Source organism: Melospiza melodia, chromosome 2, assembly GCF_035770615.1.
Source record: "Melospiza melodia melodia isolate bMelMel2 chromosome 2, bMelMel2.pri, whole genome shotgun sequence".
NCBI classification, from domain to species: domain Eukaryota; kingdom Metazoa; phylum Chordata; class Aves; order Passeriformes; family Passerellidae; genus Melospiza; species Melospiza melodia.
This window is the reverse complement of record NC_086195.1, coordinates 138,578,913-138,710,556: the sequence shown is the minus strand read 5'-3', so window position 1 is coordinate 138,710,556 and position 131,644 is coordinate 138,578,913. Positions and strand designations below refer to the sequence as shown.

Sequence of the window (131,644 nt, the reverse complement as noted above, 5' to 3'; positions counted from 1 at the left end):
TTAGGTGAAATTTGGTAAAATACTTTGAAAGGAAGGACAGAAAAGTTCCTTCAGATCACTGCAGTCAGTGCAAGGAGTGTGGTTAGAAGGAAAAGCCATGCAAAGGGGCATCCCCCATGGGAGGGTGGATAATGCTGAAGACACAGCTTCCTGGGATCACACTTAACAAGGCTTGTGAAAAGAAATCTAAATAAAGAAATGAATAAAATTGTTTGGAAAAGTAGTGAAGTCCTTAGAGATATTTTTATAATAAAAGGAGAAGGGGAAAAGTGAGTAAAACTGCTGCCAACTGTAGTTAAGTGGTCAATATCAAAGTATTTACTTTTATATGCCTAGAAAGTATGGTCAGGAGGTAACAGAAGTGATGTTCACACCAAACCATTGTTTATTGCAGGTGTTGTTAGAGCAGGAAACTGAATATCCTCATCAACTACAACAATTACATTGAGGTGGAAGAGCAGCAGTGATTATTACATGACAGGAGCAATCATGTTGGAAATGGGCTGTAGAGAAATGATAGAATAATGATTTTAAAGGTATTGGAGGAGTAGAAACATACTTTAAAGATGTTAAGAAAAAAAAAAGGTAATGTGGATAACGTAGATTAGTTTCCATCAGAATTATTCCAGGAAAAGATGTCAAAGGAAGCCCTCCTGGGATAGACTGGGGAGTTGAATTTGGATGCAAATAAAGAATTACTGAATGCTTTTAGAGAGTGAAATACTCCAGAGATTTGTGTCACAGGAAATTTTCTTAGTCATCCAGACTGAAAACCATTAGCAATCATACACCATGGGAGTGACAACAGAAGATCTGTTTAACTCCACAGTCAATGAACCAGGGACTGATACAACTTAAAATTTTGTTTCTGAGACTAAATATTAATAACTTAGAGGAGATGTAGAAAAACCTTTAGTGAGCAAGTGAGGTTGATTTAGCTGATGTGACCTGTAACATGGTATGCGATCCTAGTTTAAAAAGGGAAAATCATGCATAACTGGGGGAACTAAATGGTGAAGAACAGACCAAAAAGCTCAAGATTTCATTTTAAATGAAACTGGGAATTTCTTTATATTAAAGATATAGTGATGTTGGAGACTTCTCTTCTAAACCAAAGGAAATATCAGCCCAGCCAGCTCTGGAAATAAGGGAAAATTCAATTAAACTGGACATTAGGAACATGGGAAAACAATGAAAGGATGGGGAAAGATGATAGCCCTGCAAAAGGGCCTGTCCTAAGGATCAAGAATCTCAGGGAATTGGTAACACCTGTGCAATTGCACAGCTGGTCTTGCAAAAATACCTTTAATTGCTAAGGCGGGGATCTTGCCAGGTTTTGGGCAATAAAAGCTGTGGTGAGAGCAGCTCTGAGCCCTAAAGCTCTCTCTGCACCTCTGTACTTTGGGAGAGCCAGAGGATCTTGGGGAGTTGGTGTTTGGAGTCATGGACAGCCAGCGCTCTGTAAGTAGGAAAAGGGTGTTTGGGGTAAGAGCTGCTGCAGAGAAATATTTGGAGTTTTTTCTGTAATGAGCAGAGCATTTTGGTCCAAGTTTGCTTTTGGTACCTGGCAAGATGGGCTGGGCCAGGGCTCTGCGTTAGCCCAGACACTCCTGTGGTATGAGGCACCTGTTTGAGGCAGAAGGGGGTCAGTCTGAGCAGTGAAACGCCTTGAGGAGGGGTACAAATGAAGTCTTTCACTGCAAAGTGTTAGGAAATTTTAATTATCAGTCTCATCGCTAATTTGATGTGTCATGGATTCACATCAGACGATGCAGCAGCTGTTTGGGCAGAGATGGAAATGAATCTGTGTTGATGCAAGGTACACATTCAGCATGATTCCCATATGTTTTTTGTGTCCATTCTTTGGGGATAAATAGACACACCAAAAATCACCACCTGCCTAAGGAGGATATGCCCCTCCTCAAATCCTATAGTGGCTGTATCTGGATCAGCAAATTGCTGGATATGGTAAGAGCTTGATATCTGCTTGATGTTTGTAAGATCACAGCCTTCCTCAGGGTACCATGTGGAAGCCTGAGGAGCCATCTTAGTGTGGTGTTGAATAGACAGAGTGAAAATTTGATTGTGGCCTTGCACAGAAACTTGCTTAACATTTTTCCTACTGGTTCAATACAAAATTTCCTCATGTGAAATAACTTTTCACTTTCCACTATCTCTGAAAACACAAGCTGACTATGGCCTTGTTTTCACTGATTACTCACAGTGTCTCTGATGGTTTTTGCTTTGTTTTACTTTAAAATCCCACTTGTTTGAGTCCCAGTTTCAGTGTTTGGCTACTCTGTGTTTCTGGATTTTAAAATTATTGAAAACCCAGAGGATCTGATACCACAGCTGTTAATGGCAAATTAAGCAAATCTCAGTTGTACTATTTTCTGAAGCCCCAGCTATGACTTTAAACAATAAAGGTTAACAGTAAGGAGACTAGCCAAAAATAATAAATTTCTATATTGTTTAATTAAATCTCTACTCTAGACCCTGCACTTTTATGTCAAAGAAAGTCCCTTGCTTGTTTCCTTTAACATTTTACAGACTTAAAAATGACTTAATGAAGTCTAAGGAGAGAATCAAATCATGTCATAGTAGGTGAGGAGAATTTGGTTTAGTTCTTGTAGCTGTTTTCTTCTGTGATCTTGGGCAATAGTTTCTCCTTCTCTGTCTGTCTCTCTGGTACGATTTTTTATCTGTAACTGAGGACACAGAACAAAGAAAACTTTCTTGTTTCTGCTGGAGATGCATTCTTTTAATTACTATAAAAGACAATGAAGAGCTCAGACAGTAAAGCAAGGGGATTGTGCTAAACACAAGAGAGGGAAAAAAACCCAAAGCCACTCTGAGGCTTCTGACTTAAGGTTGGATTGTTTAATATCTCTATCAATTTGTTGTGCCCTCTGTGAAGATGGGAAGTGAGGACACCAATAACATCTACAAAGTACTGGGTTAGAGATCCAGCCTCTGTTGCCAACTCAAACCTTGGTCTCACTTTTTCAAATATCTTTGCAACTGTTAATCTCTGATGTTGAACAAGACTGTAGAAAACACATCCGTCTGTGAAATGGAAGTGTAGAATGAAATGGCTTTTTATTTTTCAGGTTTTTGGTGGCTTTTTTTTTTGTTGATGTTGTTATTAAAATAGAAAATAAGGTACTTAATGCATTCCTCTCGTCCTACTTGAGTTTTGTGCCTAGATGGCTACAGCTTGGGTTTATTAACAGCTTTGAAAAGGAGATGAGTAGATCAGCAAGGAAACGAGACATCACATTGATCTCCCATAACTATCAAGACTGTCCACAAATGGTGCTGGCTGATACCTTTGGATTTGATGAACTTCAGGCAGAAGCAGCCTGGAAGGAAGGAATTTCCCTGCAATATTAGACAAAACAGCCACCTGACAGGACAAACTGCTGGCTGATAGTGCTGTCATTCAGATGAAAGTCTGGTTTATTGCTACTTACTTTTTTTAATCTCCATTTGCTTGGGGAGCACTCTTTAGCCTTTTTGGGACAAGGTAATTTCTGTATTTCTGCACTTGAAAAAAAGCCCAGGTGCTTGACTTTGCTCTTTTGCACATTTCCAATTGTGTCAAATGGAAAAACCCATGAATTTGTGGGCAGCAACTCTGCACGTAGAGGCTATGTGTCAGACTCTGGCTGCCTTGTGTTCTGTGAAGCCTCTCTGAGCAGTGGGCTACCTGTGAAGAAGTGGGTTGTACTGAAGCAGTTGGAGGTCATGGTGATGGGGTCAGAGCAAGGAAATGACCGCAGTGTGGGGGATGTGTGAAAGAGGGAACTAGAAATGCACCTCTAAAGACCAGGGAGGAAATGGTAACATGTGTAAGTCTTCTGCCGCATTAAAAGAGAATTATTTTGTACTTATATTTTGGGTTACTAAGGTGCACTTTGTATGTAGAGATAGTCAGATCAGAAAATGCATTGCTGAGTGTAGTGAGAGTCCTATGGATTGGATAAGTGGGTCCCAGCTATTCTAAATGAGCCACAGCTGCCAAGTCCTGAGTTGGGCAGCAGCTGTGGCTTGTTAAGGTAACTGGGATAAAAGGGATGGGCTGAGAGCCCTAGAGGAGGCCCTGTGAAGCCATGAGGAACTGTGCTGCAGAGAAGAACTGCGTGGTAGAAAACCAGCTAGAAGGTATGGACTTTAAGAATATAATAACAATAGTATGGGACTCTAGAAATATGAAATACAACAAGATAACAACAGCTGAGGGCAGTGATACTCCCCATTCCATTCTGGCAGCAAAGGCCAGAGTTATCTGGAGCATATTCACGGTCAGCATTGCTTCCACAGCTGATGCAAAGCAAGGGGCAAGCTGGACTAATTGGTCAGCAGGGACTTCCTTTTATGAAAAAGGCCCTCAAAAGGCTCAGGAGTGACCATACCTTAATGACAGCAGATTGTCTAGCTAGCAGTGGTTGTATTTCAGTGGAAGGACTAAAGGGACACAGGCCTGTCATCTTCCTTGGCTGTGTGTTTGGGCTGGCCTTTCCTTGACTGCAGTGACCCCAGCCCTGGGGACCTGTGAGCCAGCATGTCCCACACTGTCCTTGTGCAGCTGCTGCTGCTGGGACACCAGCTCAGCGGAACACCAGGAGACCTCTGGGGAGGGTGCTCTCCCTGGGGGCTGGATTATGGATTTCACTCATTCTGGTTGTGCTCCAAGCCACACTCAGCATCCTGGCTCACCATCAATCTTCCTTTTCCTTACCAGGGCCTGGGGAAGCTCTTATTCTTTATCCTTATTTGTTTCAGATCAGCTTGCTTCATTTTACCTTGGGGCCTTTGACAGGTGCCTTGTGTGATGCAGAGATGATCACTCACTCATCTGTGATCTCCTGAGGTGTTGGTGACAATGTTTGAACTTCCCTGCTACAGTAATGAAACTCCAGGAGATGCATTTGAGCAAGGAGATCTCCCATGCCAGAACATTTGTCTGGATGTTATGTAGTGACAGAAAGAAATAAATTGGGGCAGGGGAATAAGGGAAGGAGTTTACTCCACACTTAGTTATTAAATGGTGAGCTACTGCAGGTAGAAAAGAGTCTCTGTGATATTTTTGCATCAAACAAATGTTGACTATTTTAAAGAGCACTATCTGGCAAGAGATCCTACCCACACGTTTTTGGGCAATTGAATGGGAGGATGTGGTTTGCACTACATCATGATGGTGCTGAATGCAGGGTTGATGTTTGTACACCTCTCCAAACAACCTGAAAATGGCAATTCTCTGCTATTTAAAACTAGCTTGCCTTGAGGTTGTCTGAATATCTGTAATTACCACCAATATTAGTAATATATTCCACAGCAGAAGGGAAAGAGATGGGATCATACTGCCACTGTGTATTCCCTTGGAAATGCAGCATGTGTAACTGTAACTGGCCTCACGGTTGTGATGAAAGATTTGGATCAATTTTTTTTTTAATCCTTGGCTTGATTTTATTTTCCTCTCCCCCTTAGAATCCAACAAAACTTGGAAAGCAGTTTCCAGGTCTGGCAAAGTTGTTTGTGTGGCTTTTTTTGTTTGCTTTGTTTTGTGTCTGTATGACAGTGAAGAAAGGATATAGGGCAGAAAAAAAAGATATGTTGACAGAAGCACGAGAGTCAAAAAATCTGTCATAATTTTTTTCTTAGCTTTGCAAAGCAGCTCAAGTATTTCTGTGGCTTTTGTGCTGCCTATATTTAAAAAAAGAAGAAAAAGCAAATTCAAACTGCATGTGAATTGCATAAACAATTCTAGATTTACTTTTCGAGCAACAGGAATAGAATTGGACAACTGACAAGAACCAGCTGAAGCACTTGGGTATAAATCAATGGCTAGGCAATGCATGAGAGAGAATTTCTTAACATGAAAAATGCCGGGGGAATTGCAAAGAGCCCTTTCTAGAATAGTTCCTCAGGTGTTCTCTTGCTCAGAAAAAATCTGCCATCATGTTTGGTGATTTCTAACTCTGAAAAGGATTGTTTGTGGCACTTTAGCTCTGTGTTCATGTACAAAGATTTGTGTGGTCTATATGTGTTTCTTTGTGTACATGTTCTGGTCTCAGCTGAGACTTTAAAGCTCTTCTCCTCAGTACCCAGAGTAGACTACTGCCCAGTATTCCACCAAATTCAGACATGCTGTTGGTAGAATTTCACAGAAAATGTATGAAGACATTAAGACTTCAGGTATTCATACTTCAGCATGATTTTTATTTCCTAGAATGAAATTTCAGTCATTGGCAACTTTATGATTCCAGAACATAACTCCCCACTGCCACGAAATTTGCTTTGTCCTTGTGCAGTATGAGAGGGGCTACAGATTCTGGAAATGAGGAAGTTTTGGTCACTTTGCACAGTACTGTGCAATATCAAAAAGTGGTAAAGAGCAACTGTGAACAAAACCTCTAGTCCAGTAACACAAACAAATCAAATGGAGAGCTAAGTGGCTATTCCTGTAGTACTTGCTATTGTTCATGAGTACTTAGAATTAAATCCTGAAATAAACCAAATAACACATCAGAAAGAACCAGTGTATCTAGAAACTGCCTTAGAAGCTTCTACCTGTCACTGAAGCCTTTATTACTGTTTTATCAGCTCCCCTGATCTCTAGTGATTTGTAGTTTTTCTCCCCTATGTACATTTTTTGCATAGGTGTTTCTGCACACCATTTCAAATGACAGTATTTTCTGAACTTTGCTTGGGAGGTCGTGCACATACTCTTGAACTCCCCAGACTTGCCAACTTTAATTGGAATGCTCTGGAGTCCCATTCAGCTCACAAAATGTTACTTACTACCTCAGTCTTGAAGCAGCCATGAGAGGGAGCAAAGGCCATGTTCTCTTTCTGGGAAACCTCCATTGCCTCTGGCACCTGGTTGTCCCAGGAGCCTCGAGCTACAGGAGTTTTAACCTAGAGGAAAGCTCTATTGCAGCTCCCTTGTTCACCAACCCAGCCTTCAACCTGCTCTGTGCTCAGTGGCTCCTCCCAGGTTATTTTCCCAGTGATGATTCCTTAGGCAAATCAACCTTTCACTGAAATTTTTCTTCCTTTTGTGTGTGTGGTACACCAAGTCTGTAAATGTGCATCAGGCACAGCAGCACTGGTCGGTTGAGCGAGGTGATTGTTCCTCTCTGCTCCGCACTGGTGCGGCCTTACCTCAGGCCCTGAGGGCATTTTTTGTGTGCCATGATATAAAAAAGGCACGAAGCCATTGGAGAATGTCCAAAGGAGAGCCATGAGGATGGTGAAGGGACTGGAGGGGAAGCCTTATGAGGAATGGTTGGGATCTCTTGGTCTGTTCAGCCTGGAGGAGGCTGAGGGGAGACCTCGTTGCGGTCTTCAACACCCTCATGAGGGGAAGCAGAGCGGCTCACGCAGCTCTCCCCTCTCTGGCGTCCAGCCCTGAGGGAACAGCATGGAGCTGTGTGAGGAGGAGAAAATGGCCTGGATATCAGGGAAAGGTTCCTCATCCAGATGATGGCTGTGCACTGGAACAGGCTCTACAGGGAACTGGTCTCAGATCCAAGCCTGCCAGAGTTCAAGAAGTGCTTGGGTAAAGCTGTTGGGCACATGATGGGATTGTTGGAGTGTGTGAGGCCAGGGACGCAATGGTTGGACTCGATGATCCTCGTGGTTCCTTTACAACTCAGGGTATTGTATGATTCTCTGATAAACCTACTGAACAGGGGTGCAGGTGGACATGGGGGTTCGGAAATTCTTGCTGGTAAAGGAGAAACCCCAAGCTGATGGTTTCCCCACTTTTATCGGCACATTTGTTCCACGGCCAGGGCTGCCTGTGACCGGGCAGCCGGGGTGTCACGCTGAGCACTCGGGAGCGGGGCTGGGCTGCCAGCCGAGCCCAGCCTGGCCGGGAGGGTGTGTGGGACCGGGAGCCGGGGCTGTGACCCGCGGGCAGGGGCTGTGACCCACGGACAGGGACCGGGAGCTCGGCCGGGGCCGCTGCCGGGCTCAGGTGCCGCTAGAGGGACCCGCCCGCCCGGGAAAAGGCTCCGCGGCCCGGCGCATCCCCGGCACATCCCCGGCCCTGCAGCGAGCCTCCAGCCGCTCCGGGCTCTGGCACGGCGACAACAGCCCCAAATCGCCTCCTGTTCCCACCTCTCGCTGGGAATTCCTGGTTTCTTGCCAGCGGAGGGGAGCTGGGGTTACCCTCTCAATAAGTGTCCGGAGGCTGAGGCAAATCTGCTCTGTCCCGTGGGAACCTCTCCTTCCTCCTTCTTCCGTCTGTGCTGTTTCCCTGTCTGCACCTGAGCCAATAACCCCCGTTCCTCTTTGTGTTTGTGTTATTTTTTTTTTTTTATTTTTTTTTTTTTTTCAGCTGAGGATGAGAGAAGGCAAAGCAGGTTCACAGCCTGCTCGTTCCCCTGAAGGGTCTTTAAACGAGAGCTCTTTACCCCAACTACACAAAATAAGTCAAACCTGCTACTGGAATAACTTTTCCCCTTCCCTCCCAGTGTGCAGTGTGTTGTAGGTGAGAAGAGAGTGTGGAGTGGGGTGAATAGAAAAGGTGGTTCAGAGGAGTGTCACTTGATTTATTTTCTTATAAATCCAGGCTGCTTCCTTCTATTTCTATTTTATGCCCTATTTGCAGGTTTAGAGCTTGGAGGGTGTTTCAGTTGCTTTTTGATATTCTTCTTCAGTCAAGTGAAAGAGAGGTGTGCAGGAGTAAATTGTTATGGAGCGCTTTACACCGTGTTCAGTGAGCTGGAGACACAGGCGAGGGCCGGGCTGGGGAGGATTGGCATACACTGGGGTATTTAAGTAAGCAGAGTAGGAAACGTGGTAGTGGTTTGACTGTGTAAGTTGTACTTCTGAAATATAAAGCAAGCTGAGCATCTATCCTTGCCACATCTAAAGCAAAGGACAAAGTCTCCATTCAGCTCTCCAGGTGCTTGAGGTGGCTTTTGAGAAGGTGGGAGGGTATTGGAATATAGATAAGATTTTAAGTTATCCTTTCTTACTGCTATTTTTTTTTCTCTGCTGTTTGTACCTCTCAAGATCTCAGTACTTTCTCAGCCTCACTGGCTGAGCACGGCTGGTGCTGACCAGAGTTGTCACAGCAGTTTTGGAGCAGGATCGTGTGTGCTGGGCTGTGCAGTGCTGCACTGACCCTGCGTGGGATGGAGGTGGCAAAACCACCTCCTCTCCCTCTCTCAGCTCCGGGAGGTGCCAGGCAGCTCCCAAGTGAACTGGCACTTCTGTTCGCTGGATCTGAGTTGTGATGAGTTCAAGCAAGTTTGCTTCAAGGCTGCCAAGCCCTATAAGGAGAAAACTGCTCAGTCTTTCTCTCTCCCTGTTCTCCTCCTCCTTCTCCTTTCCTGATTTGCCTTGCTCCACAGGTCTCATTTTCATCCCTCTGACAGCAGCATGTGATTCCTTGTGAAGTTAAGAAAGGTCTTCCTGCTCTCCCTTCACCTCCTTTCACCTCCCCTCCACCCCAGAACTTCAGGATGAGGTGCTGGCTGCCTCCTTCCCTTAGCTTTTAGTTTTTTGACTATAAAAATTATATAAAGACCTACCTGAGATAATTAATTAGTATTCCTTCCATACTTTGAAAACCAGATGAAAGAATATTTGTCAAAATGCAGGAGACCATCTATGTAAGAGGTTTGAAACAGTCCAATAGTAACATATATTTATGTGTATGAAAGATAAAGTCCTGCTTAGCTGTTATGGGTATAATTTGCTTGTAAAACTGTTTTGGGTTCAAAGTGGCCACAGTTTACTGGCTGTTTAAGTAGATTTGGAAGACAAATCCCCAACCTGAAAATATGTAGCTTGAATTTTTCTTATCTTAAATTCCGGTATTTTTGCATATATCTAAGCTGATGGATCACCTCAAGCTTCAGAGGTGAACATTTGATGACAGAAGATGCAGGCCCTGCATTGACCAGAGCTGTTGAGGTAATTCAGCACTGTTTTGCTCATCACTGGCATTCTCCTTGAAGGGATCTCTTTTTGTGTCTGGCTGGGAGCAGTGCTGCTCTGTGTTGAGCCCACCTGGCCATGAGTCAGTTCAGCCTGCCTCCAGAGTAGTAGATGAATGTGAAAAGATTTTTTTTTTTCTTGTGGATGCAGGCACAGCTTTGCTGCTATTGGTTAGTGGTGTGTGTTTGTGGGGCAGCTATCTTCCAGTGACTGCCAGACTAGAAACATCTGGAGTGCAAACCGGCTGGTTCCTCATTTTGTGGCTGTGGACTGCTTCATGCAGCTTTGTGCTGTGAAAGATAGGAAACCAGGCTTAGCCAAGAGCGAGCTGCTTAGCAGACGCTTGCTGTCACACAAATTAACCACAGCTTTTGCATCTTGGAGTGCTGCCAGAGCACAGAACCAGCTATTGCATTAAATGTCTACCACCAGTCATGATCTAAACTGAAAGTGAGAAGATTAATCCCTCTTCTAGCATTACCTTAGCAGTTAGCGCTTTTTGTGGTGTTAAACATGTTTTTCATCTTTAAACCCACACCATGAAATACAGCTCTGGATTTCAGATAAATGGGTGTGCAGGAAGAAGGGATAAGTCTTAATTTAGTGAGGGGAAAACATCATCCATGTGCAGGAGGTATCTTGCTTTAAAGTGGAAAGAGAGGCTAATTTTTATTAGTGCTGCCCATCTGGTGCATAGCAATGAATACCTTCAGAACTTCAGAATATTTAAAATAATATTAGACCTATATTATATATAATATATTATACACAAGAGTAGATACAATTGCTTTGAGCTATTAATGGGTTATAAGAGCAATAGCATTGGATAAGCAGCATCTTTGACTTTACACAGCCCCAACCAGGATTTGAAGTTCTTAATTGTACTGATGTATTTTGACTAATGAAAATGAAACACAGTACTTTTTCCTTGCCTGAAAATATTCCCTTCTGAAATTTTCCTGAGTTGCAGAGTTCTTGCTTAAGAAGTAACTCACTTGAATGTGAAGTAAACAACTGAAATTTACGAAACTCATACTTTGGTAAGTTAGGATAGAAAGTGAGGATATAAAGTTGCTTTGAGTTACTGGTGTTCATTATGTGTGGGAGATTTGACACCAGAAAGTCTGTTTTGAATTTGGCTGGTAACCTTGGCTGTTCACAGCCCTTGCTGCTGACTTCTGTTTGTTCTGTTCTCTGTAATCTTTCCTCTTAGCCAAGATCAGTATCATCAAAGATTTAATTTTTTGGAGTTACTTTATGATGGCTAGAAATACTAAATCACAAAACCATTGATGTTTCTTTTAGAGTTTAGCTTTCCTGGTTGAGCAGTGAAGTAAGAAATTTGATCATGATTCTCCAGTAGACAATGAAAAATCTGAAAAAAAAATTGGTTTCATTAATTTCAGGATTTCACAGGGAAGGAGATACCAATGTCTTGCTGGTAATTTTTAGCAGTTCTGCTATCGGTAGTACTGTCCCTGTAGTAGGAATGACACGTGTTAGGATTCTTCCTAATCTTTACAGGGCTGCTACAAGGGTTTCCTCTCATTCTTGCAGGATTTACTCTTTGGTGTGCGGAGTTACAAAGAGCCCTTTTTTTGTTCTTTTTGCTCTTTGTTTTTGTTTTCAGCAGCAGCTCCAGCAGCGCTTTTCTGTTTCTCTTCTGCGAGGGGAATGTGACGTGCAGAGGTCGAGTAGTAATGTGTACTTGCCTAGAAATGACGTGCTGAGTTTGTAACTGCTGGAGAAAATAATTTGGCACGGAGCTACTTCCGTGCACCTCCCCAGCACCGAGAACAATCAGGAGCCAGCTGAAGGCAGAGGCTGCCAAAAGCGCGTTTGGATGAGGTGGGTGTTCCTGGGTGGCACAGTCATGTGTTAACAAGTGTGACTGCATCACTAAAACAAATGTATTTTTGAGTGCCCAAGCTCTCTGTAGGGGTGTGCCGTCCTCAGGAGGAAAGGACACCAGTAAAGCATCTGGCAGGGAGGAAAGGCAAAGAAATGAGCGCAGCACAACGAGGTGTATCTGACTGCTTGTTGTTTGTAAAAACCATCCACCTGAGCTGGATGTTGTGTTCAGCGCTGCTTCAGGAACAATTCTCTGTGAAAGCTGAAGTGGGGGTGGGTCAGGTGCTCCAAATCCAGTTCTCTGGGTGTTGGAAGAAATCTAAACTGATGGGTGGGCAGCAAACAGCAATGGGGAGGGCAGCTGCAGCAGTGACAGGGACCCAGGAAGCTCTGTGCAAACTCAGGAGGACATCTAAACCCTTTCCCTGAAATACACACACAGAGTCTTCTGGTGGAGGTGGGAAACCAGACACTTTTTTTTTTTTCTCTTTGCTGAGACTGAACTCTCACAGGGCACAGAGCTACTTGCAAAAAAAATCGTAGCTCCAGTGCTTAAAATTGTGCTCCTTGAACCTGGTGCTAAGGTCCAGTGGAAGCCTGTGTGCTTCCCCGGGAGGGAAAGCAGCATCCTGCAGACATCTTAATGTCTATCCATTTTGAAAGGGATTGTATATTGTATATTCTTGTATTTTTTCTGGATGCATCACATGCATGGGTAAATGCTAAGGATGAAGTGATACTGTGTGGTGCTGTGTGGGGAAGTGTTTGGCACAGTGGGTTCTGTGAGGGAACGAGTGATGAGTCGCAGTCAGACACCAAGAAATGATGGTCCACAAGCCGCAAGTGCTTTTAATGGAATGACTTCCCACTTGTTTGATCAGATTTCTTGTAGTTGCCTCTCCCACCGCTGTGCTGAGGGGTGAGCAGATACAGCTCAGTGAAAACAGTACAGAAGAAACCACCCTGCATCTTGAGAAATGTTTAGCAGCTTAATTAGTTTCACAGTATAATACTGTTAACAGTGCATAAATGACAGATATTTTCTGTTTATCTACATATGGTTCCTTCTTTCAGCTTCACCCATTATTATTTAAATTAGTATTTTAAGTATCTTTTCTCCTGAAAAGCAGTCCCTATTTTTCCTTCCAATTTGATTTCACAAGATATTGTCAAACATCTTCCTAGTAAGAGGATAAACAATATAGTCTGTACTCCAGCAGCCATAAAGGGAGAGGCAGGGGGAGAGGAATGGATTCCCCCAAGACACCCAGGGTTGTGACTCAGGAAATGTGGGAAACAGAGGTCTTCAAGAGGGAACAATTTTGTAAGGTTTTCTGTGCTGCCTCCTGCTAATCCTTTTGGAAAGCTAAAATTCCTGGCTCTTTCTGGAGACAGCAGAGCACAGCTGATGCTGAGAGCAATATTTTCTCTCAGCATAATGCAGCCAGTGCTGAGGTCATGGGGGCTGCAGAGGCTGTGCTCTGGCTGCAATGGTAATAAAGCGTGCTGGCTTGCACTGAGCGTGAGCCAATTCCCCTCTGTCGCATCCCAGTATCTTCAAAATTTAGCTGTGCCACTGCTGTGCTAGGGCTCCATGGCATGACAAGGGAGCTTTCCATTAGATCCCTGGCTGTGTTAAAATCAACAGCAAATGCACTGTTTCTGCTAATTCTGAACAGCATTTCATTTGGACCTCGATGGGAAAGCAGAATACAGTAAGTTGTAAGTGACAGAAACAAAATTAGTTCAGTATCTCAAGTTTCAAACCTCGTCATCTTGCAGGAAACCCTTTTGACAGCTGTTGTGTCAGCTGGTAGCCAGCAGGGAAAATGCAAAAATTATTACAAACTACAGAGTTTGTAATATAGAGGAAGGAGAGGGGGAGAGACAAATGACAGTGACTTTTTTCTCTAATACAAACCACTGAAAGTCTCTTGGAAGAACAATTGCAAGGGCCAGTGACACCTTTCCCCAACTAAAGGTGACCATGGTGCTGTCATTTCTCAGTTCCTTTGTGGTGTCCCTAGGCTGGTGGCCCAGGTGCCAAACTGGAGAACCTTTGCAGGAGGTTGCTGCTGCTGTCAGTGTGGTTTGTGATCCCTGTAAGGAGTTTCAAGTCTCTGTTCCTGTGAGGCAGCACTGAATGTCTGACAAAGAATTTGAATCTGGGCTCAAATCTGTGACACAGCCTGAATCTGTTTGTCCTGAAAAGTGCAAAACCTGAGCTTTGGTGTGGCTCTAACAGCTTCGTAGCTTGGCATCTAGAGCATGTTGGTCAGGATTGGCCAAGCTGCCATTTTTCAGGCCTTGGAAGGGATTTGTTCATAGAGGTCATATTTGCCTAAGTAACTTAGGGTGGGCTGGAGTTCCTGTAATGCCGTGTTAACTGCTGGGAATGGGGATATGGATGGATGCTCTGGAGGAAGGAGGGGTTTAGAGGTGAGCTTCTAGTGAGTGTTCCACAGGGTTCCCTGCCCAGGTGTGCAGTGCATACTGAGGCCACTCCCTCTTCCCCTGCTGCAGAAGGTGCTGCACAGCCTTTTCCAGAGACCCATGCTGCCAGCACTGTGGTGCTTTCTCACTTGCTTGGGAAGGCAGCACAGCCCTGGTGCTTGGGGCGGTTGAGAAGAGGCTCAGGGACATCAGGCTTCTGAGGATGGAGGGCTGAGCATGCTGAGCTGGAGCTGCCAGCCCCAGTCCTTCAAACCTTACTGAGCCACCCTCTGTCAGCAGTGCTCAGCCCTGGCATGAGCTGTGGCTGGGTTGGTGCTGCAGGTCACAGGCTCTGTGCCTGGCCAGGAGTGAGGACATGGAGAAAGGAGTGTCTCCTTGTCTCCTGCTTCTCTCCCTTCTAATATCTCCACAAGGAGAACCAGCTGCTCCTTATGAACCTTCCCTTTCCCTCACAAGCAGTGTCTCAGAGCACCAGGCACTCCGTGTACCCAGCTCACTGGGGGTGCCCCAGATGTTTGGCTGTTTCCCTTGGGGTTATGCTCACATCTGCTGTGGGTGTGCAATAGCAGAGGGCTCCCAACACTGGCTTGCTATGAAACTGGTGAGCCACGAGAGCCCCTTGCCTGCTGCTGGGATGCTGTGTAACACAGGGAAGTCCACCTATGGCACAAGGCAGGGCTGCAGCTCACTGGCTTAGGATGATGGTAGGTATATTTAAAGCTACTACCCTTGGCTGAGAATGGCTTGGCTCTATGCTGCAGGCCTGTGCCAGACTGTTAAAATCATGTTGTCATTCCATGGTCTATTTTCTATCTTATATCAGTAGGGTTTAAAATGTGTGTGTTGTTTTACTTAACATTTCATTGATGACTGAGGGTTACTTTTAAAAAAGTTTTGTTTCTTCATCTACTTCAAGTGCATATTTCCTTCATATTTAAGGTAATACCTTATGCTTCAAGCTAGGCAGCTGTGCAAATCCCAACTAGATCAGAGCTACCTCTTTTTCGAGAGCAAAACCAATCCCAGATGATCCATCTCTTTAAAACTTGGGCAATTAATGCTCCCAATATTACCTATACAAAACAAGTCATTATAATGCAAATACAGAGTCCTGGTGCTTTGCCTTAAATACAACAAATGCCATCTCAGTTATATAAATTTATACAGGTTAAAAAACAGTGAATGTGTTCTCCTTATATGAACAAAAGCTCTTAAAGGTATTGCCCGCACCGTACAAGCTTCTGGAAGGCTTTCTTGAAATCTTCATTAAAGATTGTGTAGATTAAAGGGTTAATAAGGGAGTTTATATATCCCAGCCATGCCAGGAAATTAGACATGTCCTCTGAGATGTGACATGTGTCACAGGTATTAACAACTACTTCTTTTACAAAAAATGGGAGCCAGCAGATCACAAACGCCCCCAGGATCAAACCCAGCGTCGTCGCTGCCTTTCGCTCTCTCGTGCTGGAGATTCTCTGTTTTTTCCAGGACTTCTCGTGCTTGGATTCAGACCTGGGACTTCGTAGGGTGATGTTGATTTTATCAGAGCTCACCAGGGGATCTGAGGTCTTCTCTGTTGTGCTGGGCATTGAAGCTGATTTGGTGCTTCTTTCCCCTGCATCCAAAAGGACTTGTCCGTTCACGCCCTCCTCCCTCACGATCCGGCTGACGCTTCTCCTGTGAAATGTCTTTGCTGCTTTGTAGATCTTGTAGTACAGGATCAGGATCAAGGCCAGCGGGATGTAGAAGGCGCCAAACGTGGAGTAAATGGTGAAAACGATGTGGTCGTGTTTGATGATGCATTCGTCCTCCCTGCTGGCTGTCTGGTGCCTCCAAAACAAAGGTGGCATGGAGATAAAAATGGATATGATCCATACAACTGCTATCATGATGCCAGCGTGCTTAGGTGTCCTTTTCCGGGCGTATTCCACGGCATCCGTGATCGCTCGGTACCGGTCCAAAGCAATGGCAGAGAGGTGCAGGATGGAACAAGTGCAGCACGTGATGTCCACGCTCAGCCAAATGTCACACACCACCTGGCCCATGATCCAGGCCTCCTTCACGATGTAGACAATGCTGAAGGGCATCACCAGCACTGCCACAAGGAAGTCAGTCACTGCAAGAGAGCAGATGAGATAGTTGGCGGGGTGGTGGAGCTTTCTTGTCACAATTATTGCAGTCATCACGAGAGAATTGATGGCCGTTGTCATTAGAGCCAGCACAGACAGGGTAATGGAAATGAGAATCTTGGATGTCACCCATTTGAAAGGTTCTTCTGATGTACTGTTTTGTTCAGTTGAGTTTATTAAATCCATGTTCCCTTTTAAAGATGGTCTTTACCCGTAGCAGTTACCTGTTGGAAAAGTAAAAACATTAATGTGATGCACCCTTGATTATTGTCATCTTAAAAGACTGTGGGCCCTAAGCTTACAAGAAATTCAGACTTATCGTTACAAATTATTCTGACTCCAAACTCCAGCTTGGTTCCTTGAGTGGCTAAAAATACTTACTTCCCTTCCAGCTAGAAGCACTTATTCTGAATGCTTTGTAGAGGAGTCCTGAAACTGGTTTAATGTGAACAACCTCATCCTAAAGTAAGCACTAATACTTCTTTTAGGCTCATGCTGTCTGCACCACTAAGCAATGTAATGACTGTTGAAAACATTAATGCAGCAGGCATAATGCTTATTTTCCCCATATAAACTCATTTTCCCCATCAATAAGTGACTCATTCCTCATGTATTAGCTAACCATGGGATTTCTTAACTGGGACATAGCTTTGAAAAGAAAATAGAAATGTGAAACATTGCCATATGCCCTGGGGTGACACCATACAAACAGGAGAAGAAAAAAATGGTATGATCAAAGTGTCTTACATCTTCCTCTTACGCATCTCTAAAATGAAATATCTTAATAGGTTTTAAAGCTTCAAATGGTTCACTTATTGGCTAAGTGAAATATTAGATGTCCTGAGAACATCTTTACTTTTCCTCAAGTTTTGCTGTTCTGTGGTTTCTGCCAAAGAAAACTGAAGAAAACCTGGGGGCTACTTGTTCTGTTAATGACTTTTTTTGGAAAATAAAAAGTTTTTATGGAAATAGCCTAACTCCTCCTATGGCTTTGCAGGAAGGAAAATGGAGGGAAATACTGATGAAATGAGTTCTGGTTGTGTTCTGGGGATGTGTTCTTATCAAGAAGAGTTTCTGAGTACCCGGCAGAGTGCAGCTGAATTGGAGTTTCCAGCTTTTACTGTGAGTGACAAGCTCTGCTCTAAAACTCAGGTTTCCTTCTCTAGTGAGTGTTGACCTGCAATATCTTGTCTAAGATCTACTTGATGAACACCTAAGTGGGGTTTTCTTTCACAGGTTTTTGAGTGTAGTGAGTGAGTTGCACTTGTGCTACATTGGATGCCACAAGTAGGGAAATAGGTGAAATTAGTGAATATTTTTTCTTTCAGAAATTTGGTTTCGTTAACATAACTAAAGCTTTTTGATATTATGCTGGAGTGGCTGAAAAAGAATCTTGTTTCCTGTTTATAACCTTGGACTCAACTCATTCACTTGGTTTGATATTTTAACCCAGGCAGTGCTTAATATGCTACTGACTGCTCAGGAATGTTTTTAGCACTGATTGACCAACATTTAATTGAATGGAAGCACAAGGAAAGGAAATATATTTTATGTGGTGATATTTGCACATGCTTAGCAGGTACTTGTCCTGTACATGAGCTGATCACAACATGTGTGTGCTTTCTGTGTTCCTTTCTCTGAACTTGAAATATGCTTTACACATGTGAAAACAGATCTTTCATCATGTCAGCGTCACCTTAAATCCTCCTGAATCCACACTAATTTCTGTTTTGCAGATATTTTTGTCTATAGCTAGCTGCCTTCTGGGGAAAGAACAGACACATATGCTATTATCTGGTGAATGCTCAATCTCTGCTAAATAAATCTTCCTTTTCAAGCTTGTGTAAATACATACAGAAAAGAAGTTTATTGGGAAAAAACCAAAGATATCTGTTGATATTCAGCAATTGATCATACTATGGTTAATCACTCATTACGGTTAATCACCTTATAAATTTCTAACTCTTTGGATATTAGTCCTTAATTGCAAGCAAGGAAAAAGCAATTTAGAGCTAATGAAAGCTGATTAATAATTTTTGAAAGAGTCTTCAGTTTGAGACTGAGGAGTAAGGAAGACACACTATGGGTAGATTTCTAAGAGTGGTGTGTAGGAATAAGTGGTTTCCTTAGCGCTGCTGTGATTTGGAGGCTCTTGATGAGAAGCACAGTGGCAGCAATGTGCACATTTCTGGGCAGTGATTGTGCCCCTCTGTGGGGAGGCAGAGCCATGAGGGTTGTGCTGCTTGGGGCTGCCAGTCACAAAATTTGGTGGCTTTCCAGTTCAGTGAGGTGGGGATCCATTTCTAACTGGTGCAGCTTTACTGGGTGGTCATGAACTAAAAAGATTGTTTTATAAATATGTGGAGTTGAAGCATTGGCAGTATTTAAGGACTGCTGCTTCTTTCTCTTTTGATAATGGCCAGAAGTGACCTAATTCTGGATTTTTTCTTAAGTGGAACTCAGTTCAGTCAGTTGCCATGGCTGGCTCCTGCCCTCAGCAAGCAACCAACCCACTCTCAGGAGTATGAAGGATGATCCTGCAGACAGTGACTGCATTAGAATGCAGGAGAGCTGGCCTCTGCCCCTCTGCTTTAGCCTTTCCTTGTCAATTTTTGAGCAAATTCATTGCAGTGCTTCTGCTAATTCACTGTAAAACAAGAGGAATTCCCTGGAACCTTGGTTTGTTTATTTTTATTGCTTTCTCTTAGTAGCGTGATTTATCTCTTGTGGAATGGGTTCAGCAGTGACTATTTCAAGCATGCAGTTTATTTTCAGAAGAGTTGCTGCAGTCCAGATATTTGTAAGGCTAATTTTGTGGAGTTGGCAGCTCAGTGCCCCTCTTGTAGAGCTTATCACTGATATCTCTCTATCAGCTATCTCTGATATCACTCTATCAGCTTATCACTGGTAACTCAAATTCCACGGCATTCTTGCTGCAGATAGAAATGTTGTTTTTTATTATTACCTTTCCAACACTCAGCTGTTGTTCCCAAACTCTGGAAAGACTTGAAATTTTGATTGCATTACATTGTCCTGAATTGAAGACCGGTGAAAATGGTGTCTTGTACTTTAATCATTATTTATTTATTATTATTTATGATTGTTGAACTAGAGCTCTGTAAACAAAGGAAGCTGCTGTTCACCCAAGATAGCATGCCTCTTATCTTGGACACAGGAATATTATTATTTTGGAGGAATTAGCCACTTCTACAAATCTTTTTTCCTTCCCTTCCAGATCTGGCATATTAAGGTGACCTGAATGTAAATACTTCCTTGTCTGTAAACACAGACATTTATCATCTTACTGATCGTGTTTAGAAGGCATGGATGAAAATGTCTGTGCAGCCTTATCACAAAAGTGAGCATTGAGTTTCTCTGGTGGCCACCCAAGAAAAATGGATGTTGCAGGTGTTTCAGCTTTTCTTGAGCATCTGTGTGTGTTATTAAGCCCATAATCCACCATTTGTGACTAAGATTTACAAAATAACAATGTAATTGTTCTTGTTCAACAGCTCTAGTCTGCTCTTCCAGGTTTGGAAAACAGTACTGCTCTGCCTTTGAAAACATGAAAAATAAGTAAAAATGCCTAATGCTGGAGAAACCTGACTGGGAATAGCTTTGGGAAAGGCATCATCAGTCTGCTGTTGGGGTTCTGAATGTAGACTGAAGTGCTAGAAATGTACAGCTCTTGATTTTTGGGCCTGTTTTTTTCTTTTTTTCTCTTTTATAATATTGCTTTAAGCACTGGTGGGGAGAAAACTTGCTGATTAGGGTTTAAGTACTGCTTTCAAATACAGGTTTTCTGAGGGTACTGGGAGGGGTGGGCGAAGGTGTTTACTTTTTTTTTCTGTGTGGGTTCATGAGCAAAATGTGTCTTAATTAAAAACAGTAAGAGTAATCAGACAGCAAAATAAGCCAGGGATTGAATTTAGGGTATTTAAATTGCTATAGGCAGCAATAGCAGCCTTTGTGCTGTAAATAAACACAAAGCTGTGCCAGGGCAGAGAAAGCTCCTGCATTTCCACCTTCCACCAGGCTTCAGCTGGCTTTGAAAGGGAACACTTCCCTTGCCAGCAGGTTGGCCACTCTGACCTGCAAGCCAATTGGATCCAAAATTGTTTATGGGGCTTTATAAACTTGTACAAACCCTTCCTAATGTGACTCTGTGTCTTTAGATACTGACCAAGGATGTACTAATGACAATTAGCTTCATCTATCATATTAAGTGTGAGTAGAGGGAAATATGGCTGCTTTGGGTTAAAAAAAAAATCCCGTTTAAGAAAGAAGAGCTTGTACTTGGATCTGATAGGGGATCTGATAGGGGATGTGTACTTTGAGCTGGAACTCCCATGTCCCAACAGAGCAGGGGAAGGGTAGAGGGACACTTTCACCTGATTCTTGGTGCCCTTAAATTCTTTCCTGCCAATAACTGTTCCTAAGGCTCCTGCAGCCACAGTGCATCCCTGGGCCAAGGTTTGTAAGGAAGTTCTTTGCCAGCTGAAGGCTGCTGCAGCAAGCCTGCCTCTCCTGGAATGCAAAGTAGATGTCTGTCAGCAGATTGAAGTGCGAAGCAGAAATTACAAGGTTGCCAACTTTCCTTACCCAGCCTGCATTTCCTCATGCTTAAAACCTTATTTTTTTTTCCTTTTTTTCCCCCCCATATCTGCCATTTAACTCAGAGGTAGAGTTATTTCCAGTTCTTAATCTGTCAGCAAATATTTGTATATGCATGCTAAAGTAATGCTTAAGATTGCCTGTTTGGGTGATGCTATCCAGTCCATGGGACTGAGCACAGTTTGGACCTGAAATGTATTGGCAACTGTTTAGATGTTTAGTCAAAAGCTGTTTAGTTTTTGCTGTATGAGTCTCCACAAACTGGAGTTATTTATAATTTCCACTTGTAAAAGGTCACAACAGACCTAGAAACACAGACAACAAATAACTGCAAAATTGCAGGTAAATCAATTGAACTAATATCAACTGAAGATAATGTGGAATTCTGTCTCCCAAGCACGCCTCAGGAGAAGCAGGGGTAAATAAATAGGCTTTGCAGCATGCCCTGAATACCAATATAACACAGGAAGGAAACAAATCTGAGTCCTGGAGAATAGGTATCTCCATGTCTGAGCACAGCTGCTCTGATTTCTCACAGAATGGCAAAAGAAAGTCCTTTTGTGTGCCTTGAAACTGGTTTTGGTGCTTTTCTTAGCTGTGTAAGCCTTAGAAGTCCTTCTGTTGGCAAAATGATGTGCTGCGGTATGCTTTGTGTCAGGCACAGCAAAGATTATGCTTGCTTTAGATTTTCTGGATGTCTCTTTAAATTTGTTCTGCCAGCAGAAATAATCCCAAATGGCTAAAAGACAAAGTCTGATAGACTTAGCTCTGAAAATTACCACCTCACATGTCTACTTTGTCATGTTATTGCAACAGAGATAGGCAGTGCTCCCACTGAAGCAGCTGAAATGCCAAGTCTGAAGCCTTCCTCGAGCTGCCAGGGAAGGGGGATTTGCCCTCTGCCCCTGGGTGCTGACAGGAGAGATGCAAGCACCAACTCCAGCAGGACAGGAATGCAGGCAGTGCTCTCTGGTAAAAGGGAAGCACTGGAGTAGCTCTGTCCTCATCTCCTTGGTGTGATCAACTCACCTTCACATTTCCCACTGTGATTCCCTTGCCAGGTTCCCTGCTTGTGTGCCTAGGACTGCAGTGTAGTCCCAGACTGCCTGTCAAGCCTGCCTGGAGTGGAGGATCCCTCCCCTGCTCGTTGGCATCTTATCTGCAGCAACCCCTGCATCTGCTTGTGTGGAGGAATGTGATGTTCAGAGGGTAATTATGCATTCCTTGCTGCTGCTAACGTTGAAGTTAGGGTTTGGCTTTCTGGCTCCTTTTGGAAAATTAGTCACTTGCCTGTGTTTGCTCTTTATTTCATGTCCCTCTGCCATCTGTTTTAATCTAGCTGAGGGGTGTGGGGAGGAGGGGAGGAGGAGCAGCAAGAACACAGGATGATGGACTTGCTTATGTAACACATGGCTCCCAAATCCAGCTTCAGTTACTTGGGTGGTCACAGAATGAACCTGTTATGATTTGATCATTTTTGGCTGGAGAAAGAAGATTTCATTCTTCTATTCATAGTTCTCCAGAAGAGATGACAGTGACTTGTTTCTTGATTAGGTGAAGGGATTTGGTTTCCTCCCTTATTTGAGGCTGGTCTGAGCCCCTAATCCAGATCTCTCAGGATAAAGGCCTGGCTAGTTGTCTCTTGTGTTGTATATGTTATTGAAGAACCCCATAGGATCCCCTGGACAAGAGTTCCCATGGGAGCTGCTTCCTGCCATCTTTTCTGCTGCTGATGCTCAAAGCTCTTTAAATAAACAAATAAACATGTGTGAGAAATAGTGTTTGAGCACCCCATCCTCCAGTGTGAGCTCCGTGCTGAACAGAATGGCACATTCATGATGATGAATACAAAATTTCACGGCCACCACCCTGTCCTTAGAGACACATATCCCCTTGGACTTAGGGCTGGGATCTGATCTTGAACCCTTCATAACATAAGTGGGCCACTCACTTCCCATCCCTATTCTTTGGTATTCATCCTTTGTTTAGTTTGGATCTAACATGCCTGAAACGCCCCATTCAACCAAAAAATTTCTGTATTAAGAAAAAGTTTAAAATTTTTACCTTAGTCCTAGTGAAGAAAAAACAATGTTCCTGTTTGTTTTTACTTGAATTTTTTTTTTTGCTTTTTTTTGATTGGTGGTGAATCAAAGAAGTGACTAATCACCCATTTTTTTATCTGATTTGTACACTTAGTTTCTTACTAGGCAGGAGTGGCTTGCTTTCATTGCAATCAATTAAATTTGTACAGGGGGCTGAAAATGCAGAATGGCTTTGCTTATGTTCCAAAAAAACTGCCTTTTCAGGTAAGGGCTTGAACCCTGTAGGAATCACAAGACAGTGCTGGAGCAGGGAGGTTGAGAGGCAGTTTTAGTTTGCTTGAACAGTCATAAAATGCAGCCTTGTTTCTCCCACTTCCCACTCATCCTTATGCTTTGAGGCCATGTGTTCTTTGACAGCCCTCTGAAAACACTTTGTGTGCAGCTGCAAATCCCAAACCTCCTTCTCTGACAGACCTCCCTCTGAAACTCTTTTACAAGAAGGAGGTTCAGTAACAAAAGAAACAATATTTTCAAATGTGTGCCTGGAAAAGGTCTCTATTTCAATCTATAACATAACAAAACATAATTTTAAGACTATACCCTGGTCCAACAGCTGGGGAATAATTTTTCTGCTGTGTGATCACCAGGACAGCTTTGAGGGAGAATTGGTCTCAGAAGAGTTTGCTGGAAGAGGAGTGAAGGCAGCACGTCCCTGAGCTCCTCATCTGCAGCAGGATTGTGTGTGACACAAGAACAGCACAAGTCTGTGGCTGATCACTTACAGTTAGGAGAGATGGCAAAATTCACTTAATCTTGCATCTCATCTCTGACTAGTTTTTAGAGACTGATGCTGCTTTAGGTAGTATTTGTCTCACTGCACATTTCCAATGTCTTGCTGTGTACTTCTTCTTACTGTGTCATTTGTCTTTGTTCTAGTCCTCATCTGATCATGGAGACTGAAGGTCATTTCCCCTTGATCTTGTTATCCATATGGCCTGGCATAATCCTATCAGATGCAAACTCTGCCTTGGGTTTGCCCTAAGCAGCACTTGAACATTTCCTTTACCAGGACTAACTGAGACAATTCAGGCTATTTCCCCTAAATGATGTGCATGTAGCCCTGGCCAAGAAGTATTTCAAGCAAAACAGACAAAACAGTCCTTAAAGCTGATGATTTTGGAATAGGGAAGAATATTAAGAGCATTAATCTTTTATAGGAAGTAAAATTCAAGATTTTTATTTTTGTCCTGTCTCCATGGGAAAGACAGGGAGGAAAGCTGCCAGAAAAGCAGGAAGAATTTGTGGGAAGCTTTCTCAAACTGATGCATCCATGGCACAGGATTTTGTTGTGGAGGAATGTTTGTTTTTTTTTTCTTTCACTCAATGCTTTTCTGCTAGAGGATGCCAGGCTTCCTTACCTTGATGACTTGTACACTTAGATTGGTGGCTGTCTTTCTAAAATTCAGATTCTGCACCTTCAAACTTAGATCTGTACTAACCAGGATGTGATTTTTGCTATACTCTGCATGGGGTGCCACAGCGCTGGTGATACAAAACAGAGAGCTATTCTTGTACCTGCTTTCTCCTGCCTGGAGCCAGAGCATAAATGCAGGCAGGTAACTGATCAGACTTTCCATGATAACCACAAAGTCCTCATTTGTTTCTTTCATGTGCTTTTCCTGTTGTGTGGAGTTTTTGTTGTTGGTGTGTTTTTTTTTTTTTTCCTGCTTGTTTGGTTGGTTTTAATTATATTTTTTTAGGGATTTAAATCCTAACATTGACACAACTGAATATTTTAGCCAGAAGAATTATGTTCACACAGTGAATTGGCATAAATGCTAATGGCAGAAACCCCATTAGTTCCAGGGCTGTTTAAACCATCTGTGTCTTGAGATCTGGGATGCAGCTATGCTGGCAAACCTTCTCTAGTGCAGATTGGTCTTTAGCTTTCCTCCTTTTCACATTTCCAACTACTCTGCAGCTCTTGAGCATGCCTTTCTCTTTACTTCAGTATCTTACTGCACTGCAATGTGATTCTTTATAAAGGAACCAAGTTATGCAGAATACTGTCCCAGGACAGCCTGCATGAAATCAAGTGTGTGATGAGGAGAGATGGGGAGAGTACACCACATGCAAGAGCTGTGAGGAGCACTTGAGGAAGAGGAATGGCTGGGAAGGAGGGCTGCTGGAGTAACCAACCCCTGCTTAGTGTTTGATGTGTCTGTATCCCACACTGCTGCTGAACTGCATTGACGTGACACAGGTACAGCAACTTCCTTGCAGGGCTAAGATGCATCAAGCAGCACTTCCACACGGTGCTGTGGAGGTCAGTGTTTGGGATTTCTGAGATTTCTGGCAGCTTTCCTTGGCTCAGTGTGTGTCTGCAGCAGAGGGGATGAGAGGAAGGCAAACTGGAGCAGCTGCCACCAGCCCAGACTGGCAGCTGGTCTGGAAATGCCTTGTGTGTGGTGAGGACTGGGAGCCCGGCAGAGTCTCCCAAGATCCTATTTTGGCAGAGAATGACTGTCTCTGTGGTCAGCTGCCATCAAAGCTTGCTGAAGAATTCCTGGAAACATTCAGCCTTGGGTGTATTTTTAGGGTACAACACTGTCCAGCAGGACAGTCTCAAACTGTCCAAACACAGAAACAAGGATTTATCCTCCTTAGGAAGCTCCCTGGATGTGCCAGGTCTCTTGTAGTAGATGTTGTGAATACTAAAGCAGCTCTTAAGCTCTCTGATGCTTTGTGAACTCATTTTCATTTCTGATAGGAAAATAACAGACTGTCACACACAACTTTTTCCTTTGCATAATTCAGATGTAGTTGTGACACTTGACACACAGCGCAGATGATTGTGAATGACTCCTTAAAATTTAAACAGATGATTCAGAATTAATTATGAAAACTAACCTTATAGTTGTTCCAGGAATTCAGTACAGATGATCATTGTCTAAGAAGATCACCCAGCTCCAGCTGACCCCCAAAATTTCTCATTGATAAAGCAGCTAAAGAATCTTGAATGTTAGACTAAAGAAGTACTTAAAAGTTTTTAGTTTTCCTGTTATTGATTTATTATTTTTCCTATGAGAATCAATGTCGGCTTTCTAAGATCTTTTAAAACATAACTTTCTGACTATGAAAGCCTTCAGCACTGTATAGAAGTTTAGGTACAACTTTGTCCTAGGGATTATTGTAGGCAGCATTTGAGCTCTTTGTTTCCTGAGTAAGAAAAACTATGCAGTTTCAAAAGAAGGTGGTGCAAATCTAACTTTTAGAGTTAGATTGTAATCATAACATGAAGAGGAAATAATTCTAGCAGCTGGTTTCTCCTTAAGTTGTATGCTGAGAAACTGAAATTTGTGTTTTTATATGGTAAGAATGTTTTCAAAGAAAACCTGGTGCACTCTTGCAATGTATTTCAATATATTTCACAACAACTGTTAAAAAACCCCTGTTTGACTGCATTGCACATGATAACAAAATATTAGTTTGGTTGTGAAAAGAAGCATTAAACAGACTGGATCTAATTGCCCAAATCCCCAGAAAGCACATCAGTGCTTTGAACTGCTGCAGGAGAGCTCAGAAAGCCTCTGCTGGATTCTCAGCAATTGCAGGCTTTCTGTGGCCCCTGTCGTTTCTGAGAGAGATCCAGATTGTAAGATGTGCTTTCACATAATAATATGGTAAAAAGCAAGAGTAAAGGACAGAGGCAAATGGTTAAAGTGCTGATCTTGAGAGACTGGAAGAGGCCTGGAAAAATCAAAGGTGAGCCCTTGCTTCAGCATGATCTGGCTTGTTTGTTATGTATGGGAACAATGTCATGCTTAGCACTGCTGGAAATGCTGAATTCCTTTCTCTGGGTTGCTTACAGCCCAACTGTCACATTGGGAAGCTGGAGGGTTTCCCTGTGGACTAGAGCATGAAAAACTATTTTTCTACTAGGAGATAGGAAAAGACCAAATTATAGCTTCAAAGCTGTCTGCTCAAAAATGCTTTTTCAATTTTAACCTTTGAAGCGACTGGAATTTATGAAAAAAGGCTTTTAGCATTTTAACATCAATGTACTGTTGATAAGCAGTGAGACCTGCAGTGAAGGTTCTGACATTGTTTGCCCTGGTGTAGGTATACATGTGTATATTGCATCATATTTTCCCCCATCATTTCTGTGTTTTCTATTTTAAGAAGTCATCACTGAAAACTGCATTTCCTTAGTGTTCAAAATTCTTCAGCTTCAAAGAGCAAAGAAGCACTTTATAATGTTAACTCTTCTGGAAAGGAGCAATGAACAGATTCAGGCAAGTGCCCACTTCTGTAAAATACCTTGGGGTTTTTTAACTCATTCCAAGTTTTCCCATTTTCAGCCACTAAATGCTGACATTACATTCTGTGATTCTTTTTCCTCTTTGTTTCTTTATTCACAATCTTTTGGTTGTGACTAGTTCGTATATAGCAATTAATCCCCCTCCTAGTCCCAAGGGTTAGAGGCTTTCTTAAAAAGACACAAGGGGTTATATATGCATAAATCAGGGGTATTCTCTCTCTGATCAGTCGACCTGAGTATCTAAGGCTTCAAGTAAGACTGAGGACAGATAGCTGGATCACCTGTTGGAACAGGAAAAATGGCTGTGCTGAAGAAATTACATTTATTTTTACATGGAAGCTCCATCTCTTTGTACTTGCTTAGCTGTGGGATTTGAGGTTGGAAAGTTCCAACACCATTAGCTGCAGTTCCTGGCTCTGCACTTACTTGACCTCTACTGCAAGATTATCTTTTCTGGTAATTCAAATGGATTGTTTTAGACCCAGAAAAGCAGTCACAGTATTTTCTACCTGCAAAGAGTTTGAGTTTCTTTGTTCTCTCTGTTTCTGATAATGCCTCCTAATGAAAAAAATAATCATTAGGCACTAATTTACGCCATGCAGCAAACTTTATCTAAAATCTTAGAATTGGTGGTGTGGGAAATAACATTATATTATACACTTAGACCTTTTCTTTGATTACTGCAGTATGACCTGGTTTGACCATAATATTGACTGTCATTATTTTCTATTCACTAGATAATAGGCAGCACTGCATGAAAGAAAACTGCAAAGACATAACCATTAATTCATCAACTATTCTAAGTCCAAATATAAATTTTAATTTGGAAAAAAACCCTATAACAAACAGAATAGGTGCTTTCAGAAAATTTGTGATTTGAGGTAGTGTTGTTCAAGGTAAAAATGCAGTGCACTGAAGTCCTTGCTTCCCTATTATTTTCAGTTAGTCGTGGAAAAAATGCTGCAGACCTTTAAATACCATGAAGGTTTATCTTACCTCAGTTGGAGATAAGGTATTTTGGGAAAAGTAGGTGCAGAACAACACTGAAGAAAGAAGCAAAACTGCCCTCCCCAAGCCTAAGAAAAAACCTACGAAATAGAAAATAACAAAAACAACAACAACAACAAACCAACCCCCACAAATAAAATTTGACTATGTCTTATAATCATCAAATATGGCAGAGGATCATTAGATTAACCTTTTGTTATGATGAAAAGCATTGCTGTAAGATGTTTTTCAGCTGTATTTAATGGGATCAGTAGGTTTATGCTCCTTATTACATTGAAACGGATAAAGATTTTAATTTAGATAAATGAGTACCTGACATGGTGTGTTGTTGTGGGTTTTTTATATAACTGCTGCTTTTATGTTTGCTTCTGACTTCTGTGATGATTAACAGATAATTACTTTTCCTGAAGTGAGCAGTGCTGAATTTGGGCGGCAAGAAGGAATTATGTATTTTGTGTGGATGCTACAGCAGGAACAGTGTAGCTGGTGTCCATGTGGGTAATCCTGAATGAAAGCAGCTGCATCTGCCCAACTCAGAGAACTTGGCTGCCCTTTTTGGTTTGCCTCTGCCCAGTTTAGAGAGCTGTGTCAAAATGTGCCTCTTCAGGCCTGTGAAACAGATGAATCAGTTTAAATGCTAGAGGTTGTTACTCAGTTGGGAGAAGTTGATACTGGTGACAAAACTGTTTTGGAAAGGTCCCTGTTGGATGCCAGAGCAGGACAATACAAATCAAGCAACTGTGCTGGTCCCTTCCTGCCTCTCTGAACTGATTTCTCTCTTCTGTACCAGGGCACCTCTTTGCCACCTTGGCAGCCACCCTGCATGCCCAGGACCCCATGTGCCCTGCAGTGTCCAGCAGTTGGTGCCATGCAGGGTGGTGGGATCCCTGCTGTTGCTTTGTGACTGCTAGGAAATCATGCTTCAGCATGCACTAGGAGAGCTTGGTGAGTGAATGACTTCAGTGTGTAAAATGGACAATCCAGCACTTGTGCTTCGTAAATATATTGAACAGGTCAGCTCTGCAGGTAGTCCTGCGATGGAAAGATTGAATTAAGGTGTAAAATGCATTTAGGCTAGAAAGTATCCAGCTCAAATCATCTGTTACAGCTTCTGGTTGTTCTTCCTTCAGTCTGAGTGCAGGATACTTTAATCACATCTATTTAATTTCATCCAAGGTTCCTTGGATGCCGTGGTGTGGAGTGCCAGCCATGACCCCCACAAAGTTATGCTGCAGAACCACTTGAAAACAACAAAGCTCAGTATCTACAGGTGTCCACATGGTCAAATGGCTGCACATTGCTCAAGGTAACCTTTTCAAAGACAAGTGATGATAAGTTTGGGTTTCTGAAAGAGTGAATGGCTGAAGCCTCTGGGAGCTGCTATCAGCAGCACTGTGTTTGGGGGCACAGCAGGTGCTCCTTTCCTCTTCTCTCATCCCCTCCTGTTTGCATAATGAAATGCAGTGAAAAGGGGGTTTGCTTATCAGATGCTTTGAACACAAGGCAATTATTTATCAGTCCTTTTCCCCCAGTAATTCCTTTACACCTGGAAAAAATAAATGCATTCCAGCCTGGGCTCCTTGCCCCATGCCACTGCTGGTGTTATACATTTTTCTATGTCTGGCTGAACAATTGCCAGATCAAGGCTTAGGGTCTGTAAGCCTTAATAGGTTTTAAGATAACTGTTTGATTGTTACTTAATAATGTATTTTTCCAGCCTAATATGATTAAAAATCTTTTACTGCCATGATAGCTGTTACAGAATACCCAGAAGGAGGATATTGAGCTGTCTTTGAATTACAAGTTGGTGTCCTTGCGGCTCTTTTGCTCACATGTAAGAGTAGGTGCTTTTGTAGGGAAGAGGTGCTTTTGACCTTTTTTTCAACTGCTGGGAGTGTGCTTTCTTGAGTTTTTGTGTGGGTGAGAAGTATGCCTGAGAAGGAAGCTGGGCTGCATCAGTGACAGCATTGTGCTAACAGAAGTCTGCAGAATAATTGCTGAGACATCCGTTTAGGAAATGGGTGGCAGGGGGCTCTTCATTTGCTTGACTCTGTGGCATGACAAAGTTATTTTCCAGTCTGGAACAGGAGGAAGTATTTGGATTTTTGACTGCCACTGTATGAGAGATTCATCAGAACAATAATAATAACAGCAGTTAATTCAGGCTTCTTCATCTCCATGTGTTGGCTGCATTGCAGGTTGCTAATAAAAGTGGTGTTATAGATTGCAGTGGCTTATATTGGGAATAGGTCTTTTTATAATCTCAGTTCACCATGGATGATGTTTACTGCATTTGTACTTTTAAAAGCAGTTATGTAACGTCAGCAAAAGGTGTGTCAGAGGAAAGGCAATTGACTTTGAAAAGTTTTCATAAGCTGTATTATTATTTATCTGTGTGGTCTCAGAGCAGGTAAGTAAAGTAACTGCCTTTAAGAATGTCACAAATGCTGCTTGGGACTGCTGGGAGAGCACTACTTGGACCATTTATCTATCAAAACAACAGACTGATGAGCTCAGGAACCTCCTTCTGACAAGAGTAAAAATATCAGTCTGGGCAGTTCTTGCCATTTCAAGATTTTACTTTTCATTTAAAATTCTACTGCCATTTGATCAGAACATTAAAGTCTTGCTCAAGTTCTGTGTCCTGTTCAATCAGGACATATTTTTATTCCTATTTGCATGCTACAGATTCTGGAGAATCTAAAAATTCATTTGGTAGGGAGTAAAGAGTCCACATGCCTCCTTCTGGACGTGGTTTTGTGTTGTTAGAAATTATATTATATTGCCTATAAAGAAGCTTTTTGTGCTAATGCTGTAGTCATATACAGGAGAGTTTTTGAAAAGACAACAACCATACAGCCTATATTTATTGACTTTAGCCAAAAGACATAGGTTTAGCTGCTTGCTTTTCCTGAAGCTCTGTTTATGACCAGAGAAAAGCTCGTAAAGATTCTCCTATTCTCCATGAAACTGGATAAAAAAACCTCATGCCTCAATTTCTTGAGAAGCTCTTTTAACATCTAGGTGACTTCCTGTGTACCTTTAAAGAACATTTCATCTTGCATTGATATTTAAATCAAATGCGTCTCAACCTATAGGAAATGCTACAGCTAAGTATCTAAAATTGAAGTGATTTAAAGGAATTAAATGTGGTTACATAGTATTTTCCTCTTCTGCTATATTGCAGTGTGTCAGGGACTGTATTTGTTTAATTGTATTTTTAATATTTAGGCTTAATGGTGCACCTGTTCCTCTAGGCTCTACTATAATTTTCCTACTTGTACATAAGGAGTTAATGAAATAAACCTTCTCCATCAAGGAGATGTAACCCCTCCTTCAGCACATAAAATTATGACAGCAATAATGACTGGCAATAGAAAATTCACATACATATAAACTTAATTACCCATTTATTTTGTCTTTGGACATCTGGATTGCCAACAGCACATGGCACTAAAATTGGTTCTTGGGATTCTTGATTTTATTAATCATTTAGGTGTCTGATAATGTTAGCAGTAGAGTGTCTATGAGTAGGGAGAGAAGTTGAATATTTCCTGGTGCCCCTTTTCCTTCCTCATCTACTGGAAGCATAGACACTAGCAAAGTTAAAGACAAGATTTTTGCCGTTTTGCTTTAGCTGCAAAGAAATGTAAAAAACGGGCGACTTAGTGCCCCAGGAGGGGTCGAATAAGTACTTTCCTTTTGCTCTAGTGGCAAAAATGTCTTGAAGTAAAGCTGAGCTCTGTCCCCTGTTTCATAGAGCTTTTAGAATATTTTTCTGTGCAATTTGACCGAGTGCTCCCATTTGGCTGCCTTTCCCATTCCAGACCCCTTGGCAGCAGTGAGTTGGTCACATTTTCCCTGCCCATCTCTGCACAGTCTGCAAGCAGTCTGAGCCATGAACACTGTCCATTAGTTCTGCAGCAGAGAACCCAGCAGCAAATCCTTCCTGATGCATCTCCTGGGGAGCAGATTTGCTTCTTGGGTCCACTGCTTCTGATCAGTCAGGTGCAAATCCAGCCTAAGCACACTGAAAGGTTACAGAGGACTCTGAGCTCTTGCTTGAACTTCTCAGGGGGATTTATTAAGCCTGGAGAGCCATTTGGAAGTGTAATGGGTGTCTAGGATGCTGAAAAGCTGTCTGAGACCAGGAGCCTACCATTAAGGATGACATACTGGTTTCAGCAGCGTTTGCATTTATAAGGGCTTTTACCTTGGAGCAATTATGGTTTCACCCAGGTGTGGTAGTGTAGGAGGGTTTCTGAAGGTGCAAGCTGGAGTTCCAGGGTGCAGGCACTTTGTGCCATCCTTGTGAGCCTTGATGGGCGCACAGGGTGAGCTGGAATCAAAAGCTAATTGATCCTCCACAATACCCCTGCCAATAGGTGCCTCCTTCCAGGGAGAAGCCATCCAAGTGCCTTAAACATCTAAAGCAGGGATTCAGACATGGCAAATTAACATGTTCACCATGCCTTGCATAAGGATGCAGTCATTTTCTTAGTTGCTACTGAGAGAGAGCTGAGTATAAATAACTCAAAGACAATTTAGCTGGTCAACAGCTGTCAACTTCTCTCCAAGGAAAGCCAAAATTCTTTGACTCAGTACTTTTTGGTGTGCTTGAGCATAACAAGACAGAAGGAGGCTCTTGGGTTTTCTTCTAGCCAAGGCAGAGCTGCAGGTGGAAGATCTCTTACATAAAATGGTGTAGTTCAAGGATGTATCCATGAAAGACAATTTTTGTAGAATTTCTGAGTCTTATATTCTCTAGTAAGAAAATATTTTTGTCCCAAGAAAACAAGTGTGGCTGAAAATAACTCTGGCATAATAATAACAACGGTGCTTCAAAGGGCAACAGTCTCCTCCTTGTTAAATTAACTTGTTACTTCACTTGAAAGTTGATCCCTTTTGCATTTCTAATGGCTGAAGTTAAACTGTGGCACGTATTTGATTCCACAACTGCTGGCAAGAGCTATTGTTTGGAAGCAGTGGTGCCAGAAAAGACACTTTTGTGCCAATGATGGCAGATGACCCAGCTCCAGATGAGGCATCATCAGTGTTGTTCTGTCTAGGGTAGATTACCCTTGCCACAAAGGGATCTGGCATTATCCTTAGTGTACTTGGCACCTCAAGGAGCAGAGCAAGCAGCAAAGCTCAGGAAGGAAAGTTGGAGTAATCTGTGTAGCTGGTAAGCTTTCTTCAGGCACATTTTACATTGTCTGCTTCCTCTCTTAGGCTGAGCTTTTCCTCCATGCCTAACACTGAGTGATCCTGTGTTTCTTAGCAGAAGCTACATGAAGGTTTAAAAGTAATAGCATATTTTTTTTTCTGTTGGAGAAAGGTATCCCTAGGCTTAAGCTCCTGGTAGTGGAGAAAGATGCAAAGCTGATTTTTATTGACACCTTGCTTGAGTGTATGGACAAAATAAAACCTGTCTGTCTTTGCACTGATGACACACTGACTGGGGACTGGGAAAGTGAGATAGCTCCCAAAATGACCTCTCAGTTCCCTCTAGGAAACTGCCTTTTATAGGCTGGAGAGGAATGATCCTAGCAGCCACCCCTATTATAAATCCCAAAGGGACAAGCTTCAGGGAGCACCCTGTGTCCTTGTCAGTGCTGGTCAAAAGGATGAAATGCTGTCCCTCAGGAGGTGTGTGGGAGTGACAGCTGCCTCATGCACCTCTAGCGTGGCTGGAGGTGGTGTTTGTCTTCCCACTGTTCTTTCATCTGTGAACTGCAGCTTGAAAACCCCATGAGGGAGCTCAGAGAAGCTTTTCTCCCAGGAGGGCCTCCCATGCTGTGTTCAGAATTTAAAAAGTACCATGCTGGAGCATTAGAGAGCAAGCTGGAAGTAAATTATGACAAATCAATTAGCCACAAGTGCTATTTAGAGAGTGTTTTGGATTGAAATAGGCACCTAAGAGCGTGAAGTATTCTGTCAAATCATTGAACATGAGGGTGAAAAATGGAGAAAGTCCATTTTAGTACACATGTTCAGCCACATTAATTAGAGCAAACTGATGATTTTCTTCTGCTGGGAAATGTTAAGTCTGTGCTCTCAAAAGAAAATCAGCTCTTTAGAGGGAAAACTCTCCAGCAGGTTATTGTGTGCAGGCTCCACTTATGACCGTGTGAGATTTCCCTACCGGTGTGTCATGCTCCACATTGGGAACATTGGGGGAAAATAACATTTTAAATCAAAAATGGTGGGATTTAAATGACTAAATGCAGACACCTAATCTTTAATTGTCACCCTACACAGGGAAGCAGTCATCTCCAGGGCAGAGTTTTCTCAGCCTGAAGTAGCTGCCTCAGTTGAGTCAGGTGAATTATGCCTGGGGATTCGTATTTCTCCCCACTGATTGTAAAGGGAGCCTGGGAACGCTGACTCACATACAGAAGTGTGCAGTGTGGCCCTCTAGAGCTAAGGGACATGAACCCAGGAGAGCCCAGGAGATCAATAGTAGAAAATCTAAAGATTTCCAAGCAGAGCATTTGTCATGTCCATTGTGGTGTTACACAGTGGCCAGAGAACACATGGCATGAAAATTTCAGAGCTGCAGTGGTTCATCAGTGAAGATAACCAACAGAGCAGGGCATGCAAGGAGCATTTTTTTAGGATGTTCGTAGTAAAATCAACATTGAAATGACCTCTGCTGAGCAATTTATCCCATTGGGGTTCACCAGCTGTCTTTGCACCCTTGTAAAAGGCAACTCAGAGGGAAATCAAGAGAACTTAGAATTTCATCTCATTTCAACATGTTTGTATTAATCTTAGAAGATAGATGCTTTCCTGTAATACTTCTGTTATTAAAATTCTCCTTTTCCCTTTCTCTTCTACCTGGAAAATCGTATATGGTGCCACTTGGATTTTATCTTATTGGCAATAATCAGTTTCTCATAAATGAGAATATGGGAATATGAGATGTGAGGTAATGGCCCAATTTATGGACCTGAAGAACTTTCAGTGAGTCTTCAACAATGTATTAGGTCTAAATTCACACATTTTAAAAATGTACCATGGACATAGGGTTGTGTTGAGGGCCTGTGTCTAGGACAGCAAAAGTTGGCTATTTCCCTATATTAAACTATAAAAGCACTTCTAACTTCAAGGACATGGAACCGAAAGCTGCTAAATATATATATTTTTTTTGAACCAATATGTGTCTCTATAAAGACAATGAATTGTGACTGCCTTCTCATCTTGTGCAAAGAACAATAAGTCTTAGAAGGCAGCAGCTTTAAAGATTGGTACTTAATTAGAAAGTGTCCTAAATGAAAAGTCAGCGTTTTAATAAATTTCCTCTAGGATGAAAGGAATGTCTCTCAAAGGAAATTGCAGCAGATGTGTGAGTACTTGGGATCACTGGGGAGACCTTGGCATTTGAAGGCAGAGAACTTAAACTGTGAAGAGTTTGCTCAGTGGTTTTGAAGAATGTGTCTGTGTGCAAACACAGTGTGTGCATAACATTGAAAAATGTCTATAAACACATAGATATATAGGGGTTTTTATACACACTAAAAAAATCCCAAAACAGCTCCCTCCATGTACAGGAATAGGCATCTTTCTGAGCAGCACTAGTGGGTGGGAGGAGAGGTGGTAGCAGAAGTTGTTGTAGGGGTTTGTGAAGAAACAGCACAGCCTGAAAGGGATAACTGAGCCTAAGATGGGACCCCTGATTCCCAGGGCTGGGAATCCTGCATAAAATCACCCTTTCCTGCCTCCTTCATTGCTGGTGGGACCTCTGAGAGCTTATTGCATGCCATAGGTCCTTGACAAAGCAAAAGCTGTCAGGGATGGAGGGGAGTGGGGAATCCCCTTCCAGCAGCTGTTCCGTGATCCTCTTGGACACCGTGGTGTTCCCAGCCCCTGGATCCCAGCCTGCCCTAGGCCAGGTGAGGTGCAGCCAGGAGGTGCCTGCTCCCTCTGCCCTGCTGCCCCACCTGCTGTGCCCACAGCACTTTGGGCAAGTCTGATGGGGCAGGCTCAGAGCCATCCTCCCCATGTGGGTTTTGGTTTTCTCATCCTTCCCACACCAATGCCACTGGGAGTAATTTCCAATAGCTCTCACATCCTTCCTCCTAAGTGATCCATGAATGACTTGGAAGAGCTCCTTTGGGCCATTATTTTAAACTGGCAGCTGTGAGTGATGCTGCTGTGGGAGGCTGGTACACAGTGTCTTGCACTCTCTTTATCACCCAGCTCATCCAATATGCTGGTGCTTGCAATGGGCTTCAAGGGACTTTGATGCTTAATCTGTGTTTGAAGTCATGTTTGTTCCTAGCATTTTTTGTAATTGAACAATTACAGAAGGTTACTTTTGGTAATGTAGGCTGCTACTGTCTTCCTGGTAGTTTCAGACCACTTAATACTAATTTTCTTAAATCAATGTAAAATTTGTTAAGTCAAGCAATGTCCTGTATGAGTTTATTCTTCAGTTCAGACAGAAGTATTTTATAAACTCCTCTGCAGGAAATGTCCAATTGAGTTGTTAAAACTTCTTGCCAGGTTCAAAATTACATTAACTGTTTTACCAGCAGAACAGGGGATTGTTGAAGAAACATCTGTTCTGAAAGGCTTATCAAATTTTTACTCCCTCATCATCAGATTAGTTTGCTGTCTTGTTCATTCAGTTGTGTTGCCTGACAATTTACTGCGATTTTCTGCTCACTTCTTTGACCTACAGTTTGGGATTTAAAGGTTATAAGTACTAGACTAGTAGGAAACATTGGTTTAGTAGGAGAGATAGAAATATTTCCTGCATCATGACACTTTTGATAATATTGGTAAGCAGAAGACTTCTCTTCATTATCAAGTAATTTAAAGAGTGTTTCTAAGAGTCCTCAAATTGCTGCTCCATACCTCCTCATGTTTCTGCATTGCAATGACAACTTTGTATTATGGGGAACGAGAACTTTGGGAGTTACTGTGCAGTTATTTTGTGTTTAGAATGGATGGCTGGCAGGGATTTCTAAGATCTGTGCACCCAAAAACAGAGGAAGTTTCACATTGCACAATATCACTGCCCACCTTGCTGTACCCGAGCAGCAGCCTCTGCTTGGCCTTCCTCAAACTGGTTAGTTCCTCCAAAATATGCTCCCAGAATTGCCTGCCCTCAGAAGCCAACAATTAACTGGGTGCTCTCAACCAGCACTGGAATAGTGATGTTAATTTTCCTTACTTTATAGATATATTTATATAAATATAGGAATATATATATGTATAAAATCTTGTCATATGAACTTTCTGTGAATTCCCTGCTGATTTTGAGAATTACAGGATGATGAAGGCCCTCTCCAGACATTCTTTTCCTTAGAGAACAGTCCAGTTCTCTAGAATTCCATGTGGGATACTACAGTGCAGTGCAGATGAACAACAGTTTCTGCAGTAATCATGTTAGTTCTGTAATAATGGAATTGCTTCATTAATAGAATATCAATTCTCTAATTATCTTATTCTGTTTCAAATCCCATAAACCTCATTTGTACAAGAAAGCTGATTAGCACAGTGCTGCAGCATGAAGCTGTAACAGCACAACAATAAATGTGTTATGCATTTTCTTAGCAATGCCTTTTTTTGGTGATAAATATCTAGCTATTTTTAAAGCAACAATTGCAAGACTTATTGCTTTAGCTTTTGTGGGAATTACAAAGGGATGAACGATTGCATTGATATAATGAATATAACCTTGCATAAAAATAATGCTAAATGATTGGGGAAAGTGAGGTTATTTGAAAGATTTTGCGTGCTTGTATGCAAGCTAAGTGATCCTTAAGGACAAATAAGGAGAGAAATTTGCTAAGGAAGCATGTTTTGCTGGCTTGATGATTTTTTTTAATTTGCTGGACTAGTGGTTTAGGCGACCCATTAGGTATCTAATGGAAATGTTTAAAACAACTATTTTTAAGTGACATTTTCAGTAATAAGCCAAATGAGTCAAGTACAAATACAGTATGCAAATAGAGTATGTTAATAGAGTTCATGTGGTACACAGCAAGTTTGGAAACCCAAACTCCATACCATGCATGTCTATGTTTAGAGCAGGTCAGTGCAGTGACTCTAAATCTAAGCACATTGATACTATTCAGAACTAGAACAAAAAAGTGAAACAAGACAGAACTCACTCATTCTTTAAAAAAATTTGCAGAATTTCCTTAACAGAAGAAACCACGTATCTTGTGCTTTGAACAGAGCACAAAGAAATGTGGGGGTTGTGACTGACAGGTTTCAGTCTTGAAAATGGTAAAAGTTTGAACATCTTTCAAAAAAGACTTTGAAAGTAAGGATGGTTGAATCATGCTGTTTGCCTGTCTTTTCCATGATAGCCAGCTTGAGCTGCAGAACGAGATGTAGCTGTTTATAGTGCTTTTCAAAGGGGAATGGAGTATATGCACATAATGCTTTAAATGTTTCTCTCTCTCTGGGGATACTAAAGTGGCCATTTTGGGAAGAAACAGAAAAAAAAATAGAAGTCTAGGTCTCTTCCGACTTCAGAGAAGCACTTGTTAAAAATAACCATTACATTTCTTCCACAGAAACTCTAAAATCTGAGCAGCTTTGCCTTGCATTCAGATCACTGCAGTCTCAGCAAGCACAGGTGCAAATATGCAGCACAAAGGCTAGTCTCCCTGGGGATGCTGCTCTCCTGTATTTCCTCCCCAGCCCCTCCTGCTTGTCAGACTGTACTTCTCTCACAGCAATTTCTTCAGTGTTACACAAGCTGCATTTCAGAGGAGTGTTTAGAAGAGCAGAACAAACAGGAATGATGCCTTTCTGGAGGACTCTGGGGGGGGAAAAAAGCTGATGAACCACAGCCTTCCTCCCTCCATGCAGCTGGTGGTAGCAGCCAGCCCAGGGTGCACTAGCTGTGTTTACCTCTGGCAGAGATAAACTGGACATCCTTGGCAGCCTGATGTCCTAGGACAATAGGAATATTTCAAGTTCTAGCTGGCTGTGCCTTGCTGTGGGTCAGTAGGACAGGCAGGGATAATTACACAGATCTCTTGGAACCATCAGCTCAGAGCTTTAATGACCAGGTGGCCAAACAGCCAGAAACTTCTTCAGAGCTTGACCAAAGAGTGCTCTCTTCCTATCTTGGCCCTGAAGAATTGTGAGAATGGAAAGACAAGGTGCTGCTGAGAAAATGGGAAATGTAGAAGGTGATGAATGCTTCTTGTGTGTCCGTTTTTTGAAATGTGATGAGACAGTTGCCATGGAAATGCTGTTCTCTGCTCAATACAATGGGTGCCAGTTCCAGGAAGCCATTGACAGCTGTCACAAACAGCTTTCCATGAATTTAAATATCTAAAGTAATGTAAAGGGAAATAAGTCCTTGTGTTTCCTTATAGATCAGATGCTGTAAGTTTTGATTTTACTTAGGGGAATATGGCTGAGCAGAGCATCAGCTGTTACACATGGTCTGCAAAGTGAATGTAACTGCAGTTTAGTTTTGCTGTAAACAAAGAACAGCATATGTTTTCCAGAAAGAAATTAACTTGCATCTTTTAAGATTGTTTTGATAGACCAGAACTTGCAACTGTCTTGACTTACGCTATCAGACCATAAAGCTACGCAAATTAATTTGTTTCAGAAGACAATTTTGGCAGTTTGAAACAGTATACTCCATAAGAATAAAGTGCTCAGTAAGGAACAGTTTTCAGCTGTAAATACCTTAGGATATCCAAACTATTATGAACACAACTAGTAAGTGTATTATGTCAGGTCATTTACCAAGGAAGAGGCTTATTTGTTCTTGTGGCCAGCATTCCTTATCCCAGTGGTGTGCCCAGGTACTGCAGGAGGTAACAGCAGCTTGGGCAGAGCACTGAGCACATAGTATGAGCTTCTGGTCTGCTTTTTTGGGTTGTCACTTTGTTCTGCAGGCCTCAGTTGAAAGCAAACTCCTTTGGGCAGAAGTTACTCATCAGAGCAGTCAAAGTTGAGCTGCCTCAGGGGAGGAAGAATGAGCTGTACCAAAGAGCCAATGGAAACAATGAGTAAGAAAAGGAAGGCTCTAAAAGTTTTGCAGATGAAAGAGGCAATTCATGGACACATTTAGTAGCTCATGCTACTTACAAAATTTTGTTGGTCAGGCATTATGCTTGTAAGAACTTGTTTATTTCATTATGAGATGAGAAAGATGAAAATGAAATTATTTTGTGTAAGCAAATCCCTTTATGGAAGACTAGACTCTGTTATAAATGAAGAGAGGGCCAGTTCATTTTCTTTTCCCCAGAGCTTGCTGGACTGGAACAGCATCCTTAAACAGCCTTATAGTCATTTAAAAACTGAGACTGACTTAACTTTTTTAAAGAGACTTGCTGCTTTCCTTTTCTGACAGTTAAATTTGGGTATTCAAAAAGGCATGCCTGTAGTAATTACCTGTAAAATTTATCTGTCCAGGTGAATGTGTTATGTAACCTATAGACAGAGTGCTTACTGAAAACTGCAGCTGGAGGATTGTTACTTTGCTTCTCCTGCACTGCCCCTCTACTCTAAAGGGACCTCTCTGGGCCATCACATCTTAAAAATTGAGAGTAGGATAGCTGCAGGCTAATTTATTAATTAATGGGAAGACTTGAGTCTATGTGAGAGTCTAGGTCAGAGATTTAGTGTTCCCTTTTCCTTTCCACGCAATCTCTCCAACACTATAAATTGCCAAAATATTCATAGCTACTCTGATGGGGAAGAAACAGCTTAGGGCACAGGGATCTGGCACTTGTCTTGCTCCAAGGCCTCTGTGGATCCAGGTGAGCATCACAACCTTCATCTCACACTCAGTGCCTCCCCAAGTCCTGCTGGCAGGCTTTGCTCTGCTTGTTACTAATTCCTGCTGTGCAGCAAAGGTGCAAGGAGAGCCTGCTCAAGTCCTAAGGGGGCAGGGAGAATAGTTGGTGATTCCCTGTGCTAGAATTGGCTGAACATCACTCTGTTGGTTACAGATGCTGTACTGAGAACCTGGGGAACAAGGGGGTCGCAAAATGACTGAGATCCAAGGTGATTCAAGGTGCAGATCTGTGATTGAGAGCTGTGGTCATCCCTGCTGAAGGGACATGACTGCTCAGCACTTTGTGTCTTGGGGAACTTGCCAAGTTCTTGTTCATTATAGGGCAAACTTAATTTGGCACTACTGACTGCCAGAAGCCTGAAGTCACACAGAGGTTTAGTACTCTGTTTCCTGCAGCTACTGTAAACAAATATGTGCTGTCTGCTAAGAGCATCATGTACTTGTTCAGCATTAGACTTACAGACAGCTTTGTTCTTGGAGCAGTTCTTTTATTTATCATTGCATGAGAATTTGCAAACCTCTTTTCCCAACATCAGTACTGATCCTGTTTTTGCTTTTCCATCTCTGATTTGTTGAATATCGTTAATCTTGGCAGGATTCAATTGCTTGAAATAACCATATTGTGTATCCTGAAATGGCCTACTGTGAGGCTTCAAATTTGAGGGCTCTTAGAGCTGCAGCTTAATTTACATGATGCTGCTAGCATTTTGAAAGTATTTATTTCTGTTTGTAAACATTTGTGCTTTGATGAATGGCAATCTATTGTCAACAATCCTGCACCTTCTTTCTATTTCTCTGCTTTCACAACCAGAGACAGGACTATTCTACCCACGCTGTGTGACTTTTTTCCTCTTTAAAAACATATATCTTCTTTCATTCTGTTGAAATGGAGAAAACTTCTGCCACTGGGTGTGTGGATGTGGCAGTAGTACTGTCCACTCGTGGACAAAATAAATGCAACCTCTCTTGAAAGTGCACCACAGCACGAGGCTCTCATTTATGTCAGTGTCCTTGGGAACCAAACCACTGCATGTCCTTCCTGCAATCCACAGCCTGTGCTATGAGCTGCAGCTCCAGAGGGACCCCTCCCTTCCCATACTGTCCTGAATATTGAAACTTGAACCTGCTTGGACACATGTCCCACCTTATGTGCTTGAACCTTTTCTTCTTGTGGTGATTTCTCCCCTCCCTGGAGGGAGAGGCAGTAAATCCTACAGCAGATTTATGGCTTTCTGTCAGCTGAGGACAGCCTGGTACACTGGAACCACTGTGATCTCCTACAAAACATGGCAGGGTAATCTCTTGAGTCTTGTAGAGCACACAGCTGTCTTCTCTTAGAGAGGAGAAGGTCTTTTGGCTTGCAAAACCTTTGGAAATGAAGGATAAAGAGGGGTAAAAGTTGCCCAATTTCTGTGTTCTGGAAAGTCTGGTAGATTTTTAAACTTTTTAAAGTAAATCACTTACCTTTTTATCTCTAAGTCACTGGAATGAAAAATATCCTAAACAATACTTAGATAATGTTGCAAGATTTCTTACTCCCAACTCATTAAATGTTATTTTGCTCTCTGACAGCCTATGCCTCCAGTAAGAAATTCCTCCTTTGGGAATGCCACAGACTGTGCAGAGTGCAGAGCCCAGTCCCTGAAGTGGATGTGTCCAGGTCTGAATTTAGAGAGACTGATATTCCAGCTGGAGTGGGTGGTGTCTCAAAAACCTCAGGTGGGAAGCAGATGCAGGATCACTCTAATGTCTTGGTGATGGGCTTGGAAGGCTCTGCTACCAGCCTGGATACAGCAAGAGCATCAGCATGCTGAATTAAACTGCTTGAGTCATAGCAGAATGCATCAAGAAAGATTAATTCCTGTCTAAGAACACCTGATACATGATGAGGTTTGAAATTTTTATTTATTAAAAAAAACAAACCCCAACAAACCCAACCAAATCAAACATCTCCCCTTTCCCTCTCAGCCAGTCTCCTGTCTGCTTTTTATTTTGCTGTAGCTCAAGACCCAACACCATGGATGCTGTGGTGAAAAATGTCACTGATATTACGTGAAGATAATTACTGTTTTCAGTGCTGCTTGGAGCATTTAATTTCATGTTCAATACAAATGAAACAAACTGCTTTCACAAAATAACTTTACAGTTTCTTCCCTTTGTGTTTCCATGGAGGAAATATCATTCTCTTTCTGGATTATCCTTTTCAAAGAATACTTTTGCCCTGGCTAAATTTCCCTATGACGATTGACCCTGACTTAAGGGAATACTGAGTGGGAGACTAACAGAATTGAGCTAGTTTCTTTACTTTTAAATATCAGAAAGTAACAGAAGAGGAGGTTGCTTGAAATCTTTGTTAATTTGTTAGTCCATAGATAAAGGGTTTAATGTGATTAATGAAATTCATGGAACTTGTGATAATGAGTGATTATTTGTCCTTTACCATTAAAGGCACAATGTAGCTACTTGCTGCATGGATTACAATCTGCCTTGCAAAGGGCAAGCCCCGAGGGGCTACATTTCAATGAACTGGAAGAAAAGGAAAAGGACAGGTAGATGTGCAGCACTTCTGTACCTTTCTGCTTTCAAGTGCAGCTCTCTGAGTAAAAGCCATCTGACCACTGCAGCTGATGGCTCTCAGCCTCAGTTTACCATCTCCTTAAACTGAGTCAGTGGTGATTGCAGGCATCTAAAGGAGAACTACAGGGTGCGATGTCTTGCTCTAGAATATTGCTTCAATCTTGAATATGCTTTTAAAGCAGCAGCTTTTGACTTTTTTTGTGGCAATTCTAGAAAATTGTAGAGAGTAATGGCAAAGTTGTGACAAAGCCTGAAAAGCAACAAAATTGAAACGATAAGCAGGCTTATAACTTAGAAAATTGTCTTCTTTCTCCTTTGGTGTCAAAACAACTCTTTCTTGTAGTTTTGGTAGAGAAGAGCTTATGAGAGGCTTCCAGCACCTCTGGAAAGTGCTGGAAACAAAGTGTTTGCAGCACCAGGTAGGGCTTCATCTATCTGCTGCAAGTTCTGGAGCCCAGATGGTCCATGGTTTATCCTAATTTTACAGGTAGAAAAGTCAAAATAAGGGAAAAGAAAGCTGACCTGAGTTTGTGAGCAGGGCAAGGTGAATGCTGAATTCTGCCTTAGGGTATGACAAAAAGAAAATAGAAGATTTGTGATTTTAAGATTGTTAGTTTGGCTTCTTGGGCAGTAGATGGCCTGGTAGCTCAGTGCTTTATCTATCCTGCACTGGTTTCGTGCTGTGCGTGCTTTGCTAAACCTTTGCTGAGCTTCTGCTCTTGTGCAGAGGCCAGATTTCTTCAAAATTATCATCAAACATCATCTGTCTGCTGCTTGGGGACCCTGTGTGCTCAGTAAATCAGTAGGTAGACTGCAAACTTGATTAAGACTTAGGTCTTTGCAATGCCCTTGGTAGTTCATCACTGCTAAGCAGAAACGCAGCCTTGTAATTTCATAAAGGCCAGTTAGGCCTTTCAGAAATAACGCCAGTGGTTATGCTGATGGATCAAGTGTGGGATCTCTGGATATAAAGCATTGCTGCTCATCATGGGATATAAAAATTTATATAGAGGGGTCCTGTTGTGGGAGACTTTCTGTCTGTGTTGAAGTGGGTTGGTCGTAGCTAGAATTTGATTATCTGTACCAGCACGTTTTTGAAGTGAGAAAAGCTATTTGCATAAAATACAATAATGCCTCCCACCTGACATTTACAGGGGGAAGAAAAGAGTATTTTCCCAATTTTTACTACCCTTTTTTCATGGTGATATCTTTAGCTACAGGCTTGTCTTGTTAATTGATTGAATTATTTGAGGTGCTGATTTATTTAGTGAAGGCAAAATTAGTATTTTTGTCTCTGACAGCCACAGGGCTTGGAAGAATAGTCAAGGTATTTTTCCTGATCTTTCAGTGCATTACCCAAGAACATGTTTCCCGTGTTCTAGGTAAAAACAGGTGGAGAAATCTGATTTCTTTATTTTGAAAAGCTTACTTCATAGAAGTAAGAAACTTCTCTGCACAGGCTTTTGGTTTTTTCTCCCTACAGTGGCCTTCCCATAAAAGATCAGAATTTTGCTACAGCTCTGGATGAGCCTCATGAAGTTATTTAGAAAGGTGCATGTTGTCCTGTATGTTATTGTGTGTAAGCCAGAACTACAGTGTATGTGTTTTGTGGGCATTTCTTCACTGTGTATAGTGCATGTCTGTACTGATAATGTGACAAACTCTGATGTTGGCTCAGCAGAAAGTCCTTCTGGGTTTGTGTGCTGCTTCCCTTTGTGCCTCTGGCTGAACAGCCCCCTCACTTCCCTCTCCCAGCCTGTCCTGTACAAATGTGTGAGCTGCCTTTGTCACCCCAGAGCCCTTTCCTCTCCAGAGCCTGCTCAACACAGCAGCATCTTGCAGAGGAACCTCGTCACTTGTAATTTATCCTCTCTTCCACAAGGAGCAACGCTGCTAAGTCCTTTAACTGGGGATTAATCTTTCTGTCTCTTACTCTTTGAGTTGCTGCCAATCAACTATTATTTATAAAACAAGCTCTTGGGTGATGATGGCAGATCTCATAAGTCACTGCTCAGTTTCTGCCATACCTAACTGAGACTACTGCCATAAATTGAAGTATGTTCAGTTACTCATTTCTAATTTAGTCAGCACAGAGCAATTTTATCCCCATATCACTGCCCATACTGGCACATCCAAGCAAGCAACCAATTGCCCCTTCATTTACCCCCTACAGTTGTACAGATCAGAAACAGAGGGCAGGAATGACCCTGCTGTGATCACTTGAGAGGTTTTTCAGAAATGCTATTCTACCTGCAGTGCTTAAAAACAGGAACACTACTACTGAGATCCACCCTAGGAGAACTGGGTGAATTTTGGAGGAGAAGGGGGAGCTCTGAATTGCAGAAATGAGGGCTTGTAGTAGGAGTCTCAGTAAAATCTATGTATTGTATAAGTGGCCTTGCCCTGATCCTAGTTGTTCTAAATGGGCTACAGCTGTGATGTCCTCAATGGGCAGCAGCTGTGGCTCGTGAAGGCAACTGGGATAAAAGGGGGTGGGCTGGCTGGTCAGGAAGAGCTGTGGAGGAGCCCTGATGAAGTAGCAGGAACAGTGCTGCTGAGAAGAACTGCTCATAAGGTATGGGACTCTAGAAATAATATATAACAGCAATATGAATACAATATATAACAGTAATATGAATACAATAAAGGCTGATCATTTTGGAGATGCTAACAATGAGCTTCAGCAGTGTTTGTATGGAATGGCACCTATAGCTCATTCCTTTCTTTGCCTCTGAAGCTATTGCAGTAATGCTGATAACATCTTCATACCACACTAGTCTCAAGAGAGACGTAGAAGCAAGGAGACAGTTATGTGTTATTTAATCTCTGGTTTGCACCATGCTTCAGTCAGTCTCTAGATATGACATGGGTGGTCAGTGTTGTGTTAGTCACAAAGTCTTGTGCCAAGGTGAGCCTTGGCAATTTTGGATGCTTACACAATGAATACTGGATAAGTCTCTTGAACTTCTGAAACTTTCTGAGGAACAAGCTCTGTTTGGGATGTCTACTTTTGTAGTTCATGCTTTAAGCTAAGTCTAATAGCCTGAAATACCTTCTTTTACTGTTTTGCAACATTCCTGGATCTGGTATTATTCAAGCAATGCAGAAATACAAAAAACCCCTCCACAAAGGACTGTGAGGATTCTACCAAATAAACCTCAGACTGTGTTCAAAAAACCCTCAAACAATTCCCTGCCCCCCCTGACCTTTTTTTTTTTTTTTTTAGATTCTGGGCATATCTTCAGATTATTTTCCTACTAAATATGAAGTTTCCACCTCCCATAGAGGAGGTAGTTAAAATCCAATCTCATTTAAATTTGGTACTCCACTATCGAAAACAATGAAGAAAATACTGCCAAAGACTGGAGACCTACAGTTACCAGTCACATGATGTCTAGGTCTATTTTGCTAACCATCCCCCATGCTTAGTTTGTTCCCCAGCCTGCAATAACCAACTTGAGATTTACTGCTGCCATTAACTTGCTTATTATCTAGAGACTCCTAATGTAGCTGATGAATACCTGTGTTCTGTGCCACGTTGTTTTCAAAGGTTTTCTTTTTCTTCTTACAAGGTGTGAGGCTGATCCCACAGATTCTCACTTTGAAGCATTGTTTGTAATATTAATTTGGTAAAACAGGAAAGACAGCAGCAAGATTTTCTTTCTAACTGACACACTCCATCAAAAGTCTGAAGAGATCTGAAGCTTTGTTTGCCCTTGCAAGTTCAGAGAGGTTCATTCATTTCGTGTGGGAACACTTGTCTTCCTAAACCTATTAATAGTGAGGCTTTGTGAGTCACAGAATCACAGACATCTTGGTTGAATGGGGCAGGTGCAGGTTGCTTCACCCAGCCTCCTCTTTGTACTGGGGATTTGCTGACATTAGAGACCAGGTCAGCCATGGCTTTGTACTTATGAGTTTTGAAAATCCTCAATAACTGGGACATTACAAGCTCTGTGGACAACTGCCCTGTCCTGCCAGTGAGGATGTTTTTCCTAGTGTCCAACCTGAACCTATCAAGACAATATTTGTGATTGCTGTCATTCTTCATTATCTTGCCTGCCACTCTAAAAACCAGTTTGGTTTCATGGTCTTTAGCCTCCCTAACAGTATTTGCACTAGATCATCCTTTTTTTAGTCTGATAGATCACCCCTCCTTTGAGGAGGGAACAACCCCTGTTCTTCACCCTCTCTCACAAGCCTTGTGCCCTGGGCCCTGATCATCTCATAGGCTGGACTTTGTCCATTTTCTCCACATCCATCTTGATCTCCCCCTTCTTTGCAGAAGAGGCTGAAGTACTGCAAGTCTGGCCTGATCAGTGCTGACTGGATTGGGATAATGACCTCTTGACCTGCTGGACATGCTTATTTTAATGAGGTCATTTGCTTTGTTTCTGACACAAGTGCAGTGTTGGTCTATATTAATCTGGCACCCATGGTAACCTCAGGACCTTTTTCGCAGGGTTAATATCAGCCCACTTGATTTCCTGCCCTTGCAGGTGCCTGGGGTTTTTCTTCCCTGAGTGCATAGCTTTGCACTTGGCTCTGTTGAACTTCATGATGTTTGTTTGCTCAGTCCTCAAATTTATAGCCAGCTCCCTTTGTGTCTGTCTTTTGTCATGTCAGAAACTTCTAATCTATTACCCTAGAGGATACAAAAAATCACAGGCAAGTTTCTGCTCTGATTTATTTTGGGGGAGATTTCTCTATCCATTAACTATAGAGGGAACCATGGAAGACTTATTGCCTAAGCTGTGGTTGGCTTTTGAGAGTCTTCAGCTTTAGTTTCCACAAGTGAGAACAGTGAAACTACAGAGAAACTAGTATTGTGTTTTCTTTTCATCCTGCTGTGCCGTGCCAAGTCTGAATGGAATGGAGCAAGAGCTTTTATTTTTTTTTTTTGTTTGCTGTGATGTTCTGCTTTGTATCTATTTGGCCTTCCAAATATTGTGTTTCATCTTTAATGGTTATGGCACCCATTAAGCTGAGAACAGTCTTATGACTGAACCATCTTCACAGACTGTTAGCCTCATTATAGAACCTTAACTTAATGTTCAGACTGTCAGTGCATTAATAATTGTTTGGTATAAAATGCTGGCTTGCCTTCCTGCCTATTCTCTTCTCTTAAGGTTCCATTATTTGTAAATAGGGCAGCCTGTGGCCAGTTAACCCATAGTGGGGTTTCCTTGTTACTCTTCCTGTTAAACATCTGATACATCCCAATTTTTCTTGTATTTTCATCAGATTTCCTTTTTATTTTATTTTAGACACTTTGCTTTAGACAGTAAGACCCCAATGGATATGTCTTCTGTGTATATTCTTGTCTTTTAATTTTTGTTATCCTCTCAAGGGTTATCTGCCTTCTGCTATTGACCATGCAGACTTCATTTAGGCATGTTTAGCTTCTGCAGTAGTTTTAAGCCAATGTGTAGATGACTAAAAATCTTTCAGTAGAAATGCAGGTCCCCATGTGATAACTGATGTCATGCACTAGTAGAGTAGTGGGTTTGTTTTTGCCTAAATGTTTTGAGTGGATCTCTTGGAAGCTGTTCATGTAAAGGTTTACAGACCCCAAGATGAAAACAACCATTTTGTTTTATCTGATGGGAAAATAGAAAAGGAGTAATCTTAGGCTGTAGCCTACAGTAGAGAAAGCCACATGGGATGAGTACATGTAATAAATATCTGATATTTCCTAGAGCATTCACAGCAAAACACACGTTTGACTCGCTTTGTTCACTAAAGGATAAAGGGCTAATAAGCAAAACCTGGTTTTGAGAAACCACAAGGATCTTTGACTTTGATAGATGTTTTCAACAAAAACTTACAACGTGAAATCAGCATGCCTCATTCTGTGCTGTCTCAGCTTGGACCTGGACTAGGTGAGAGGGACAGTATTTTACCAGGGCAAGGGGTGTGCTGTTGTTAAGGACAGCAGAAAAAGGCACTGGGCTGATGAGTGACTGACTTGCTCTCTCTCAGCAGCAGCAATTTCTCTTTTCAGCCACCAGCCATCCTGAATGCAGCCATATGAAAAGCCCACTGCTGAGGGGGAGTGAGTGTGACATTCTCTTCTGTGGAACTCAGAGCTAAATTAGCACAGTCCTCCTCCCCCGTTTCTTCCTTCATGGATTGCAGTGCTGTGGCTGTATTAATGAGGCACCAGCCCTGCGGAGAATGTCGTTCTGGTGCCAAAGTTCAAGATTGGTAAAAATGTCTGAAAATGTTCAGTTTTCTGCAGGTTATAATTTTTTACGAAAAGATTCTTTCATTCATGATTTCCTTTCTTGGTTGTAGCTTAAAAAAATTACCTATTTTATATAAAGAGATGTTTAGCGCTTGCAATTTCATTGTCTTCCACCCTGTTTTAGCTGTGGATGTGTTTACTCACATCAGAGGACATCTCTGGTGGTGTTAATGATACCTAGTTTTTATGGATTTGGTGGTTTGCTGTATTCCCAGAAAGAGAACTTACAGATAATAACCCTAGAAGTTTCTTACATTATTTCTCACTGTGAAATGTGGGGTTTGTAGGATAAACGACCTGAATCAATTCACAAAGTGGTCTCTGGACTGGTGGTGGTTGGAGGGCTGGACAGCACTCTGCTCCTCAGCTAAAATAAGTGCCTATTTCACACTGCTTTGTAAGGGAAGCCACCCTTGATTTCATCAGGGTCTTCTCTTTCAACTCCAGGGTCCTGATTTTGTTTGGCACTAGGGCAGGACAATAAGCAGGAAAGTGCCTGAAATGGATGCATGGAAAAATCATGCCTGGAGAAAGTGCTTGTTCCTAACTGCCACGAGCTGCAGGTGGCTGCCGGTTGAAGAATGAATAATTACATTCCCTTTTAAATGACACACTTTAGAATGGTGTGGATTTTCCCTTTTTTTAGTCAGTCACATGTCCTGATCCAGCAATGTGTTTTAGTTCTTTTTAAACTCGGATGATACTTTGAAATAAATAAAGCCAGCATGTGCTCCAGCACTGCTCTCAAGCATGAGTTCTTTCCAACATCCAGGCCCTAACTTTTAAAAAAGTGATAATTTCTAGGATAATTTCATGCATTCAGAATTCCTGTGGGCATTTAGCTGACGTGCCTCATGATAGACACCCAAAACCCAGAGCGTGTGTGATATGGGCCTGGCAGAAATTGAGAGCTGACCCCCAGCCCTGTGCCTTAGCCACGATCCCACCCCCAGCAATAGGGCAGGGAGCAGAAATCAGGGCTGCTTAACCAGGCTGGTGATTTCAGGGATGAAGCTGATAGAAGAGCAGAAGCAGAGAAGTGCACCGAGGGGAGCAATTTTAAATTCTTAATTATAGAGTGCCTGAAGAAGGCTGGCGCTTGCTGGAGCACAGATCAAGTGCTTTCTCCTCTGATGGGATTAGGCCACTTTGGCTACTTGTGTCAAGTCCCTTTCAGACATGACACTGCTTTGATTCCTCCCACTCCCCAGAGGACTGTAATTAAGAAGTTACTGCCTCCCAAGTGTGCAATTATGTTCTCTGAAACCCAATAACCAGCCCTGAGTGTAAAACATCCCCTGCCTCCTGCATGAGCACCCTTCTGACACGTAGGTACCTCAGCTTTGGCAAACTGCAGAGGATGTTTTGTCCCCAGACAATGTGGTGAATGTGAAGTGTTAGAGAGGGGATCAAAAGGAAGACATGAAGTAGGTAAAACACAAATAAGGCTGTAAGTATGCTTGGTAAGTATTTTTGACATAAAAGCTAGAATAAAAGCTCATATGAATGTCTGAGTAGTTGTTGAGTTTGCCAGAAATGAGGAATGAAAGACTTCCAAGGACTGCAAGTTTGGGTTTTGATGTTTTGCCAGAGTTTCTGTGCTGTTGACAAAAATAAAATTCAAGGAGTTATTAGCCCTTAAAGACTTTTATTTACACTAGCCAAACACCCAGTTATGCCAGTCCCAATTTTAATCATCTGGGAAGGCAAAACTCACTTTGTGAAAATAGTATATACAAGACAGAAATATAATCTGCTGGAAAACTGGTTTTGAACAGTAATCTTGAGTGTTTCACCATGCCAGTGTTACTGTCACATCTGACAAATGTTTACGTTTTTCTTGTTTAAGGCACTCCAGCAATAGAAACAAACAATTCCCAGGCACCATTTCCCAACACAGCCAGAATTTGGAGCTAAACCTCCCTTGTTGCCAGGCTTGCTGGGCTCTGGGTGGGCACGAAGCCTGTTTTCATCCCTCCCTTGCTGCAACAGCCTTTAGGCTTCCAAATGTGCTTCCCTTGTTTAGACTAAAGAACTTGATTTCTTTGATATTTCTTCTTAGTCCACAGTTTCTACTTATTTGATTTTTTTCCTTGTTCTTTCCTGTGTGCTTTCCAGTATGACCCTGACCCTCCTAAAGCGGTCAAAAATGAACAGAGCAGGGTGATGTTTTATGTATTACACTATAAAAATATATAAATATAGTGTATTACACTAAAATAATAGAATATTTTGTGGGGTTTTCTCTCCCCTCTCCAATAGCATGGCATTGTTTGTGATGCCTTAAATCCTTCTCTGCAGAGTCCCTCACAGCCCTGCTTTGTACAGGTGATTATTCCTAACTCAGTGTAGTGCTTTGAAATTCACTATGGACAATGAATGAGACAAATGTTTCATTTCAAATGGGCTGTTTCCTCCAGTTTGCCCACAGATGTGCTTGATTTAGGGCTGAGTTGTCAGAGTTGTGCCACAATCAAGGACACGTTTTAGCAGAAAAAGGCAATTGTCTGTGCTTGAACTGTTCTTCTAGAAGAGGACTTGCAGCTCAGAAGATAGTAATAACTTTAAGGGAACATTAAAAATGAAAAAGAAAAAGAAAAGAGGAGTATTCCAGGGGAAAAAATGAGTATATTGTTTTAAAAGTCAGGTTCATTGCCTAGTGTCTTTAAGTAGTATCTTTTCTCAGTTTTACAAGTCATGGCAACTTCAAATAAATTAAGTATAAACAGTCAGGCTAGTTCCACACCAAGGATTAACGGCAACACATTGAGAAAAAAAACAAGAAGTGAACTAAGCACAAAGTGAAGGAAGCACTTAACTTTGTTTGGTAGATGATTCTACTAAATTAAAATGTATTTTTAAATTAATTTTACTGAATTCTGACTTAGCTAATGAGCATAGTTAACAAATATACAATAGAATCTTCAATTCCTTCACTTCCCAAATTACTTTTGGAGTCATTCCTGCTCTCTACCAGCTGTTGTCATGCATGAGCTATGAAGTCACTTGTAAGAACTAACCTGGAAATATGTTAGAAGCACTGCAGTTATTCCAGCTGCTTGGAGCAGGGAAAAGTGATGCATACATAATATTCTAGTTAGTATTTCTTCAAAATGTGTCCTGAGCATTGTTAGGAGCACTGGAAGCAAGACATGAAAATAACAGCATTATCTGGCTTGCAGACTTCTACCTTCCAAATATAAGATAACTTCAATATGAGTCTATAAACCTATTTTTTTGGGAGGTATCCCTTCAGTTCTGTTACCCGTACCACTAGTTAATTCTTGTATCCAAAAGAAAAGGATGAACAGAGTATTTTAGTTCTGAATGTGCCCATTTCTGAACAGAACAGGGAGCACTACAATATTTGTAGTAGTCTGGCTGTTTCTTAGTCAATTATAAACATCTGGTCAAACTGGCATCCCTATAACTGTGCATGCTACAGAATATAGTATCTTCCTTCTGCATCCTGTTGGTTTTCAAAGGGATTTCTATTTCCTACGAAATAGCTGTTAGTGTTGACAACAGCTCCTTTTAGCTTGAATGATCCTGAATGGGTGAAAAGAATCTAGATTTGCACAACAGAAGGTAAAAAATCTATTTTAGGCAAATATTTTAAAGTGTTGTTGAATATATTGAAAAACCATCCCACACCTAAAATGACAAATGGCTGTATAGGACATATCAGCACTCTGCTGTCACATTGCAATATGTTGTATGACATTATTGGATCTCCAGGTTTGCTAGAGAAAAGTGAAAAGGGAAATAGAATTGCTGTTTCATACCTTAGAGAGGAATGTAATCATCATGAAATTCATTCAGGTGCCAATGCCTAAATCCATCCACATATTTTCCACTCTTAATGTGATTTTGACTTCCTGCAGCTTTGCAAAACACAAAAAAACCCTCAAACCAAACAAAAAAGAGTTGTCATGCTGATTTTGTGCCTTAGGATGAATTGGTAACGAAAGGGAAAAGAAACTAAAGGCTTCAGGATTAGACACTTGCCTCTGGATCTTAAAATCAGCTTTAGTCCTCCTTCTGTTCTAATATCAGTTAGCAACTCTGAAGTCACTTAAGGCTCTTGTCCCCCTCTATAATCTCTAATGCTTGACTTGAGAGCCCATCTCTGTTTGGCAGGAGTGATAAGGCGATGGGAAAAGCTGATATCCAGGAGGTGTAGAGTAAAACCAGAGGGCTGTGCATTACTGAAACCTAAGGCCACTGCCCTTGGGGGTTGGGGCAGAGGCCTTCACTGGATTTTGGAAAAAAATCTCTGTAGTGATGAACACCACTGGAAAACACCATGGGCATTTCTAACTCGCTGTGGGGTAAAAGTATTACCTTCCCAAATAGGTCTAAAAATGCTGCTTATGTAACTTTTGTGTTTTTACAATGTGATTGATTGGTTTTTCCTTTAGAATTTTTGCTATGGGTGTTTACAGTTATTTATTTTACATTTCTGGGCAAGAGAAACCTATTTAACTCAATGTTAGAGAATAAATTAAGTCATCCTTCAGTGTGTCACTTTTAATCTGGAGATCACTCTGAAGATATTTTTCATGATTTTGCATCTAGAAATATCAGTCTGATAATTTGTCTAAACTCCTTGAATACCATCTCTTACAGATACACTTACTTAAGGAAACTTATGGTTTAAATTTTGACTCCACTGTATGTAAAATTTGTTTCTTAAAATTCTTCTTATAGTTTACATAGATAAATATTAATATAACATTTTATGATCTTTACTGTTATCTTATTTAGAATCCTGTAAAAATCTGAAAAAACTAATTTGATTCAAAAATAACATTATTTTTATTTAACTAGTACGGTACTATTTTTAAATTATAGAAATTTAGCTGAGATGCACAATTTTCCTTTTTAATTCTGTCTTACCCACAGACCAGATAGATGGCTGCTTGACTTCCTAAATTTTGATCGCAACATGTAAAAGCAACCTCCATCTCTCCCCTAGGAGGGCTGGGAAAAGCTGTGGGATATTGTTATGCCTCACAAATCCTATCTTGTCATGGTTTCACTCCAGCTCTCTTCCCTCTTCCCTTCATTTTCCTGAGGAGGTGCTGCCTTTGCACTCTGGCTGTGTTGCCTTTTTGCCTCCTGTTTTATCATCCACGCTGCTCATGCACTAAAATTTGCTCTCTTAAAGAGCTAAGCAGTTTCTAACAGGATGAACCTGAACACCAAAGCCTACAGGTTTAGTGCAGAGCAGCAGTAATGACAGAGGGCAGCTGTGTCACACACATCTGTCCCCCTCCAAGAACATTCTTTTTTATCCAAATTCTGACTCCCTCATGCCACAGCACAGCCATGTAATTCAAGTGTCATGGTGTGAAAATGTTACTCTGCCAGGTTAGGATGTGGGTTTTCATCTTTTTAGCTTTTACCTGAGAAAAACCCCAAGCATGTGATAAGAATTATATATAATAACTATGTTTTGGTGCCACAAGAGCTACCAGCCTGAGGGAGAATATCTGAGAGATGATTACAGGCTCAAATCAAACATTGCTTTGGCCCTGAGTCATGGCTGCAGCATTTCCCACCATAAAACACTGGCCCAGCAGGTGCCAAGTCTGGCTCTGGAAGCACACTGGAGATTGCTCTGGGGCTCAAACTGGGGGTCAGCCTCCTGTGCTGACCATGAAACTGAGTGAAATGAGTTGCAGTGATGAATTGTGCCTTCCTAGACAATCACTCATTCCAGCTGCTGTCCTCTAAGCACACTCACACCTGACAGTCTTTGTCTCTGTTCTTGGCTTTGCAAATAGGGGTGATAAGAACTAAAGGGCAGAAAATTGTCCCAACACCTATAGATAAATGTACAAATGCAGTGCAGGCAGCATTTCCCCCAGGAACTTTTCTGGTCCACCTCATTTTGTCCTGGCATTTCAGGAACATCCTGGCCATGCAGAAATTTTCCATGACTTTCTTTCCAAAAAATTAGTTATTGTCAAATTATGTTTGCTCCAGAGAATGCCAGGTCTGGGCAGCCTGAGACCATCTACACCAGCTGGTTTGGTGGCTGTATTTCTTTTTGCTGGTGTGCTGCACAGAGACAATTTCCATGTGGCTTCAGGTGCCTTTCCGACAATTTCAGTGTTTTCATTTTCTCAATGAAGACTAAATTCTAGATATTTACTTCTCCTGTGTAGAAAATGACATATACCTCATATAGGGATATCTTAAACTGGAATGGGAATTCCTGGTTTCCCTTAAGTCTTCCATGTTAATTTACACCTTGGCCTCTGGTGACAATTTTTAACTGAGGTATTACACTTCCAACCCTTTTGGCTTCTTACATGCTGCTGAACATTGGCTTGACTGGTGCATTTATATTTGTAAAGGAGTCACTACAGAGCAAGCAAGGTCAGAACTTTCACTGTTTCAAATGAAAAGTAGGATTTCAAATAAATGAGGAGATTAACTTTGTCCTTTGAAAAGCAACTCTGATTTTCAGGAATAAAATTTCACCTCTAACTGCAAGAAGAAAATAATTTTCACTAAGTTACTAATAAGTGCACTTTTGAAATGTGCATGCATTTGGACTGAGATGTCTGAAGTGTGCTTGAAATTTATCTTAAGTATGGCTCTAAGCATGTAAGATGGTGAAAAATTGTATTTCTGTTTAGTCGGAGTGGGTGATGTTATCTAATAACATAAGTTTGAATTCACACAGTAACATTTAAAATCTATTTATAAGTGAAAGACTAACAAACAGATGAGTGAATATAGGTCAGAGAGGGGAGTTAGAGAGAATGGGAATAATAACACCTCTGGCTGCATGGGCTGATGAGGCACCACTGCTGCCAGGGAAAAAGGATCAGAAAAACAGCTTGGTGTTTAAGTAAATTGTGGCTGCTTGCAGCAGAACAAAATACCAAACATTCTGAGCTTTACAGCCCTGCAGACTGCCTGAGGAGCTTTGTATTTCATCCCAGAGGCAGACATAGAGTGCTTATTATTCAAATACCCACCACTTATCCCTGATAATGCTTTCAAGGCATACCTGACTGAACTGTAAAAATCCCAATCTGGTCAAGTGCTGGTTTAATATGCACAGACACTGGCTTGCAAACCACCATGGATTGTTTTCATGAACCACAATTTCACTGTCAAGATTTAATTAAGAAATATATCAGAGCCTTTGGAAGAAGTAGGGTTGTCTGGGGTGTTGGACAAGTGCAACGTGTGACATAAAAATCTGTGCACTGACCAAGCTGCCTTCCCAAAAGGGAAAAGGGACAGGATTGCTTAAAAAAGCCACCAAGCCCTTACCTATAATGGATATGGTGCTTTTACATCATTCTCATCACTGTGAGCCACATAATGTAGCTGGGATTTGATTGTATTAACCTACATATTGCAGTCTTGAAAATCCTGGGAAAAGGACACATTTTATGGCACTATAAAGTCACCATTTTTCTGCTGCTGTATTAAGATTATTACATTCCCTGAAAGCACATAACAGATTTAATCCAAAATGGGATGTATTATTTTTTTCTGTACAAGCAAGCTGTCTGACAGGCAGCAGGAAATAAAGAGAATGATTATTATTAGGTTTTAGCGACTTAAAGTAATATTTGTATAAATGCATATACATAGGACCACTAAAAACTACCCCACAACAAAAAATATTAAAGCTGATATGTTGATTTTAAATGAAGTTTTGAAATAGTGAAGCCTAATGGGCAGCCAGACATCATTCACAAATACAAATTAATATAAATTAAGAAATGTTTCTGCTCTAAACCTCATGTGTTAAACCTAATCAGTATTTACTGTATTATCTCTGAATAGAATAAGGACAGCACATTATCTGTTTCAGTAATGCAAAGTTAATTTTAACTGTCAGAAGGTTGGAGTCAAAGACCTATAAAAGAATATATTTCCTGAGTGAAATCTAAAGGGACATTTTAATTTGTTTCTGTTCCATTGCTTCTGAATAAATTGTTTTGAAGCAGATAATGAATTCATGTAAGTGCTAGTCTTCTGTTCTGGTCCTAAAATTTCTAAAAGCATTTCTAAGAAAGCTCTTTTTCCCTACTTTTCAAGTATAACCAAACACATTGGGAGTTTTTTTCAGTGTTAAAATGCCTTTGTGAGGGCAGTTCAAGCAAGAGTTTTCAAAGTTCAAATTACCTTAAGTAAAATTTATACAGTTGTGTCAGACTTGTTTAAGATGTTAAATATGCATTTATGTATAGTTTTCAGGGCTGTAACTATGTTGGCTGTTCCCAGATGCTCACCATGGGGGAGGAGAATCCTAAACTTGGAGAAAGTTTCTGAATTTTAATTTGCACTAACAAGGTGATTATTTGAAGGTAAGTCATTTGAAGGTAAGTGATTTAGAGCTGTTGAGAGATGAAGTGTGCAAGCAAAAGTCTCTCCTGTATGTTTTCAACTCACTATAATTCATATTCAGCTTCTGAGGCTCAAAGCTGCAAATTTGTCTTTTACCGGTGCAAGACAAATTACAGAGAAATTTCAGTGGAAGAAGCAGGGAAGGTATTTGCAAGCATGGTTTTAATAACAACACACACCCCCTACTACTAAATTCATGAGACCCTGGCTAGGAAATTATTAAAACTGCAGCACTGATCACCACAGGATGCTGAAACAGCCAACACTAAAAATAGATTGGAAACAAATCACAGCAAATTCATGGGTAAGGAACCACCACTGTTACTTGAACTCTACAGGTAACCTCCATCCCAGGAATTCCTAAGATGTTTTGAGCAGGACTGTTCCAGTGTGGCTGTATTTAGAAAAGTAACAAAGTGAATGTTTTTTGATCTTAGAGAAAAATGCCTGTGTAGTGACATGGAAGAACTTGTTGGTTCATAGCAGTGAATTATAAAGAACTTAACAGGAACAATGCTCTGTTTAGTGCTTTGGGGCTCTTGCATGCAAGCTGGAAAGTTTTTGCCAGATTGTTAATTGACTGAAAGGATTCCTCTAGCCCTGGAGAACCAGGCTGAAAAGTTTTCTGTGGTAAAGCAGCAGCTTCCCCTTTAGTGATGGATTCTGTCCCTGATGAGCCAGAGGGCTCAGTCACTCCCCTCCAATGGCACAATGACTCATTTCCCTGGCTGCTGCTGTAAGCCCTGCCTTCCTTCAGCTGAGAATAAGTGAGGGCTGTGCTGTACAGAGCACACTGTAACACACTGAGCTGTAAAATCTGTTGCTAAACACAAGTCATTTTGTGTCTGAGGCTCATGAGGGAATGGGAGGGAGATACAAGAGTTGGCAAGTTAGCCCAGCACTTCAAAGGACAAAAAGCCCCTAGTTAGTTTGAGTTCCTTAGGTTTTCTTCTAGATGCCTTATTTTTTCCTAGCTGGATGCCTAGATAAGCTCAGGAAAGTGGATACTTCCTTGTTTTCCACAAAATTATGACTTTCTGTAGGATAACCTGTTAAATTTTGCCACTACCTTTTTCTGCCCCTGGAGTATCTAAAATACCAAGAAATGTTCTTTGAATATGCTTCAGATTAGAAGGCTGATTTGTTTGAAACAGGCACGAGGATCCTCTGTGCTTCTGCTGTGCTGCACCCTCTGTGTTTGCAACACAAGTGACCATAGCCCAGCCACCCAGAACTAGCAGCAGCAAGGCACCAAACCCCCAAACTCTCACTTGCTCCTTTCTTCCAGAGCTTGCAAAAAAAAAAAACAACAAAAAACCCAGAAAAACAAGTGGAGAGCACAGGGTTCCTTCAAACCCATGCAAAGTTTGGTTTGTTTGTTTGTTTGTTTTCCTCTCTGCTTTCCAGTAAGGACAGCAGCTGGTGAAAGCAAAAAGCTGCCATGCTTGATGGAGAAGTTATTAAAAGCTGGATCCACAGCTTGCAGTCCCAGAGAGGGCTCTGCTGGCCTGCCTGCTTTTTATACCACAGAGAAGTTTTTCTTAGTTGTGTTGTTTCTGTAGGGTTGTGAGCCCAAAACACTCTTTAAACTCCTTTGAGTCAATACCTGAGGACAGCTGGGTAAGGGAACATACATGTGTTGGGTATAGAATAAAACAGCTGCCTGTGGAAACATTCTTAAGGCTGTAAGTTTACAACTGAAGGGATATTTGATGGGCAGCAAATGTAAACTATTAAATCCCAACCTATGTGGCCTTCAATTATCTGGCATAACTCCAGCTTCTGAAGGGCTTTAGTTAAATTGTTACAATTCATCTGGTTAAGAAAGACCACAAGTATTTTCAAAACCACTTTTCTCCAAGCCTTCACTTTGCCTATTCATACTGACAGCTCTCTAGCAAATGGACCACTTATTATTGTATTTTTGTTCAGTGTGAATGCCTGGGTTTGGAGGCACTACTGCAGTAACTCAATTATAAGCAAATAACCACTCCAGGGTAATTCCACACAGACCTGCATATTCACATTTTTGTACCTCAGATACATTCACAGCTTACTCAGTGCATCAATTAATTAAGCTAATCTGAGCCTACTTATGAAAAATGTCTCTAGCTTCCAAGTTGTGGAACTGTTTTATCGTTTTGAAACATAAATTGCAAATTTTGAAGGTTGAGGGTTTTGTTTATGCGTCTTAAAGCAGTGAAAGAGATAGGAAAGAAAAAAGACCAAACCCAGCAATATCCTTGTCCTGGTGAGCAAGAGCAGCAAAACTGTCAATTTTTGCCCTTTCTTCTTATGGGTCAGTTCAAGATCCATCTCTCTGAGTAGCAGCTCAGCATCTGGCAGTCAGATTTGTTGCCAAGTAGTCCATTTCTATTATTTTAAGTACCAGCCTGAATCCACAGCAGGTTTCTCAGCTGCTTCCTTCTTTTACATAATTAATCAGTGCAATAACTGCTAAACTTTAGAAATCATTTTATGGAGGTGATGACAAAGACATCTGAAGACATGAAGTTCAAATCCAGGTTTAATGTCTCCTCCTAGTCAAACACAGCATATTTGTGTTTTAGGGTTGCCTTTGTGTAAGCTGCAATAACAAAATGCAAACTGCTTACTGATGCAATTTGCCTTAATAATATTTAAGTAGGTGATCTACTCTTTCAGATACAGCTGAAGGCAGGATGCGTGTGTTTGTCCAGCTTAGCAGTATACATATTTATAATTTAAAAGCAAATCCTGTTCCAAAGTAAAGGAAATACTATTCTCATAAGAGACTCAGAGAACTGGACCTTTGTTTGCCTGGCCAAGTAAATACCAACTCACTGAAGGAGTATAGAATTAAATCTAAGTTTCCAGCTTGGTGCAGGGATAGGTGAAGATCTGATGATCACTGTCTCAAAATTTCCATTCCAAAGCCCTATTTCTCTACTGTTCTCTACTTTCTTAGCTAACCTTAAGCAGTTGGTTGAAATTTCTGTCTGCCTTGGGTTATTTTCTTTTCAGCGTAGGAAAAGAAGAAAGAAACATTTCCAGGAAATATACGTTAGAATATTTTCCAGCAGTCATGTTTTTCAGAGGCAGGCAGAGAAAAGTTAAATTGTTCTTGTCAGTGTAAAATGTCTGTGAATATTTTTCTTGGCTGAGAAATTCTAGCTGTCTTTTATGACCCTGGCATCTGACAGAGGATGACCTTGCTGGTGGCCTTGACATCTTTGTGGAAGCTCAATTAAATCTGAGCAACAGAAAAATAAAATCTCACAAAGTGTACAGGCTTGGTACAGACTTCATAGATTTTTGAGAAATGAATTCTGCAAAAAATGCCAGTGTTAAGGTCTGTTACCTCATAGGAAAACCACAATGCATTGTATTTTCATTCCATCTCCAAGCTATCATCAGTCTCTTAGGTGCTCCATCATCTCCAGCATGTCAGCAGCTGATTCCAAAGGATCCTGCTTTGTCAAACAGCTCTTTGTTAGCAGTTTAATCTTTGGAATCTGCTCTGGGTCAGAGGCACATCAAGAAATCCTGTATTTAGAATAAGTAATATTTACATTTGGCTGCCTTGTATTTTTTCTCTACAGAAATATTGATCTTTCTTTCCAAGAAAGGACCTGAAAGACCCCAGGGCAAAAGTTTCTAATGACAGGCTCAGATAAAACCCAACACACTCTTTCAGGACGACATTTACATGCAAGCTTTGATTTTTATGGATTATAGCCCTTAGCTGTCATGGGAGACAAAGCTCAAAACAGCACAGACCTTGTCAAAACCTCTGCAGCAAGGACACTAAAAGCACCCAACAGCTGTCACACACAGCAACCCCTGGAATTTGCTGCTCACTAAAGATTTGCCAGCATCTCTTGAACAGACCATGCTACCTGTTCCCCTGCACTGGGCATGTTGCAAAAGGTATTTGCTTATGTTAATCTACCCTGTGAATTAAAGCTTTTTTCTTTCCCATGTTTCTGATAAACTCCTCTTCCTGAAGTCACCAACTCCTACTGAGTGAGAAAGTTTCATGCACCTGTTTATATAAAGGGAAACAAAACCGTCATTTCCTAAGTTTTTCAGCTTCTTTTAGTAGAATTCCTCTCACCTCCTTTTATATCTCTGCCTAAGCTAAAAGCAATCTGTGCTAGACAGGTACTCTTTGGCACTTTGGGCACCCTTTTTTGGGAGAGGAGTGAAGCAAATACTGGGGTGAGATTGTGCTGACCTATTTACACCAGATGCCTTGCACCTCACAGTGTCTGCTTCTCTCTATTACTGCAAAAAGAAAGTTGGAGTGATTGGTTCAAGATGTCTGTCTTTGGTGAGTTGAATTCTAACCTTTATTTGCAGGTACTCAAATAAGTACCTGAAAATAAAGGCTAGAATTTAGTGTTTAAGTGTTTAAACTTTGACTGAGAATAAGGAATAATTGGCAATTTTCTGGTTGAAAGGTGTTGTTGTGATAGTCAGCAGGAATGGGTTCTAATAGATTTTAATTGATCCAGCTTAGCTGTACCTACCCTATCTGCACTAACTGAGCTTTGTTTAATTCAGCTAATCATGTTTAGGTGATAACACTGTGCTCAAAACAGGACATAAGCTTATCAAATATTGTAGTTAACATCGTTTTTAAAAGCACATTTTCAAAGTCTGAACATTTCTTCCCCCTATTATTATAAGTGTATGCATTTTACTGAAGTAGCAGTAACTTGCTTTTCCTTATCTTAACTGTAAATGACCCTATTCATTTGTAGCTAAACTTGTCCTCCCCAGAGTGCACTGGCTTCAGCAGAATTACAACTTGCATGATTTTAGCTGATAGACTCTCCTGCAGATACATAACCTAAAGAAGTAACACATTCCTGGCAATACATGATAAAAGAAGCACTTGGCAAAGGTCAGCTTTTCAGATGTCTCGTGGAAATCTCATTAAGTACAGTCTTCTGATAGGTCCTCTTCTTCTGCCTCAGTGTCTGTACCAATTGTCCTGAATTTCTGATTGAAGTTGGGCATCTCAGTGACTTTTCTAACAAGTTAGAAGGTTCCAGTATAATTAAAATAACCTCAAAGTCAAATTTAACAGGCGAGAATTTTGATAAAAGTCTTTGAATTAACTCGATTGTATGCAAGTAAAACAATCTTTAAATTATCAGTCCTTCTGAATGTAGCTTAGCCTGCTAAGATTTGAGTGAATGTCAGGCAAATTCCTAAATATTTGAACAAAAAAGCCTTGCTGAAGAAATTATTCTCTATTAATGGGAACTATGCCAAAATGAAACCCTTGTGCAAGCAGGGCCTATCTTCTTTTCAGTTTTCCATTTTAAATCCAAACTTTCCCTTCATTTCAGCTTTCCATTTGAAATCCTAACTTTTGTCTGTCATGATGACTTCTTGTTAAGCTGCTGTTAAAAGTTTAAGTTGGTGCATATGTTAAAAGAGTGCAGGTAATAGAGATCAGAAATTAAAGCAGATGATCCATAGTTTTGATGAACTCTAGCTCGGTGCTGAGGCAAAACTCACCACTACCAGCACTGTTTCTGCCTACAAACTCCAGAAATTGTTTAAGCTGAGCCACCACAAACAGAGAAACGTTAATATTTTTGTGGTGACATTTTGTTTGACCATCAAGCCAGTTTTCAGCTGACTGACTGCTATAAAATAAAAAGATGGACAGCAACTAAAGAAGAATAAAATTAAGCTGTGTATTAGATATGAATCAATTACAGAGTGAGATGACAAGCTCATTCTCTTTCCTGCTGGAGGTGGGGAAGCAGAGTACTCCATGACCTTGAGGTTTCTTTCAGAGCACATTTGCTTTCCTTACATGCACAGCAATATGTGAACTTAAAGGCTGGCTCTTAAAATCTGCATTACATTCCCCTTTAGGAAGTTGTAAGTTACAGAGAGTCTTCATTTGTGTTTTAGAAGAGTCTGTGTGCCAGTTTTCTGCTCTTGTACTTGTTCAGGATGCTAGAGCCCAGATCCCAGCATTACAGAGATCCCTGCAACCTCTGCTCATTGCAAAGGCCTTGGATTGAGGTGGCTGCCAGGAGGCTGAGCTGTAAGGAGCATAACAGCACCAAAGACCTAATGGTGAGTTCCATGGGGCACTGCAGGGGTTAAACTCACTGCCATCCTCTCTGCTCGTGAGCAGAAGGATTTGTGTCATGTGAGCTTTTGGTCAGCACCAGCCTGCAGGATGCCCTTGCCCACTTCAATAAATTTCAGTCACTTGTGTTGTACTGAACTGAGAAGGAAAGCCCTGCAAATTTGAAACCTAAAAGTAACCCCCATGAGACATTCAGCTGTCCCAAATATAGCTGGGGCAGCTCAATGTCTGCTGAGTGCCCCAGTGGAGGCATCACTCCACTGGGGATGTGAATTCCTGTGGAGAACCCTTAGCTTAACTCACAGAGAGTATCTCCTGAGACACCAAAGGAAAAAATAATGGAGTCCATTCAAAGGCAAGTAGGTGGTAAATGTTTACATGGATTACAAAAGATGAAGTAGCCCACCAGATGTTGGAAGATGCAAGTACTTAATCCATAGGAGAAAAAAGCTGCAGGAATATCTCATGCCTCTGGAAGGCTGCAGAAGGACAGACTTGACAAGCCCAGCGCTGTCCACTGACTCAGCTTCAGTCTCAGCCTTATTGAGGGGTATGAGATACAGGAACAGTCTACCAATATGCTGGTAATTTAAATGATAGATGCTAATAAGTACTTTTTTCCCTTCCTGCCTGAGCTTTACTCAAATTCTTCCATTAAAATATATAATTGAGTACCTAGACAGTTGCATTTTGATTTGCATCTCTTGCCAACCCAATATATCTTTCAGATAAGCCTTTCATACATTACTTTTAATAATAATGTCTTAAATTAAAAGGCTGCTTTCATCAGCATAATGAAGCAAGATAGCCAAGGAAAATAGCTATGTGCCTGAGAAATTCATTAAAGTAAGAAAAAAAATCCATGAAAAGGGGATGATAATGAGAAAAATATTGAGCCTCAAAGATGACAATACTGAAAGGAGAGACTGCATTTAGGGCTTACTTACTGCATGGGAGGGGCTGTTTTCCCAGAGATCTTGCCTTTTTTTTTAATTCTGACAAATGATATAAAATTTTGGCAACTCAGTTACTTTTAAATTGCCATAGGCATCTGGGAGTTTACTAGCACAAAACCTGTGCCTGGTAGTGCTATCAGGGATAATCCTTTATGCTACTTATGTAAGTGTTAGTTTGAATGATGTCCCTTCTTCTAACACTGAGAAACCTATAACTTAATAATGACAAACACCAGAGCTGCTCAAAGAAGGCAATTTATTGTAATCAAGATATGCTTTCTAATTAACCTCCTGGTCTCTATTTAAGCTGCAGATTGAGCTACTTATATTTATCTTAGAAATGCATTGTTCTTATAAAGTCCTTTTTTAAAAAGAAACATTTGAAAAGGTACTGAAAAATATTATAGAGATTAAAAGGAACTTGCACAGTGAGCACTAATGAGGCACGTGCTTGCCTTTGAATTGCATTCCCTCTTCCTCTCCCTCCCATCTTTATCTCTTATCTTCAGGCAGCCACGGCAGCGTTAAACAAGAAAAGCAGCTCCCATCTGACTCCTCTGTGCCTGTGTGCTGAGCTGTGCTGCTGCTCCTGGCAGGCTGTGGGCGCTCAGGGACACACAGGGGCTCTGCAGGAGGAGCTGACGCACATCCAGCCTCAGACAGGTGCTGTGAACCTGCTCCCTGCTTGCCGTGACTACGCAGAGACAAAAGGCTCTGCCTGGGACACAACAACCCTTGGCTGCTGGAGCACAGATGGTGTGGAAGTGCTTTCTGTGAAACGAGGTGTTAGAAAATGCTCAGCTCGCCAACATGTGCTGTCAAGACCTGTTTTCTCCAAGCTGCCGGGCTGTCATTGTCTTTTGGAAACGAGCATGCAGCCAGGCAAACCATTTCCATCAGAAACAGAAGCCCTGTTTATACTTCACTTTCATTTTCTCCTACCAGGTAATTTCTCTCTCTAATGTCACCACAGGTATTATAGTAGAATTAAGGAACAGCCAAAATTTCTCTTTCATTACATAAAAACCCATAACTAGAAGAGAGAAAATAGGTTTTAAAAATGACAAGAGTAAAGGAAAGAGAAGCTTTCAAACCCAACATTCCCCACACCTGAATCTGCTGAACTTCCTAGATACAGTATAAAAGTCTTCCTTTTCTCTATGAATTGTTCAGATGGCAGCTGGAGGAATTCCTGGCCAAGGTAAAATCCAGCTTAGAAGTAGGAAATAATACAAGTTTTGGAACTTTGTCTTTCTGTGTATGTTCTTCATGGAAGCAGCAAAGGCTTGGAAGGGCTGAAACTGGCCCCTGTTCTGATCTATTTTTGACTAAAATCTGTTTGTTTCTTAAACAGTACCATGAAGCAACAGGGTGACTTTAGTCCATTTTACAGCTACCCAGTGACATTTTTAATTTTTTTCTATTATGACAAATGCAGCAACCTTGTCTTTACCTCTTACTGTAAGACTTTAAAAAATGCAATTTGCTGTATCTTTCAGAGTATGGACACAATCCTGAGATGGTAGGGATCAGAACTTGTGTAGATATAGATGAGGGTAAGGAGAGCTGAACATCAGCCTTAAGGGTCTTTTTCTTCCTCTAGCAAAAAAAAACCAAAAAAACCCCCACGTGGTTAAATACCTTAGAAAGTCTCTGAATGGTGGCACATGACTACTCTGTCTCAACATATGGAATTTTCAGGTTCATTTATGAGCAATCATATTTCATGTTCATTTGCTCTGGCAATTAAATGATTGCTGAAGATTTACTTTGTTTCTTTTTGCTTTATTATTCAATAACATTATTGTTATTTGCTTTATTATTCATCTCAGTGTTAAATGACAATTTTTTCTCATAATACTTTTGCAGGAAGTTTTACCCTTCTGTTTTTAAACATTTTTGTATTCAAACTAATTGAATACATTACCACGGAAATGTTATCAATGTTAAGCTGTTATATTTGAATGACTGCAGGAAACAAGGATTTTGAGATTTCATCTTTGTTGTTAAAAATCTACAATTAGCTTATGGAAAAAATCACTTGGTAAAACTGCACAAGGCAAAACCAGAAATAAAATCAAGCTAATGCAAAAATGGAGGAAAGCCTTCTCACAAAATATCTTTGTGCTGCTGGGCTTTCCATCTTCAAAATGTCTTGCAAAGGTTAAGTCTTTAAAATATATCTGTGCAATGAAGCATTATATTGGCACCATTGTTTCTTTCCCCTCAGTTAAAGTAGATGTTGAGTGTTTAAATGTCCAAGGCTGTGGAGAAGGTCACTCAGATCTAGGACTGCAGGCTGAGCTGCTTCTGCAGTGCCTGAATTTCTCAGACTTCTTCATTTATTCAGTCATCCTTCTGTCATCCACTGCTCTGCTTTTCTCAACTGATTGTCCTCTTTGACATCTTTTCCTGGCTGGACTGCAGCTTTCCACTGCACTGAGTGTGCTCAGATTGCCCCATTAAGCCTTCAATAACTCCACAGGTCAACCCTCACTTGGCTGTGTTTCCCTGCTCCCACCTGAGGCTTTTTGCAGTGCAGACTTGTCTCTCCTCCTGTTTTACTTTAAGGAAAGGTCAGTCTGGCAGAGGTCAGCAAAACTCTGTATTCAACCTGCTTTGCAGAATCCCTATGGAAGACCCAACCAAATGAATTTGATCTCTAAAGCAGGTACATCCCGAACACATGTATAAACTCTCTGTGTGTCAGGGTATAAAGCAACTCACCATCTCCTGTGTCAGGAATCACCTTGGAAAAGCTGCCTCTGGGAATAGGACTGGTAGTAGGAATTCAATCAGCCTTAGCAACACTGGATACTGCCAAAAACCTGCAAGAAAGCAAAAAACCCATAATATAGGCTCTGTAAATGACAATGAATGATGTCTCCTTCAGGGGAAGGAAAAGATTCTTCAGGCCTAATCTCTAGCTTTCAGGATCTCTCCAAATAGCTGGGAATGATTGTTTAAAAGCTTAGAGACCAGTGCCAGGAGCTCCCCCTGCTCAGAGTTCACACAAGAGCATGGCTGGTGATGACAGAAATACTTTGGAATGAGCTAATGACCAGCAAGGGCCTTGCAGGATTACACACGCCAGGAATCGACTCCCCTTGAGGAACCGGAGAAATCGAAAGGTCTGACTTGTACTTTCCTGAGGATAAATTACCTGTTAAAGCAAAGGGGAAGGAAGTTTAGCCAAACCAGCAGTTTTAGTGTGTCTCAAGCTTTTAGCACCTGGGTGCATCTGTCAGGTTCTAATTGTCAACTCCCACTGACTGCAGCAGGAGCCCGGGGCACTTGGCATTGTGCAGTATTAACCTGCTGTTATTAAGCTAAAGATATAAACATGCCAGAGTATGTGATGTTTGAACTGCAAGGCATTGTTTCTTGCATTCTCTCAACTTCAATTTTTTTTTCCCAGTTAGCAGTGTCTCACAGCAAGCAACTGCCTAAAGAGGAAATATAATGCAAAAGAATATGCACTGTGAAAAGTCTGCACTGTGAAGTGCAGAAATATATCATTCTACCAAGAGTAGGCTGATTTAATTTTAAATATAAAATCTTTAAATAGCTAATGTGCTTAAAATGTAGAAAATCAGATAACAAACGCAGTTCTTGTTTCAAAGGAGAATAGCAGTCAGTGAGAAAAATGAATAAAAAGAAGACAAAGTGACAAAAGAAATAAGGAAATATCATTGATTTCCTGGGAAAAAAAGGATAAAACCTAATAATTTTTCACACGTTATCAAATAACATGGTAATTTATCCAGAATATAATTATGCTAACATTTGACTGTTACTTGGTATCAGATGAGTTCTTTCAGCTCAGAGTGTTCTGGGGCAGGTTTTGAGGGTGGTTTCAGACATGTTTGCTGGAATTATGGCTAATATCGCTGGAGGTGTTCAAGAAATGACTGGATGTGGCAATTAGTGCTGTGGTTTAGTAGAAAAGGTGGTGCTTGGTCAAGGGTTGGGTTTGGTGATCTTGGAGTTCTTTTCCAGCCTTACTGATTCTATGGTTGTGTGGGCTAGGCTAGGATAGTAGAGGATGTGGCTTCTTGAAGTTGTCAGGGCAACTTTGGGAAGTTCTGGTTCTATTATTGCTAAAGGAAGGGTGAGAGCACCCAGCAAATCCTGAGTTACAACATCAGTGCTGCATATTTTGCAAAAACTTGGGAAAGTGAAAGCTCTTATACTTTTGTACCCATTCCGCTGGTAGAAGTAAGACATTTTTCAAAAATTAAGCCTCCTGCTTAGTACAGAACATTAGCCTTCAAAATGTAACTTATTGGCAGTAATAACAGAGTTTAAAAAGTAAAATGAGTGCCTGTGCTCTGTTTTTCCCTGCTCTCCTTTGTAATTCAGATTTCTCTCTCTCTAGGCAAGGTCAGAAAGGACAGAAGGCAGAGGGGCCAGCATGATCTGCTGTGGGAATATGCAGCACTCAGGACGTAATGATCCACTTGGCTGTATCTCATTGAGCATCCACCAGATGACCATCAGGAACTGACAGAGGTAGAGGCAGAGTGGCCTTTTTGTCTGGTTTTGTTTGGAAGTTGGTGTAACCATTGCCTCCATCTTTTTCTCTCAGCACACTCCTTCAGATCTAGCAAAACTCTGTTCTGAATAAGACTGCAGGAGTGCACAAGAGCTGGGATAATTTTAGGGTTATCTTAAAATGCTCAGAAGGATTTCCATCTTAAGTGGGGGATGGAGAGGAAGCTGGCTTTAGTTCTTGTTTGACATCTTGCACCTTCGCTCTCAGGTAAGAAATTTTAAGTGTCAGAACATCTAGGCAGCACCAGAACAACTCAGAGGTTTTATTTGGCTTTTTTAACAAATAAGAAGTCTTTGTTTCTTCACTAGCTCAAGCTCTTTTTCATGCATGCCTTACCCCTGCAGTCTATGCTTTTCCAATTCTTTTCTTTTTCAGCTTCTGCATCTTTACATTTTCATCTTCATCTCAACACAGCTTTTTGCATTCTGGCCATCTCCAATTGCATTCCCCATTTCTCCCCTGGTCCTCTAATGCAAAAGGGAATATTTCTGACATGCATGTGCTTACACAGTCAAGAATTTAATTGTTGGCGCTGCCATCCAATGACTTTGTTCTTGTCTGAAGGGGGAAAGTGACCTCTGAAGGGGATTTGGAGGCCCCCTGGCTGCTCAGATCACTATTTGCTCCCTGTTATTTGGAGTGCTGCCAGCCACTCCTGTGCAGGGAGATTTGCAGGCTGCCTACAAGCTCTTGTGAAGACCTTGTCTAAATGGGAAGGATGTGGGAGTCCTTGTTGATGATACAGCTGTATGGATGGATGTTTTACCTCTTCATTTATCATTATCATTATAATTTCATTATCATTACCTTATCATTTTCAGCTTAATTAAAATGTAAGCACCCTGGACCTAGAGGATCAGCGCAGGAACTGAACAGACATCTCCAAGATGAATCTTATGTAGCTGGAAAGCAATGTTCATATGGATTTATGCTTTCTTTTATGCATCAGAAAAAAAATCAGGTAATGTTCAATGAGTTAAGTGAGGCTGGGTTTAAAGTAGTGCTAAATGCAGGCAAAGACAGAAGAAGACATTACAAAACTGTAGATATAAGAATTTTTGCATCTATTGATAGTTAATTTACAATTAGAGTAATTTTTGTTATGGTAGAACATCCCCACATAAACAAAAAAAAAAAAAAAAAAAAAAAAAGAAAAGGGAATTGCCCCAAGTCCTATGAACTCTGTTTTGTTTATTAAACAGAAGTCAAGCTATTAAAAGATTTGCAGTTCTTTTGTACATATGAAGACTTAATATTTCTGAACAAAACCCAATCCTCTTTTCACCCAATATAAAATCATTTCACATCTGCTCAAAATCCCAGCAGTCTCAGTTTCTGTGTGGCAGCAATTTCCTCTAGGAAGGTAGTCCAGCAGAAGAAATTCTGGGCCTGTTTCCACCTCTGAAACACATTTATTGTTTCCATTGCTTCTCAAACCTCATGGTAATCCTACTTCAAGTCTGAATATTTATTATGGAGGTTGAAGTCTGTGAGTAACCAAAACCCAGAACTATCAATTTCAGCCCTCCTTCCTTAGCAAAGACATTGATATTATGAGGGCTTTGGTCTTGTGAATCACAATGGGAAAAATCTCGTGAAATGTGTGGAAGGAAAGCTTTACTTGTGGTTAAAAACAGCATCTGCAATAATTCCATGAGAAGAATAAAAGTGAGTTTCTTACTGTGTGGAGGATGCTAAATAGGACTTTTTAAAATGGTACCTTTTCCTAGGACAATTAAAGAAGAAAAACAGCTTTCCATGACTCTAACAACTGTTTTAAAGGCTCAGCTGGCAGCATCATTTCCTATCATGCAGAAGATCTAAGTTCAAGATCACACACAAGTCTTCTCAAAAGGCAGCAGGAAGTAAAGGTGGCATAAAGAAAATTACAATCTTACTGCAATGGCAAACAGAAATCTCTCTGTGATCATGAGCTGAGTTTGTGTTTCCTGTACAAAAGTAGCAAGGAGTTGGAAGCAGATAATACTCCCTAGAATGGCTTGACATCCATAGCTGGGTGAGAATTCTCTTTTTCTTTAAATTTACAGTGGCTGCATCTGATGTTCCAGAAAATGATGGATCAGTACAGTCCTATAAATCCCAAACACATATGCAGTATATCTTTTCAGAAATAACTTACAAAACAGCCTTCCAGAGGAGGAGAGGTCTGCAGTAATGACAGCACCCTGACAGTGCAATAAAGAGGAATTCATTATTCAGACTGCAGGGGTTGACAATGGCCAGAGGGCAAATGCATAAAATAAGAAGAAAGAGTCAATGCTCAAATGTCAAAAACTCTCTGCCACAAGTGGAAAAAAAGAGAAATGTGTTCAAAATATATTTCCTCTGTATAGGAATGATGGTGGTGATGATAATAATAACATTTATCTGAGTATGATAAATATTGCTGAGGATGAAGCATTATATGACATCATCTGTGTATAAATAAACTGTCCCTTTCCAGTTTCCATTGCCATAAAATAAAAAGAAACTTTTGCAATCTAGAAAGTGGCAGCAAACCAAAGAGTTAAATATGTAGGATGGTTGGTTTTGTGAGTAATCCTAATTGACAGTTTTTAAGCTACTGTTCAATTCTAGAAACAAATCTGATTGTTATCATTATTTCTTTTATTACCTAAAGAGGATAATATCTACTCACCAGTGCAACTACTTCAGTATGAAATTTTGCAGGCATAAACTGCACCTTTAAACACGATGTCAATCCCACAAAGGAACAGCAATAAGCTGGGCAAAAGCCCAGTTGTTTTTCTGGAGTTATTTAGTTCTAAACAAACTTCCTTTGCAGTCTGTCTGTTTTTTATTTTTAGTTCCTCCTTCTTTGCTATTGAACTCTTTTGTAAGAAGGAAGGATTCTGTGTTTTTCTTCCCCTGCCATTTCCCATATGAAGCTACAATCCTCTGATGGCTTGCATGAAGAGGATTAGAAACATGTCATCACTAATTGCAGATGAGGATTTAAAGGAGGGCTGGGCAGGAGAAGACAAAGATGAGATTGCCTGACCTGTCTTGATTAGGCTGTGGATGCTTTGTGTCTGTCTCTGCTGCTCCAGGAAGTCAGCCTGCCTCCCACATCTGCCCTCATCTTGTGGCAAGGGAAAATTGTTGGTTGTTGAACAGGATGAAAGACTGATTTCTGCACTGCTCCTAAAGACCCATTTCTGCCATGAGGACTACATAAAGTTAGTTGGCTCATAATGCACAAGGGAGCGTGAAGTTGCAAAGAGGAATCACTTTTACCTCAAAGAAAAAAAAAAGCCAGATTACACTTGTGGGATTGTTTTTTACTCCTCAACAGATTTTTTTTTTGTTGTTTGTATTAAACTGTAAACTGAGTCACTGTATCCTCACACACACCACACAAGTGTGAAAGTAGCAGTGGCTAAGCAAGCCCTCACCATCTGTGAGCATTCCCACTGCTTAATGTCAAAGCAGTACCAGTTTGGCTAATAAGGTTAAGGAATTACATAACTTAAGTCGAATTACAACAGAATTATGCCAGTTCCCCTCTCTTTTGCTTCAGGATGAATCAATTATGAAACATAAATCCAAGTAATGGATAGAGTATTTATAACCAGTTAGGCTCCCAGGCATTGATTAACCATGACTGAGAGAACTTCTTTTTGTGGAAATGGATGTTGGATCATAAAGAACCTGTAAGTTCCCATCTAGGGCTGTGAACTACTCGGAAAGACATTTTATTCTAGCCCTATGATTCTTTGAAAGGTTGAAGTCTGAGGAGATAAGACACAAGAATGAAGGCCAAGTAGTCAGAGTTGCTTTACACTCTTCAGTATATATCATTCCTCAGTGAGTCAAATAATTGGTGGAAATTTATTGAAAATACCCCTTTGTCTACTTTAAAAAACAATGCTACATTCTTCAGGCCTTGCAATAAGGTCAAAAGTGACTCAAGAGTTCCAAAAAGGGGTAAAACTGAGCCAGAGTGATACGAATTATCTTCAGAATTGAAATGGAAACTACAGAGATTTGTTACAATTTTCAGGATTTGTCTGTCAAGCTTTGACAGATTAGGAATCTGAAAAGGATGATTTCTGGATTAAGACTGAAAATAAAGCCTGAACTTCACTTTCTAGAAGAAAGTATGTTTATTTTGATTAATAAAGAAATATGCAGTAAAACTACCTCCTTCTCGGCCAACATAGTTATAACCACAATTCCACATCTCCGTCACTCCCTTAACAAATTTTGGGCTCTTGTTTTGGCAGTAAAAATGTCTTTTACAAAGTGATTTGGAGAACAATCTGTGACTTATTTAAGGAAATAATTAAATACCTCAGTCTGCTCACAATTAAAGGTATATAGCATTTTTAGCTGCATTAATAGACTTGTTGATGTAACCTGCTGGTTCTTGGTCATCTAAGTTTATGATGTACACCAGTATCTTTCTGCAAAATCTCTGTTGCTAAAATGGGCTCATTTTCTTGTCACTTAATCACTCAATTGGAGCACTTCTAGTGAGGAAAAACAGGGATTAACAGATGGAGAAATAAATAATTGGATTAAAAAAGGTGCATGTTGTTTCTGGACTGGTACAGCAGGCTGTGTGCTGCCTGTTTCACAGACAAATGTCTTACATCCCAAAAGGTCATGTCTCTAGAGCAGGCAGCCCTTCAGTCCTGTGTAACATTCTTTTAGCAAAGTTATGGCTCAAACTTTCCTGAAACAGTGACTCTCTTTTAAAGCATAGCTATTGGTGATACAAGACTTAAAGGAGACAAAGTTCTTGGAAAATGAAAGGAAATCTTGCCGTAAGCTTTATCAGTGGCTTGGCAACCCTTTGGAGACAGACAACTTTGGTGTTGGTTCATCTTTACTCAGAGTTTGGGGTTCTGGATATAATGCTGGCTTACATGTTGGGACTATTTAACTCCTTTCTTCCTGATGCAGGTGCTGCTGCTGGAAGAGTTTTTGGGGAAGAGCTGTGAAACACAGAAATGGTTTACAGCATGGATGGATATACAGCAGGGGACCACTAAAGGTACTTGTTTATATTTTTCTTCCAGAGGAGGTCTGTAGAGCTAACATAAATGTTTATATTATCCTTCACTGCTGCTTTCAACTAAATTCAATTTAAGAATCTCAACTTTTTCACAATATTTGTTTGTGAGGCCCTGGTGAATGCAGCTCCAAAGGATGCTGCTGGCAGAGGTACCTTTTGAAACAGATATGTTTAATGGTGATGTGCAGTCAAGGAATTGCTCTCCATTCTGCTAAATTACATTTTGTTTCAGCACTCCAATCTTTAAGCCATATCCAAAAGCTGGATCTGTTTAGGAAAATTCACTGGCAGCCCGGCTGAGATTACATCTCAAGCAATCATTTTAATATGTAGTTATAAATCACTTCTAACTTTCTGCATGTAGAGTGTCTTCTGTTGATGTATTTGAGAACACTGTAGAGAGGTTTGTAATTAAATGAGGAAAAAGTAGGACTTCTTTTATGAAGAAATAAATTTTTAATGCCATAGAAATAAGGGAATTTTGAAAATGCTGTGCACTCTTTATTTTTGCTTTGTACCTGAAAGTTGCTCAAAAGTAATTGCATTTCTCTTTAAAAGACAGTGGAGAGAGAAATAGTCAGCTTTCTTTTACATTTGGAATAAAAAAAATTATCAAGTAGAGAGACCACAGACTTAGGTAAAGATGTCTAGATTTTTCTACATTTTCAGGGACAAGACCTCCAAAATCTTTTGCCAAATTGAGTACTAAACTGTATCTTTCTATGCATTAAAAATGCCCATGCTTCACAGTAGGGTTTAGCTTTAAAATTATGTGCTATGGCTCAAAACCCACAGAGTTCAGTTTCTAATACCAAACATAGAAAATGCCCTTCTCTTCCTCGTCCTTTTCCAGCCCAGGGTGGCCAGTTTAGTGTTCTGCCTGTTTTTGATTAAAGGTGAAGTACCCTATGATCCAGCATGGTAATTACTGTATTCCAGTGTAAGTCACAGACCATTGCTGCTGTTATTTATTCTGAGACAAAAACATTCATTCACCCCTCTCCAGCTACAGGCTGCAAATTCTTAATGGCTTGACTTTTGCTGTGAGTGAAACCACTTTATTTTTCATTTGCTCCAGTTGCTGAGATAGCTGCACTATCTGTTGTCCATTCTGTGTGCAAAGATTTGAAATTTGTCAGTGCTCTCTTTCACTACGGATCAGAAACCAGATAAGTTTTCAATGTTAAGGATGGTCACTTGTACCTCATCCAGTTTCTGCAGGCTTATATAAATGCACACATTTGTCAGATCACTCTCTCTACAGAAATTTTCTGTTTTCCTTTGTGGAGTTGGTGGGGGTATCTTGCACACTTGAGGTTATATTGGCAAATTCCTAGAAAAAATGGATGATAGACTAAGGAGTTTATTAAACACGTTTTTTTGTGGGAAAGGCTTACTAGGTTCACTTCATTTTGTACAAAACCAGAGGCAAAAATAGAGCAGAAGTCTACACATAAGCAAAAACCCCAAAATAGCCTCCAGCCCCCCAACTTTTTCTCCTAGAACTGTTTAATGTGGGAAAAAGCTGAGCGCACAAAGCCACTCCATGGCGAGCTAGTGAGTCACTGCCTTCAATCTGCGCCTCTTCGGTTCACGCTGACGTACTCGCAGCTAAACTTTTTAGGCTTGCCAGTTCTCTGGAGAAGATGTATATTACTGAAAAGTTGGGAATTTTCAAGATACAGCTCATCTATTCACCATGTATAGCACTTCTGAGAAACCAAGCATCTAACAATAGGGAAAGGGAAGGGAAGGGAGCAGGGGAGATACGGATCTGAGTACGAGACCTGCAGAAATGCTTTCAGCTTGTTAGAAACTTTTAGGACCCAAAACTTCTTAGTATTTAAGTACCTGCCTTGAAGAAGCTGTAGGTAGCAACAATAGGTGAAAGTCCTTTTTAAAAGAAGTGAGTAAATCTGTTCCTTTCTTAACGGAAAAATCCACACAGTCTGTCAAGGAGTGGTAGGTGTTCTTCAAAGCAGACAAATACCAATGGCATGACATTTCCTGCCTGTCCTACTAATGAATAGGACATTCAGTAGAATCTTAGAATGGCTTGGGTTCCTCAAATTCATCGAGTTCCAACCCCCATGCCAGGGGCAAGAACAGAGAGTAAGCAAGGAGAGGTCAGAGAAGGACAAGAGGCTGGGATGAGGTGTGCAGTGGAGTGGATAAAGGTAGGCAAAGCTGCTGTAACTAACCATACTTGAAACTGGATCTTGCACTCCGTGCCAGCAAACAGAAAACAAATTTTTCATTGTCCTCAGCATCCCTTTACATTGCAAATGACAGGAATGTACAGGTAGAAGAAAGATCAGTCTTCAAAATCAAAATGTTTTAAAATGGAAAATGCTATTGATTTTAAGTACACAGTGTTCATGCAGAAGATTAGATAATCAGTTTTATATTGAAAATATTGAAGTGCACACAGAGCATTTTTTTGGGGAGTAATAGAATATTTTCTTTTATATTCTCATGAGAACTCTATTGTGCTCGCACCACCATAAATTTTCCACTATTGTTTATGGACAGTTCAAGAATTTAAAGCCAAGATTTGGTGTTGCAAAAATTCAGATAAAAACTGTGAGGTAAAGTAGGAAATGTGCAGAACATCTCAGAGTTCCATATTCAGATTTCCTCAGAGAAAAAAACATCTTTAAGGAAGCTGGATGTATAATGAAAAGGCAGATAAGTGTTTCATCTCATTATTTTCCTGTCCTATATCTCAGGCTCATATCCTCCCCCTTGGCTTCTGAAGACAGAACTGCTTACTTTTCAATCATGAGTAATGCTTCCCTGTCCTAAAAATCCTTCTCCCACCTCTTAAAATAGTTTCCAATGTTGGAATCAAGGTACAACCTCAGCCAGAAGTGGTGAGGTCTAACCAAACGTCTCATTATCCTGACTGGAGAGTTAAGGCAGAGCTGCAAGCTCAGCTAGTTGGGAGGAAAATAGTCTTAAAATATCAAATTTTAAAAGTGAGGAGACTGAAACAGGAAAGATCCCAGGGTTGTTTGAAGCCCCTCTTAGCCAATGTGGCACCTGTCGAGACTCAAGAGAACACCTGGCGGTGTGTTTGCAGAGATGTGTCAGCTGATAGTCGCTGTTGTATCTCACTTCATGTGATGCAAAGGAGGTCTGGCACTTGCCCCGGGGTGGCTCCTGTGGAGACTGTGACTGCCTCAGAACTGCTCCTAGCAACTGCTGCCATCTCCATCTCTGGCAGTATTTGATCTGCTTGTGGGGGCTGGAACACGAAGTAGGCTTGGAAAAATGCACCCATGGCTGCTCTTCTTTGCCCGGGAAGGAGCGACTTGAGCCGAGATTCTCTTCTGCCTTACTGGGCTTGTTCTCAACTACTTTGCCAGGGCAAGAGACACAGGAAAGAGGGCACAGCAATGGAACAGTGCTGGCAAGAAGGGGGTATTTTGCTAGCCCTCAGCTTAACCATAATCTTCAGGGTCTGGAGGATTCCACAGAAGGAAAAGTTTGGATGAGCAATGCTGGAGATGAGGCAAATGGCTCGTAACTAGCCATGGTCTGCATGGATCTGGTTAATGCTGGGTTTATGATTTGTGCTCAAAGAGCCTATGCAATTAGATTTACTCCTAAATACCACAGGACCCAGGTGGCCAGTTGAGCAGATAGGATTTCTGCTGTGGGAAAGGTCTCTGCAGTGACTAATACCTGGTTTATAGTGGGGATGGTAATAGCTGAGACAGAACATGCTCAGGTTGTGCCAGTGGTGGAGCCACAGTTGAAATCTTTGATCCCAAGGATGGGGGTCTGGCCTGGCCAAGATTTGGGAAGGGGAGTCAGAGGGAAGGATAATGGCAGAAGCTGGAGAAAGGTCAGATTTGATGCTCTGGCTGTTTTAGGAGAAATAGGAAGGGGGAGAGTGACTCCCTGCACACAGAGACTCTGCACTTCTGGGGCAGCCAAATGGAATATGTGGGGCTCCAGCCCTGGAGCATACAATTTGTATTGCCTACATAGTGAATGCCTACAGCTGATGCTGATCTGAAGACTAAGATTTACTGCTGGTTGGTGCAGGACCTTGAGGACTTCTGCTGAGAAAACCCACTAGCATATGGATGCTCTTGAATGAGGAAGGTGTTGCTGAACTCTGGATGAAGGCTGCATTTCAGGCAAAGATTATATTTAAGGAGCTTGGCAATGAGAATTCAATAATTATGTTCATTTTTCCTTCCTAACATATTTGCTTGGCAGGTTAAGGGAAGGATTGATGATAAAATCGAGCAGGTGGCTCCAGATGTACCAGAAAGTTTGGGAGAACAGTAGGTCCAAGGAGGGTGAATGCTGGATGCTGACAGCAGGAGTGGAGTTTCAAGGGAGGCTGCTCAGAGTGAGAACAAACATAAGTGGAAGAAGGAAAGGGGAGGGAAGAGGAAAAGCCAAAAGCAATTTCCAAAGGCTTCTCTGTTCATCCCTGTCCTCCTCATCTTCTGGGTACACCCTGACTTAACCCATGCCCTCTTAAAAACTGAAGGAAAAACTGAAAGCTACAGCTCTCCTTTATGTTCACACTAAATGATTTGATGCCTGATTAAGTGACCTGGCCAATTTCAGCATCCAGAGATCACTGCACCTTTTTCACCTCTTTTTCTCCTGCTGGTTAGCAGAAAACAGGACACACCTGGTTTTTTTAGAGTCCTTTTGTTCTGAGCATTTGGAGTAAATATTTTTACATTGTGTGTCTTAAATTTTCTGGATATTGGTCTTCATCATTCTCAAGCACAGGAATAGCATGTTAAAAAAGTATCAGCTACTGTAGATCATGAGGAAAATGCATAACAGGGTATTAGATGCATCTATATCTATGTATATATTTGCATATGAGTGAAGGACTGAGACACCAAGAGTTTCCAGATATCAATAAAAGGGCTGAATAAAAGGAGAAGCAGGATACTATCTGTGAGGGTGACATGATATTGTAATCTGCAAACTAATTAAAGAACAGAATTTAAATAACATTCGGATGTAACAGCAGGAAATGCAAGGAACAGGTGTTTAACAAGATTTCTTTTGACTGTTTAACCTCTTTGCTAATGCCAAAAAGCCCAAACTCTGTCAGACTTCAGCTTTACCTCATGTCAGTAGTTGTCCTTTTGGCTATTTCATGACTCAGAGCATTCATTCTGCTGTTAGTTTGTCTCTAGGGATCTGGGTCTCTGCCATTAAGTGTTTTTGATCTCCATTGCGTGTGTTGTTTTCTCTTCAGGGAGCAGGGAGATTACATGGCTGCAAATAAGGCCCAGAATTTGTGACTCTGCTCTGTGGGTTCACAACAGCATCTGCGGGAGAGATCGCCTCACAAAACTGGGTAGGATTTGTTTCCTAACACTTAGAAACCAGGAAAGGCTTTTCTTTGTGATCACTATAAAATACAAAAGCATAAGTAAGTGTTTTGCAGTGTTTCAGGTATTGGTACAGTCTGTTAAGAGAGTAGGTCTCTGACATCCTGCTGAGTGACTGGGATTACATAATAACACTTTATGTACACATCTCTTAAGAAGCTCCTTGTTTAAATGACCTTCTAGCAACAAGCTCTTTCTCTCTTTTATACTCTGATTTCACACCGTTACTTGGATTTAGAAAACAAAAATAAGCTCAGGGGATACCTGCTTTGAACAGTCACCTTTAATTGTGTGTTTTCTTCCATCATGATTTTAAAAAGTTTCTTCTGAATTTCTTTTGTACAGTGTTTGAAGTGAAGAAATTGTTAGAATAGTAAAAGCATGCTTTCTTTTAGAAGGGGGTTTCAACAACTTTAGACAATAGACAGAATCAGTACTGAATGTCAGATTCTGCCTGCATGAACTCCCACCCCCCACTCTCCTCCTACACACATTTAGACCCCTGCATGGCAGGGATATGCATCTCTAACTCTTTAGGCTCGTTTTCAGAAATTGATTCCATTAGCTGCTGCTTCTTTTTGTTATTTTTCCCTTTCATCTTCCTCCTTGCTTTCTGCCCAGCATGCAGTCCAACCTGCTGGCTGATGTTCTCCTTCCAAATTAGAGGGTTTGACACTAGAATCTTCTACAAATAAACTGATCTATCTTTTCACCCCATTCCTCCAGTAGATGTATAAATGAGAAATGCCTTTCTCCGGAACCCTGCTCTCCTGTCCCTGACCTCTCTCTCCACACTGAGGGCATCAGCACCCTCTGTCACCTCTCCCTTTGAGGGGCCTGGCTGCCCTGGCTCAGGGCTGTGACATTTGTTGTCAGCTCTTTGTTGCTTACTGGATGTTATCTCCAGGGCTGATGGTGGCCCAAATTCCCCTACCAAAGATCCTGTTTAATCTCCTTCCCTATTGTTATCATCAGTTATGACCTGTAGGTTTTCTGGTTTCTTTTTCCAGTTTTTCTCCTTTTTTTGTTTTCTCCTGATAACAAGTGCACCAAGGACACACTTGCAGTGTCCAGGGACCACCCTGATCTCCAGGATGGGGCTGCTGGAAGGGGAAAGAACATTTCTGACCTGAAGAACCTATCAATAGATGTACCTAGCTCACAACTTCCCACAGATTCCGTAGCTTGAACATATTTTTCCATTTTGAATTTAAATGTAAACTGCAACACTTGGAAATAGGAGATCCATTGTGCAACACGTTCCAAATTCTTGCAGTGTCATGTCTGAAATGAGTGTTTCAGTCTCCATTTCTAAAATCCTGGGAAGCAGGAAAAGAACCAGGTTGAGTGCAGGATGCAAGAGACTGCCTGTGTGGATGCTGATAGAAGGGTGGGCTTGAGTGCTCAGACAGGATTCAACCCATTAAGCAGACAGATGCTTTAATGTTTCCCACCCTAGAGAGTTCCTTCCTATACAATACTTCATCTTTTATGATCTTAATTAATACTAATTGGTAGATGATTGCCTCCAAAAGTACTATTCTATGGAGAAAACTAATCTCTGATATTACAGTGAATGATATTTGGGAGAAATCATAAGGTACTGCAGCCCTATGTAAATGATTAAAAAGATTGCCTTTCTCTGTTTTGATTTGTATCTGTTTATATATTGTTTTCCTTGACAGTCTATATTGTTACTCCCACACCTGGGGAGTTTCATCACGTTTTTTAGACCATAATGTGTGGCTAGAGGAGATCACACTTTTGAAAGCTTGTAATGAACACCCATTATTAAATAAGGGATTTAGCTGTTTTCTTTTTTTTTTCTTTGTTTGCTTTCAATCAGCAAACTAATTCTGCTTTTATGTAGAATTTTCTCCTTCATTTATATGGTAGAATGATTTAATTTTTGATCTATTCCTATTTGAGAAGGAATGCTCCTGCATACATCCTCAAGGTCTTCTTTTAGTCAAGACTGTGATTACACAAAAGTAGAAGCAGAGATCTTAGATCTTAGTAAACAAAATCAGAGGATGAATTAATGTTTAAAGCTGGCTGTGACACTGAACTTGCAATTCACTTATTATTTTTGGCAGCAGCGTGTCCAAACTGCCAAGACCATTCTTGGAAATCACAGCTGTGATGTCTATAATAGCTGAACTACAGGAAAGCTGCAGTTAGGTCATACTGCCTTGTCACTGCACATGAATAGTGCAAGTGATAATAGTTACCATTACTGCCTACTCATTTTGCAGCATGTTTTGTTCACTTAAAACAATTCCAATTATTAACAGCATGATCAAATTGTCTGCTGAGTGCATTCCCTACATGGTTGACTCAGGTAAGGAGGGTGGTGGGGGCAGATCAGCCCCAGCTGAATCCAATTGGGCCCTGTGGGTAAGGGCAGAGAAAGGTCATGGAGTGGGCTGGGAGGGGAGGTCATGGAACTGGCTGGGGCCAGGTGGTTTTTGGAGGCCACCTGGGGAAGGAGAAGTTTCAAAGTGAAGCTGGGGAGAGGCCAAGGCCAGTCAGAGCCATGGATGGAGGGGAAGAAGCTTGCTGAGCTCTCTGTGCAGTGAGTACTTGAATGCATTTTCATAAGTAGGAAAAGGTCTCAGGAATTTATTGGCAGCCAGAGCTGCTGGTCAAGGGGGAGGTGTTAAAATTAGATGCTGAGCTGGAAGGGTATTAGGAAATTGATGCTTATTACTGTGTTTCAGCAACCTAATTCTTAGAGTAAGTTATATAGGGCGTGCTGCCAATTAGTTTCAAACAGAGCTTGAAAAGTACTCCTGGCCTGATGTAAATACTATCAACTTCAGAAGAGCTCAACTGCTGTTTCAGAGCACTTACATGAACATACATTCCACATCTACAATTACTTGTTTTACAGGATTAAGTTTCTTTTAGATGCCATTAATGGTTTGGAAACCCGTGCCAGCCTCCTGCATGCACAGGCTGTTTGACCACAGGTGTCTGATTTAGAAGGTCTGTAAAACATCTACTTTGCATATTTGCAACCAGTCCAGGAGCAAATTGCTTGATAATGCTGTTAGCAAGACAGGCCATATGTGGTGAAATGGCAGAAGCCATGGACAAACAAAATATTGTAGAAGCCTAAGTACTGGCAATAGTAGGTGATATGATGCAAGAGTTGTCCAGAGCTCCAAAATATTCTCTCTCTTGTAGTGAACTGCTTTTTTTTTAAATTTCTTTTTTAAATTATTAATATTTTTTTGCTCAGCTTTTTTCTTTTCTCAGCTGGTGCTGAAATGATTTGGCTTAGCCTGAGGGAAGTGCAGGGGAATTGCTGTCCCTAGATCTGGCAAATGAATTTTGGCAGGGAAGCTGGCACGTGCTCCTCACAGCCTGTTTTGAGCTGCAATGGGGCCAACCTTGGGGCAGTAAAGCTGAATGCTGAAAGACACTCTAGACTTCATCTCATAGGATTTGGGGCAGGGGGAAAGAAAACTTGGAAAACAAATCATGTGTCAAAGGTAGAAAGAACTTTCTCTTGGTAGGTAAACAAAACAATTCTGATGCAGAGGCTTAATACAATAGAGGTGTAACTTTTTTTTTAAAAATAATAATTGTTTTGGCTGTACTGCTGCAACAATAACTCAAGAACCTGTAGTACAGACATGTTTTTCAGTCTGAAGCAATTCTTAGATTTATAAATCCCTGCATAATGTGATTGAACCATGTTTTAAAAGAGAGTTCCTCATCCCAGCTGCTTTGTCTGCAAGATTGATCCAGTTTCATGCTGATAAACATGAAAGCAATTTTTTTCCTTGCCCAGCTTCCAGTTCTATCTGCTGTATTATGAGTTCATATTTACTTGAATTTTTACTGATGTCTTTGGAACAGATCTTATTTTCCTGTTTGCCCCCTCTCAAATTTGACATGACAAAACTGTCCAAGCTCTTGTAACTTTTCCATTCCTTTAATAATCTTTCTGTTCTTCTTCTCTACCCATTCTAACTAACATTACTTTTTTCAGAATGTAAATTACTAGAAAAGTAGTCCAAATAGTATTTCAGTGAAATCTTTTAAAGCACTCTTTTTCTCTTCCAAAATTATCTTGCCTAAAGTGTTTTCTGATGTCATTAACTTCTTCCACACCTGCATCACACCAACAACTCCATTGACCAGTGCAACCTGATTTTCCTCCTTTTAGCCATCTCTTTGACATAATCTCTATGGAAATTCAAACAGGGATTAGGGATCAAACAATTCCATCTCCTAAGCTGTAAATTTTTCTTTTTTTTGAGTGAGAATATGTTATTACCTCTTGGCATAGAAACCTGAGAGCTCCAGTCTTGTTGGGCAGGATTCTGTAAGGTCATATTTAAGGATAAAAGCATAAATCTCACTCATTGATCAACTAAAACCTCCAAACTTTCCTGAGACTCATATAAGGCCCAAAATGTGCTCCATGCAGGTTGGTGATTGTGGTTACAACAGCAAGACAAACCCTGACAAGGGTTTGGTTGCCAAATCCACTTTTTTGGATTAAAGTCATAAATAAAAAAGGCAGAACAAACATAATTAAGTTGGACACAATACTCAGACTTATGAAGCTTTGAAGCTTTTATGCATTTAATACGTGCAAGAGCTAAAGCAAACAAGAATTCGAATATAGTAAAATACTGTAAAGTGAAGAGATTCTGATTGTACAAACAATTCTGATTGTACAAACAAGAATTCGAATATAATAAAATACTGTAAAGTGAAGAGATTCTGATTGTACAAACAATTTCATCCCTGATTTTTATTTAGAGTAGGTGTTTTCAAAAACAAAGTCAGTGTTAAAAATACCACTCCAAGCTGCCATACCAGAGGATGACCTGGAAGTTTTTCCTATAGCTTTGTAGTGAAACACTGCAGACCTTGCTCTGATCTCCTGCCTATAACCAGGATAATATACCTAATAAATAATATACCTAATAAATATATACCTATTTATCAGGTAATGTTTAGTTATGGGGAAGAAGCAGGTAAAGCTACAAATGGCACAATCAAACAAAATGCATTTAATTGCAAAACCTTGAAGTTATTCACTATATGGAAAGTGAACTATAAACCAAAAAGCCACTGCTCTATTCCCTAATGGTGACAGATTACAAAAAATTATATTCCATGACTCCCACAAGTCTACATCTGATGTACTTGCAGGGACTAAACACAAGTCACTCCTCAGAGAATACTGAGCTGTGAGGGATGCTGAAAAGGATGTGGGATGGAGGAGGCATGGGAAGATGGAGGGAAGAGCAGATGATGTTCTTCTCTCCCTGACGAGACACGTAAAAGCTGAACAGCCCCATTCTACACCAACGTGTTTTCAGTACCCACATATTTTCAAAATGTATTAGAAAAGGATTGTTACTATGTCTGATGTGTGTCACCAAAGCACAGCTTGTCAGGGAAAGAAGAGATTCAAACAGCCTGAAGACAGGGAGAAGTGTGTTCTAATCACAACCTTGTGCTCCCTCAGAAGCTTTGTGCCATCTACTCTCCTTGGTATTTCTTGTAGTTAAAGGCACTAATGATACTCCAAAATCTGATCCTTGCAGTGTCCAAAGATAATGTTTGCAAAGTGTTTTGATGGCTGAAAATAGCACCAACTAAACAACACTTTTGCCACTGGAGCATGTGCATTCAGATGCATTGATAACAGGAGGTGGGCAGCTCTCTGTACTAGACAAAGAGTAGGAAACTTTCCATCCTTTTGAAGAAAAGTTTATCTGAAAATTTAAGAGTTTTACCAGAGTTTTACAAAATCAAATGCGCAAAAATCTAGAGAATAAATAGCAGCATAAAAAATTAATAACTAAGTGCTGAAATAAAATGTTTATTGTGAGCAGAAATGCTGTGCAAGGATGGTTTGGTGTGTCAAGAATTTCTTGAGGAGTTACTGAAGGAGTAATGTAAGTAAAGACAATTTGGGCTATAACAAGGAAGTTAAGCAATCAAGAGATGAGATCCAACAAATATCAAATGTCAGAAATTTATTTAAAAGCCACAATAGTGGCAATATCATCCTGAAGGGTGTCATATATCCCTCTAAGTTGATGAATAACTAATTTAAATCTTGTAATGCTAGAAGCTAAAACAATCCCAGACAGTGGCATGGGTGAGGTGTCTTTACATCTGGAAGAGAATATGTGGAGAAATTAAAAGTTTCTCAGATCAGCCAGACGTCCTTTATGCTCAGTGTAGTGTTCTTCTCTCATATTATGCTTGCTTGAAATGAACCTTTTGGCTTGACTATTTTTAAAATAATTTTATTTAGGAGGAGTAAATGTTCATAAAATCCCCATTCCACTTTAAGTATCCTGAACAGCTCAGCCTGTGACTGAGAATATATTTACTGTAAGAGAGTCCCTTTACTTGAGGAAATTAACACAGCATTCCACTGACACAATTCTGAGAGGAACGTGATTTTTATATAACCTTAATCCATCCATTTAAAAGAAGTGATGTGGTTTCTACTTTTAATGCAAATGTAGTTCTACCGCAGACTTAAATTTTCAGGGAAGACAGAAATTTCCCTAAATGTTGACGCATAGAAGTGTTCAGACTTGAAAAGGGCCTTGAGTCCAAGCATTAACCCAGCATTGCCCAGTCCCCCACTAGACCATGTCCCTAAGCACATCTGCACATCTTTAAACACCCCCAGGGATGGTGACTCCACCACTTCTGTGGGCAGCCTGCTCCAGGGCGCTTGACAGCTTTTTCCAATCATAATTTTTTTCCTGATATCCAATCTAAGCCTCCCCTGGCACAATCTGAGGCTGCTTCCTCTTGTCCTGTCACTTGTTACCTGGGAGAAAAGACCAACCCCACCTGGCTGTACCCTCCTTTCAGGGAATTGCAGAGAGTGATGAGGTTCCCCTCTGAGCCTCCTTTTCTCCAGGATAAACACCCCCGCTGCCTCAGCTGCTCCTCAAAACCCTTGTGCTCTAAACCCTTCCCAGCCCTGTTATTGTTCTTTGGATGCATGTAATGCAAAGATCTATAAATTATGAGGGGTTTTTTGCATTTTCTTAATGTTCAATAGTCTTTCTAGGGTGCAATGCTTTATATTTGAAAGTAAAATGTCTGAAACAAATGACAGGGTTTTGTCTTTTTCACTTTATTGGCTACAAAGAGAGTGTGGGATGACCTGCCTGGATAGGTTTCTGAATTACATATGAAAATCTTATCTCAATGGCACCAATTGATATAACTTCATTTAAAAAAATGGATTTATAGAAAATATATTGTTGCTGCATGACTATCTTTTGTATGAATATCTGTCTGGACTGAAAATTGGCTGTGATAAATCCAGGGTGCTTTAAAGTAGATCAGCAATACCACTTGGCAAATCTCTCCTACTAAGCTAGGATTTTTTTTTTTTCTAATGAGGAAATGAGGGTAAAGGAGTTCTTTTCTACTTAAACATGTAGTCCAGAGTCCACCTGCCTGAGGAGATGCTAGGTAGCTCATATTTTTTTGCAGGTCTTTACTCTGAAACCTCCTGCAGCAGTCAAAGCTTGAGGTTCTACTTTTGGGTCAGTTTAGAGCTCTGAGCAGAGCCTACAGCCCTGTGCTCAGCAGCAGCTCCTCACCACAGGCAGGAGCCACCATAAATGAAGTTTTTTAGGGGGCCTGTAACTGTCCCAGATCTCTCTGCACTTGCTGTAACTGGCTGCAATTCCCACAGTCCTGGAAAAGATCTGTTCCCTAATAGTACATCTCTTTTGAGGGCGTGTGCTAAATTACAATAGAGAGTCTATGTTGTTTAGTTAATGTCTCAAGTGAGAATTTTGGAAACTGGATATAGACCTTTCCTGATCTGTACACAAAGGACTCTGCCAAATCTGAAATTGCCATGACTAAACAGCTCTGCATTAATCATCTTGCAAATTTAATTTTAAAATGAGAACAAGAGAACTTAAGCTCATCTTTTAGGTCTCTGAGCGGTTCTTTTTTGAGCTTTTTGTTCCCTATTCCTCCTTTTCCCTGTTCATCTACTGAAGAGTGAAAAAAGGACCAGAACAGTAGATTTCATTTGGCTATTGATTCAATGTGTTAATGCTTCTACCACTGCCATTAGAGCTACTGTAGCTGGAAAATAAAGAAAAACAAATAGTCTTCTTAAATTTCTCCAGTTGGTCTACTGGGTTTTCTGATTCCACATTCTTCCTGAGTGATAGAGGCTACTTTAATTTGCACAATATTAAGACAAAGAAACAAAAATTCCCACCCAGAAAGGCAAACCCACCAGAACAACTTTTGGTAGCTATAGGTGTGGTAACTCTGCCATCCCCATCCACCCCTGTGTAAACCAAAAGTGAATAAATATTGGTTTACCCTTACAGGAATCTTGTAATTTGTGTTTCAAGCATATAACAGCAGAAGCAATGCACTGGCTGAATGATTTAACAGCTGATAAAATAGTGACTGTCCAAACCACTTGTGCAAAGAAAAGGTTAGATCAAGTTCATGCTGGGTTTTCTTAGACATGCATCCAAAATGCAATAAAAATTCTGAAGGGAACACATAGTGCTTAAAATACCAATGCAAATTCAAAGATTCTATTCTGCACCTGTGCTAAAATTCATGCTTGAGGCAATGCCATGAGAGAAACATGAGCTACTGGCGTGCATCAAAATGAAAACTTTAGCCTTCTATTTATGCACATTGATGCATGGTACTGAAGCGTTATGTGCACCTAAAAACAAAAACCATTTTCTCTCCTCTTTGACTGTTTGAGGCCAGGAGAAGCAAAGAAAGCCCTACCACAGGGAAGAGAGTTGTCTCGTGGTTTTGTGGGGTTAGATAGGATGGGGTTGGATCTGGGTCGGGCCCCTGTGCTTGGGCAGTCCAGGCACCACCCCAGAAAACATTTTGTCCTTGTTCCACCCCTCAGCATGACATTCCAAACCCCCTGCTGACATGATTTTGGCATTCTGAACTGCAAAAAAATGATGCCTTGGAGTGCCAGAGGGAAAGGCAAGCTGATTCCTTGTGTTATCTCCTTTATCTGTGCCTTTTTTTTTTTCTTCTTGTCCCAGGGCTGTTAGGGAATTGGGAATTGTTAAAGCTACTTCTTCAGGCTGATGCTTCAAATCCAGTCCAAGCTAACAATGGCTGTTTCAGTGTATGTAAAATTAATTTTTCCCAGGTTTCAGTGGATCCTGGGCTGTACCTCTTGAAATAATTGATAGTGCTGCCAGAAGTCTTAGCAGACAAGCCAAAGGCTGAAGTTGTGATGTCCCCAGAGATCTTACTGGAGATCTGAGATGCATCATTTCCAGGGAGCAATGGGAGGTAATTATGGAGTTCAGGTGCTTTAGCCTACATACATATTTTGGAGGGGGAAAAAGGAAAGGCAGCTCACACTGATGCATTCCAAGTATATTCACCAGGTACATGTCCTGTACACAAACACTGTTAGCAAAATTTCTAAAAGCTTGTAAAACAGTATAGCTTGCTGCTCAGATATGAACTGGCTGTGTAATGCCTCACTGGAGATGATGAGAATGCTACAACTGTATTTCACTGATTACTTCTGGCTCTACAGAAAAGCTAACACTTCCTTTAGTTTCAAGCCACAAAGCTGAGTCCAGCTCTGCGGGCCATACTTTCTGCCCCATCACTCCAGCCACTCTGCTAAAATCTTTTGGTAAAGCAATTTTACATTCCTCAGAGGATATTGCAAAAGGGTGGAAGAAATAAGCAGAAAAATGTAGGGTCTAAAAAATATGAAAATAACACTGAATCAAAGCAGCACCACCTCAGGGGTCCTTTCCTAATGGTTTAGTTATTAACCATTTATTTGAGAGCTAGATACACAGATGGCACTAATTCCCTACCAATGCTAAGTGCAGGATAAATGTCACGTTAAAATAATGTATTACTGTAAATTAACACGTAAGTTTCCCACAAAATTCACTCATTTTGTATGAAATTGATGTATTTATTAATATTCAATGCTTCTACTCTGTGAGCTCCAGTAAGAGTTTTCTGTAGACAGTTTGTCTGTTATTTACAGGCACATATAATTGTAGTTGACAGCAGGAATGTAAAAATATTTGCAGGTAAATTTTACTCAAATAAAAATCTCAGCAACTTAGAATTACTTGAGGAAGTTGAGGAATATATTTTAAATGTTAACAAAAGAGCAGTTAAACATATTCCAAACTGTCCCATCTGGCACAGCTGTAAATAACAATCTGTCTGTTTTAAACAGTCCTCTGTTGACTGTGTCAGCACATGTTAGGATTATTTGCTGCTAACTGACAATTTCATCTTTGAGTGTATTTATAAAGTTCTGCAGCACTGACACCAGTACATATATCATTTCTTGCAGATCAGTATAATGCTGAAAGAATCTTTGTGCAAACATACTTAAAGCTCTTCATCTTTATGTCTGAAGATGTTGATATGGATGGAGTTAGAGAGATTTATCATCATCTTTACTTTGATCCCCTTTCCTCCAACAAAAGCAATAAGCTTAAAAAATTCATGCTTCTGGAGAAGTAGGGAAGGCAGTTTCATCTGCCACTGAAATCACTTAGGCATGAGGGACTGGCTGACTTCTGGATGTGAGTGGGTACAGCATAAATGTCTCAGAGATATTGTGTGTGGCACAGTGGTCTTTCATCAGAGCAGAATTTATGGGTGTTTCCTAGCTACTAGATGAGTGGTGTGTAATGTGATTCCATAAATTACTGTGAAAAACAGATAGCAGTACAATAAAAGTAAATACTGTTAGCAGGAACCAGTGTACGTTACCCTGTATGAACAAAGGAAAAACGTGGGGAGATCACCTCAGTCTTGCCCATGAGGGCTTTAATAGTGACCTCACACTGGCAGGGATTCCTGACCTTTGTTCCAAATGAAAATCAACATCTGGCCTGTTGGATTGGATATAAGACAAGTATTATGTGGTAAAGTGTGTTTTATGAAACACATTTTTCATTCTTTAAGTAGCAATTATCAGTTTGTTGCTTCCAGTTTAAAATAACTGCTTATTGCATCAGATAAAAACACTCTGCCTGTGCTCAGACCATGCTGTTACCTCTGCACAATGCACATAAAACTTTCCAACTTTCTAAGGCCAAAAGCAGATGAAAACAAAAGTGAGAAGTTTAAGCACTAAAATTTACACTGTTTCTTCAAGAAGAAAGCGAAATTAATTATCTAATTGTCTTTTTCCAACTCTGAAAACTTACTTGTCCTAGAAATTTCTTCCATGGGGTTGGGTAAAGAGGAGGTGCTACAAGTGTTCAGCAAAGGGCAGAGCAAACTGAATGTGAAAGCAGCATTCAGTCTCAGGTATTTCAAAAGCTGCTCTGAGAAGAGACTTTATCTAACATCTCCCACTTCGATGTAAAATTACCACCCACTCAGGATGTTATTTATGTGTATTCAAAGGCACAGCTACTTGCTTGCCTCTCAAACTGATGTTTTAACTATTTTCTTTGGTGTGCAAACCCAGCACAGGACATGTGCTGACAGTAAACCAGGTTCAACATTTTCTTGTATGTCACTGGTGTTGTTTGTGAGTTCTGGTCTGTGCTGTCTGTGCAAAAAAATACTGGCAAGGAACAATGCTCAAGTGTCAGTGAAACAACTGGGCCAGAGGATTCCTCATTAAAGCTAATTATGCATGAGAAGGACTTTGCTTGATTGTCAGCTTGAGCTGGTAGCACTGACAGATTGGGGAAACCGAACCAAATTTAACTTGCTGATAATGTATATTTTACATGGAAATAACTCACAGACAACAACTTACAAAGTTCCTGCCTACTGCTTGTGTGACCACCTTGCAGACAGAACCATCATTTAAATGGAAGTAGAAAGCACCACCACCCTCTCCTGAAGGTTTCATTGTGATCAAGTTAAATCTGTTTAGAATGGAATAGCTGGGTACAGAACACCTTTAAATTCATCATGAAAAATGTGTTGATAAACAGCCTGTCCCTTCTGTGAAACAAAATTGGAGAAAAAAACAGCTTTAATGGAAGGGTCTGTGAAGTTTAGTGTCTGTGAGGTAGCCAGATTTAAGATAGACTGGGGTATTTTTGCTGGTTTTTGCCTTATTTAAAAGCAGAATTATCTTTGTAAAGTTGAAACTTTTGAAAGAACTGGTCTTGCATAAGCAGGAGGAACTTCATATGAGGATTGCAAAACTAAAAAAACACCCTTGCCCAAAATCCTGCACCCACTTCCATATGGGATACAGGGGTAATGATGCCCCAGCATCTCTCCAGAACCCTTCACGCTGCCGGGCTAGAAGGAGAGCAGATTCTCTAGCTCTTCCCACAGCCCCCTGTTCTCTTGTTTCACTCTCTGGTTTGTTGCAGTGTTTCAACTACATCAAACTGATGCTCTGAGGTTGAGAAAAAGAGATGCTGGCAAATTTCATATCCAGCTTTGAAAAAAATTCTGTGATCCAACTGAATTCCATAACTGCATATCAATTGTTATAAAGGCAAAAAAAAAAAACAAACCCAAACCCATATTAAGATGATTCAATAGAAAATGGAATTGGTTTCAGGGATAAATAAATACAAGTTAGCTAGGAAATGTCTTTGTTCAGTGAGTTTGAAGAACAATTGAAGTGCATACTTATTCAACAGATTTTTTTTTTTAAGCTTTCAGAAATGACAAACATTAGAGTTGACTGAAAGGAGAAATTACAGAATTGAAATTTGTGGTGTGTGTATGTACATATATTTGCAATTATTACTTAATAAGATGCATTCAGAAGTAGTAAAGATGTAATATGCACTGAAAATAGCAGACATGGTAGAAAATTGCATCAAGAAAATGAATTAAATTGGATTTCAAGCCATCCATTACACAGTGGAAATGAACTTAGAAGAGGAAGATACGGCTTGACATGCAAAATAATTATTTTAAATGCGTATATGCATTAAAAGGTTGTGTCAACGTGCAGGCACAGCTCCAGTGACCTTGCCTGGTAGGGCATGGGGAATTTCGCCATCAGACTGCTGCAGGCTAATTAGCACTGCTCTTGTTTTCCAAAAATAGAATAGTCAACTTTACTCTTTATTTGCAGAACCCTTTTTCTCTTGGACTATTGCAAAGCTTTTTAATATGAAACCTTCAAGTGCATTTGTGAAATGAGTCAGATATTTTAACTGGGTGTGTCAAAGCAAATAAAAGGGGACTTATCAAAGTGATGTGTCAGTGGCAGAGAGGGCTGGCTGAAGAATTCCAAACAAAACATACTCAAGTTTGGTTAAGGCCTTGGAGGGAATATCCCATTTACTTGAAACTTGAAAAGCATAACAGTAATTATCTAAAGAAACTCGTACCTTCCATTCTATTCTCATATTTCAACACAGTCAATAATTTGGTTTAGGTTTTACAAACTACATAAACTCTGTTAAAGTTAAGAAGTAATTGATTGAGGGGAAAAGAGTTGGTTGCTTATCCCTAAGTGTGTCTCTCATCTGGGCAGTATGCGTAGAGTCAATTCCATGAGTGGAGGGTGAGCCATTTAGGGATTTCAACCCCTGTTACAGCAGCAGAGCTTTACTTTTCCATTTCCTCCTTCCTCTCCAAGAACAACTGGAAGAACTCAGTCTGTGCCATGCCAGCACATTCAACAGAAACCTTTGTCTTTTGAGAGAACAGAAAGAACAGACCCATTTGTTTCTGGTCTAGGAATGGTCTCTCTACTACCCACCTCAGGCAAATCCATCTCTAAATTAATTCCATCAATCTCCATTTCTAAATCCTTCTATGCCAATTACCCTTAGAAAACTCTTTCCCAAATCCAACCTAATTGCACTGAAGGTGGGATATGTTCTTCTAACTTCATGTTGTGTTTGCTTTCTTGGCAACATTACCCTTCAGCTAAAATATTATTTTCCATTTTCTGGTTTTTACTTCAACTGTGTGTTTGTTGACAGAATGCTTATCTGCCAAAGCTGTTACTTTGGCAAACTCAGCAACCTCTTTCCAGTTGTATGGTCACTTGAGAATGGATTGACACAGCAGAATAATTGAAAATATTTGCTCTACCTGCTATTTTGCATCCTGTTCTTTCAGAATTCTGCTGTGATGATTATTTGGTCTCAAAAGACCAAATAAGCTCCTTAGCAATTTTTCCTAACCTGATTCCCCTTAGCTATTCTGCCTCTTGTTCCATGTTCAGCATCCTTTCCTCTGACTGAAATGAGGCACAGAGTATTTACCCAGTTTTTGGGCTGTACCTAGATTATCTTTAATCCCTGTCCTTCCTGCATAGTAACTCCATTCCCCTCAGTTTACTTTAGTATCCTTTTCCAAGTCTAATTTTTGCTGTAAATCTGCTTTTGTTAATTTCTAACACACAGCCTAATTTGATGCTCAGTACTTTCTTGCTGGTTCTTCATACCCAACACCTGTTTTTGTTGCCACTGCTCACCCTACTGGGCAAGCCTATTTACACATTTAAAAGAGCAATCAAAATTCAAACGATGGAAAAACACATTTCCTAAATGTGGTACTGCACTGTGCTTCACAGCTTCCAGGTCAGGTTATTCTAGCAGCTTGTTTTTGCTGTCCTAAAGGAAACTCTCATTAGACAGATGCAACATTCCCTTTGCTTACTTAGCATTGCTTAGTATGTACCATTTTCTGTTTATACATGGCTTTCAAGCTATATTCTGGGTGAAATACTCATTTGTGTTCTCTAAAGATTTATGTGGCTTTATGTAGCTTCTATATTCACTCCTAAATGGTGACAAAATGAAACTTTTCTATTTACTCCATGGATGACATTTATGGACTGAGCAAAAATGAATGTGAAGTACTCTGGTTATTCAAAAGCAAAACACAACAGTAGTACTGGTTTCCTCAAGGAAGACATAATTTTTGATATGGTGGTATAAAATGAATGCTAACCAGAATTTCAGCAGCAATAAATCAACTTTTATAGCAAGGACAGTGCATTAAGCTTAGATATATTTACGCTAACGCAGAAGTTTTCAACTCTGTTTTGTACGGGTGTTTAGCTAATTTCATTCCTCATATTCTCCACCCGCTCCCACACATCTAATAACTCCTTATTAAGGTTGCCTTTTCTTGTCTCCCATCATGTTTCTCTTGAATTTCCTTGAATTGCCTCTTTTTTCCTGCTGCAGTTTGTTTTCAGCTCCTACTTTCAGAGTAATTTCTTGCTTCAACTGACCACCTTCATAAACCTAAGCAGCTTTTGCCTTGAGTATTTTGTGATAGGCAACTTGGAGCACCGTAAGGTCTCTTGCCACCTCGGTGTGAGGGGAGGGGAAGCTGTCCTTTGCAGCATCTGTTGCCTAGCAATGTTTCTCAGGTGCCTTTAGCTGCGCTGCATTGTGATCAAAGCTGGAAAGGCTGAGCGTAAGGGAAAGCGAAAATGGGCTTGAAAAACACCGTAATCAAAGCACAGCTCAGTGCAACATTCATGATTTTTACATGGCAGTGGAGAGACCCCAGCAACACGTGCCATTGTGTGCAAAAGGCTTAGCTCTGCTTCCCAAGTGCACAGCACTCCTTGGAGGAGAGAGAGCAGCATCACCATCCACCAGCTCTCTGCTGGACCATGTGGCACGACTCTGCCCATTCAGGAGTCAAACTGATAGAGCTCAGGCTGGATTTCTGTTCTGAAATCAGCTGAGACATTTTCAGTCACCATCAGATGGCATTAGAACCAGAGCCCAGGGTGGCAGTGTGTGTCCTGTGGGATGCATTGGTACAGGTGGGATGGAGCACCCTGAGAAGCTCTACTGCTTTTCACCCAGGCGTTGTTCTGTGGGATTCACATTCTCTGAACCTGAGAGAAGCAGTGAGAAGAATGATCAAAACAATTCTTATCTCTTTGGCTGCTCCTGTGTTGTGCCAAAGTAGAATGCAATATGGAGATTGTTTCCCCAAAGTGATGGTGTTTGGTTTCCTTGGCCTATCAGGGCCAAGCGTGTGTGCAGGCTGTCGGTCAGAAGACAGCCACAAGGTTCTGGGCAGTTGAGTGGAGTGCTTGAGCAGATTCAGTTTAGATGTAGTGTAATACAGTACAGAATAATATAATATGATAAAGTAATTAATTAGCCTTCTGATATCATGGAGTCCTCCTCATTATTCTTCCCAGATGTCAAGCAAAAATATCACTGATATTGTTCAAAGATAAAGGCTTGGCTTTTGCACGTACCACACCACCACTGTGACCCATCCGAGCTACTTCATGACATTCCAACTCATCCAGTCCAGCCCCTCACTAAAGGTGGGAAAGTTCCCTGTACCTTAACACTGACCCTCTTGTTTTAAGGCTCAAAAAATAGAAATTGCAGAATAAATCTCGTGTAAGAAGGATTTGTTAATAAGGATCATGCCCAAGTCACTGACATGTCAGGCTAAGTTCTGTTTGTGAGATGATGCTAATAACAACACTGCACAAACTTAGATAAACTGGTTAGTAGCCTTCATGATGTCATAGGGAAAACAAGATAAATCATCCTTGCAAAACCAATCCTCTCTCAGTGACATCATCAGGATGGGAATATCTAGATTAAGACAGAATGGCCCCAGCCTAAGATAGCATTTTCCAAAACTGTGTTTATAGTTGGGGTGTTTGGGTTATTTCAGTGTGACTGAATAATTAATTTAGGCATTCATAAAAGTATTTTATCTATGAAGTGACTTCTAATAGAAACATGAGCATGTATTCTGTTGTTAAAAATTTGAATTCTCTGTGTGGTAGATAAAATTCCAGGGATAAAGATAAGTAAATCATCCTAAAGACAAAACTTCTCAGAAAACCAGAAAGATTAGGGTACAGTAGCTAAAAAAATTTCTTGGTAATCTCTTGTCTTTCTTTAAAGTTCACAAAACAGAGGATTTCATCACCCTGTCTTGCAAAAGTGTGAGAGGGAAACATGGTAGAAAGATGATTTTGAATTGCACTTCAAACTTTCAGCACTGCTAGAGAGTTAAGCAGATAAATATCTCCCCCAACTAACCAGCTGCCAAGCAAGACTCTTCACAATGACATTTCATATACCATGCTTTTGGCATGTGAACAAAATCCATACCCTGCTGCTTCTCCCTCTCCTGACACTTCCTCAATTAGAAAGATCTTAGTTATTTGTTACAGTTTTATATATTATATTTCATAAAAAGAAAATGAAATTACTTGCGGGGAAAGGGGTAATTAGTAGCATACTCACCCAACTCCATGATTCCTCCAGTATTTTCACACTTCAGCCATTCTATACTGCATGTGAGTTTCAAGTTTAAACTGATCATTTGTTATATAAGATAATCTTTCAAGAAGAAGATAGTCTGATGTTTTGTTGACTGGAAAAATTTTAATTGAAAGTCTTGATTTGCAACAGTTTTTTCTTAAACTTTCTGAGCTTGAAAGAGTGTTTTTTCTGTCTCTGGTGTCTGGTTTGAAGTTTTCTCAGAAAGGCATTTCTACAGTTCTTCACAGGAAAGCAAGGGAACGAGCCTTCAGAACTAACAGATATAGGACTTTTAGTCTGAAGCTATTTTCCTTTGCAAGGCTGGAGGAGGGAAAGGAGATAGAAATGAGATGGTAACAGTAGAATTATAGCTGGACTGAGAGTCTCACTGATCCCTATTCTGGTTTTGGACTTGCTCAAGCTTCCACAAAATATACCTTATAAACCAATAAATTAGTGAAGGCTTTTCCTCCTCTTTAAACTCTGGGAGGGAAAACATTCAGCTCCTTGCTTTTGCTTTTGAAGGCTTGCCTACAGTGCAAGTTATGAGAAATTATGGTTTTATTTGAAAATTTTTGCACAGCAACTAATGGTCAAGATTGGTCATTCCTCACTACCCTTTTAAATCTGTGCTGCAGTGCATCTTTGACACCACAGCACACCAAACAAAGTTAGTCCCATGACTGGTTAGTCTCTCTCATATTGAAGGGTCGGGAAAAATTTATTGTGGGTGTTTTTTCCCCCTCAGAAGGTGGTGAGAAACCATGTAAGAAGATCTGGGAATGCTGGGACTGGAGACCAACATAAACTCAAAAATCTTCTGTATCGTTCACCTGTCTTTTGCAAGCCATGTCCATTTTCCATTTGTTGTGTGGCAGCAGGGAAGGAAGGTGGTGCAGTGAGATCCCCGTGGGGATGCTGCTGTCTCTGGGTGTGCCAAGGCACAGATGGGTGGCCACAACAGTCAGTGGCTTGTCAGTCTGGACAAAGGGGGATAAAGTCTAAGGGGTAGCTTTTGTAAGCTTTGCCTGCACCAAATGAACTTAGTACAGCTCGGTTTCTGGGCTTAGGAAATCAGTATTCATTTTTAGGAATGGATGTGATGTGGGACGAGGGTATGTAACAATTGCATGAGTGTGAATATCTGCCAGCCACTTTTTGCAGCCCCCTTTCCCTGTGACTGGAGCCCTGCTCCCTGGCACAGGGTGGCTGGCCAGGACCAGGCATGCTGCTGTTCTCCTGGGAGACACATTCTATCCCCTGATCATCCACTGGTTTGTATTGTCTCTTGCTGGTTGCCTAAAATACAATTCCAGCTGTACCCTCAGTGGCTGCAAAGGAATGAGATTTTGGAAGGGTGGAAGGACAAAGGCAGTGCTTGCTGCAGAGCCAGAGGTAACAGAGCAAGGTTTGTTCACTGGGTTTTGCACAAGGGCTGTGACAGGAAGAAAACAACATTTTCCATGGGTGAAAGGTGTGTTCAGAGACACTTTACATGGTTGGTGATGCTGCCTCTGGTGCCCTCGTGGGTAGTTGTGAAGCCTAGTTGATCATAAGTGCCTCATCTTCCTAATTTTCATCTACAAGCTCCACTGAATCTTTATTACCCTGCCTGAATGCTTTTCCGGTGTTTTTGAACAAGGGCAGGGCATTACTTTTACAGCCCAAGTGATTTTATGGAAAGGATTGAACTCGGGTCAACAACAACTCATCCATAAGAAGTGCAGGCTTTAGGGAACTGAAACATAAACCCTATCAGAAATGGCACAACCACCTCATTCAGTGCAGCCATGTGGATGTGGAAAACTTTCAAATGATCAAATTAATTCTAGCTTTTGCTCTTCCTCTGAGAAGAAAGCATGATGTTATATTTCTTTCCTAGAAGCTTTGCTTTTCCTCTCAGTGCTAAAGAAAACTGAGAGGCTGCTGCATCCTGGAAGGAAGAGATCTAAGTATTCATTGCTGAGTGTGTACAGGCTGTGCATTTGCTCTCTTTGAGGGGCAGGGCTTCATTATGGAATGGTAGAGGGTGACCATATGGTACCAAAGTATTTTCCAGTTCTGTTTCTGCACTATCTTCAAAAGCAATTTTTCCATATCCCTGCCTCTTATATTTCTTTTTTTTTTTTTTCCCTCTTTATTTCTTTCCTCTTTTCTCTGATTTTATTCTCTCTCCTTTTACAAGGCCTCCCCTCACTTTTTTTCTCCTTCTTTTCTGTTCCCTGCCCAGACTTCAGGTTCTTAGGTGTTCTGCCATTCCCTTTCCAGTTCCTGGCCCAGAAATCTGTCAGGTGTGCTGGAATGTTGCTGGGACAGAACTGAAGCAGTGGTAGAGTAGGGGAAGGAGTTAAAACTGAAGACTGGGAAGCTTTGAAACAGAACACAATAGTTATTGTGCTAATTTTCATCTCCATAGCAACACTAATGCAATGTTTTTCCCTCACTCCTGGAATTCCCCTCCAATGTCTCCTCCTGGGCTCAGCCTGGAGACCAGCACTGGCACAGGGACTGGGAGGGTGTCTGTATGGCTTGGAATTGTTGGAAAATGGATGGGATTTGAAGAAAACAGTAGTAACCCCCTGGTGCAACTCTATGGGCTGCCCCTGAGGTGTGGGACAGATCTGACCAGGAGGTCTGTCACCAAGGAACAGAAAGGGTCTTGTTGAGATGGCAATGCCAGCTGGTGCAGGAGACAGCAATAATTCTGTGGGGAGCTTCTCACTGAGGATGAGAGGTCAATGTCACTATTATAGGTGACCCCTCAGAGAGGCACTCTTGCATTTGAATGTATTATCCTTGAAATTTGGGTTTAGGTCATCTGGAAGTCTGAGCAAATTGCATAGTAAAAAATTAGACATTTTGCACTATTTTTTTCTGAATTAAAATCATTAATAGTGTGAGACTGTGATTAATGCAAACTGAGTATCTTAAAATCTGTAGGCATCTCTACATATCTTAGTTTGGGTGATGTATCTTGTAGAAGGTAAAGGTAACTGAAGGCTCAGAGCATCATTCAAACTGTAAAGCAAATCACAATCTCAATTGCATTTTCTCATATTCCTGATATCTTGGTAACCATGCCTGCATTATTATAAGCTTTGGGGTTTTTTTTAACCCTCGTGGTACCATCACAGTGAGCAAGAAAAATCTGGGAGGGAGGAGCGTTTTTGATACTCCATAAATGCAAGTGTCCCAACACTGCTGAACACTGCTGTGCCATTTGGAGAATGCCAGAGGGCAAACTCTGAAGAGGCATAAGAAGCACCAAGAGGGAGAAGAAAATGTTAGAAAGTGCTGTTGTGACAGATGGTGGGATGGTAGGCTGTTCTCAGATGGAAACATGTTGAAGAGTTTTGCTTCTCCAGTCTGGACAGCTTCTTGAGAACAGGCTGGGGGCAAAAACATCCAGAAAGCCTCAGAACAGCTTTAATGTGTGAGCTATAAGTGCTGGTGGAAAAGAGTCAGTGAGCAGCTCTCTCAGTAGCTGTAGCTGTTGAACGTGTCCTGGTAGCAGTGCTGGATGTCCATGAAATCTATCAGGACTCCTGGCTGGAATTCCTTGTGCCTTGGCTGAGGAACATTGATGCTGTCCACAAAACGTGGGAATGCAGTGGTGATCTTCCTAATAATCCATCAGTGCCCTTTGGAGCCAAACCAGCACCTTCTGGGAGCCTTTTTTGTCAAGGGACCCTGACTTCTCTTGCAGTGGGGGAGTATCCAAGTGTTCCCTCCTTGGCTCCTGGCACTGCTGGATGTTACCATCAGCTCTGGCACTGCTCTGGCAGCTAGGAATGAGCACAGAGCTGTTCCTTTTGAGAAGGTCTTTACTAGGATTCCTCAGGTTTGGACTAAGAGGCGATCTCTAGGAAGGTGTGTAGCTCTACAGCTGGAACGCTACAGTGTTTAAAGTGGGAATGTCACAGGGGCAACCCATGGAAACAGGGAGCTTGCAGCTAAACTGAGGGTTCAGCGAAGGAAAGCTGCAGGAAAGTTAACTCAAAACACAGAACTGCTTTCCCTGTCAGCTGACTCTGAAGTTAAAGTGATGTCATTTTCAAGCAAGTGTTCCATTTCACCAAAAGTTTATACTTACTGCTCTTATATACCTTTCTTAGCCTGCAGACATGAGGCATTTCTATTAAAAAAAAAAAATAAAAGAGGAGTAAACCTGGGCATTTTTTACTTCCTCCACTACCTTCTGTCCATCCCTTCTCCCATCTTGAAATCCCATAGCCTTAACACCCAAATTAGAGACCTTCCTCTCCCCACATATTCAGAGCCTAGAGCCTACATGTAGTTTGCAGAGCTCTGAGTGGGCTTAATGTACCATCAGGCTGGAACGTGTTAGGAGCTAATTCTGGGATGCATGAGCACAGGAATTGTCATGGGAACACAGCCTATAATCAAGAAGGATAAAAATTCCAGTAGGAAACCAGGCTATGGGAGACTTCCATCATGCTGCTCAAAACAACCCTAAAGAGAGAATTATTTTGCAATTATTTCAAAGGAGACACCATGGCGTGGAAACCCCTGATACAGCAAATTGCCTGCAATTAATGAAAGAGGGAACTTTAAAAGAGTAATTTTTTCTAGTTATGTCCAAAGACATAAACCTGCCCTTCTTCTAAACCCACTAATGAAAAAAACCCCAAACATTTAGGGAGTTAGTTTCCCTCTGACTGAAACTCAGCTAGTAAACATTGTGTAAAAACGTTTCCTCACTTTTTTTTTAACTGACAGAAAGGAAGGTTTCACTTAGCCTACCACATAGTCAGATGCTTCCTTTTAATCCAGTTTCCTTGGGAAATAACAGTTACAAGATTGTGCCATTGTCAGTCCCCATGAGCTCCTTTTGAACTCATTGCCCAGTTTCAACTAAACTTGCAGAGAGATCAAGAGTCCCTTTGCCTTTGATGAAAACAAGCAGATACAAGGCAAGCCCCTGTTAATGGAAAGGCCACAGCATGTGTTCAACATATTATTAGACATTAGAGAGTCTGTGTGAGGGGAACAGAAGGACTGAGAACTTTTGTGAGAACAAAAACTACAGCAAGCAAGCTTTAAAAGTGTCACTGCTCAGATAACTTTTTGGGAGTTGCGGTACTAAGCTCCATGATATAAGTACTTGTAATTGTTTTCTAATTCCAACCTGTGCAGGGCCTCCTGATAATTAAAGTGTCAGCATTTCAGTGATGAAAAGCCCCATTGAAAATCAATGTTCAGTTGCCATTGCTGCTTGCAGGGAAGACAGAAAGGTCTTGTGAAGGTCTGCAGAACCAGCTGTGAAAGCCTTCTGTCAGCTTGGTGGGAGGGGAGAGCTGTAAGACCAAACCACCATTTGCAAATTCTCATCCTTTAAACTTAGGGCTGGCTATACAGAAAATCAGAGGCATGTCTTTCATGTGGAGGCCTCCAGAACTGCATGTCTTGCTTAAAACTTATTTGCAGGTATTGTGCCTGTTCCCATACCAAGAGAACAGACTGAGTAACTCTGACTGGAAGCTGCAGGGAAGCTCCTCACAGGAACATCTGTCAGTGTTAGCAATGGCACATCCTCACAGAGCTCAAATGCCTTTTACTGTTCAATGTAGACTTTATTCCCAGTTCTTTGTTAATCAGGGGAATGCTCCTCACCTTGCTTTATGAGTCAGGACAGTGAGATGCAGGGAGACTAAACGGTGACACCAAGGTCACACATTTTGGCAGAGGATGAAGTTAAACCCAAACCCTGAGGGAAGGGGCAGCCTCGAGGTCTCTGCAGGGTGGAAAGCTCTTCCATGTGCTCTCTGCCCTTCTTCCCTCTCAAACGAGCTCTCTGATTCCTGCTCGCACTTTTCTGACTGTGCTTTGGCCTATCAGGCTTCCCAGAAATGACCATTATGCCATCACTTTTGAAATGACTTTTGAGTATAACCCAGTGCAAGACTTGGTATTACAAACCTGCTTACAAAAATGGCTTGCTGCCTTCCCTTAGAGCATTCATAAACTATGTCCAAAAATACTGCAAAGTAGGTGCTAATAGCCTAGATTGATTCTGACTGCATAAAAGACAAGTAATTTCAAATTATGAAAATTAACTACTTACATAATTTGATTTATTCAGTTACAGTCTCTGTGAGGATTTAATGATGGTGCCTTATTCCCAGCTCTGCTGCTGCTGAACTGACAATATATCACAAGTGTGATTCAGAAAGGTCTAGCAAGAATGCTGGGGTGGTATGAGGGAAAAACAGGTAGATGATATAGCAGAACTTAAATTTCAGTCTCTGGCTTATAATTATTCCATCTTTTTCTCATCATCTGTGTTTATCCTACTGCATTTTGATTTAGCAGCTTCTTTAGGATCATGTTTATTATGTATATTAATATCTATGTTTGCAATCTGATTACATCTTGTACTGGAATTCCTGGCTCAGACTTGCTGGACTTTTGCAATCCATGAATGATTCCTCTGCCTCAGAAATTATTTTCCTGTATCCCTAATCCACACAAGCAGGCACACAGACCCCGAGTCCAGCCCAGCTCCTGCCTTTTGCTCAGGAAGATGAGCCCTGCAGCCACTTGCAGATGCCGGCATGGAGCACATTCATAAATCCCTTTATGGCAAGGAGCATAAAGGGATGGTGGTGGTGTACCTGTGTCTGAGAGGCAGCAAGCTGACAGCAGGAAAACCTGCTTAAACAAGGATTTACTTCTGTAATCAGACAAGAGTCCCATGGCACAGTCTGTGACACAGCCTCCGCCCTGACACAGAGAATCTAAATCTGAAAAGGAGAGACTGCACTAGGAATATTTCTATCTTCACAGTTTATTTGTGAAGTTGTTACCTTTGTTCTGATAGGGACCCTTCTGCTTGCCCCTGGCCTCTGCAATCACTCAGCTAAAAAAGGGTAAAAAAAGAGACAAGCACTTGCACACAAAAAACATTGTGACTTGAGCAAGGGGCACTTAGAATTAACTTGGAACCTAAATTTGCAAACAAACCTAAGGGATAAGAGTAGCTAGCTGGATAAACTTCCAGAAGGCAGAAACATCTTTCCAATCTCCTCTTTAGCTCCTTGAAGGCATTATCATCACTTTGATCTAAATTGAATTGACTCCAAGCCAGTTTATTGCAATGTATGAGCTGCTCCCCTGTAGATGCTGGAGATGAGGCTCTTGCCTGAGAGCTCAGAGTGACACAGTTCTTCCTCAAAGGCACCAAATGAGAGGTGAGAACTGATTCCTGTGGTTCCCTCCACCACAGACAGAAGAAAAAGTGATTCTCACTTTCAGGATAGGTTTTAGAGGTAGATGAGGATGCAAAGAAAGCAAGAAAGGTATTTCTTACCCTTTTTTTCCCCCTCCCTACCCTCAACCAAAGCCACCTTCTCTTCCCTGGCTGGGAGGTGGCTGTGTCTGAGAAGGAGAACAGTTCTGCCCACAAGGCCCTCTCTACCTCTCCTGGATATCTCCTTGTTGCAATTCAGCTCTTTCTGAGCTGGCAGCAATTGCAGGCAGGAAGAGTCTGAGAAAGGAGTGACAAAGTCTTCTTTACTGGAAGCAAGAGCAATACTTCTTGATCCTTGATCATTGATTACAGCTCTTTAAAGGGCAGAACATCCAGCAATTCCATTTGACAGGTGCTGGGCCAGAAGATTTGTAACAGGAAACATGAGGGGTATGATTTGTTCTCATTACCACAAAAAGAAGATTTTTGTTCCAGTTGGAACAAACAAGTCTTTTATTTCCTGTCTTCTTTTATTACTTCACCAACTTATTAAATTCTTTATTTTTATTTTCCTAATATCTCTGCAATGCCTTAGCTTTTTAGGTCAGTGACTCATATCTACAGCTGCATAAGAGCAAACCTCTTCATATAAATGGCTTAATTTTCAGGCTGACCATGTAATTTTATCATTCTTCAAATGATCTATGCTTCTCTAGATTAAATGGATGAGTTTCCAGAAAGTAAATGTGTTTGGCCAGCACAGACAGAGCTTTATGTCAGGCTCCTGCCAAAGAAGTCTGCACAATATTGTCTCAATAAAAAATGAGAAAGTAAAAATCATTTAGTCACAGGTGTACTACACATTAAGATGCAGAAAAGGTATCACTAAATTATGTCATTGCATAAGTAGTTCCCTCAGTAACAGTTAAGTGAGGAAACTAGTTGGTCACAACTAAAGAAAGTGCAGCTTTTATGAAAAGAATTGGCAATAAAAACGTCAGAATTACACTTCTATGTGAAGTAAGTTCTGATGAATTCAAGCAGCTCCTGCAGTTTCCAGTGCTCTTTCCTGGGTAAATGGTGCTTCATCCCATATGTATTTTCAGCACATCTCTGTCTGAGACTTTAACTTAGATTCTCTACTGTTGCACTGAATTTCAATCCAGATTTCTGTGCCATTTCCACCAAGGTACCTCCCAGATTTATGAGAGAAGTGAAGATATATGTACTGTTTCCTTCTTTCTTGGTTACATACCTCTTGGATACATGGAAGTCAGATTTCAGCAGACTGATGCCTTCAGGTCAGAAAAATGGTTGCTTTGTCATCTTTCTGCATTTAAGTTCATTTTAATTTTATATCCTCCCAGATAAATTCAGACCAGACCTCCTTTTCCAGTATTTCACACAGAGCTTTGTCATGTAACTTTTCTGATGGAGCAGAGATGAGCAATTTTTAAAAAAGGCTTTGACTGTTATGAGCTGATTGGGTGTGTTGCAATGGCCCTGCTAACTGCAGAGGGTCACCAGTTGATCCTCACCACACACCCAAGAAGTCAGTCAGCATCCTGCTGTGTTATCTGGGGAGATGACATGCAAACTCCCTGACCCCCTGTATCATCCTTGGGCAGGGGTGTGGCTCTGCCTCTGAATCAGTAAAATGGAAGGAACTGTCACATTTCCAGCCTCCCCGACTGCAGTGGGATGGACACTCAGTAAAACCCAGGTGATACTGCAATAGTGCAGACCACATGAGGCTTTAAAGGAGCATCTCTGAGGTCTGCAGTGGAAAGCATTTTCCAAAGAGAATCAGGACCCATCCTCCTCTTTCTCTGTCTTTCCCTCAGGATAGGTCCAAATCAAGCAGACCCACTCCCATTCTTGCAATGGATGCAACACAGACTCTGTGCTTCTGGGGTGTTGTTTTCCCATTTATCATGAGCTGCACCCACCAGCCTTCACAAACAACCCTTGACAAAGAAGAATTTAATGGGATTTTTTGCAAAAGCGTACTGAAAAGGAATGAAGAGTTTGCCAAAAATGTGTTCCTCTCTTCATGTGGATATAAATCCAATCCCTGGGTTTACTTTCTATACTCTTGGATTCCAGCAGAGGTCAGCTCTGCCTGTGCTGGGGATGGACAAAGCAGTTCAAAGTGTGGGTGCCTGCACACCTTGCAGCACAAAGCTCTGCTTGCTTCCCACTGCCCCTCACAGCACGAACTTCAGCCCATTTCAGGCCCTCCTCTTAAATGGAGATAAAAGGGCTTTGAACCAGAGCATCTCTGTCTCCAGGACTGCCATAAAAGCTGGTTAGAGAGCTCTTCTTGCTGCTGCTCTGTGGCTCCAAGCCTGCTTGAGAACAGCCTGTAATGAGCACAAGGAGAGGGGACTGTGACAGTGGTCCTTGGTGAGGTTAAAAGTGTTGCAAGATGAAAAACCCCCAAAGAGCAAGAAGTTATGTCTGGACTGTGCTTTTCAATTACTGAACTATTAGGGAAACAGAAATACTGCCATCCTGTTGCAATTATCTTCCTTTGCTGCTGTATCAGGATTGTTAAAAAAACCCTACAGCTGTGCTCAACAATGTTTGGTTAAGGTTTGCTCTGGCAAAAAAAAATTGAGTGTATCTACAAAAAAATTTGCTTCTGTAAATGGCATTATCTTGGTGGATATATGGTCCACTGAAATTCTTATTACCTCTACCAGTTACAGTGGTTCTTTAGCTCTTCAGAACACAAGACAAGAAACATTTTGAAGCTGAAGGCAGAATGTGTTGACAAATACTCCCTAGTCTAACCATATAAATCTGCAAATGTCCAAGACATGTTTTTATCCTCTCTTCTTTTTTAAATTACTGCTACATTGAGATTTTTTTGTTAATTGTCATTAGTGATTGACACACTTTGCAGACTTTTGAAGTTAGAAATTAATGACTGCTTTTCTGAAATTAGATGTCATGCTTTCAACAGAAATTTTTCATGTAACCAGTGATGTGTGCCATTGAGACAGCAGCTGCTTCTGAAGGATAGTATCTAAAAAACCCCAAAGAATCTTACTGTAAATCTAATGCCTGGTTTTCCTAAATAATACTTTTCACACTTTTCTGGTCTTTTTTGAATTTAGCTTCTTAATACTAAAAACCAGATGACGTTTCAGTGCATCTAAGCACTCCTTTTCTTTGTTCTGTTTGGGAGATTTGGTAGATTGAAATGACAAAATGTGGTTTGCTTATTTCTTATAGTTGTATGTAACAAGAAATGAGTGCCATTAGTCTAAGAAACTACCAGAGGAGCCAATAAATAATTTCAGCACAAGATCAAGGGTAGGACTAATGAGCAGCAGACTTGACTTGTTACCTGAGAATTGAGAGAAGAAACATAAGCCCACTAGAAAGAGGTGATTAAGGTGCCCCTTCATAGTGAACTTGCACTCTGTGTGCAGTTGTGCTGCCCAGCTCCAGCCCTTAGGAGTGTCAGATGAATGTCAGGCAAAGCAAGAAAAGCCATTTTTCATTTTAGTGCTTGTTCCTCCTGATGGCATTATCTGTTATAGGTCAAGCAGCTACAGCTGACAGCTTCATAGGTCATCTTAAAAACAAGATATACACTCAGAGCTGTTGCTGCTGATTAAAGATCACATATCTAAGTGCAGATGACGCTCCTGGCTTTTGGGTGAATACGGGGTATTTGGAATTCCAGTGGGAACAGCACATTGTGTCCCAATACCTTGTACACACACAGCCCAGGCTGTTGTTCACGAGGGACTGTGTAACTGCCTCAGCAGAGAGCAAACTGTGTTCTGGAAAAGTGACAGCATTTGTAAGGCTCCTATTCTTTGTTGTTACAAGGGGATCTGGATGGTCCAACGCTTACAGGGGCTGGGTGCCACTACAGACAGTCACAAGCAGGCTTCTCACTTAATGCCCTCTTTACCTGTCTTTGGCAGCTGCATCCAAATACAGGTATTTTGCAGGTCAGATTTGTCTGTACAGAGAGAGAGTTCAAAGCACCACTGACTTTGTGCCAAAAACTAATGGATGCATCCTGGGCTCCTCATCTTGCTGTTTCACTTCGTCATCTGTCCAGCGGTAACTACCTAGCTCTGGGCTGAGGAGAGTCTGATCTGCTTTTCCCATGGAGAATTCTTAGGGTGTCTCTAGGCCACTGACAAAATCTGAAATGCAAACAAAAAACTTAATCCTGAATCACAAATCTCAGAAACAAACAGAAGAAGATGTCTCTCTTGCTGAGAGTTGCCTGCTCCCTGGCTGAAGTGGGGCTGGTGCCCACAGTATTCCTGTTAACTCCATCCAGAGCAGTGTGAGCAAACAGCTCTGCCCATACTCTGTGGCCTGTAACACAGGGCCATGTGGCTGAAAGACATCATCACTGTTTTTCAGAGGTTTTATGGTTCAAAAAACCTAAACTGACATGAGGGCTCAATCAGTGGATTGGTAGTTTGATAGCCTAATATCAAAAGGGGAATAAATTGCACACCTTTGGACATGGCAAGAAGGTTTGTGAGCCCTTGAGAGTAGAACTACTGGAAATGTGCTGGAAAACACTGTGCAGCACAGAAAGATCCCAGTCTGGATGTGGTCCTGGCTATTGTGCTTATTTGGAATGGTCAACAACCCTCAACAAATCACCTCTAAATGCACATCTGGCTTTTGTCTTGAAAGGAACTGATTGGTTTTCTGCATAACAGGGTCCAAACAAACTCAAACTGATACAGCTTTGATGATCAGGAGAGATAGAGACTTAACAGCAAATCAGAGAAGTGACAGTGTAGACACAGATCCTTATTAATAGTAAATGGTTGTTTTTTCTAGATGTAAACATCCTAAAATATTAATTAAAAAAAAAAAAAAAGACAAAACCCCGTAATCACACAAGGCTTTGGTCTAGATGAAAAGAGACACATTTTGCCTTTTACAAAACAGCAGGGGCCCTTTTTGCCACTGGCAACTGTCAATCTTCAGGTAATTTCATAATGAGACCTGCAGTACAGTCTTTGAGAAGGTAAGACTAGAATGGAAGAAAAAAATTAAAAGCCCTCAGTAAAAGGCAGAGTGAAAAGGAGCTTGATTTATGACCCTAATGTAAAAATTCTTTGTGTGGAAGAGATGGTAATGATGCCATTATGTTGGGCAAGCCCAATACCGAAGATTGTTTATGTAGATACAAGTGTTAGGACAGAATGGAAGTCATTTCCCTAGGAAAGTAATCAACAGCCTTAAATGCATCTTTTACAGACACCTAAATGCTATTAGACTTCTAAAGTTTGACTTTCCTCTTTTCTTGGAGGATAATTATATTATTTGCTTGTTTTCTCTGGTACATTTGAATTTTTTTCTGTGTCACTAAATAATTTCTGTCATTTTTTGCCCCTGGCTGTTCCCCTGGTTCCTTCCCTCACTGATCTGGGGTTGACACTGGCCCCATTATGGGCACCAGGCTCTGCCTGCCTGTGCTTGGCTGTGTGCCCTCTGTGAGGAGTGCCTGTGCTGGGGTCACCTGGGCTCCCAGCCCACGTCCCCCTTGCAGAGCAGCCCTGCTCTCCCTGTTCTCCAACTGCCCAGGCTCAGGATGTGGATAGCCATGTAGCAGTTTTTCTAAAAGGAGTCACCAGTGACATCATCAGGACATGAATCAGCTCTGTGATATTGCTGGGGTGTCAGCTCTGCCCAGCCTGTCATTTCCCCTGTTAAATTTGCACTCTTGATTGTTCCTGCCCAAGAGCATCCCTGATACTGGTTCTATTCAGCTGCATTTTTAAGACGGCTTTTAATTCTAACTCAGTTGTTCCATCCATTTGTTCCTCCCCAACCTTTCATCACCTGCACGCTAACCAACTTCAGAGGTTATTCCCTCAGCTCAACTGTTAATGAATAATTAAACACTAATTTTTATTAAACTATTAATTAACACACTTCAGGGTACCCAGGAGAGTCTCATGAACAATCACAAGTGGTGTAAGGTTGATAACTTGACAATAGTTAGTATAATGAGCTATTTTTGATTAAAGCTTTCCAGATAATGGTACATACTCCTGGTATTTTCACCCAACACACACTTATTGCTTTCTGTCTGTGGCACTGTTAAAAGCTTGTGCTGTATTTACCAGGATTTATTATAACACAAATTAGAGGAAGAGACTCTGATAACTGACTGGGCTGCATCTCTATGTGATACTGATAAGGTCCAAGTTAGCCTACATCCTTTAGTGGTCGAGTTACCAATAAACCGTGGCCTAAAATCTCTCTCAAGGATGATATTTTGATCACAGACCTCCCTGTTTCTGTTATCTCTGCTGGTTTCAGAGCACCCCCTCCTCATCAGTGACTCAGTGAGCCACAGTCATCGCAGTGAGGTGACAAACTTGTACTCCGTGGGCTCCACCACTGCCTACTGCAGAGGTTTCTCCAAGCCAGGCTGATCTTTTATAATCTAGCACAAAGCTGAGGATAGGAAAATGAGTATTGATAGCTACTTCACCCCACCCTCCCTATTAAATTTAGAGGTAATCTTAGGCTTAATACAAATAAACTGGATGGGTTTAATGCTATCAAATCAACAGTGCTAGGTAAAAGAAAAAAAAGAATGTGTTTCTCTCCTCCTAGAGGAAGGATCACTCTTATATAGTGAAAGATCCAATTACAGCCCAAATTATGGCCATCTAGAGACTAGCTAATATGGTTATATTGCAAATAAATCATCTGCACTCAAAACTAGAAAATGCTTGTTTTGATGTATTACAGCCACCCTCCAGTAAGTGTCACGCACAGTGGGGTCTGGATTCAGGCAGAAACAACAACCCAAAGGATTATTGCTGCCCACACAGGAAGTTTTCCAGGCAGGGCAGTGCTTCCATGTGAGTGCAATCAGCAGCACTCCAGCAAGTCAAAACCCAGGAAACTCAAACAGAGGAGGATGAGGACGGATGGGCTGCCTGACACCTAATTGCTGTGAGGCAAGCAAAACAGCAGGACTGGGAGGACAGAAGATGCAAGGTGATGCTGAAGTCATGTTCTGCTGCTGGCCATAAGGGTGATTCACTGAACAGCGTGTCCCCTGTCAGAGGGAGGGAACAATAAGCAGGAACATTTGGCATTCCAGTCCATGAGAAGACCCAAGCCAACTGTCCTGCTCTGCTCATCAGCTGCTGCAGGAACCAACTACAGACAGCTCTAGGAAGTAAGGAAAAGGAATACAACTTGACTAAAATGAACTTTTGTTTCCACTGCTGTGAAGAAGGGGAAAGGGGATGCTGACTCTTGTCGTTTTGCCTGTAATTGTCATTGCAGACACGACTGTGTTACAGGTACAGTAATTTAATACTCTCAAATTCTATTTTGAAGGTCAAAGTGTTCGAACATCGTCATATTTTTGACTGTGACTTACAGCAGCAGAGTTTGGAAGTTCTCCTCAAGTCAGGAGAAGCTGCCAAATGAAACCACACTTCAATAGGTACAAAGTACCCTTTGGCAGAATTCCATCAAATTATAATCCCCTCTCATTACTGCATAAACATTTCTGGGTGAGGTAGCCAGTTCCAACCCTTCTCACTCATGTCAAACATCTACGTACTGGATCAGATATTTCTGTGATTCCTAGTTTTCATTTCTGCTTTCCTTTCCTATTTCTCCAGCAGGTCAACATCCCAATGTTGCTTCACATTTCGCCACAACTTTTTGTTCATTCACATGGGTTTTGTATTGGCACCATGGAGCTGTTCTGTGTGTTTGTGTACATATGTAAGCACAGATACCTACTTATTTATGCAAGTAGGCAGCTAAATCACCTTGGCCCCTCTTTGCACCTCACAGCTTAATAGCAGGATTGTCACTCTGCAGTCCAGTATTCCCTGTGGCAGAGAATGACTTTTTAACAGTTAGGCACTTGGGGCATATCTGCTGTGTTTGTGCAGGAGCCAGCTGACTGGCCGATTCTCTTTAGATGTTTTCATCATCAAACCATTCTATTTTCCACAATCAACACAAATTCAGTTCAGTCAAAGCCTGAAAAGGTAACACTGCCATTTAAAATAGTGGAGTAACGGTTTCTTACAAAATACGATGAATTAGGCACAAGATTCTAGGAACAAAAAAGAAAAAAAAAAATTAGGCACCCATTTTTTCACTTTGATAAGTCTTGTCTTAAATTTGGGGGTGCTTGCCACTCAAAATTTTCAAAGCTCATCTTGCATTTTGACAAGAAGAAACAATACTTAAAGTCAACAAAATTACTTTTCTCATATACTGATAGAGCTTTTCCAATCCTCCCTTTTGCAGAGGAGCCAGTGATGTGGGAGTCCTTAGGCTGGACTTTTTGTAGTGCTGAGCAGCTGATGCTTCATGGCAGAGCAAGGCAGTTTAAAATTAGCCATCCTGCTTTTAATTTTGAGCTTTTGCCCTCTCCCCTATGGCAAACCTGCAAATGCACACGCAGGGATGTGCACCTGTAGGAGGCAAACCCAGTTTCATAACTCTTCCATTTCCAAGCAAGTTTCCCAAATTACCATGTGACACACTCCTACTGCAGGCAAGGCAAACTCAAAAGTGTTTAGTCGATTCTTAGGATGTCAGGTCTGCATATTTCACTCTACTCCCATGTGCTTTTCTTCCTCCAGTAAGTGCAGAACCAAGGTCCTGAAGAGAATGTTGAGGAAAGACCTCCAATTCCATCCTCTTACTCCAGCATTAATTTATAACATGAATCATCAAGAAAATAACACTTTAAATACAATAGATATAGTATACATTCCCAATATTTTCTAAAATGTGCCCTGGTTTTAATTAAAATGTGAATTGTACAAGCAGAAGGACTTGTTCCTCTGCCAGGAGCAAATCTCCAGCCATGGACATCAAATGCCCGTGGAAAAAATATTTTGTTTTTTTCATCATTGAAACTTCTCCAACTTTATTACATTTGGAAACAGAATGTAATAGTAGAGGGCAACATTATGTCTGACATATATAATTAGTTTACAAAAAGAAAATACAACCAGGGGACACAATTTTGATAGAACCACTTTTTTCACGCAATAGTTGCAGGATAATGGAGCACATTGATCCTTTTTGCTAAATGGTATGACAAAGAAAATGAGCATTTGTATAAAAATGCCATAACAGTTGAAGCTTGAATTAGGGAGTCTGTAACCTTTGCTTGTGCTTGTAAATTGCCCTGCAGATGAGAATGTGACATCAAAAAAAAAGAGAAAGGCATCCAAAGCCAAGAGATGAAGAGATGCAACCCATCAAATACTGAAATGCTTTATGCATATGTGTACCCAATGTTAATCACTTCAGATCCTATAGTGCAAATTGCCTCCAGCAGTTTCTAAAGTTATATCACAGGTTAAATGGACACCCACAGATAGAGATTAGTCATTTAAAAGACAAAGGTATAAAAACTGATTTCAACTGCTAAAGCTGTCTTAAAGTCAGTTTTTCATGCATTTTGAAGCTGTGCCTTTTTTACCCTGTTTCTGGGTGAGGGGTTAATAGCAGGGCCAAACACTGAAACTGGCAGCATATAAGGCTTTTTCCCAGTAAATACCTTAGAGAAAATTGGGCAAAAAGGAGTTACTCTTTCAGATCAAATAAATTCAGTTGTCTCTTTTAACAGCTGTGCATCAGTAAGTCATAAAAAAAAATCTGAATTTTAATCACTTATGCTCTCTCAAACACTAGAATAGTGGTTTGTCACCCTCAGATGTGGAATTAGTACAAAATGACATGAGAGATGTCCTGTACCCCGAGCTCAGGAGGAATCAGTGCTGAGGAGTCAGATTCTGCATGCAGTGGGTGCCTCCTGCCTGCCTGAATTCTGTCACCCTGGATGAAAAAACAGGCAATTTGGAGCTCTCAGGGAACGAAGGAGGAGGAAGCATACAAAGAAACTTGCTTATTTGCAGGTTTCACTGAGGGCAGCGACAGCTGTAGAGTCCAAAACTTCTGGGAATAATAATAATAATAATAATAATAATAATAATAATAATAATAATAATAATAATAATAATAATAATATCCAAAACAAAGGCTTGATTAATCTCCTCTTAAAAAAGCAGACTTTTAGCTAAGCCAGAAATCCTCTTTTAGATATTGTATTAACTTTTCGCAATAGCTTGGAGCTGATAACCTTTTTCTCTCCTTTAACATTCCAGGTGCTTCAGTCTCCACAATCAAAAAGAAGAAACTCGCAGCTATTTATGAGAGGCTTGGTGGAAATCTGAACTTTGCAGAAATTCCACCAAAGAGAGAAGGTGTGAATGGTAACTGTGAAGAGGCTGAGGTACCAAGAGCAGTTTACTTATAGTACCTTAAAGCAACCTGTACATTTCCAAGTGTTCAGAAAGTAATAATCCTTGGAGTTACTAATGCTCTGAGCAGTGCTGCTGACCAATCACTTAACCCCTTGAAGTCCTATAGCTGAGAAAAAAATGACTCCTAATTCTATATTCCTGTTTCATGCAACACTGCAAGAAGTGAAGCGTGCAGCGTCAGCAGTTGGTATGATCATAAACAAAAGTAATTTTTTCAGCCCCTAAGCAAAGTACTTGTCTCTTGGGTCAACAGATCTTAGAATTTAGCAGACCAAATGAACCACCAAATGCATGTTTTATCCCATTTTAATGCTAACAAGATAAATGATGGATGAACACAAGTTTTTAGAAGATTAATTTAAATACAGATGTAATCACAGCAGGCAGCCGTTCAGAGCAGAAACTGTGCCAAGTCCATGTGAGGTCCTGCCTTTCTTCTTTGACTACTGGGACTCATTTCCAAGGCAAAGTCCCTAAAATATGTGCCCAATAGCAAATATTTTAAATCCCTCCTCCCTTTTTCCTTTCCCCTGCATTGCTTGTAGTCCTCTGTGGCTCAAAACCTCAACTCTCAAGTCCTGCACTTGGACAGTATCAGGTATTTGCATGTGAAGGTGAATATGCTCATGCATGTATGGGTAGGCAGATTAATGTGTGATTGACTTCTCAGAAAGGAAAGAAACAAGATCAATAAAGAGCAACAGAGTCTACCTTGAGCTAAGTTTTTCCCAAGTCAGACTTGGAAGTTTAGCCCATATTTTACAGCAAAGTTCAGGTCAGTAATTTTTATCAACTATGCAACTGATGCTCTGATTTTCTCTTGTTTGATGAGAGTAAGACAGTCTTTTCTCCATGTATACATTGATTTTTTTTTTAAACTAACCTCTCAATTTTAATTTTCCTCAGTTAATATCTGCTGGATTAATAGTCCAAAAAGAAGAACAGCTTATAGTAGCAAGCATAAGCATCTATGGAATTATAATACCTAACAAAGACATTTCATTTCCTAAAGTTGGTTTTCACAATGTGCAGAAAGCCCGGGGTTGCCCAGTCTCATAAAGCATCCAACCAACACAGGGACTGTATAAAATGAATATCCTATCAAAAAAAAGCCCTCTGGATTATGAAGCTGTACGAATTGTGTGACCTAGACAAACGAGAGCATGCTTCTATCTCTGAAAAGGCAACGAAATAATTAAAGGGCTAAGAAACACTACTTGGTTCAGATGATCTCTTGGCAGAATCCACAAGTTGAATTAGGATGAAAACAGAAGACAGTTCACTTGTTAACATCATAAACTAAAGAATTCAAAGCCTAGTCGGAATCTCAGCCATGAATGCCAGCATACAAAACCTGTCAGCCTACAGGACTTCATGTGTGTAGCACACACACATCTTTGCTGTATTTATAAATATATATATATACACTGGCAAAAATTAAAGGAAAAGCAAACTCAAGAGGATGCTGCCACAGGAAATCTCATCTATGTTCAGGTTGGTAAAGCAAGTAAACATACTCACAAGGCTAGTATGAGCTAGGAACGTTTTCCTTCCTCAGTCCAACTTTAGGAAAAAGCAGAACAGTCGTCCTCTGTTCTGAACCCAAATATTTCAAGTTCTCCGGCAGCACAAGATCAGATAATTAACAAAAACCAAAGGATGACGAAATGAAGCCAGATAAATAACAAATATCTACATACATAAGCACACAGCAAGCAAGATAATGAAAAGTTAGCTAGATTTACCGTTTTAATTATCCAAGTAGGTGGTTTGTTTGGGTTTGGATTTTTTTGGGGGGGGGGGCTGGGAAACATCGGGCGCTGTTTTCACGAGGATTCCTCCATACGCATCGGGAGCGCGGAGACCGAAGCCTTCCCCTCCGCAGCCGGCGCTGCCCCCGCCAAAAATGAAACGAGAGAAGGCGGGGAGGGGCGGGGAAGCGGCGGCCGGCGGGGAAAGCTCCGGCGCCGCCCCGAGCGCTCCGTGCCCGGCGCTGCGGCCGCGGCGGCTCCGCGCTGATCGCAACCTGCGGAGCCGCGGGGCGGGCGCTGCCGGGGCCGAGCCCGCGGGATACCCGGTGCGGTGATGCCCGGTGTGATGCCCGGCAGGATGCTCGGCGGGATGCCCGGCGTGTTCCCGGGATGCGCCCCCCGCTGCATCCCCGGTGCGATGCTGACCGCGGACCCCGCGCTTGTGCCGCCTCCGCGGCTCCAGGGCTGGGAGGGGCCGCATGGAGTGGGGGCGCCCTGGTTCATCCTAAATTGGGAGGAAAGGGTACTGCCTGGAGCAGGGATGAAGGGGAGGTCTGTTTCAAGCGCCCGGCTTGTGTGGGATTTGGGATGTTCGCAAGTGCGGGTTCGTGGGTGAGGCTGTTCATCCGCTCCGGGATGTTGCGGCCGGGCTGTGAGGAAGGAGTGCCAGGGTGCGTGTGAAGTGGTGCAGAGGTGGACGAGCGTGTGCTCAGCGCTTCTGCAGAGAACAGCGCAGCTGTCAGAGTTGTGTGCCTGGCCCAGCAGGACCTGGAGTGGGTGATGGCTGCCGAGGAGCGCAGACACGCCTGGCAGCTGTGACCCGAGCCCCAGCCCTTCAGCACCACCGGCGCTCGCACACCCACTCGGTGCCTTCTGTCCCCCTCTGCTTCCAGAGCTGGCACTCAGACTCAGCTCCTCTCCGTGGCTGTTTCCAGCCCGGCATCGGAGAGGGCTGAGTGCCACACACACACAACCTGTTAGCAGGCACTGCTTTGAGCTCCCCTTTGCATGCTGCTCGCGGTTCCCTTCCATGGTGCACGTTTTACCTTGGTACCAAGTAATCCAGAGTGCCACTCAGTGCCCTTTCCTTTAGCTCAGGATGTTTATTGTTTGCTTGGACCTCTATTTATATGTTTTTCTTTCTGAAACAAACCCAAAATGAGTTTCAGTGAAACCAGCCCCTACATCCCATTGCAAATATTTACTCCACAAAAGCTTAAAAGAGTTGAAAGTACTAGAAGGAAATTTCTAGTGTTGTTTGTTAAGAAAAGCAAAGCTTTTAAAGACAGAAGTTCTATAAACTACCTGCATCACACAGCCACATTGTAACTTCTTCAGTCTAATTAGATGCAGTTTCCCCGGGTCATTTGGTGCCTGCCAGGTGCTGAACTTGCTGCTTAGGACCTGTCTTCTGCAGGCTTTTCAAGTTCCAGTTTTCTATGACCTGAACACCTTTTTTCCTTTTGCAGGTTTTGGCACTAGTGGCTACAATCTCCTCTCTCAGCTGCATGCATCAATGGCTACTGTTTGAATTAATGTATTATACCACAAGTGGCCTTAGAAATGGTAGAAATAATAGCAAAACATTCCTGCTCTGTCCATTGGTCCTGACCAGTAAGAGTCAACTGTTTATGATTAATCTCTCACTGTAGTCTGCATCTGGTGTTAGATTGATGCCATTACACTCAGTCCAGCAGGAATGTGAAAGTGCCTCTCTGGAACTGACAATTTAGTGTATTATTTTTTTGCTTTGTCTGTAAACCTTTAAAATACATTTCTCCTAGGGAAAACTGCCTGATGACATTGATGGTGACAGAAACTCTCTGGTAATTCCCAAAACAGTAGGCAAGGGCATTGGATGTCACAGTGAGAGCAAGTAGTCTCTCCATCTCCTTCAAATATCTCCTTAGGACCTCTTGCTTCCTGTGGTGTTTGCTGAGAGTTTGCTCATTGTTATTTTGTGTGCTGTTTTGGTTTCAAACTGTGGCTCATCCTCAGATTGTGTCCTGCTCAATGTAGTGACATCTTGTTCAGCTGCTGTGCCTCACAGAAATAGATTTGATGGTAGCAAGGGGCTTTTCTGTTCTGATCATATCAGGTAGCAATTTAAAGCTTATTTTTCTGAGCCTTTTTTTTTGGTCATTGTCTCTTACACAGGAATGGTCATGCTGGGATGCTGGGGCAGGCAGAAATTCTTTGTGAGTCTGTTGTTTTCTCCCTGAGGAGGACTGGCAGTGGGTGCTTAGGAAAAGAGTACAAGACCTGGGCAAATACAGGGAGATCCTTGTCCTGGAACACCCTCTCATCTGGCTGAGGCTTAGGCAATGCAGGTTTGAAATACTTCCTATGCCTTTGTATCTAACCACCTTGAAGGATCTTTTCTTAAAGTGTCTACAGGTGGTTTTTGAACACATTTCTGCTTTTGGTATCTGCTCCATCACTCCAGCAAGGCATTCTACAGCACACATAGACATGGTGCTTATGGAAAAGTATTTCTTGATTATTTTAAACTTCTTTCCAAAAACATGCGTCAAACTGAAAGTCAAGAAGTGGTGGGAAAGTTTTACTTAGCTTAAGTGATATTTGGATTAGTTTAGATAAAGTTATTTAATTCCCTGCATGAATTAAAAAGAAAAAAATATGGAAATGGACAATTGAACTGGAAACAACTGCATTCAGGGTTTATTTAGGAAAGAATGTCCACACATCCTATGTACTTAAATCTAAATATTTTGAGACAGTCTTTTTGCCCTGAATTTGCATGACATCTTCTGCATTAAAGTCTTTATCCTGGACTCAGGCTCTAAGACACAATGACACTAAAGTGGTAATAGTGGATTGTTTGAATGGTAAATAAAAAGAAAATTTAAAAATTATATGGTGGCTGGTGTGTAAAGCTGGTATTGGAGAAGAGCAGGGCAGGAAACCCTCAGTTTAACACCTTGATTGAAATTCCAGTATCCAGCTGTAAAGAAAGGTTGCTTTCTTCTTTCTCAAACTCTGCCTCACATGGTTATGTAGTGAAAGAAGGACTAGAGCTTCTTTTTAAGCCACCATCATTTGTAAACTCCCCTCCCTTCTTGACAGTGTATACTTGATACATCTGAAACTTTCGGGGGTTTCCATCACATTTAAATTCCCCTTGTGCAATAAATCAGGTGGATAATTTGTATTTCCTGTATGGCATCCCTTTGCAGGCTCTTTTCCTTCTTGGGATGGTTCTTTCCGAGAATGTTAAGAAGCTTTAGTTGTCTGCTGCTTCTTCATCCTTTCGCATTCACTGATGTGGATCAGGTTGCTGAAGTTTGCTTGCAGACACCTTTCCTCTCTTCTTGGGTTGTAACTGCAGCTCTGGAAGTTAATCAGATTGGGATGCTGGAGTTTTTTCCCTCCTGTCCTTCCCCCTTACCTCTCATATTACCTCCTTACCTCTGCTAATACCAACTGTGACAAAGAGACAAAGGAAAGTTTTAGTGAGGTTTTTACAGTTGTGACACCACTATGCACTCCATCAGATCTACCCTGGAAGCATTTGCTTTCTGGGGAGTGGAGAAGAGGCCCTGAACACATTTGTGTGGATATAACCAAAGACACCAAACAGAAGATAAAACAGCTTGAACTGATGTAAGAAATTAATGTGGCAGATACTGCTGTCAGAAAAATTTCCTCCCAGTGGGTTTATGAAAGGCAAGTATAAAAGTGGCTGTTTAGTCTCTGGGGCCACACTGTCTTGTGCAAGAAGCTTCTCCTTGGCAGTGGCATTTATTAGGGCCATAACTCAGCCCTGCAGGGGATGCACATCCTTTTTTGATTTTTACTGCTGCGCTCTTAGATGAGATCTAGCTGACCATTTCCCCCTGCTTTTAAATCCCTCTACACTTTTGCTTTCCTTTCGGAGCATATCTGTCTGTTGTGCATATCTTCACTAGCTCATATTGGGGTGAAGGGAGACTGAATCAGTGTGACACAGAGATTTGGGGCAGCCTCAGCCCTAGGACAAACCCCCCTCAGAGCAGTGTGAGGGGTCTCATGGACAAGAAAGATGAAAAGGAGCTGGCGGAACAGTGTTTTGCATCAGAGCCATCTTTTGTAGCTGTTGCCGAGTCCCAGGATGACCTAGAGCCTGATCCCTCACAGTTCTTGCCTTTTCAATTTTACCATAAATATCTACACATTTGGGATAAACTGTGCCATGCAGATGCCAAGTTAGCTTCAGCTGGATGACAGGGGTTATGATGTTATTATTTACAGAATGATGTCTAGAGAGGTGAGGGTTGACTCTGCACAGTCATCATGTGCTGTGGTGTGCCCTTAGGAGGGTCAGAGGAGCAGGTCAGGAGAACAGGGACAAACCATCTGCAGTTTGCAATACCAGGTGCTCAGCATCTCTCAAAGTCAGACCATTTGTTTGCATCCTTTAATTAAAACACTCTTAGTTGACTTAAAGGCCGATTATGAAGCGAGAATGAAGATTGCTGCTTAGAAAAACAGATGATAATTTCTGCTTAATGAAATGTGTGTGTGTCTCACTGCTATCCATCTAAGGAGGGGAAAACGTGAAGATGTTTGTTCCCTGTAAATAACGTTTACACTCCATGTATTCATACCTGTTCTCATCACAGGGGCCAAGGCATGAAGCTCAAGGGGGCCCTCCAGCACATTTAGCTATGGGGCAGGGCATGGTGTGTTGCTCTTCTTGAAAGAAAACTGGAGGAGCTAAGGCTGCCTCTTGGAATAAAAAAGGAAATGCCACACCTATGTCAGATGGTGGTGGGAAAGGAGATGCCCAGCACCTGGGGACTGAAGAAGAAGACTGGAATTCTGAAAAGCATGAATGTTGCCTCACAACGGACAGAGAAAGCAGAATGCAGTGAGAAATCACTCAGAAGAAAAGCACGGGTCTTATTGTAACCAGAAAAATTAATTTGAGTTTTCAGAATGTGGGAACTGGATTTGACACACAGCTGAGAGGGAGGAAAAGGATGCTTATATCCTAATTTATTATGTCAGCAAGGAGTTTATTACCTCGTTCTTAGATTTAGTATCTCCCATTCCAGTTGTCCACTGGGACTTCAGTGGCTTTCTTCATGCCAGCATATACCAGAGTGTATATTCATGTACTGAAAGAACTACAGAGGCTGCCAAATCCCTGTACTTTCCTCAGTCTTTCAAAAGTGAGGATGTTGTCCATATTTCATATATTTCTAAAGTTCAGATTCTATGAAAAACAATTATTTATCCAAAGTGATAACTGCTTAAGAGGCAGGTGGATATGACAGCCCTGAGTTGACATGGTGGTGTTTGGTCAAAGGTTGGACTCAATGACCTTAGAGGTCTTTTCTGTCCTTAATGATTCTATGATTTTATGAAATCTATTTTTAATTATAACAAAGAACATAGAAGAACTTTAGATGGGAGCCAGTAGAAACCTCGATCATTTTCACTGTTCCATTACTGGCTAACTGCATTTAACAGATGACTTATTTAGACAGATTGCTGTCTCTGGGAATGCATGTTTTTTGTCTTCTGAAAGTTGTGTTTTCCACTTGGCTGGGTGCTGCTGTTCTGTCAGCTGCCGTGATCATGTTTGCACACATGCACACACACACAAACACACTGAGCCTGGTATCAGGGCAACATCCCACTGGAAAAGGAGGAGTTCGACCAGCAACAGGGAAAATTGCTAATCACAGAGAAAAATGGTGTACAACATCCTGACAGCTACACTAATAGTGCCCTTAAAGCACATCATTAAGCCCATTAAAATTCTATGATTTGATGAAGAGGTTAAAAAACCCCCTAACACATTCTGATGTTACTACACTCCTTCCCTTTGGGTAGTTTAGAGGCATTTTGTTCAGACTTCTGTCTAGAAAACCCAGAACTTCATTCCCTCCAATGAGTTACCAGAATAATTTTCATAAGAAGCACTCTGGTCTCTGCCCCAGGGTGCTGACCAGTTACTGGGCTGATTTTGTTCTGATTCAGATTTGTTGAAGATTTACTGAAGTCTGTGGGGCTCAATCACTTTCAATGAGAATGAGAATCTTTGTCATATTCAAGACAGTTTTAAAAGTAATAAAAACTTGCTGAAGGGAATAACTGCCTCCACCTGATGTAAAAAAAGTAGGTCTAACAATGCAAATGTTAAGAGTACTTAGATCTGTTTTGTTCAGTAAAGAAAAAGTCATCCATATCAGTCATCAGGAATGACAAAGGAGGTTTCTACATAACCTTATTCAAAATGAACTTAGGATCTCTGCTGGAGAAGAATCAGAAAACGACAGCCAAACAGCAGAGGAGTAATAAAGCAAGTCTTCCAAGGTTCATGGCTAAATGGTGTACATGCATTTATTTTGGTGCTGTCAAGTCTACTATCCCTTGCTCTAACCTTTTTTTTACACTTTTCATGGACACTTGTCATGATTTTGACTGAATGACACCAACATGACTTTTTGCACAGCTAGATCAGTATTTGCCACTGTTTGCTTCAACCAAGTGCTGACTGCCACAAAGACTGTGGGACTTCTTATTTTAAAAAATTCTTCTCCCCTTCCCTTACCCTTCTTCATTCATTATATGGGGTTTGCATGACCAGGTTTTGCTGGTGGGGGTCTGCAGAAGTAGCATCTGTGTGAAGCTGCCAGAAACTGCCTCTGTGTCATCAGAACTCATGCCAGACTCACTGATGGCCAAGGCCAAGCCCTTCAAGGATGGTGGAACAGCCTCTGGGATTTGAGTAGGAGGAGGAGAAAAACCTGCACAACAAGCTGTCGCTGGAGAGAGAGGTGAGAGGGGAAGAAACAGTTCTGCAGGCACCCAGATCAGTGGAAAACCAGGGCCCCTGAGGTTCCCCTCCAGCCCATGGAGGATCCCAGAGTGGAGCCTGATATTTAAATGTGACTTTGTTAGTGGATACCTGAAATAAGGCTGTGGGGAACTGAGTACAGCCACCACAGCCTCTACCCCTGTGCTGTGGGTGGGGAGGAGGGAGAGAAAATTGTGAGTGAAGTTGAGCCTGAGAAAAAGGACTTTGGTGGGTAATAAAGCCATTTCCCCAAGTCAAATCTGTTTTGATGGTGAGTGATCTCTCCCTTTTCTTATATTGACCTCTCTCTGTTTTCCAGCTGAGAAGGGGAATGATAGATCAGCTTCCAATGGTGCCTCTTGTCAGCCCACCACACCTAGAAAGATATTAAAAAATATCCAACCCAGTTTGGCACTAAATAGCTTCTACTGCTTCTCTTAAAGAGAAGATATATATATATTATATATGTGTGTGTATCTCTGTGTGTATTTAAATGTATATAATGAACATGGGGCCACCATCCTTGTGTATGGCTGGTTCCGATTGACTAAAAAAGAAATAGCTCACACAGAGAGAAAACATTTAATATAAGTTAAAATTATTAGATTTGCTCAGATATCTCTGAGTCTTTTTGTTTTCTGCTGCTTTGATTAATATTTTGAAAATTGCATTGAAAAATAAATAGCCTAGGGACATGTTTATTGCAAAGGTTTTGAATTTTCCGTTATTAAACAGCTTGACTGTGTTGCTGTTAAACAGACTGAGCTCAGGTGAGAAAATGGAAGAATAGATGAGACAAATATTCTAATGACTTCTAAATAAATGCATCTTTCCATGATAGTGTTTGCTTTTAAAGATCCCACTTTCTGAAATATCTTCTTGCATCATTAGTGAATAGTGTATAGCTGGCTGATTGTTCATCTTCTTTTATGTAAAAGCTTGGTGCATTTGCTTTGAGTGAAGACTATGGAATGAATGTGTTTGAGATTTAAAAAGTCTCTCTTTTCTAAAAAGCAGCTTTGCCACCAAGCTACATCTCTTGAAATCCGTAAGATCACGGTTTTTTTCCCCTCAGTTTCTTGACTTGTAAAAATGTAAATCATATTTTAGGACCCTCCGCCACTCATCTATCTATATGTTTTCCTCCATCTCTGAAAAACATATTATTTTGAAGTTCAGATGAGTTTCTTTAAAAAGTCCTGCTGGAAAAATATAGGTAAAGCTTTGTGGTGTTATTTTTTACCTTCCCTCTTTTTTTTTTTTTTCTGAGATGCTGGGCTCTCTCTGTCACCATGGAGCTTTGAACATTTTTCTTTCATACATTTCCTGGGAGAATCCACTTTCTACATATGTTTTCTATCCTTCCATTTGTGTTTTTCTGTCTCTTCTACCTTGCATGCCTGCAAAGCTGTTAGACCTTCACCTGCTCCCTCACAGAGAAAGATGCCTTCTGAGCATGTTCTTTCCTCTGATTCCTGTGTTGTGCATGCTTTTTGCTTTTTCAGTCTTTAATCTGATCCTCCACCTCTAACAAAACCTTTGGTCTTAACATTTAGTAGGGACAATCTTTAATATTGTTTTCATATCCTTAGGGTAGGTCTTGCTTCTTACTCCTGTTTTGTTTTAGAATAGCCTAGAATCTTTATGAGGAATAGTAAAGTATCATTAAGACATCTGTCACATCCATAACCTTGAGATTTATTTGATATAGGAGTGACCAGTGTCACATTAGTTTGCTCCTGACATCATCTGTGTGGAGCTCGGCTACTGCTTTCCTTGAACTTTAATCCTTCTTGGTTTGCATTATGAAAACTGCCTTTGCAAGGAAAAAAGAAATCTAACATGAAAACTGAGATTCTTCCTATGTGTTTTTCCTGAACTTTTATCCAGACTCACACGCACATATGTATGTGTGTGTATACATATATGTGTGTGTGTGTGTGTGTGTGTGTATGTACATTATGAGCGTGGGGACATCATTCACCAGTCTTTTGGAAGGTGTTTATGAGGGAAAGCACTTGAAGTTAATAATAAAACACATTTAAAACTATAAACACATTACTTTGAGTTCACAAATGTAACTGTTGATCTGCTTTGCAGGCTAGGTGGAGCTTGAGATTGGATCCAGCTGACTTTGATTGCCATTGGATCCAGCTGACTTTGTTATCAGATCCAGGTGGGAAACAGGTGATATCTATAAAATAGCAGAAAGGAGGAGCTGGGTTTTCTTGTTTGGAGGAGATGTGGTGGGATCTGAACTGCTTTCAGCCTGCCTGGGCTGGGTGGCCTCTCTGCTTCAGCAGTAGAAGGTATCCTGAAAATATATATACACCTTAGTGGCAACTCTAGTTCCTCTGGGTAAGTTTTCAGCTTGTTTTGGTGCTCTGCAACAGAAAGCTTAGTTATTAGAAGAGAAGAAGATGGAGGTTTGGAGCTGGCACCTGAATTGGCAGCGTTCAGGCTGTGGACAAAGGATGAGACCTGGTGGATGCAGGGGAACACGTGAGCGCTGCTGACGCCACAGAGTGTCTCTAATGGATCTCAGCAAAGTCCAGGTAAGGAGGTTTATGGCTGATACATTTCCATTTTGCTCAGGTTAAGTGCAGATAGCCCCTGGCTCCCATATCTGGAGGGCATCACCTGCAGGGGTGGGCTCCAGCCTCACTGTGTGCTGCCCCAGGGGCCTCTTGGGTGAACAGTCTTGTCTTTGCTGCTCATTTCCATGGTGCTGTTGCCTGACTTTTGATGTTGTTTTAAGAAACAAAGCTTTGCTGCATGTTATGACCCTTGTATTTGAAGGGGAGGAAGTATCTGGTGTGGAAGACCTTGCTCTTGCTGGCTCTTGAGGACCTGAATGGAAATGTTTGTGCCTATAACTGAGGGGTGAGCAGTTCTATTTTTCTTAAGCTTTAGCTGAGCATGCTTTTGAGAACATAAAATTATATTTTGCTATTAACCTTAAGATAAACATTTGGAATTAAGGCAGTCAAATGCTTTGATGCTCTGAAAAGACATATCCCTTTTTTAACTCTTAGTGTATGCATTTTGTTCTCTTGTCATAATGTACTACTATTAGCCTAAATCAGAGCCCGTGGTGATGATGGAAATAGGAATTAATTGGACTTTATGTGTTTTTTTAAATTAAATAGTGAAATAATCTGTAACGGGCTTTGGTGTGGCATGATGGAGGTTGGGCAAGAGTATTTGGTTCCTTTTCTCTGTAGTTGTTTGTAATTAATGACATCTTACAGAAAGGCTTTGAATACTGCTGGAAATGCAAACCCTGCAGCACTAGCTTTTTCTCACATGTATTTTCCTAACCAAAACTGCCCCTTTGTGATAACTCTTTCTAATATAAGCATGGAAAGAAACAAAAGATTCAGCAGAATAGCACCTGTGGTATTACTGAGAAATTGTTCCTGAAAGGATGCTGTACTCTAATGAAATATTTTTAGTCTCTTTCTGACTCTTCCTGCCCTCCCACTTTTTAAAGCTGACTTTCCTTTATGCAGTCTTGGAGAACTTGTATATAGTGACCTTTAGAATGTGCTGCTTATTGATGATGATCCAACATGTATTTAAGACCTTTTATTTTGCTGAATACGGAGCTGAAATGCTACAAGTTTTGCAGAGAAGACCACAAAACATGTTGTGCATTAATTATTTGATGTAAAACTTAGCCAGTAGAAAACTGTTGGATGACCACTTCCTATCTGAAAAAGTAGTGAACGAATTCCTTTGTTTCCATCTATGGCTTTTCTTTCCCTGTTTAAGTGTCTTTATCCCATGAGTTTTCTCGCTTTCAGCTTTCTGATGCTCTCCCCCATCCCACGGTGGGGGAGTGAGTGAGTAGCTGTGTGGGGCTGGGCTGAGCTTGTTAAACCACTATTCCCTTGAGAGGCACAATTAGAAACAAAGATTGGTTGGGACAGAAACCTGTGATTGCTTTAAGTAAAGGTCATAAGAGAATGTCCAGGGAATGTTCATACTTGTAAACAAGTTTATTACTATCGTGCTGCTGTTGTGGTAAACTCCTTTTCTGGAAAGGGGAGAACTGAAAAGAAGAACACAGTGTTCTCTTCTGTCTAGATTTAACTGAGTCACCTGGTTGATGCCTTTACAGCAAAAAGATAACTGCCTGCTAATGGTTTGTATTTTTTTTTCTCTTCTCCTTGACTCACTTAGAATGAAAACTGCTGTGTAGGATTAAAACATGCAAGAATGATGGTGGAAGTTCTAATCTTCAAGATTGGCTTAGTTTCAGAATAGATGTAGGTGAATTGAATGCTGTGTGCAATTAATGTACTTAAAGTTCAATATCTATTTCTGATGCATTAGGGAATGTTGGGGTTTCTTTTCCAAGAAGTCTGGAAATAGAAAAGCAACTTTTTAATACAACGTGAGGCTGAACATACTAACTGTACCTCTATGAAACTTTTGGCAATGACTTATTTTTATAACCCAATAAAATAGAATGCATTTTTTTCAATTTGTTCTGCTTGCATTGTTGCAAAGTACTCCCACTTTTTACCCCCTCAAGAGTGAAAACCAATTCCTTGTAAATGCTTTTCACTGAAAAACAGTTAGATGTAAGTTACACCACTTGCTTTAAGCACCTGTCCAAGGATATGCACTGCTAATAGCTTTTTCCTAACAAAACTTAATCAATAAACATTAACTGGGGGATTGGAGAATTCAGGTTATTTGTTTTATTGTGTATCACTAAATAACATTTTTGAGTTTGATGATCAGCCTACCTTCTGAATTTCAATTTCTGCCAAGCCTGATTTATTATTGTTTTTCTTCCTCAAAGTGGTTCATATCAACGTCAGGGTGGATTTTTCTACTGTACTGATATAGCAGCTAATAAATTTTATCAAAACTTACAGAACTTGGTCAAATGTATGCAAATGTCTTATTTGTATGCAGCAGAATTTGCACACTCAATTTTGGGAATGTAAAACCCAAATGATGCTATTAGAGTTTTGCTCAAGGCTGCAACACTATAAAAGAAACTTAGAGTTTTTGCCAAGTTTTTTTTATCCTACTATCTGTAAGTCTTGATGTAGCATGTCTACATCCATGTCTCTGTGTGCAATATTCAATATACTGTTACACTGTGCCTTCATCTCAGCATCTGTCTGTGCATAAATTGGTCAATGATTCTTGTGTTTTGCTCCAAATCCAGCACTGTCACTCCTCCAAGCTGAGAGTTAGGAAGTGCACTGGGAGTGTTTTGGGATGGATGTGCTGTCAGTAACTGCAGGGAAAGTGTAAAGGCTGTTTTGTGGCTGCCCTGGGTTTTTTGGGGAGCCTCTCTGCAGTGCCTGACTCTGCACAGCTCCTCCCTCCACCACCTGTGTTTGGGAATCTTGCCTCATCCTAGTGAGCTCTTGAAGCGTTTCTTACATTAGTCTATGAAATATTTATAATTTCTGTCAGCAGACAATTTGCTTTTGTTTTTTTCCCTTCTCTGAAAGATGTGCTCCAGTCAGGACCCCTGAATCCTCCCCAGCTGGAGGGGACCTTACTGGGATTGGTGCCAGGGAGGTGAGTGTCTGCCTAGCCCATGGAAAAGCAGCCCAGCTTTTCAGAGGAGCTGTTCTCTCCTAGGACTGCTGCAATAGCCAGAGATACTCACTGATTATTAGTACCTGCATGAAGGTTAACTGTCCTAATTTCTCTTTTCCTGTGGAAAAGTTGGAAATAACTTGATTTCTGAGGAGGAGCCACACAATCCCCAAGTATCTGTTCAGATGAAGCAATTCATTATGTGGTATGACCTGGAGTAAATGTGAAATGATCAGCTGAACTTGCTTGATATGCAGAGGAAAGAGATTTTGCTTCAAAAAGGCGTAAAGATGAAGAGGTGTTGATGGTTTGGATAGGGAATTATGGTAAAGAGCTGATCTTTACCCTAAAGTTCCCCTGGTGTCCTTGTGCAGGGTAACCAGTAACTAATTACAACATGTGTTTTTATTTTTCTTTCCCTTTCCTCTATGGTATGTATAATTTCACTTTGAGTTCAGTGAGTTTCTTAATTACCTGCTAGTCTGAAGTTACAGACAGCTTTAATGCAGGGTAAATAAAGCACTAGGCTCAATGCAACTTTTGGATAATAGCAATGATAATTTTGAAGCACTACAGAAGTCTCTTGAGGATGGAAACTGTTTGGAGTTTTTTTGTTTGTTTTTTTTTTTTTTTTTTTTTTTAATTACAGCAGAAACACAATTTTTCTGTGTAGCTGCTATCTTAAGTATTTGAAATGCTTAATAGCTAGCACTGTAAATAAAAGCTGATGTCTGGCTTGAAAAATATATGTATAACAAAAATGAAGCAAGTTTTATACAAAACATATTCCCACACACTGGAGACATTTTTTCCTTTCATACTTTATACTTTCATGCTTCCTCTCATGCTTACCCCTTGTGTTGCCTACTATTATTACCCTTCATCTCACTGACCTGTGCCATGCTGGACATGACTTAAAATTATCTAAATGGTCTTTAAGAAACATGCAACAGTCATGTGGCCATAACTTGATAGTAAATAGTGACAACTGCAAGATGCAGGTTAGGTTTCCATTTTTAATATCTGAAATAATATTTTGGGAGTTAATTATTGACTTCTGATTTTTGGACCTGGAAGAGTTTTCAAGAAACAGCAAAAAAATGTCCTTTAAACCATGTTAACAGCTGCTACATGTAATATTTCCATTTTCTAATCAGTAGTCTAAATGGAAATTATTGGTTGCTTTTCTTCTTCCACCAAGAGTAAGACATTAATAAGTGAGAAATGTTCTCCTAGTTTTGCAGGTAATCTTTTTAAAGCAGTTATTTACCACAGAAATAGGAGGAACCATCACCTCAGATCACAGGTATCCTTCCTACTGCAGTATAAATGAGACAAACAAAACAAATCTTTAGATTACAAGTTCAAGAGAATTTCTTTTCAAAAAAAAGCTCCTTAGAGAGATTCCAGGCTAATTCCCGAGTAAAAAGCAGTTTGAGATATTTAAGGGGTAGAATTGTTATCAGAAGCTTTGCACAGTGAAGGGACAAGCTGTTCTGTGAGTTGCAATATTTGAGCTGCCCAGGAGTGTGGCTAGGATCGGTGAAGATGGGTTATCAACCTGGTGCTGCAATTCTCTCTTCAATTAAATACGTAAACCATGAACAATTCTTCATATCTGGTTTGGTTTGGTTTCGGGGTTTGTTTGTTTTTTTCCTGTCTTCACATTAGATTGGGAAGTTTGGCTTTAATAAAATAATAATGTTCCTTTTGTGATGGGTGTGTGTGTGCAGGATTTGGTTGTACAGCACAAGGTGCAAAGGCAGGGTTTGGCTGGTATTGTGGTGGAGGAACAGTTAAACCAGAGATGAGGTTTCTTTTCTTTCAGTGGCTGAGTGCTCTAAGAGTCAAGCAAAAGGCAGTTAGGAGGTAGTGTGCCATTTTTCCTGGGGTGGTAATTGAGCTGTTTCCTGGGACAAAGCCTCTGTGAATCTCAAGCTGTGGTTTAGCTTGTTGCCAGCTGCTGTAACACAGCCCTGAGGAGAGGGATTAGAGGATGCTTTGGATAAGGCAGGGCAAGGACAATGCCTTGAGGAAGAATGAGTGTGAAAGATCCCCTGGCTTTAGTGTTCTCCTGGCAAAAACAAGGAGTCTTGGCTGTCTTGTCATTTAAGAGATTTTCTTTTTTCCCCCATGTGAGAGCTCATAGTGCTTGAGCAATAAAATGTTGGTTTAATCTTTGCTCCTTAAGCATGTGTGTGGTTCTTCTGGAACTGTGAAGCACTGGAACATCAGGGATGGTGTTGGCAGAAGCAGCACATCATTAAGATACAGTCAACCTCTCCTGCACCCAAAATCCTCTCTTGTAAATGCACACACTCCCTTTAGCCTGTGAACAATTCTGCTTGCTGACTGAGC

The 131,644-nt window shown here is 41.1% G+C and overlaps 1 protein-coding gene across 1 annotated transcript; it reads right to left on the bottom strand.

Annotated features, from left to right (window-relative positions):
* Positions 1-12,631: 12,631 nt before the first annotated feature.
* On the bottom strand, positions 12,632-117,046 carry HTR1F (5-hydroxytryptamine receptor 1F). The gene is made up of 3 exons (XM_063150077.1): positions 116,902-117,046; positions 68,153-68,253; positions 12,632-16,615 (listed from the first exon to the last, which is right to left on the bottom strand). The coding sequence occupies exon 3, from the start codon at positions 16,575-16,577 to the stop codon at positions 15,474-15,476; it is 1,104 nt and encodes a 367-aa protein (XP_063006147.1). The 5' UTR covers positions 16,578-16,615; positions 68,153-68,253; positions 116,902-117,046; the 3' UTR covers positions 12,632-15,473.
* Between the last annotated feature and the right edge of the window lie 14,598 nt (positions 117,047-131,644).

What these genes read in the sequence shown, in the direction of transcription:
- HTR1F (XM_063150077.1), bottom strand. Translation starts at nt 16,577, where the DNA reads ATGGATTTAATAAACTCAACTGAACAAAACAGTACATCAGAAGAACCT.